This window comes from Ranitomeya imitator, chromosome 7 (genome assembly GCF_032444005.1).
Source record: "Ranitomeya imitator isolate aRanImi1 chromosome 7, aRanImi1.pri, whole genome shotgun sequence".
Taxonomy (NCBI): Eukaryota; Metazoa; Chordata; class Amphibia; order Anura; family Dendrobatidae; genus Ranitomeya; species Ranitomeya imitator.
In genome coordinates this window covers 13,654,567-13,791,757 of record NC_091288.1, presented here as the reverse complement: position 1 = coordinate 13,791,757, position 137,191 = coordinate 13,654,567, and the positions used below count along the sequence as shown (strand labels likewise).

Genomic DNA, 137,191 nt, shown 5'->3' with positions numbered 1-137,191 from the left:
CTTGTGTTGTTAGTCACTAATAAGTGTAGTGCACAATCTTGTTTATTGTATTTGTCTATGTTTGCCCCCTTTTCACATGTAAAGCGCCATGGAATAAACGGCGCTATAAAAAATGTATAATAATAATAATAAGCCTGTCGCTGGATAAGTAAGACCCCAGAAGTCTGGGAACGTTGGGGGGCATCATCTGTGGGGGCCGTAATATCAGCTGTCATTCAATAATTAATAACAAAAGGGAGAAAATGTTTCAAAAATTTCATAGAAACGAAAGACTCGAGGACTTGGTGACATTTTAAAGCAGAAATGATCTTTTTTAACTTGTCACCTAAGGGTGAAGGATGAACCATCATAAAAGTAGCACAGTTGTGGAAGCTTTACCTTTAAGGAGGGGGTTGTATACAGTAAGTGTGAAGATGCAGTAGACTCCATGGCCGTTGCTGGGGGGTTAATGCTCTTTTCTCTTTTTATTACCAGAGCTTTGAAGGTAAATTATTCATCAGAGAACCTTTTAGACCCTTTATGGATTATTTTGGAGCAGGTCTGTTGACCATGCCGGGGTCAGGTGACAGGGACAGTGGTCAATATTGATATATTAGTAATTATTTGGGAACCTTGCATTTCCCCTTTAAGGAGCAGTAACCGCTGACAAGCCTTTATTTAACCACAGCTCTGTTACATAATTCCCGTGACGGAAATATTAAAGCCAGTTCCGTTTTACCTATGAATCACCTGATGCAGGATATAGCACACCGATGTGAAAGGCACCAGGGGGGTCACAGCCCAAAAAGGGGTAAAGCGGACTCATTGTGAATACATTAAACTATAAAATAAATATCTGTTATTAGGAGGAAATAGCAACTTCCTCATCCTCCAGCAGCTTGTAGTTCCTTTTTTTCTGTAAAATGTGTCAGAAATGATCCCAAATAGTAAATTGGTGTAACTGATTACAGAAAAGGCAGAGAGGAGGGGAGAGGAGGGATATGCAGCTGCAGCTTCTCACTGTGTCTGTGAGACTGCCTGCTGCGATCTGATTGGCTTAGAGCACAGATTACAGCTCTGACATCACACTGCAAAGAGAAAATGTGCACAAAGTAGCAAAAAGAGAGGGACACAAAATCCGTTCTGGATTTTTGTAAAAGGGCCTAAAAAATGAGACCTAATTCATTTTATAGATCTCCGTTTGCTGTCATTGAATGGGAAACTTTGAATTTTTCACTTAGGGGTTGAAAGCCTATCCAGACCTAATGCTTTACTTATTTTTCAAGACGAGGCAACAATCTATGAGCTAAAGAACCTGGAACCAGACTGATACATTTCAGCTGTACTGATACATTGTAACAAACACTCATCACAGGAGGTTAGAGCTGCTGAATCTGATGTGTTTTAGATCATGGAACATTGTCTAGATTGGATACAATTCTAATAAATCCTCATCTGTGAGAAGTATTAGGTCAAAATGTCTGGGGGGTGAATAGGAGACAGCAAGCGGAGATCTTCAACGCGGCGGGAACTTGGAAAAACAGTTGGGCATGAATTGGTTAATCTGACGGCCCAACTCTTTGAGCCCAGGAGGGTAAAGGCCCAAGAGGAGAAAGTCTCAGGATGGGTTCTGCATGTTTGTCATGGACAATTTCCTAAGAATTCACAGCTAGACTGGCAGGGATGCAGGACCTGCGCTTGGGGACTCCTGTTAACATGTTCACTGCTGACTGCTTCCAACAGGGGCCACAGTATTACCCAGAATCCCGTGCAGTGAGGAAGGAAAGACCCCGGGATGATTTATTAGTCATTTGACATATCTTGGCTCATTTGCAGCCAACCGAGAGGAACACAAAATAAATTGGAGATGTTTGTGGAGGGGGAAGTCGCTTAAATCAATGTGTAATGAAAAGTTCTTCAACTTTCTAATAAACTTTTGGGTTCCAATTCTTTGCAGTTTTTATTATTTCCCCTTGATGTCAGTGAATGAAATCGTCCAGAAAATGATTTTGTAAGAGTTGCATCAATTCTTAAAATTCATCTAAAGAATTAAAAGGATTATTCTCAGAAGAGCTAGGTATCCTCTAATTCATAGGATAGGGAACGACTTGCTGATTGCTGAGGGTCTGACCTCTGAGACCCCCAGCCTTGCCAAGAATGTGTCTCTGCAGCCCGGAGAGCAGGTGCGGAGCCCCCTCTAAAATGGAGCAGAGATGTGCATGCTCGGCCTCCCCTCCATTCATCGTCTATGGGACTGCTGGAGAAAGCTGCCTACAGCACTCCACTAGACAATGACTGGAGTGGGGGTTGAGCTTGTGCATCTCTGCTCCATTCAAAAACAGAGCCCCGTTCTTGGAATAGTTTGGGGGCCCAGCGGACAGACCCCTGCATTCAGCAAGTTATTCACTGTCCTAAAATTAGGGGATAACTTCCTAACCCTATAATTCCGCATTCAAGATCACTGCTTCCTGTCATTGAATGCAAACATTCTTGTTTAACTCCACAGTTTATCATTTTTTTGTGATGTAGCCCAGGGATGGACATATCATTGGTGCAACCTGTGAAGCCGCACAGGGGCCCAAGAGGTAAAGGGGCCACTACTGCCTCCAAAGCAGGTGGAATTGTGCATTGTGAGGAGCTATTGGGCTGCAGAGGATCCATATACCGCTCTTGCACAGGGGCCTCTCCTGTCTGTGACATAGACAATCCCCTGGGAGATAAATCCATCATCTCTACTCTCCTGATAGTTTGTTACAATGTATCAGCACAGGTGAAATGTATCTTTGTAGATGGGGATGTGAGTGGGGAAAAAAATCAATTAAAAGAAAAACAAAGTAATGTATTTGCAAATGCAGTCATGTTAATGTAGCTTGTAGTGTGAAGTTTAATGGCAAAGTGTCACTAGAATATTTCCTGCACCACACAAGTCTGTGCCGGGGAAGCTCCTCGTCCGTAGGTCACATCCTTCTCGCCGGCAGCCTGGAGCTCTTGTCCTACTCCTCTCATTACAACATACAGTAACAAGTAAAGGTTCAGCGTCCCCGTAATGCCGCGGCGTCCCAGACTCCACCGCCGCGCGCTGACAGCGGCTGCTCATAAATTACGCAAATATGCTTTTATCTGCGTCAACAACATAGCAGGAATGTCAGTAGCAATGTAGCTCAGCGAGGTTTTCTGTAATATGCGCTGTGTCATTGTGCAGACCTGTGATTTTATCATTGTGCTGCATGATGAAAGAGCATTAGGAGTGCAGCACAATGTGTAATTACACCGCTCGCATATTTACTGCTCTACTCCATCGCTAATTACACACAGGACTTTGGGTATGTCTACACTGTAGAGTTAATGGAACTTCACACTTCATCTTTCTAGGAAATCATTAGTATAAAGTATTTGAAACATTTTTTTACATATATTTAGTGAGGGTCTGATGCATTACTGTATTTCACTAGTATACAGACATTTACACTGCTCAAAAAAATAAAGGGAACACTAAAATGCCACATCCTAGATATCTCTGAATGAAATATTCCAGTTGTAAATCTTTATTCATTGCATAGTGGAATGTGTTCAGAGCAATAAAACATAATTATCAATGTAAATCAAAATAAATATCCCACAGAGGCCTGGATTTGGAATGATACTCAAAATCAAAGTGGAAAATCAAATTACAGGCTGATCCAACTTCAGTGGAAATGCCTCAAGACAAGGAAAAGATGCTCAGTAGTGTGTGAGGCCTCCACATGCCTGTATGACCTCCCTACAATGCCTGGGCATGCTCCTGATGAGGTGGCGGATGGTCTCCTGAGGGATCTCCTCCCAGACCTGGACTAAAGCATCCGCCAACTCCTGGACAGTCTGTGGTGCAACGTGACGTTGGTGGATGGAGCGAGACATGATGTCCCAGATGTGCTCAATCGGATTCAGGTCTGGGGAACGGGCGGGCCAGTCCATAGCTCCAATGCCTTCATCTTGCAGGAACTGCTGACACACTCCAGCCACATGAGGTCTGGCATTGTCCTGGATTAGGAGGAACCCAGGGCCAACCACACCAGCATATGGTCTCACAAGGGGTCGGTACCTAATGGCAGTCAGGCTCCCTCTGGCGAGCACATGGAGGGCTGTGCGGCCCCCCAAAGAAATGCCGCCCCACACCATTACTGACCCACTGCCAAACCGGTCAAGCTGAAGGATGTTTCAGGCAGCAGATCGCTCTCCACGGCGTCTCCAGACTCTGTCACGTCTGTCACATGTGCTCAGTGTGAACCTGCTTTCATCTGTGAAGAGCACAGGGCGCCAGTGGCGAATTTGCCAATCCTGGTGTTCTGTGGCAAATACCAAGCGTCCTGCACAGTGTTGGGCTGTGAGCACAACCCCCATCTGTGGACGTCGGGCACTCAGACCATCCTCATGGAGTCGGTTTCTAACTGCTTGTGCAGACACATGCACATTTGTGGCCTGCTGGAGGTCATTTTGCAGGACTCTGGCAGTGCTCCTCCTGTTCCTCCTTGCAGAAAGGTGGAGGTAGGGATCCTGCTGCTGGGTTGTTGCCCTCCTACGGTCCCCTCCACGTCTCCTGATGTACTGGCCTGTCTCCTGGTAGCCCCTTCTTGCCACAGCTCGCATTGATGTGCCGTCCTGGATGAGCTGCACTACCTGAGCCACTTGTGTGGGTTGTTGCCTCCGTCTCATGCTACCACGAGTGTGAAAGCACAACCAACATTCAAAAGTGACCAAAACATCAGCCAGAAAGCATTGGTACTGAGATGTGGTCTGTGGTTCCCACCTGCAGAACCACTCCTTTATTGAGTGTCTTGATAATTGCCAATAATTATAGTGCTTTTGTAAAAAGCACTATATTGTTATTCCACCGTAGTCAACTTATTCTTCTTCTTATTATTATTCAGTCCGCAATTAATGCGGCCCGAACCGCTGCACGCACAGACTCCAGTGAGGTGTCATTTCGAAGCCAGCGTTCCTGGCAGGTGTGCTAAGTATTTTTCGTGTTGATCGGATTTGTAGTTTTGGCGCAATTTGCGTTTGAAAATGTTGTCTCAATGCATTTCAATAGGGAAATCTTGCCATAAGCTTATAATGGCAGTTATTTTGAAATTGCCTCAGAAATCAGCCCAACTGCCACCTGGCTGATTAGCTCATTGATATGCGAAGTCAGACCCAGTTACTATGCCAACGCCTATGAACTCTACATGACCCAACTAGGACACAGGTTTGTCAGATAATATCAGCTCTTAAAGTGACCCGCGCACCAAATCGGACCCTGAGGTGCCAGCCCACCAAATTGTTACCTGAGGTGTCCAGCCCACCAAATAGGAGGCCGAGGGGCCCCAACCACCACATCGGAGGCCGAGGGGACCCAACCACCACATCGGAGGCCGAGGGGCCCCGACCTCCAAATCGGAGGCCGAGGGGCCCCGACCTCCAAATCGGACCCTGAGGGGCCCCGACCACCAAATCGGACCCTGAGGGGCCCCGACCACCAAATCGGACCCTGAGGTGCCCCGACCTCCAAATCGGACCCTGAGGGGCCCCGACCTCCAAATTGGACCCTGAGGGGCCCCGACCACCAAATCGGGCCCTGAGGGGCCCCGACCACCAAATCGGACCCTGAGGGGCCCCGACCACCAAATCGGACCCTGAGGGGCCCCGACCACCAAATCGGACCCTGAGGGGCCCCGACCACCAAATCGGACCCTGAGGGGCCCCGACCTCCAAATCGAACCCTGAGGGGCCCCGACCTCCAAATCGGACCCTGAGGGGCCCCGACCTCCAAATCGGACCCTGAGGGGCCCCGACCACCAAATCGGACCCTGAGGGGCCCCGACCACCAAATCGGACCCTGAGGGGCCCCGACCACCAAATCGGACCCTGAGGGGCCCCGACCACCAAATCGGACCATGAGGGGCCCCGCCCACCAAATCGGACCTTGAGGGGCCCCGACCTCCAAATCGGGCCCTGAGAGGCCCCGACCACCAAATCGGACCCTGAGGGGCCCCGACCACCAAATCGGACCCTGAGGGGCCCGACCTCCAAATCGGACCCTGAGGGGCCCCGACCATCAAATCGGACCATGAGGGGCCCCGACCTCCAAATCGGACCCTGAGGGGCCCCGACCTCCAAATCGGGCCCTGAGGGGCCCCGACCACCAAATCGGACCCTGAGGGGCCCCGACCACCAAATCGGACCCTGAGGGGCCCCGACCACCAAATCGGACCCTGAGGGGCCCCGACCTCCAAATCGGACCCTGAGGGGCCCCGACCTCCAAATCGGACCCTGAGGGGCCCCGACCTCCAAATCGGACCCTGAGGGGCCCCGACCACCAAATCGGACCCTGAGGGGCCCCGACCACCAAATCGGACCCTGAGGGGCCCCGACCACCAAATCGGACCCTGAGGGGCCCCGACCACCAAATCGGACCCTGAGGGGCCCCGACCACCAAATCGGACCCTGAGGGGCCCCGACCACCAAATCGGACCCTGAGGGGCCCCGACCACCAAATCGGACCCTGAGGGGCACCGACCACCAAATCGGACCCTGAGGGGCCCCGACCTCCAAATCGGACCCTGAGGGGCCCCGACCTCCAAATCGGACCCTGAGGGGCCCCGACCACCAAATCGGACCCTGAGGGGCCCCGACCACCAAATCGGACCCTGAGGGGCCCCGACCACCAAATCGGACCCTGAGGGGCCCCGACCACCAAATCGGACCCTGAGGGGCCCCGACCACCAAATCGGACCCTGAGGGGCCCCGACCACCAAATCGGACCCTGAGGGGCCCCGACCACCAAATCGGACCCTGAGGGGCCCCGACCACCAAATCGGACCCTGAGGGGCCCCGCCCACCAAATCGGACCCGGAGTGACCCCGCCCACCAAATCGGACCCGGAGTGGCCCCGCCCACCAAATCGGACCCGGAGTGACCCCGCCCACCAAATCGGACCCGGAGTGGCCCCGCCCACCAAATCGGACCCGGAGTGGCCCCGCCCACCAAATCGGACCCGGAGTGACCGCCCACCAAATCGGACCCGGAGTGACCCCGCCCACCAAATCGGACCCGGAGTGACCCCGCCCACCAAATCGGACCCAGAGTGACCCCGCCCACCAAATGTGACCCAGAGTGACCCCGCCCACCAAATGTGACCCAGAGTGACCCCGCCCACCAAATGTGACCCAGAGTGACCCCGCCCACCAAATGTGACCCAGAGTGACCCCGCCCACCAAATGTGACCCAGAGTGACCCCGCCCACCAAATGTGACCCAGAGTGACCCCGCCCACCAAATGTGACCCAGAGTGACCCCGCCCACCAAATGTGACCCAGAGTGACCCAGCCCACCAAATGTGACCCAGAGTGACCCCGCCCACCAAATCGGACCCAGAGTGACCCCGCCTACCAAATCGGACCCAGAGTGACCCCGCCCACCAAATCAGTCCCTGAGGTGCCTCGCCCACCAAATCGGACCCAGAGTGACCCCGCCCACCAAATCGGACCCAGAGTGACCCCGCCCACCAAATCGGACCCAGAGTGGCCCCGCCCACCAAATCGGACCCAGAGTGACTCCGCCCACCAAATCGGACCCCGAGTGACCCCGCCCCACAAATCGGACCCCGAGTGACCCCACCCCCCAAATCGGACCCCGAGTGACCCCGCCCACCAAATCGGACCCCGAGTGACCCCGTCCCCCAAATCGGACCCCGAGTGGCTCCGTCCCCAAATCGGACCCCGAGTGACCCCGCCCCCCCAAATAGGACCCGAGTCACCCCGCCCCCCAAACCGGACCCAGAGTGACCCCGCCCACCAAATCTGACCCAGAGTGACCCCACCCACCAAATCTGACCCATTGACCCCGCCCACCAAATCGGACCCAGAGTGACCCCGCCCACCAAATCGGACCCAGAGGGACCCCGCCCACCAAATCGGACCCAGAGTGACCCCGCCCACCAAATCGGACCCAGAGTGACCCCGCCCACCAAATCGGACCGAGTGACCCCGCCCACCAAATCGGACCCAGAGTGACCCCGCCCACCAAATCGGACCCAGAGTGACCCCGCCCACCAAATGTGACCCAGAGTGATCCCGCCCACCAAATGTGACCCAGAGTGACCCCGCCCACCAAATGTGACCCAGAGTGACCCCGCCCACCAAATGTGACCCAGAGTGACCCCGCCCACCAAATGTGACCCAGAGTGACCCCGCCCACCAAATGTGACCCAGAGTGACCCCGCCCACCAGATGTGACCCAGAGTGACCCCGCCCACCAAATGTGACCCAGAGTGACCCCGCCCACCAAATGTGACCCAGAGTGACCCCGCCCACCAAATGTGACCCAGAGTGACCCCGCCCACCAAATGTGACCCAGAGTGACCCCGCCCACCAAATGTGACCCAGAGTGACCCCGCTCACCAAATCGGACCCAGAGTGACCCCGCCTACCAAATCGGACCCAGAGTGACCCCGCCCACCAAATCGGACCCTGAGGGGCCCCGCCCACCAAATCGGACCCTGAGGGGCCCCGCCCACCAAATCGGACCCAGAGTGACCCCGCCCACCAAATCGACCCAGAGTGACCCCGCCCACCAGATCGGACCCTGAGGGGCCCCGCCCACCAAATCGGATCCAGAGTGACCCCGCCCACCAAATCGGACCCAGAGTGACCCCGCCCACCAAATCGGACCCAGAGTGACCCCGCCCACCAAATCGACCCAGAGTGACCCCGCCCACCAAATCTGACCCAGAGTGGCCCCGCCCACCAAATCGGACCCAGAGTGGCCCTGCCCACCAAATCAGCACCTGAGGGGCACCCAAGTGTGAAAGTCTTGCAGGGGCAGCCCGGGCACCATTACAAAAGCACTATCTGTAGTTCCTTCAGGAAATACCCATCTAGTTTCCATCTGTTGTCTATTCCATTTGCACAACAGCATGTGAAATTGATTGTCAATCAGTGTTGCTTCCTAAGTGGACAGTCTGATTTCACAGAAGTTTGATGTACTTGGAGTTATATTCTGTTGTTTAAGTGTTCCCTTTATTTTTTTGAGCAGTGTATATACTCATAGATCTATATACAGCCACTACCTGTTGTGGCCACTAGAGGGAGAGCAGCTGCTATTTAAGACAGTGAAAGCTATGCACAGTTATGACATGATCTCCCCCTAGTGGTGGCAACAGGATGCAGATTTTTAGAAATGCAGTATTGCAGGAGAAAAAGAGGAAACAATGCTTTGTACTTACAAAATAAAGCACTCCTTACTATTATGTTTTCAATTTTTTCCTACTTGTTTGGGGTCCCAATTTTGTGGAAAGCTGGTCTTCCTCTTTGAGCTAAATACACTTTGTATTGTAGTTTGCTACAATGTATCAGTACAGATACAATGCATCAGTGTGAAGCCCAGGTTGTTTTGGATTGTCTGGATTATAACAATTGTAACAACTGGCAATCCTGTTATAGTAAATACTTGTGCTTCCTCCGCCAAAAAAATAATTCTGGAGAATCTTATGTTTTCTTTGTGTTGTGCTATTCCTCTGTTGTTCCTCCTGTAAATGTAAATGGAATCTGTCACCAGGTTTCTACCCTATCTGACACAGACCATGATTCCAACAATTTGTCACTTAGGGCTCATTTCCACATGCGAGAAAAACGGACGAGTGCAATCCGATGAAAAATCGGATTGCACTCGGACCAATGTTATTCAATAGGTGTCTTTTCATTTGCGATTTTTTTCTCAGCCGAAATCGGACTGAGAAAAAAAATCGCAGCATGCTGCGATTTGCTGCGAGTCTCGGACGAGACTCGCCAATGCAAGTCAATGGGTGCAAGAAAAAAATGCATGGAATACGGACCATCCGTATTCCATCCGTTTTTTACGGATACCTTACCATTCTGTGTCATAGAACACTGTAAATAGTTCTGTAAATGACTGTATAAAAATAGTTGCAGAGAAAAAAAACGGATTGCATACGGATGTCATACAGATGTAAAACGGATGGTGCGATTAAAAAATCGCATTGAACTCGCATGACAAACGCATACTTTTCATCCCTTTTTTTTGGTCCAGATTACGGACCGTTTTTTCTCTCGCAAGTGGAAATGAGCCCTTACTGGGCTGCTTGCTGCAGTTTTGATAAAATCCCTGCCTTCTCTGCTGCAGAATCTGCAGGTAAAATCCGCGGTGTGGATTTGGTTTTACTAAGGCTCAGGACTGTTAAAATTGTCAATACTTTTTATCATAATACAGTGGTCCCATGTAAATGGCTTAGGAAAAGCTGCAGTATAAAGTATGGTGGATGTCATAAACCGATGATGTTTGTGCCATTGTAGGATGATTATTGCTATCACAAATTGCACATAGAAATAAGAACATAAGGACAATCTAAAAATAAGTGCGCAAAGCCGGGTGCGGAGAATGTCCCCCGACCATATAAATATATAAATCACTAGATTGTGGCCCGACTCTAACGCATCGGGTATTCTAGAATATGCATGTCCCCGTAGTATATGGACAATGATGATTCCAGAATTCGCGGCAGACTGTGCCCGTCGCTGATTGGTCGAGGCAACCTTTATGACATCATCGTCGCCATGGCAACCATTATGTCATCTACGTCGATACTGTGCCCGTCGCTGAATCAGAAACGTGAGATGTCTACGTCCTTTATGACATCATCGTCGCTGTGCCCGTTGCTGATTGGTCGAGGCCTGGTGGCCTCGACCAATCAGACGCGGGATTTCTGCATCCTTTATGACATCATCGTCGCTGTGCCCGTTGCTGATTGGTCGAGGCCTGGCGGCCTCGACCAATCAGAGAGCCGGGATTTCCAGGACAGACAGACAGACAGACAGACAGACAGACAGACGGAAAAACCCTTAGACAATTATATATATAGATTTGCAGCCTGGCAATTACATTGTATTCTGCTAATGTGGCCGGAGCTGGGGCTTTACACTAGGATTGCAGCTCTACTCACGGACAGACGTATTTCCGCAATCATGCCGAAGAGCATCCCTTTAAGGTGTCTGGAGGCGGCCATGCTGCTTCTTGTCAATAATGTTGTAAAAAAAACAAACTTATTGTAGTCAGTTATGAAAGGTTTAAAGAGAATCTGTTACCAGGATTTTACTCCTCCATCTCAGAGCACCAAGATGTAGGGGCAGAGATGCTGATTCCAGCGATATGTCACTTACTGAGCTGCTTGCTGCAGTTTTGATACAAATCACAGTTTTATCTGCTGCAGATTTATTAGTGCTCTGAATGCTGAGCTCTGTGTTACTTCGTCCCCCTACATCACTGATTGACAGCTGTTTGTGTACACTGTGCATAGGCAGAAAGCTGTCAATCAGTGGTGGGGGCAGCATTATACAAAGCAGCAGGACTACATGTCGTGAGACATCTTGTCCTCTAGTGATAATCTTCTGCTGATTAAACTGTGATTGCATCAAAACTACAGCAAGCAGTTCAGTAAGAGGTACAGCTTTAAGAATAAAATGATAGCTACTAGTTGGGGGTGGTCTCAAAATATGCTCCAATCAGAGCTGACGACGATGTCAATCTCCGCTGACATAGGAAATAGTGACGCCAGCTACGAATTTCTTTGTCATTTTCCGGGAGGAGCAACAGAGGAACAGCACAATGCAGAGATTTAATAAAAGAAGAATGCGGAATTTTATACAATGGAGAAAACTAGTATTTACCAACACTGACACTGCAGGAGAGATGATAGTGGCCGTGTACATCACAATCTGCTTCTGCTTTGGATGTGACTAGAGGAATCGACCTGGGATATCCTGAGATTCCTGACTATTAAATGAATGTGACATAATTGATGCGCCTGCCCCTTGTGTATCTGGATGCACTTGGCAGCAGCCCCATGTAAAGTGTAAGCTGCGGTACATTATGGGATTCGTTCATGTGTTTGAAATGAGGAAACATATAATTAAAGTGATACAGGTTATTGGCTAATAACAGTCTTAAAGTGCAAGGTTTGGTGTAATTAGAGCTTCTCTTCAGGCTGAGGGATGATGGGAGTGAGGACCACAGGGGTCACAGGAAAGCTGAAGGAGGGCATTAGGTAATAGGGTATAACAGGGGTTACATGAAAGAGGGCGTTAGTTAATAGGGTATAACAGGGGTTACATGAAAGAGGGCGTTAGTTAATAGGGTATAACAGGGGTTACATGAAAGGAGGGCATTAGATAATAGGGTATAACAGGGGTTACATGAAAGGAGGGCGTTAGGTAATAGGGTATAACAGGGGTTACATGAAAGGAGGGCATTAGGTAATAGGGTATAACAGGGGTTACATGAAAGGAGGGCATTAGGTAATAGGGCATAACAGGGGTTACATGAAAGGAGGGCATTAGGTAATAGGGCATAACAGGGGTTACATGAAAGGAGGGCGTTAGGTAATAGGGCATAACAGGGGTTACATGAAAGGAGGGCGTTAGGTAATAGGGTATAACAGGGGTTACATGAAAGGAGGGCATTAGGTAATAGGGCATAACAGGGGTTACATGAAAGGAGGGTATTAGGTAATAGGGTATAACAGGGGTTACATGAAAGGAGGGCGTTAGGTAATAGGGCATAACAGGGGTTACATGAAAGGAGGGCGTTAGGTAATAGGGTATAACAGGGGTTACATGAAAGAGGGCATTAGGTAATAGGGTATAACAGGGGTTACATGAAAGGAGGGCATTAGGTAATAGGGCATAACAGGGGTTACATGAAAGGAGGGCGTTAGGTAATAGGGCATAACAGGGGTTACATGAAAGGAGGGCATTAGGTAATAGGGTATAACAGGGGTTACATGAAAGGAGGGCGTTAGGTAATAGGGTATAACAGGGGTTACATGAAAGAGGGCATTAGGTAATAGGGTATAACAGGGGTTACATGAAAGGAGGGCATTAGGTAATAGGGCATAACAGGGGTTACATGAAAGGAGGGCATTAGGTAATAGGGCATAACAGGGGTTACATGAAAGGAGGGCATTAGGTAATAGGGCATAACAGGGGTTACATGAAAGGAGGGCATTAGGTAATAGGGCATAACAGGGGTTACATGAAAGGAGGGCGTTAGGTAATAGGGTATAACAGGGGTTACATGAAAGAGGGCGTTAGGTAATAGGGTATAACAGGGGTTACATGAAAGAGGGCATTAGGTAATAGGGTATAACGGGTTACATGAAAGGAGGGCATTAGGTAATAGGGTATAACAGGGGTTACATGAAAGGAGGGCATTAGGGAATAGGGAATAACAGGCGTTACATGAAAGAGGGCGTTAGGTAATAGGGTATAACAGGGGTTACATGAAAGGAGGGCATTAGGTAATAGGGTATAACAGGGGTTACATGAAAGAGGGCATTAGGTAATAGGGTATAACAGGGGTTACATGAAAGAGGGCATTAGGTAATAGGGTATAACAGGGGTTACATGAAAGGAGGGCGTTAGGTAATAGGGTATAACAGGGGTTACATGAAAGGAGGGCGTTAGGTAATAGGGTATAACAGGGGTTAGATGAAAGGAGGGCATTAGGTAATAGGGCATAACAGGGGTTACATGAAAGGAGGGCATTAGGTAATAGGGCATAACAGGGGTTACATGAAAGGAGGGCGTTAGGTAATAGGGTATAACAGGGGTTACATGAAAGAGGGCGTTAGGTAATAGGGTATAACAGGGGTTACATGAAAGAGGGCATTAGGTAATAGGGTATAACGGGTTACATGAAAGGAGGGCATTAGGTAATAGGGTATAACAGGGGTTACATGAAAGGAGGGCATTAGGGAATAGGGAATAACAGGCGTTACATGAAAGAGGGCGTTAGGTAATAGGGTATAACAGGGGTTACATGAAAGGAGGGCATTAGGTAATAGGGTATAACAGGGGTTACATGAAAGAGGGCATTAGGTAATAGGGTATAACAGGGGTTACATGAAAGAGGGCATTAGGTAATAGGGTATAACAGGGGTTACATGAAAGGAGGGCGTTAGGTAATAGGGTATAACAGGGGTTACATGAAAGGAGGGCGTTAGGTAATAGGGTATAACAGGGGTTAGATGAAAGGAGGGCATTAGGTAATAGGGTATAACAGGGGTTAGATGAAAGGAGGGCATTAGGTAATAGGGTATAACAGGGGTTAGATGAAAGGAGGGCGTTAGGTAATAGGGTATAACAGGGGTTACATGAAAGGAGGGCGTTAGGTAATAGGGTATAACAGGGGTTACATGAAAGGAGGGCGTTAGGTAATAGGGTATAACAGGGGTTACATGAAAGGAGGGTGTTAGGTAATAGGGTATAACAGGGGTTAGATGAAAGGAGGGCATTAGGTAATAGGGTATAACAGGGGTTAGATGAAAGGAGGGCGTTAGGTAATAGGGTATAACAGGGGTTACATGAAAGGAGGGCGTTAGGTAATAGGGTATAACAGGGGTTACATGAAAGAGGGCGTTAGGTAATAGGGTATAACAGGGGTTAGATGAAAGGAGGGCGTTAGGTAATAGGGTATAACAGGGGTTACATGAAAGAGGGCGTTAGGTAATAGGGTATAACAGGGGTTACATGAAAGGAGGGCGTTAGGTAATAGGGTATAACAGGGGTTACATGAAAGGAGGGCATTAGGTAATAGGGTATAACAGGGGTTACATGAAAGGAGGGCATTAGGTAATAGGGTATAACAGGGGTTACATGAAAGGAGGGCGTTAGGTAATAGGGTATAACAGGGGTTACATGAAAGGAGGGTATTAGGTAATAGGGTATAACAGGGGTTAGATGAAAGGAGGGCGTTAGGTAATAGGGTATAACAGGTTACATGAAAGGAGGGCGTTAGGTAATAGGGTATAACAGGGGTTACATGAAAGGAGGGCGTTAGGTAATAGGGTATAACAGGGGTTACATGAAAGGAGGGTGTTAGGTAATAGGGTATGGACTTGTCGGGGGGCTCAGATGTTAAGTCAAGGAACATTGTAAATGCAATGTGCTTGATGAATGGGGTAGATATAAGGAAATACAGTATAAACTAAATATTGAGCGGCTTTCATTAATCATTTTTTAGAATCACCGTTTTTAAGATTTCTGCTTGGCGCCAGACAATGGAACCTTCTTGTTTTAGTTTTCAATCTGAAAATGTAACCTGACCTGAGAGTTTTTACAGCTGAGAGAAATCTACAATATCAGGCCGCCGTCACACTATCAGTATTTGGGCAGCATTTTACATCAGTATTTGTAGCCAAAACCAGGAGTGGGTGATAAATCCAGAAGTGGTGCAGATGTTTCTATTATACTTTTCCTCTATTTGTTCCACTCCTGGTTTTGGCTACAAATACTGATGTAAAATACTGACTAAATACTGCTTGTGTGACGGCAGCCTTAGGCTAGTCTCACACGTCCAGATAATTCCGGTACCGGAAAAAAATCGGTACCGGAATTATCCGTGTCCGTGTGCCCCTACGTTTCTGTGGCACATCAGTGTGGCACACGTGTGCCGCCCGTGTGCCCACTGGGGACCACACGCACCGTGCTGGGTACCACACGTACCAGCATCTGGTGCTGAAGCCCCATTCATATCTTCCCTGCAGCAGTGTTTGCTGTAGAGAAGATATGAATAATTGTGTTTAAAATAAAGATCTATGTGCCCCCCGCCCTCCCACCCCCTGTGCGCCCCACCCCCCGCTGTTCTGAAAATACTCACCCGGCTCGCTCCCTCGCTGACGCTGCTTCCTGTTCTGGCCGCATCTCCTGTATGCGGTCACGGGCCGCTCATTTACAGTAATGAATATGCGGCTCCACCCGTATGGGAGGTGGAGCCGCATATTCATGACTGTAATCGGCGGCACCACGTGACCGCATATAGGAGAAGATGCGGCCAGAACAGGAAGCAGCCAAGATATTCATATCTTCTCTACAGCAAACGCTGCTGCAGGGAAGATATGAATCGCGGCTTCAGCACCAGTGGGGGTGGACAGCGCTTAATGTAGTGCTGTCTCCTGCACAGCACACGGACTGCACAAGGACAATGTCCGTGTGCGGTACATGTTTTACACGGACCCATTGACTTTAATGGGTCCGTGTAATCCGTGCGCTCCCACGAACACTGACATATCTCCGTGTTTTGCACACGGACACACGGTCCATGAAAACACGCTGACATGTGCAGAGACACATTGATTTCAATGTGTCTACGTGAGTCAGTGTCTCCGGTACGTGAGGAAACTGTCACCACACGTACCGGAGCCACTGACGTGTGAAACCGGCCTAACAGTGTATACAGGCAACAGGAGAAAATGATGGCACTGCTTATAGGGAAACTCTGGTCGGTATTGTCTGTGGTGCTGCACGTACTGTGACCATTATGGGAAATTCTTCTTCAGTGCAAAACATCTGCCCCCCATCGCCCGCAGCAAGTCGGCCACGAAGTGGAAACCTCGTAATTATACAGCCCCCATAAGTGCAGAGTCCAGACCTCCTCTGTTATCAGAACAAGGCCAAGCAGCTGCGTGCAGCCGTACATCACCAAGCACAATGCCGAGCGGCGGATGGAGCGGTGAAAAGCCGCCACCACTGGACTCTGGAGGAGACGTGTTCTGTGCAGTGACGGATCACACTTCTCTGATGGAGGAGTCTGGGTTTGGTGATTCCAGGAGGACGTTGCCCCCTGACTGCATTGTGCCCCCTGTACAGATGGTGGAGGAGGATAATGCTATGGGCTGTTATCAGGGGGCGGCCGCGGACAGGGTTGGACTGGCCCACCAGAGAACCGGAGAATCCTCCGGTGGGCCCTGCCTTCTCATTCAGGAGATTTCATAGTGCAAACTTTGCAGCTACTATGGGGCTCTTCAGTGGGGAGAAAGGTGGGCCCTCAAAATCAAATCCTCTGGTGGGCCCAGTGTTCTTCAGTCTGACACTGGCCGCGGACCCTCAGCTCCAGTGATGGGAAAGCTTCATCTTCAGCACAGGACATTGTGGACAATTGTAGCTTCAGTTTTGTGGGAACAGTTTGGGGAAGACCCTCATCTGCCCCCCATGACTGTGCCCAGTGCACAAGCTCCATACAGACATGGGGGGGACATGAGCGGCCGCACAGGGGGCACTTACTTTCCTCCATATTGCTTTACCTCTGCTGTTCCTGGTGTGCACATGGCCTCAGCTCCCCGCACTCCGTCTCCTCATGTACCGGCCCCGGTGCCTCCTGTACTCCGGCTGCTGAGGCCTCCTGTACTCCGGCTGCTGAGGCCTCCTGTACTCCGGCTGTTGAGGCCTCCTGTACTCCGGCTGCTGAGGCCTCCTGTACTCCGGCTGCTGAGGTCTCCTGTACTCCGGCTGCTGAGGCCTCCTGTACTCCGGCTGCTGAGGTCTCCTGTACTCCGGCTGCTGAGGCCTCCTGTACTCCGGCTGCTGAGGTCTCCTGTACTCCGGCTGCTGAGGCCTCCTGTACTCCGGCTGCTGAGGCCTCCTGTACTCCGGCTGCTGTGGCCTCCTGTACTCCGGCTGCTGAGGCCTCCTGTACTCCGGCTGCTGAGGCCTCCTGTACTCCGGCTGCTGAGGCCTCCTGTACTCCGGCTGCTGAGGTCTCCTGTACTCCGGCTGCTGAGGCCTCCTGTACTCCGGCTGCTGAGGTCTCCTGTACTCCGGCTGCTGAGGCCTCCTGTACTCCGGCTGCTGAGGTCTCCTGTACTCCGGCTGTTGAGGCCTCCTGTACTCCGGCTGCTGAGGCCTCCTGTACTCCGGCTGCGAACACTGACATGTCTCCGTGTTTGGCACACGGAGACACGGTCCGCAAAAAATCAATGACATCTGCACAGATGCATTGATTTTAATGTGTCTACGTGTGTCAGTGGCTCTGGTACATGAGGAAACTGTCACCTCACGTACTGGAGCCACTGACGTGTGAAACCGGCCTTAGAAAACTGCTCTGAAAATCAGCAGCATAAATCTCTCACTGATCCTGACCTTTTGCTACATTATATCTGTGCAGTGAAAATGTATCAATCTGGAGTCCAGAGAGTTTGAGGAGGACCTGTCACCGGGGTAAAGTGGACAGTTTTTGCTTCTTTTATTCCTGCTGCACCCGAGAAATCCATTTTTTAAAGGGTTTTTTGTGCAACATTTTTGTGCAATTCTGAAAAACAATCTATACTGCTAGAACACGTGTCCACTGTGACAATCAGGTGAATGACTTCATCAGGATGCCCATCGGAATACCGTTACTCATGGATTTCAACCAAAACTCAGACGGAGCGCTCGGCAGGGAGCACTGTAATGTAAACCTAACCTTACCTTCACTGATACAGTGTAACAAATTATCAGCACGGGGAGAGATTTGTGCTACTGATGAGTTTTACAAGCGGAATGTGATGAAAATCTAAGGGTATGTGCACACGTTGCAGATTTCCTACAGATCTGCAGCTTTTTTTTCCGCGCAGAAACGCTGCAGATCCGCAAGTGATTAACAGTACAATGTAAATCAATGGCAAAACAAATGCTGTGCTAATGGTGCAGAAAAATCTGCACGGAAAACGCAGCAGAGTAAAAAAAGGACCATGTCAATTCTTTGTGCAGATCTGCTGTGTTTTTGCACCCATTCCATAATAGAACAACGCAGGGGTAAAAAAAGGAAGAAATCTGCACAAAAATCTGCAACATGTGCAAAGACCAAAAAAGGCGCAGATTTTGACCTGCGTTTTCTGCCAAGAAATGCAGAATCTGCACAGAAAATTCCACAGTCAAATCTGCAATGTGTGCACATAGCCTTAGGCATCAAGTAACATAGGATGAATGGGAAGTTTATTCTGGATTGTAGCAAACTGTCTGCTGTGATAAATATCACATCTGTAATAAACTACTGGAAAGGTGATGAAATAAAAAATAAGACAGAAGTCAAAAAAGGTTGTGTTCTATAACCAGTGATAATTTCAATAACAATCAGTTACAATTAATGGATATTTCCTTGATAAACAACTATATGTGGTGAGTTCGTTTTCACCGCTTTTTCACCCAATAAACCCCTGGTTTATTTACATTTTGATGTTGGGATTTAATCAGAAAGTAAAATATGACTCACTATATCCATTTGTTTTTAATAATCTACAAATACAGAATTTACAAAAATAACAAAAATAGTCCCAAGCTGCAGAAAAAATACAAATCTCATTAGCAAGGAATCCCTCTAGTGGCCAGAGTGGAGACTGCATTGCAGACACAAATCAGCCATCTAATACTTGTCACACATGTGGTTTTGTCACAATTGTATCCAGGGTACACAATCATGTGTGAGATCAACACATCAGCAGTACATATCGTCTTCCTATATCGATAGTTTGTTGCAATATATTGTCCAATTAAATGTATTATCTGTGAGTTCATGCTAATGCAGTTAGTAGTCACGTGGCATACGTTTAGGCTATGTGCGGATTAGGCTTAGGAATTTCTGGTGCGGATTCTGCCTCTCCTGGCAGAAAACGCACCTGCGGATTTGTCGCATTTTTTTGTGCGGTTCTGCAGCGTTTTTTGTGCGTTTTTGCTGCGGTTTTCTTGCGGATTTGCTGCGTTTTTTACCCCTGCGGTTTTCTATAATGGAATGGGTACAAAAACGCTGCAGATTCACAAAAAAGAAGTGACATGCTACTTCTTTTAAACCGCAGCGTTTCCGCAGCAGATTTTCCGCAAAGTGTGCACAGCATTTTTTTTTCTCATTGATTTACATTGTACTGTAAATCAATTGCAGATCTGCAGCGTTTCTGCACCTCAAAAAATGCTGCGGATCCGCAGAGAATTCGCAACGTGTGCACATAACCATAAGTATCACTGCGATGCCAGGCATAGGAATGTTATTTGTGATGCCGTGACTCCAGGACAGGTGGCAATATAACATGGCTATATTTGTTATAATAATTCCTGGTCTTTGGAAACTTTCTTAAAGTCCTTGACATCACCTTTAATTCATGGGATACATTTTACCTGCACTGGTACATTGTAACAAACTATGAAGAGTTTAGTGTGACTGATATATCCTGCGCACAGGTGATTTAATGCTCTCAGAATATCTAATACTAAAGGCGCCACACAACAATATATTTTGTGTGAATGCTGATACCTGTAGTTCCACAGCAGTTGGCCCCATAGAATGTAGCAGTAACAGATGGGGCTGGTGCCTGTAACAAGTGCCTGCTCAGTGCAGGAAGTTCTGGAGGTTACATAATGTTTGCTTTACCATCTGAGCCCTCTCTGCTCCTCTCTGGGGTCTGCAGCTAAGCAGATGCAGGGATCTGGCAGTAATTTCGCTGTCGGGACAAAGCCGCCATGGTGTTTGAAGTCACATAATAGCAGGTTATTGATTGGTCGCTGGGCGAGAGTCTTAGAGAAAACCGAGGACTTCTTATTATCTTTGGTGAATAGGACCGAAGCCAAACTAACCCCAAATATTCCCTATATAAAAAAAATATACAAAAAAGCACTCTGTAGTGCTAAAGCATGAAAGCACGTCATGTGAAATATATGAAATATGAATAGCAATGCGACTTCTGAATACTAGGAAAAAATGAAACGCTTTGCACATCGTTTGGCCAAATCATGCCTGCCCAGCAACCAACGTCAAGGTGGTCTCAAAACTGATGGATCCCTACGTATCAATGTGAACACCTCTCTTTTAGGCTGATGTCTGAATTCCTGGGTGAATGTGGACAGCTCTGTCAGTTAAACCTGCTCTTATGGGTATGTAGGATCCTGCTGTAATTAAAACCACCACGGAGTCCACGGAGTGCCCAGTCAGAGAGCTAACATAGAAATAACAAAAGACTGACTGGCACATCCAAGCTAGTGTGAATAGGTGCATACTAGGAGCAGTTTTGAGACCACCTTGACATTGGTTGATGGGCAGACATGAATTGGCCAAATTATGTGCAAAGCGTCTAGTATTCAGAAGCAGGTTTGCTATTCATACTTCACATATTTCACAGTGACATGCTTTAGCGCGACAGAGTGCAACCTTCTTCTGTATATTTTATATGGAGGTGTGCACCTATTCACACTAGTCTGGATGTGCCAGTCAGTCTTTTGTTATTCCCAAATATTCCCTGTTCCTCAGATTCCTGAGCTCCAGGGTTTGTTATGTTCCCCGGTCAGGACCTGCGCCATATTAACACCATCCAGTTACACGGTGACTATGAAGATGTGACCTGTGACCATTTCCAGCAGAGGAACATGAGGGACTTTACTTTTTGTGGAAACTAAAATATCTGAGTTCCCTTGATTGGTGCTAATGATACTTTAGGTTATGGTGTATGTCATCCTATTATGTGTGATACTGTGATCAGCTGTGTATCTAATCCTATCCTGTGTGATACTATGATGAGCCGTGTAACTAACCCTATCATGTGTAATACTGTGTTCAGCTGTGTATCTCATTCTATCATGTGTGATACTGTGCTGAGCTGTGTATCTCATTCTATCATGTGTGATACTGTGCTGAGCTGTGTATCTAATACTATCTTGTGTGATAATGTGATGAGCTGTGTATCTAACCTTATCATATGTGATACTACGAAGAGCCGTGTATCTAACCCTATCATGTGTGATACTGTGCTGAGCTGTGTATCTAACCATATCATCTGTGATACGGTGATGAGCTGTGTATCTAACCCTATCATGTGAGATAATATTATGAGCTGTGTATCTAATCCTATCATGTGTGATACTGTGATCAGCTGTGTATCTAACCTTAACATGTGTCTTACTGTAATGAGCTGTGTATCTAACCCTATCATGTGTGATACTATGCTGAGCTGTGTATCTAATCCTATCATATGTGATTCTGTGATGAGCTGGGTGTCTAACCCTATCATATTTCAAAAACCTGACCTGCACATCCAAACATAGACACAGTGTGAAAAGGTGCTGAACCTAGAGTCGCCAACTCTTATATAGTTAAGTAAATAAGGCAGCACACTACAGCGCTAAAACATGCAAACTTGAAAACACGAAATTTGAACTGCATTACTGCACTAGAAATATGAAAAATGAGAGCTTTTAGCGCATAAAAATGGCCAATTTTATGTGTACCTGGTAGCCCCTTTACGGCATCTCTCTTATACCAGGTCCTACGCTTGCCTTACCTCGCTGAGAATAAACGTCTCCATCTGAATGGGTACATGTGAAAACCTCTTACTAGACTAAAATTCTCTCTCTCTGTGGAGGGGTATTGGACCTGCTGTAATTAAAACACCTGAAGCTAGGAGGCGGCGTGCACGATCAGAAGGCTAGAGAATACATTTCAAAAACCTGACCGGCACATCCAAACATAGACTCAGTGTGAACAGGTGCTGAACCTAGAGTCGCCAACTCGTGCACTCCGCCTCCTAGCTTCAGGTGTTTTAATTACAGCAGGTCCAATACCCCTCCACAGAGAGAGAGAATTTTAGTCTAGGAAGAGGTTTCACATGTACCCATTCAGATGGAGACGTTTATTCTCAGCGAGGTAAGGCAAGCGTAGGACCTGGTATAAGAGAGATGCCGTAAAGGGGCTACCAGGTACACATAAAATTGGCCATTTTTATGCGCTAAACGCTCTCATTTTTCATATTTCTAGTGCAGTAATGCAGTTCAAATTTCGTGTTTTCAAGTTTGCATGTTTTAGCGCTGCAGTGTGCTGCCTTGTTTACTTAACCCTATCATATGAGATAATATGATGAGCCGTGTATCAAACTCTATAATCTGTGATAAGGTGATGAGCTGTGTATCTAACCCTATCATATGTGATACTGTAATCAGCTGTGTATCTAACCTTAACATGTGTCTTACTGTGCTGAGCTGTGTATCTCATCCTAGCTGGTGTATCATTATTGGATTTTACGACAAATAAGATAATTTATTTGCTTGTTATTAATCATCTCCATGTTTTCACTCGTTGCTGGGCTGGTGCTTATACAAAGAAACCAATTGGAAGAAAAAAGCTGCAGTGTAAAGCATGGGGAAAAATCAGCAGCCTAAGTATTTCTACAGGCAGAAGATGGATGAATTTCACATTTCCTCGGATTCCAGTAGCACACAGCCAGGCTGAAGTCAATCATGATCGCTGCCCCTCTAAAGTGCAGAGAGAAAAAACAGCACTAAAGACAAAATATCACGGAAGAGTCACCCATGGGAATCCTAAGAGCTCCTGTCCAGAGAAGTCACCAGAAGTTGTCATGAATGTCTTCATCGCATTTCTCCATGTGCGTCGTTTATTTAGTCGCACGATTTCAGCTCCACAGCTGTTAGTGTCTGCAGCAGATGCCCCGACCATAATTACAGGGACACAGTGTGCTCACACACTTCAGCATCTGTCATCAAAACCGCTACAGTCAAAAATAACCATCAAGAATTGGGGAGAACCTTTCAGAACCACAGAGAAGAAGCAGCATGACCCTCCCAGGAGGTCTGCACTGACCGGAGGAACGTAGACAGAAATAATATTCTATAAACACAGATGAGAACAGAAGCAGATCTACTACTCTCATAACCCTGAGAAAATCAGCTCAGTACTGGACTATATGGAAGATATCAAGAGAGGAGGAAGTAAAAGTGTATAACTAAAGTAACACTGCCCATATGTACAAGAATATAACTACTATAATACTGCCCCTATGTACAAGAATATAACTACTATAATACTGCCCCTATATACAAGAATATAACTACTATAATAGTGCCCTTATGTACAAGAATATAGCTACTATAATACTGCCCCATGTAGAAGAATATAACTACTATAATACTGCCCCCATGTACAAGAATATAACTACTATAATACTGCCCCTATATACAAGAATATAACTACTATAATACTGCTCCTATGTACAGGAATATAACTACTATAATACTGCTCCTATGTACAAGAATATAACTACTGTAATTCTGCCCCATGTAGAAGAATACAACTACTATAATACTGCCCATGTACAAGAATATAACTACTATAATGCTGCCCCTATGTACAAGAATATAACTACTTTAATACTGCTCCTATATACAAGAACATAACTACTATAATACTGCTCCTATGTACGAGAATATAACTACTATGATACTTCCCCATGTGCAAGAATATAACTACTATAATACTGCCCCATGTAGAAGAATATAACTACTAGTTTTACCATTATTTTTTGAGCAAATACTTTTACTACCTTAGCTTCCATCCTGTATTATACCCTAGAGCTGCACTCACTATTCTGCTGGTGCAGTCACTGTGTACATACATTACATTACTGATCCTGAGTTACATCCTGTATTATACTCCAGAGCTGCACTCCCTATTCTGCTGGTGCAGTCACTGTGTACATACATTACATTACTGATCCTGAGTTACCTCCTGTATTATACTCCAGAACTGCACTCACTATTCTGCTGGTGCAGTCACTGTGTACATACATTACATTACTGATCCTGAGTTACATCCTGTATTATACTCCAGAGCTGCACTCACTATTCTGCTGGTGCAGTCACTGTGTACATACATTACTGATCCTGAGTTACCTCCTGTATTATACTCCAGAGCTGCACTCACTATTCTGCTGGTGCTGTCACTGTGTACATACATTACATCACTGATCCTGAGTTACATCCTGTATTATACCCCAGAGCTGCACTCACTATTCTGCTGGTGCAGTCACTGTGTACATACATTACATTACTGATCCTGAGTTACCTCCTGTATTATACCCCAGAGCTGCACTCACTATTCTGCTGGTGCAGTCACTGTGTACATACATTACATTACTGATCCTGAGTTACATCCTGTATTATACCCCAGAGCTGCACTCGCTATTCTGCTGGTGCAATCACTGTGTACATACATTACATTACTGATCCTGAGTTACCTCCTGTATTATACTCCAGAGCTGCACTCACTATTCTGCTGGTGCAGTCACTGTGTACATACATTACATTACTGATCCTGAGTTACCTCCTGTATTATACCCCAGAGCTGCACTCACTATTCTGCTGGTGCAGTCACTGTGTACATACATTACATTACTGATCCTGAGTTACCTCCTGTATTATACTCCAGAGCTGCACTCACTATTCTGCTGGTGCAGTCACTGTGTACATACATTACTGATCCTGAGTTACCTCCTGTATTATACTCCAGAGCTGCACTCACTATTCTGCTGGTGCTGTCACTGTGTACATACATTACATCACTGATCCTGAGTTACATCCTGTATTATACCCCAGAGCTGCACTCACTATTCTGCTGGTGCAGTCACTGTGTACATACATTACATTACTGATCCTGAGTTACCTCCTGTATTATACTCCAGAGCTGCACTCACTATTCTGCTGGTGCAGTCACTGTGTACATACATTACATTACTGATCCTGAGTTACCTCCTGTATTATACCCCAGAGCTGCACTCACTATTCTGCTGGTGCAGTCACTGTGTACATACATTACATTACTGATCCTGAGTTACATCCTGTATTATACTCCAGAGCTGCACTCACTATTCTGCTGGTGCTGTCACTGTGTACATACATTACATCACTGATCCTGAGTTACATCCTGTATTATACCCTAGAGCTGCACTCACTATTCTGCTGGTGCAGTCACTGTGTACATACATTACATTACTGATCCTGAGTTACCTCCTGTATTATACTCCAGAGCTGCACTCACTATTCTGCTGGTGCAGTCACTGTGTACATACATTACATTACTGATCCTGAGTTACCTCCTGTATTATACCCCAGAGCTGCACTCACTATTCTGCTGGTGCAGTCACTGTGTACATACATTACATTACTGATCCTGAGTTACCTCCTGTATTATACCCCAGAGCTGCACTCACTATTCTGCTGGTGCAGTCACTGCGTACATACATTACATTACTGATCCTGAGTTACCTCCTGTATTATACCCCAGAGCTGCACTCACTATTCTGCGGTCACTGTGTACATACATTACTTTGCATGTCATTTGTCTCATAGCTATTGCTGTGATTTGGCTGCTTTGCCTGGGAGCTCCCGTTGACTTCAGTGTGGGTCGGCCCTCAGTTGGCAGCGCCGGATCTATTGTGTAAGCGTCTTCTCTGGTATTGCAGTCGCTCATTATTATATTTAATAGCAGCTGTAGCAGTCAGTCATGGGTCGGCTGTCACCGCCTGTCTCCATCGCTGGCGTAGATCTTTATTTATTGGAGAAGCTGCCGCTGTATTTCCAGCTTTTGGTTTTTAGATTAATGAAACCATCCAGGATATGAATTCTTGTCAATCGGCTCAGGAGCCTTTATCTGCCGGCAGTGCTCTGTTTTGGGGGCAGTGCTCTGTTCTGGGGGCAGTGCTCTGTTTTGGGGGCAGCGCAGTGGTGCACACAGGTCTCGCACTCCCTCTGGTGGAGAAGAGTGGAATGGCAGGCTGGGGACAGATTAGCGTTTCTTTGTATTGCACAGAAAATGTACTTTGAGGAGGGTTTAATACTTTCTGAAATGGTATCACAGCTAATAAACTTAGAAAAACAAACTTTTCAGAATTTATGTGAAGTAAGATTGGAGGCAGCAGGTCTGGGCAGTATCACACATGTAAGCTTAGATAGGCTGACTCCTCAGACAGTACGGATACAAGAGTTCAGAAGACAATATAGCATGATGTTCTTAGATACAGGTGGTCATTAGACGCAGGGGCGGATTATAAGAGGGTCAATATGGGTGGTAGCCCAGGGCCCAGTGGTGTGGGGGGGGGGGGTGGACCTGGGCTACTGCACAGATTGCCCTCCGGCATTTATGGTCCCCCAGACCCAGTGGGGAGAGAGAGGGGGCCCACATCGGGCCCCGTCTCATCTGCTCACCGAGCCCCTTCCAGCGCTGCGGCGGTTTCCTATTGACGTGCGAGCGCGCGCCCGCACATCAATAGTTAACAACAGCTGCCAGCCAATTGGAGGCTGGCAGCTGAAGTCGGCCGCAGGCGCAGCGCACACGTCGCCGACGTCTGACGTCATTGTCAGTCGCTGGCGAGTGTGCGCTGCTGGAGGGAGCTCACCGCCTGGAGCGCTGGTCAGGTGAGGAGACTCTGTTTGTTTTGTTTTTGTTTTGTTTTTTGATAACCTAACGGTGGACACACTGGGGGCAATGCTGGAGGACACACTGGGGCAGATGATTGCTGGACACACTGGGGCAATGCTGGAGACACTGTGGCAGATTGCTGGACACACTGGGGCAATACTGGAGGACACACTAGGGCAGATGATTGCTGGAGACACTGGGGAAGATTGCTGGACACACTGACGGCAATGCTGGACATACTGGGGCAGATTGCTGGAGACACTGGGGCAGATGATTGCTTGAGACACTGGGGCAATGCTGGAGACACTGGGACAGATTGCTGGACACACTGACGGCAATGCTGGGCATACTGGGGCAGACTGCTGGACACACTGGGGGTAATATGCTGGACACACTGAGGCAGTTTGCTGGACACACTGTCTGGGGGCAATGCTGGACACACTGGGGCAATGCTGGAGACAGTGGGGCAGATTGATTGACACACTGAGGCAATGCTGGAGGACACACTGGGGCAGATGATTGCTGGACACACTGGGGCAATGCTGGAGACACTGGGGCAGATTGCTGGACACACTGGGGCAATGCTGGAGGACACACTGGGGCAGATTGCTGGACACACTGGGGCAGATGATTGCTGGAGACACTGGGGCAATGCTGGAAACACTGGGGAAGATTGCTGGACATACTGGGGCAGAATGTTGGAGACACTGGAGCAGATGATTGCTTGAGACACTGGGGCAATGCTGGAGACACTGGGGCAATGCTGGAGACACTGGGGCAATGCTGGAGACACTGGGGCAATGCTGGAGACACTGGGGTAGATTGCTGGACACACTGACGGCAATGCTGGACATACTGGGGCAGATTGCTGGACACACTGGGGATAATATGCTGGACACACTGGGGCAGATTGCTGGACACACTGTCTGGGGGCAATGCTGGACACACTGGGGCAATGCTGGAGACACTGGGGCAGATTGCTGGACACACTGGGGCAATGCTGGAGACACTGGGGCAATGCTGGAGACACTGGGGCAATGCTGGACACTGGGGCAGATTGCTGGACACACTGGGGGCAATGCTGGATACTCTGGGGCAATATGCTGGACATACTGGGGCAGATTGTTGAACACACTGTCTGGGGGCAATGCTGGACACAATGGGGCAATGCTGGATACACTGGGGCAATGCTGGAGACACTGGGGCAATGCTGGACACACTGGGGCAGATTGCTGGACACACTGGGGGTAATATGCTGGAGATACTGGGGCAGATTGCTGGACACACTGGGGCAGATTGCTGGACACACTGTCTGGGGGCAATGCTGGACACACTGGGGTAGATTGCTGGACACACTGGGGCAATATGCTGGAGTCAGACACTGGGGCAGATTGCTGGAGACACTGGGGCAGATTGCTGGACACACTGGGGGCAATGCTGGACTCACTGGGGCAATATGCTTGACATACTGGGGCAGATTGCTGGACACACTGTGGGTAATATGCTGGACACACTGGGGCAGACTGCTGGACACATTGGGGCAAATTGCTGGACACACTGTCTGGGGGCAATGCTGGACACTGGGGCAATATGCTGGACATACTGGGGCAGATTGCTGGACACACTGGGGGTAATATGCTGGACACACTGGGGCAGATTGCTGGACACACTGGGACTGGGGGCAATATGCTGGAGTCAGACACTGGGGCAGATTGCTGGAGACACTGTCTGGGGCAATGCTGGACACACTGGGGCAATGCTGGAGACACTGTCTGGGGGCAATGCTGAACACACTGGGGCAGATTGCTGGACACTGGGGCAAAATGCTGTACATACTGGGGCAGACTGCTGGACACACTGGGGGTAATATGCTGGACACACTGGGGGTAATATGCTGGACACACTGGGTCAGATTGCTGGACACTGGGGCAATATGCTGGACATACTGGCGCAGGTTGCTGGACACACTGGGGGTAATATGCTGGACACACTGGGGGTAGTATGCTGGACACACTGGGGCAGATTGCTGGACACACTGGAGGTAGGACTGGAGGCATGGGCAGAATGTAGACACGGGGCATGATTGGAGACACGGGGCAGAATGAAAGACATGGGGCAGGATTGGATCATGGGGCAGGATGGATTTGATGGAGACAGATGGGGAAGGATGGGGAGATCATATGGGGTAGAATGGATACTCATGAGGGCAGGATGCGAGAACATATGGCTGGAGCCAGGAATGAGATAAACGGGGCTAGGATGGGGAATATTATTACCGTAGGGGCTAATTAAGGGATATTATTACTACAGTGATGTATTTATTTTATTTTTTGAGGATACTGTTTTAAATGGGGGGGGGGGGGGGCGGTCCTGTTACTGTGCAGAGTGACACTATATCGCCTTTTTTTCTTCATGTGGTGTAATGTAGAAGTTGTGAAAAATTAAGTACTGTGTTCTGCAAGCGGAGCTTGAGATAACTGTGTTATTTCCTGCAGAAACGAGTCCTGGCTGGAAGAAATGATGGCGGTCTGTGCTGGATGATGAAGGACTTCACCTAGAGACGTCACTGGTGAGTCAGTGTTACCTATACACTGACACTATACACTGTATACTATATACAGAGGTCCTGTGTACAATGTCACCAGTGATCACTGTATTACCTATACATTATATACAGAGCTCCTGTGTATAATGTCACCAGTGATCACTGTATTACCTATACATTATATACAGAGCTCCTGTGTATAATACCACCAGTGATCTCTATTACCTGTACACAGACACTGCATACTAAGTACAGATCTCCTGTGAATACTGGCACTTATGGTGATAGTATTGTGTTTTGTTTTGTTTTATTACTGATCAATATTGTAGTATTCAGTCACTATGTGGTGGTAATATGTGGTCTGGAAATGGTGTTGTGGTATTTGTCCCTTGTATGTGCTAGTTGGTCACCAAGTGGTGGTAATATGTGGTCTTTACATGGTGCGGTGGTATTTGTTCCTTGTATGTGATAATATTCGATCACTGTGGTTGTAGTTTGTGGTCTGGTCATGGTGCGGTAATATTTGTTACTTGTATGTGGCATTATTGGTCAAAATATACCTAAATTGTATTGCAGATTTTAACAAATATTTAATAGGTTACAGTAGAGTAGGGCCCGGCCATTTTTCTGGAATAATCTGGTTCAGGTATATCATGACCCCCGTCACATGACCCCCGTCACATAACCAGGGGACCCACAGTGTCTGAACAGCCCGGGGCCCTGGCTACCCTTAATCCACCCCTGATTAGACGTCTCACACAAGACAGACTTACATAAACTTGTGTAAAATTTATCATACATGTTGCTTTCAATGCACTGACTTGTACAACAGTTTTACATGTGATAGGTTTTGATACAGACATGATAGGATAAGACAGTATCACACAGGACAGGATTAGTAGAAATCTGCCCCTTTCCTCCTGATGAAGCTGGTTCTACAGGCGAAACATGTTGGGTGGCAGAACTCACATTATTCAGTACAATTACTCATTTATGTCAGAAGAAGAGATAAGTCCTCACCAGTCATCACTGTTACTTTTAACTTTTTTAGACCTTTAAACAAAAGTTACGTTTTATATGATAATTAATATAGTGGTGAGGAAAATTGGGTTGTAGTTTTCCAAAAGGCAGAACAGCGATTTACATGGTAGGATCAGATCCAACTCTGTAAGGGCAGAATCTCTAAAAATTCATGGCTGATCTTGACAGGTGCGATTTGTATGAAAACAAGTTGCTCTTTTTTTTAAAATCTTTTGCCATTGTAACACTATACGGTGAAACTGTACAATTTAAAAAAAAATCATTTATGGGAAGTGATCGGTGTCCAGATTATTAGATGATCAACTAAGGATGAGAATACTTTATAAGAATAAAATAAGACAACAGGAAAGAATCAGCCGCCATCACTTTTCATACTCGATGTCCTCCTGTTTCTGGTCCTTTGTGTTTATACGGAAAGAAGCAGCAGATTATTACATTTCCAGAAATGTTATATTGTATTAACATAATTGAATGGTAGTACTTTGATACTTTTATTTGGTAACTGTGGCGGTATTGCTTTTTGAATGGTATATAGTATTTGGTGCTAAATGGTGGCATTTGTATAATTACGCCAGTATTATTTGGACATTGCATGGTGGTATTATTTGAGAATTGTATGCTATGATTAGTCATATTTGAGGGCATTTTTGAGGATTACGGAAATATTATGAACACTGTCACAGTATTGCTTGAGCACAGGATGATGGTGAGCGGCATGGCGGTATTATTTTGGTCCTGCGTGAGCAGATTCATGGAGTCTAGTTCTATGCCAGTCAGATTTAACTTACTTTTGCTTGAATGAACCCACATTCTCTTCTTGCTACACAATGAATTGTGGAAGGCGTTGTCTTGTCCTGTCCACAGGTGTCCTGGGTTTACATCTCATCTTTTGTTACATACAGAAAAATTGTATTCAATCAGATTGTAAAGATAAAAGTCTGATTGGTTACTATAGGATACTTTTGCACTAGCCTTACTTTACTAGGCGTTTATGCCACTGATGCCTGATTCATTACTTCCCTGACATGCCCTTATATTAGTGCATGTGCCACAGACATGCCCATACAATGCCATAAACAGATGTCACCCCTCAATGTGTATCAGCAGAACTATTATAGCTATTACTTTTGTTATTATGTACATTTGCTTCTTTTTCCTTTGTTTTAGCCTTTGCATTCATTTTTTTGTATACTGTGACCGTAAATCTCCAGTCATCATTTCAGGTATATCGACGACATTCTCATTGAAACCCATGATTGTGCTATTTCCAATATTGGCAAATATTTATTATTGCTTATTTTACTTATCTTCCACAAAGTATCACTGCAGAGGATCATGTGTAAATGTTTAGCATCCTGCATGGAAATTAGAAGTCACGTGACTGTGAGCGACAGAGAACTGTTTCCTGTTAAATCTGCATACAATCTAATAGTTTCAATCTATTTGAAAAGTTGAGCAAATTTGCAACCATTCTGCACAGATTTTTAGATGTCACTTCCCCCAATTATAACCGAAGCTGCTTTATATTTCTGTTGCTTGCTTTCAATAGGCAATTTAGCTCTTATAACACATTGTTCTCTGGTAACAGGGAATCGGACAAATTCTGAATGCAGCTTTAGCTGTGAATAGAGAAGTTTACGTCATTTAGTAAAATTAACCATAGAAAAGCAAAATATTTGCACCCTGTCGGTTTTCTTTACTTTCTACATGATCTCATTCAGTTGTGCGAAGAACATCTTAAATAACTTTATTACTAAAAATACAAGATTATAGTACACACATGCCCTTATAGCAATGACGAATCTGTACAATGACCAGAAACGGAGAATATTACATGTAACGCTGACAGGAAATCACGGCCATTTCTGCTACTTTACATTATATTTTGCATTCCAATTTATAATTATTTTCACTATTTCTCATTGCTGTCAGTGACTAGAAATATCACTGCTTACATCTTACATCCAGATTTTCCAACATTTAGCGATGAGCGATTCTGCCAAAATCTGAATTTGCCTATTTGCTCAAATTTGTCCTGGAAATTTAATTAAAATTATTGAAATACGAATTGAATGTTCTCTATTAGACATAAAGAAAACGTAGGGATTAAAAGAATAAAAGCACAGCATATTTGCCTCACCGCTCTCGTCCTCTGCTGGCTTCCTCCTGCTCAGGTCTCGTCTGTTCTCCTTTCACTCTGTCCCTTCACTTTCTGCACCGAGTGGGCCTTGGGGGGCGCATCGAAACCCACTCAGGGCAACAAGTGTCAGTGGAGATTGAAGGGAGACACATAAATGGTCATTGATTGCCATGAAGATCAGAAGAGACCAGTGTTGGAGGAAGCCAGTAGGCTGCAGTGGTTAGACAGGTGAGCAGCGAGACTGGTGGGCGATGAGACCGGTGGGCGATGAGACAGGTGAGCGGCCGAGTATTCTTTTCCATCATCTTTTTATCCACCTGAAATCAATTCGTCCATCTCCACCACCTTTATATCCAGTATACGGCATCCTCCGGTGAGCTAAATCCATCCAATCAGAGTTTTGTTACAATGTACCATTGCAGGTAAAATATATAAATGTATCCTCTCCTTTTGGTTGCTGAGCTCACAGTGGATTGGATAAAGTTGCAACAAACTGTAAACATATTATCTCTTTCCTCACGCTGACATTAGTTTCCATTCTGTTCAGTTTTGTAGCATTTGGATGGACAGCACAGTTTGGTGCAATATTCCTTCTGTTACACAATAGATTTGTCATATCCATCAATACACAGGTAATGAAAGTAGCAATGATGCCAACGTGACCAAAGGCAAACACCTCAATGCTGTTAAAAATCCAGGATTTAAAAAAAATATATAATTTTTCCAGTTTTCTTTTCACGGACAGTAAGCAGAGATCTTTAAAGTGGCAATAAATTGATGAAGGATATTAGAAAGTTGCAGAACTTTTCATTACTCATTGATCCAACTTTACAGAAAACATCACCATTGATGCAAATGTAGCTCGTGTTGTGCAACTAGGCAGAATTTGAGAATTTTTAATTTTACAGGCAAAACATAATCAGATCTGAAGACGGCAAATGTCAGTAAAAGCGGAGACTCTTCTCTGAGCCCGACCTGGAGAATAAGTGCTGAGTATATAGTAAGGGGGCTGTGAGGTTACAATGTATGAAGATGGTGGCTCAGTGCGGAGGATGATGGGGGGACCTGATGCAGCGCAGCATTTTACATTACAAAATGGGACAAGCGACTGGGACTCAGATCATGAAGGCAAAAAAGAATCACAGGGACCTCTGCTCACGTCTCTTCCGTAAGAGCAGATCTGCAAGACGTCTATGTATGACCTACTTGACCCTACAGGAGAAATGTCTGGCTGGCCATGGCTTCCCGCGGCAGAATAATGCCTTGGCATCTCCAATATTAAAGGGCTAGCCTCTAGTAAAACAATCCCTTTAATATTAATATTTTGAGGTCCTTATAGACCTTCCAAAGATTGGGATTCCCGTGGACCCATCAAAGTGGAGGTGTTGGGTACATCGGATAATCAGGACTCCTGTGGATATGGACATATATGGACCCCCATCATGTAGGAGATAGGTACAGCTGCTCATCTGAACTCCTGAGGACCTCCAATGTAGAGGAGATCAATATACCAAGGATTGGGACATATATGGACCCCATCATGGACGGGTTATGTACATCTGCTCATCAGAATTCCGGAGAACCTCCACTGTAGAGGAGATCAATACACCAAGGATTAGGACATATATGGACCCCCATCATGGAGGTGCTTTGGGCATTTGATGATCAAGGCTTGTGAGGACCCTCCACCATGGCGGACTTGGGTACATCTGCTGATCGGGACTCTGATGAACCTCCTCCCTATCAAACATTAGCGCTTTAACATTCCCTTTGTTTGCTGTCCATATTGGGGTCATCCCAGATGTAGTGTCAGAGGCAGAAGGGGGTCCGGCTTAGGTACACCAAATATTATGGTATCTGTATTGGGTCCAGCTCCGAATGACCGACTCAAGGATGAATATTGTAGGATTATGTGACCGTCGCTCTGCGTTTAGTGGTAATACCATAATTATGCTCCTGTAAATGTTTACATACATACATATATATATTATCTATAGAATGATACTGCTTTGTTGCCCCCCACTCAGTCATTTCTTGAGGACGCACCCATGAAACGTATCCACATTCATCTGCTGAGGCGCAGATATGTGACCATTGCAGTCTCAGAGCTGACAATTGTTCCCGGCTCTGTTCTTAGAGGGGGTGTCTATGCCGAGTCCTAGGTCGACGTCCAGGTGCCTCCGTGTGAGCACAGGAGGGCGGATTCGGGGTCCCTTCTCTTTGCAGTCCGTCTTAGAGGCACATACTGAGCTCTTTTTTCACAGTGCATTTATTGCAGTTTACGACGCAGCACCAGTGGAAGCGGCACAGGCAGCTCTCCTCCACGACCACAGTCTCCTCCCGATACCCCCTGCCGCAGCAGAGCAGGTCGCAGCCCCCAACGTCCAGAGCGGTGCTGTTACAAACACGACCCCGTGTCCCCGGGGAACCGGTTTTTCGGTTGGCTTGACAGAAATCGGGCGAGTCAGCAGAGTAAATCAAGTCTTGTTTGTCGGGGGGTTTGATATTATGTCCGACTGGTATAATTGTTTTGCCGTCGTTTCCCCCCATAACCTTAAAGGCTCCATTGAATCTCTCAAGTAGCCGATCTCCCACCTCCCTGAAGTGCGGCATCTTCTTCCAGCAAGTGCGCAGGGTGCAGGACCCGGAGAGACCGTGGCATTTACACTCCGTCCTCATGTAATTCTTCACCGCCTGCAGCAAAAGCAAAGAAACACCAGGAATGAGCAACACAAGTAATATAGCATTAATTATCCAACAAAACTGTCCCGAGTAAGAAGGCGGTAAAATGCCAGAATTGTCTAAGAAACAATATTCACCTAATTCTATCACCAAGATCAGTAATATAGTGTATGTACACAGTGACTGCACCAGCAGAATAGTGAGTGCAGCTCTGGGGTATAATACAGGATGTAACTCAGGATCAGTAATGTAATGTATGTACACAGTGACTGCACCAGCAGAATAGTGAGAGCAGCTCTGGAGTATAATACAGGATGTAACTCAGGATCAGTAATGTAATGTATGTACACAGTGACTGCACCAGCAGAATAGTGAGTGCAGCTCTGGGGTATAATACAAGAGGTAACTCAGGATCAGTAATGTAATGTATGTACACAGTGACTGCACCAGCAGAATAGTGAGTGCAGCTCTGGAGTATAATACAGGATGTAACTCAGGATCAGTAATGTAATGTATGTACACAGTGACTGCACCAGCAGAATAGTGAGTGCAGCTCTGGGGTATAATACAAGAGGTAACTCAGGATCAGTAATGTAATATATGTACACAGTGACTGCACCAGCAGAATAGTGAGTGCAGCTCTGGGGTATAATACAAGAGGTAACTCAGGATCAGTAATGTAATGTATGTACACAGTGACTGCACCAGCAAAATAGTGAGTGCAGCTCTTGGTGCTTTTATCATCTGCATTGTTTTGCAGGTTCTCAGAGGTTTTTGGCCACATCACCGGTCCTTGAGGTGGCCACATATTCATTCCTTTTTTGTGCCCCTCAGTGAGTGTTACCCAGTGGTCTCTTGAGCACAACAGGGCTCTTTTTGACCTGATTCCTGAAGAATAATATCACCTCACTTCCTTCCTGGCTCCATTTCCCGGCATACTTTACTGCCATGAGATAAAGATTTGTATCTCTATCTGGAACGCTGAATCACTGCACTATATATAATATCAGTCAAACAAGTCGAAACAATTCTCAACCTACAATTATCATGACATATAAATACTCTGCCTAAAAAAGCAACGGCCTCAAGGGGTTCGGGTACCGTGCCAAGTGCCGTTACTCAACCTCTATCTAGACAAAATAGTGTCAGGTCTGCGAGGGGAATGATGGTATATATGGGGTGATGTCTACACGCATGATAGATAATATAGTTAATAGATAGATATTAATTGATAGATAATATATAGATAGATAATTGATAGATGGATAATAAATAGATAATTGATAGACAATAGATAGATAATTGATAGATAGATAGATAGATAGATGGACAGAGATAGATAATAGATAGATAGATAATAGATAGATAGATAATAGATAGATAGATGGATGGAGGGATAGAGATAGCTAAATAATAGATAGATAGATGGATAGAGATAGATAATAGATAGATAATAGATAGATAATAGATGGATGGAGGGATAGAGATAGATAATAGATAGATCGATCGATCGATCGATTGATAGATAGATGAACATTTTATAGTATCATGCAGCACTCTGATCACGGGTGGTCCGGTTCGGAGGGGGGGACATTTCTTTGCTGCACAGTGGCGCTGTGAATTACTGCGACGCTTATTGCTGATAGAAGGTGCTAATATGTAACATCTGGAGGTGATAGATCTTATCTATCTCTTTTAAACTTCCTAGAGACCATATATCACCAGCGTCTTATGAGTTTTCTGACTTCAGCATTCAATACATTACGGATTCCAGCCACCGCGGATGATGAGGGTTATCATTTTCCATCGTGTAAGGGTCCTTTAATACCAATAAACAATAGGGAAATACGGTATTATTTTAGGAATTAGTAGCAGAAGCCACATGTTGGAACGGTTGTGTTCTGGAACAGCAAAGTGCTGACGGTGGGATATTACAGCAATCTGTCAGCAGTTCGACAGCTCGGCGCTGACAGCAAGTGGAGACAGCACTTCATGTGATTAGCGGATATCAGTCTGCAGGGAGAAACTGCGCAAACGGGAAGGTAGGAAATCTGCAGAGGAACATGGAGTCAGGTGCAAAAGTGTCACATCTGGGGGCAAACTCTACCGGAAACTCCTAGCTCTATAAAGTATCCTTGCCCCTGCTGGCCATACGTGAGACTGCAACTCCCCCGATTCCCCTACTAACCGTAAAGTACTACAAGTCCCTGACCCCCAATTCATCCCCTTACACTGACCAAGTAGGTAATAAGAAATCTCTACTGGAATTTCTAAGACCCCCATTAATCAGAGGATTGCAAGTCCCCGGACCCTACTGGCCAAACATCTATTGGAATTCCCTACACCCCTTCTGGCCAGAAGTGGTACTGCATCTTTCCTAGTTCCCTACTGTCCATAATAAGAACTGACGAACTCTGCAGAAAACAAATCTTGGCAGAGTCTGAAATATCCAGAATATATATTCACACACACATATTGGGGAGGTAGAGATCAATTTTGAGCAACTTGCATCACTTTATGCTGCGCCCATTTTTTACTCGTATTTTTTTCTACCCAATATTTAACACTGCATAGTTGGGAGCCAAAATGTGTAAACCATTAAAATAATGAAGGAAGAATGAGGCGGACATGAAACTACAATTCTGGCACATGAATTTTTTACTAAATCTCTCCCAATGTTTATTACTTTAGTCTATGTGCACACGTTCAGGAATGTCTGCAGAATCTTCCTGAACAAAATCGGACAATTTCTGCAGGAAATCCGCATGCATTTTTTCCGTGTTTTTATCACTTTTTTTTTTCAGATTTTTCACGTTTTGTTCCGGAGCTTCCCAATGCAATAATATGGCGGCAAAAATGCAAAAAATACGCAAAAATTAATGAACATGCTGGGGTTTTTTACCACAATGCGTTTTTTTCGCGGCAAAAAAATGCAGCATGTGCACAAAAATTGCGGAATGCATTGAAATGATGGGATGTTTCATGTAAGCGTTTTTTTTTTTTTTTTAGAGTTTTTTCCGCGGAAAACCACAGAAAAAAACGCGAAAAATCCTGAACGTATGCACATACAGAAGCCTTATAGTAAATCAATCAATAGAATTAAGTAAACATTTTAAAGAACCTTCACCCTTGAAATAAGGTGTAAACCGTGGAGTCTTGCTGCAAATCAACTACGGAATATCATACGTTTACAGCTTAAAAGCTGCTGGTGCAGCAACTGTACAGAGCTTGTTCTGTAGTGTTACTATTATTATTTACATTTAATGCACAATTATGGGACAGAATAATTACATATAATACATATATTATACAAGTACACTAATAATAGAGGAAACAACTCCGGATCATTTAATGTAATTTATGTACACAGTGACTGCACCAGCAGAATAGTGAGTGCAGCTCTGGAGTATAATACAGGATGTAACTCAGGATCAGTAATGTAATGTATGTACACAGTGACTGCACCAGCAGAATAGTGAGTGCAGCTCTGGAGTATAATACAGGAGGTAACTCAGGATCAGTAATGTAATGTATGTACACAGTGACTGCACCAGCAGAATAGTGAGTGCAGCTCTGGGGTATAATACAGGATGTAACTCAGGATCAGTAATGTAATATATGTACACAGTGACTGCACCAGCAGAATAGTGAGTGCAGCTCTGGAGTATAATACAGGATGTAACTCAGGATCAGTAATGTAATGTATGTACACAGTGACTGCACCAGCAGAATAGTGAGTGCAGCTCTGGAGTATAATACAGGAGGTAACTCAGGATCAGTAATGTAATGTATGTACACAGTGACTGCACCAGCAGAATAGTGAGTGCAGCTCTGGGGTATAATACAGGATGTAACTCAGGATCAGTAATGTAATGTATGTACACAGTGACTGCACCAGCAGAATAGTGAGTGCAGCTCTGGAGTATAATACAGGGTGTAACTCAGGATCAGTAATGTAATGTATGTACACAGTGACTTCACCAGCAGAATAGTGAGTGCAGCTCTGGAGTATAATACAGGACGTAACTCAGGATCAGTAATGTAATGTATGTACACAGTGACTGCACCAGCAGAATAGTGAGTGCAGCTCTGGAGTATAATATAGGAGGTAACTCAGGATCAGTAATGTAATGTATGTACACAGTGACTGCACCAGCAGAATAGTGAGTGCAGCACTGGAGGATAACACAGGATGTAACTCAGGATCAGTAATGTAATGTATGTACACAGTGACTGCACCAGCAGAACAGTGAGTGCAGCTCTGGAGGATAATACAGGATGTAACTCAGGATCAGTAATGTAATGTATGTACACAGTGATTGCACCAGCAGAATAGTGAGTGCAGCTCTGGGGTATAATACAGGATGTAACTCAGGATCAGTAATGTAATGTATGTACACAGTGACTGCACCAGCAGAATAGTGAGTGCAGCTCTGGGTTATAATACAGGATGTAGCTCAGGATCAGTAATGTAATGTATGTACACAGTGACTGCACCAGCAGAACAGTGAGTGCAGCTCTGGGGTATAATACAGGATGTAACTCAGGATCAGTAATGTAATGTATGTACACAGTGACTGCACCAGCAGAATAGTGAGTGCAGCTCTGGGGTATAATACAGGATGTAGCTCAGGATCAGTAATGTAATGTATGTACACAGTGACTGCACCAGCAGAACAGTGAGTGCAGCTCTGGGGTATAATACAGGAGGTAACTCAGGATCAGTAATGTAATGTATGTACACAGTGACTGCACCAGCAGAATAGTGAGTGCAGCTCTGGAGGATAATACAGGATGTAACTCAGGATCAGTAATGTAATGTATGTACACAGTGATTGCACCAGCAGAACAGTGAGTGCAGCTCTGGAGGATAATACAGGATGTAACTCAGGATCAGTAATGTAGTGTATGTACACAGTGACTGCACCAGCAGAATAGTGAGTGCAGCTCTGGAGTATAATACAGGATGTAACTCAGGATCAGTAATGTAATGTATGTACATAGTGACTGCACCAGCAGAACAGTGAGTGCAGCTCTGGAGGATAATACAGGATGTAACTCAGGATCAGTAATGTAGTGTATGTACATGTAATAGAGTGCAGGGTTGAGTATGTCACCACGGAACAGACAGACCAACTGTTGAGGGGAATTTATTAACAGGAGTAAAATTCTCCTCGCAGGGAGTAAACAGGGGGTTAATAGAGATAATGCAAACAGTAAACAGTTAAGCAGAATCGAAATGGTTAATGAATGTTCTTGTAACTTATCAGTCCAGGGTGGTCCTGACTGGAGGGTCCTTATTCCAATATGGGTACAGTCACCAGCAGCGCTTGAGATCCTGAAGTCTCTGCTCTGTCTCCTGGGAACTGGAGACTCCGGGGTTAAGTGTTTGCAGTCTTTTCTGCCAGTGAAGCTGGAAGGAGGAAGTAACAGCCACTCTGCTGCTAGTCTCTGTATATTAGGCTGGCAGCCTTTCTGCAGCAGCAATGCTACTCACACATGGAGCAGTTTACTTGTCACACTCAGGGGTCCTGGCTTGTCACTGCGGTCACCGGCGTGCTCAGGTCACTGTCAGGGGATACGTCTTCTCTGATTACGGAGGCTTCCCAGTCCACACTTTCACATCCAGCCTTCACTACGGCTGGTATCTCAGCCTCAGTGCCCTCACGGGGAGCACTCTCTCGGGGAGCGCCGCGCTGCAGCCTGCTCTCTCTCTGGCGCGCTGTCCCCTCTGTCTCGCGCGCTCTGCTCTCACGCTCTTTTCTGACCACACCCCTCTCTCTTCCTCTCTGCCCCCAGCAGTCACATGTTCCCCTCTGTCCAAGGCAGAAAGTCTTCCCCCCCCCATCAACCCAGCTGTTGTCTGACTAAGTGGTTCCAGGTAAGGAGCAGGGAAAGCAACCTCCTTACATTCCCCCTCTCTTGAAGCTCGCCATTCCACGGGCGAGGATTCTTCGTGCTTCTCTTTGTTCTTTTGTGGGGAGTCAGATACCTGCAATTCTCGCATCTCCTTCTGCCTTTCTTCTTTCACATACTGCCAAACTAAATGGTCTAGGAGTTGTTCATCAGTCAGGTTGAGATATTCTTCCTCTACCTTGTCAGCAGCCATAGAAGAAAGTTCCTCAGACGAATTTTGTGTTGTCACATTAGAGTTTCCAACGGCATCCACTCTCCTCTTCTTCTTTTTCTCCTTCTTCTTGGCTTTGCCGCTAGCAGATGCTTGCCTAGACGATTCATCCTTTTCCTTGTCGTTATCGGAAACTTTAGGGACTTCTTGCCCGGGCTCCTCAGTCTGGGGGCTTAGTACAAGTAATTCTTCTCCATAGCTCCCCTTTCTTTGACAGGAGCATTCTTGTCGAAACTAGAATCAGATGGATTAAGACCTTGCAGGCCGGACTCTTCGTCATCTGCGCCGGGCTCTGCGGGCATCACTTCTCAGGGCTTCTCAGCCACCCGCCCTGTCTCACACAGCATTTCCTCTGTCCGTTCAGGATCTTGTGAGCTGACAGCCAGCACACGCTTCACCTCAGTGGGCGACATCAGTGTTTCCGCCTTCTCATCGACTAGGACCTTGAAAACGAGTGTCGCAGGAACACTTGGCACTCACTCCCCTTCCCCTGGGCATCCGACATTGTGGTACTGTCTTGCTCTAGGTGGGGCTCTTCTCTTCCTGCCGTACCACTCTCTCCAGGGGCAACGTTCCCTCCAGTTAGCAGGACCCTCAGAAGGGTGAGCGGATCTCTGCCACCGCTCTTCTCGGGTAGGGCAATTTCTGGACATGTGTCCCACCCTTCTGCACGACCAGCACTCACAACTGCGTCTGTCTGGATGGCACTTTAGTCTGAATCATCGACCTCGGCGGGAGACATCTCTCATCTGCTGTTGCTCTTCACTCCAGGATACGGAGTTACACTCTGGAGCCACCACTGAAGCCTTCTTCATGCTACGCACCTCTCCACTATGTCTTTCTCGCTGCTTCCGCATGTTACCTCGGGGTGCTACACACACACGGAGCAGTTTACTTGTCACACTCAGGGGTCCTGGCTTGTCACTGTGGTCACTGGGGCTGCGCGCTCAGGTCACTGTCAGGGGATACGTCTTCTCTGATTACGGAGGCTTCCAAGTCCACACTCTCATATCCAGCCTTCACTATTGCTGGTATCTCAGCCTCAGTGCCCTCACGGGGAGCACTCTCTCGGGGAGCACCGCGCTGCAGCCTGCTTTCTCTCTGGCGCACTGTCCCCTCTGTCTTGCAAGCTCTGCTCTCCCGCTCTTTTCTGACCACACCCCTCTCTCTTCCTCTCTGCCCCCAGCAGTCACACGGTCCCTTCTGTCCAGGGCAGAAAGTCCTCCCCCCAATCAACCCAGCTGTTGTCTGACTAATTGGTTCCAGGTAAGGAGCAGGGAAAGCAACCTCCTTACATACACAGTGACTGCACCAGCAGAATAGTGAGTGCAGCTCTGGGGTATAATACAGGATGTAACTCAGGATCAGTAATGTAATGTATGTACACAGTGACTGCACCAGCAGAATAGTGAGTGCAGCTCTGGAGTATAATACAGGATGTAACTCAGGACCAGTAATGTAATGTATGTACACAGTGACTGCACCAGCAGAATAGTGAGTGCAGCTCTGGAGTATAATACAGGAGGTAACTCAGGATCAGTAATGTAATGTATGTACACAGTGACTGCACCAGCAGAATAGTGAGTGCAGCTCTGGAGTATAATACAGGATATAACTCAGGATCAGTAATGTAATGTATGTACACAGTGACTGCACCAGCAGAATAGTGAGTGCAGCTCTGGAGTATAATACAGGATGTAACTCAGGATCAGTAATGTAATGTATGTACACCGTGACTGCACCAGCAGAATAGTGAGTGCAGCTCTGGGGTATAATACAGGATGTAACTCAGGATCAGTAATGTAATGTATGTACATAGTGACTGCACCAGCAGAATAGTGAGTGCAGCTCTGGGGTATAATACAGGATGTAACTCAGGATCAGTAATGTAATGTATGTACACAGTGACTGCACCAGCAGAATAGTGAGTGCAGCTCTGGAGTATAATACAGGATGTAACTCGGGATCAGTAATGTAATGTATGTACACAGTGACTGCACCAGCAGAATAGTGAGTGCAGCTCTGGAGTATAATACAGGATGTAACTCAGGATCAGTAATGTAATGTATGTACACAGTGACTGCACCAGCAGAATAGTGAGTGCAGCTCTGGAGTATAATACAGGAGGTAACTCAGGATCAGTAATGTAATGTATGTACACAGTGACTGCACCAGCAGAATAGTGAGTGCAGCTCTGGGGTATAATGCAGGATGTAACTGAGGATCAGTAATGTAATGTATGTACACAGTGACTGCACCAGCAGAATAGTGAGCGCAGCTCTGGGGTATAATACAGGATGTAACTCAGGATCAGTAATGTAATGTATGTACACAGTGACTGCACCAGCAGAATAGTGAGTGCAGCTCTGGGGTATAATACAGGATGTAACTCAGGATCAGTAATGTATGTACACAGTGACTGCACCAGCAGAATAGTGAGCGCAGCTCTGACATCAGATATAATTCCAGATTAGTAGCGGGTTGGTAATGTAATATATGCACACAGTCATTCTATTGATTCTGTGAATCTGATTTTTTCAGTGTCTGCATACATATATATATACATGCTTTAATGCACAGGAAAAGCAAATGCCAATTGAGCAAATGGATAAAGCTGAAGAGACAGGAAGAAAGGGAGTGATAGATGGAGAGGACAGAGGAGGAGGTGGAGAGATAGATTGGGGAGATAACACCTAAATGCTTCTCTTATGGAATGCACCTTGGATCCCCTGCAGGCAAAGCCCACCACCCCCAGGAATTCTCCATGACCACATGGCTGCTTCTGCCTCCCCAATCCATCGCTCATTGCTAATTAATTCATGATTCATGGAAGCTTCTTCCTTCTCCTGGCTCTTTAATTAAAATACTTTTCTATGATCGTAGATAGGAAACCACAGGTCTCAGAGCATGAAGCCAAAATCCATTGTCCTCGCTGCTCCTCCGTGGCTGTGAGTGACAGCAGGGAACGAGCGCAGACAGCTCTGCCCAGACTGCTCCTATAAATCACTATATTATATCTACTTCTCTTTTTTGCTTGTTGATGCAATTAAAGAGGATATTACACAGAAAATATAGAAATGCTCTCATGGCTATTAGTGCAGCAAGTGGGAAATTACTGTATAGTGGGAGAATATTAACTGGTACCAAAGAAAGCGAAATATGGTTCTTCACTTACTATGTGCCATTTGGTTTTTGGGGTTTCTTTAAAGTGCCTGTGTCAGCAGGATTGTGCTCAGTAACTACACACACTGTCAGGTCAGTGCCGTTAAACTGATTTGAATGATACCTGGTGATGAAATCTGTCTTGTGGTTCTTGTGGAATCTTTATTTGTAGTTTTCAGTTAATGATATGCTCGTGCTCTGGGGTGGCATGTGGGCGAGGCTGTGGGTGGGGATGTGGACGGGGCTGTGGGTGGGGATGTGGGCGAGGCTGTGGGTGGGGATGTGGACGGGGCTGTGGGTAGGACTGTGGGTGGGTTGTGGGTGGGTTCTCTAGGCAGGGCCGTGGGCGGGGCTGTGGGGGGTCTTCATGTTGTGCTCTCATTAGGTATTCACCAGTATGGCTTCTGATAGGTCACTGACCTGAATATTCTATATATTGTAAAGAAAAATTATAAAAAATCACCTTCTGCTGGCAGGTGCCGGTGGCGATGCCTGCAATTCAGCCTGATCACATGTATAATCTACATTGAATTGTTTTATTTGATGATATAAGTAAATTCATTAAACAAAAAATGCCTCCTCCAAGATGGCGCAGTAGCATCTAACAGATCGCTGATAGCTGCTACTACACAGGCACGGCCGGCGCCATCTTAGTGGAGACAGTTTTTTGTAATGAATTTAGTTATATCATAAAATATAACATAAAATATCAACATAAAATATCAAAAAAATGTAATGCATATTATACATGCGATCAGGCTGCATTTTAGGCCCCGCCGTCTGCCTGTACAAGGTGATTTTTTTTACAATATATATAATATTCATTATGTAAAGTAGGGGGCGGGTCTGTGAGGGATCACTGACCTGTCAGAAGCCATACAGATGAATATGTAAGCAGAGCACCACATAAAGCCCGTTCGCATGCCCACCCACATGCCGCCCTGGAACACGAGCATATCATTAACTCAAAACTGAAAATAAAGATTACACAAGAACCACAAGACTGATTTCATCACCAGGTATCATTGTAATCAGTATAACGGCGCCGACCTGACACTGTCTGTAGTTACTGAGCACAATCCTGCTGACAGGTTCCCTTTATGTGCAGGATTAATTTCTGCCTTTGTACCCAGTAAAGCGAAGATCCAGGCAGTACATATGGGCGGAACCCGTTTATCTAAAGATGTTATTATTCTGTCTCCTCTTACTGAAAAGAATCCTTACCAGCCTTCCTGCCTCATTGTTATGAAGGTCGATCAGAGTGCGGATATCGCTTTTCCCCTTTTTCCTTTTTGCATCCATGAACTGTTTTGACTTCTCGTAGCCATATTCCACGTCATCGCCGCAGCCCCCCCACTCCCATGCGGATCCATCCGCCCCTGGTCCAATGGCAAGAGGTGGCGGTGGCGCCCAGTTCCGTGTCACTTCACAGCCGCACTGCATCAGCTCCCCCATGCTGCAAGCTTGTGTCACTGCGTGGATCACGCCGGCCGCTGTTATGGCGTACACAAACGCCGTCTCCCGGATATCTGCAGGGAAGAAAACAAACCGTTAGCTCCGTATCTACATCCCAATAAATTTCCTAATATTCACGGGCCGCTGACTGCAAATGACGGGAAATGATACAATTTATACAAGCTCGGAACTAAACTGTTGCAAATTGTATCTTCTCGTGTTACGCTATCGCTGCGCCGCTCTTGGCCGATGTTCATAAGTTTGTGTTTTTTGGGTTTTGCCAGAGAGGGGGCACTGCCAGTCGCCGTATACAGAGGGGGTAACGGGATACAGTCAGAGGCAATGCTAGACTTATTTCATCTCCTAATAATTGCCCCGCCGTCCCCGGGAGACAATAGCATCTGTCACATCGGTCCAAAAATGAATGAACGTTTGTGACAATTACGGCGGCGGGGTTCATGGTTTACCCCGGACATTGTATCCAGCAGCGTTTATTGCCTTCAGTTAATCACGACTTGTGCGGACGCCCAGAACATTCGTCATGGAAGCAATCAGAAGAATAATATCAAACGTCTCATTTCACTTCTGCTTCAGTAGTTCATGGCAGAAAGCAATTGTGGATCCAAATCGAGTTCTGGATGATGGGAGTGATGATTCTGCAGCAATTGAAAAATTGGGAATTGTATCTTAAGGATGGCTTCTTGCAAACCTAATACAGCAGCGCAGATTTATTAATATCTACACGAGACCAGGCAGATAAAAGAGACAAAGTCATCGGAGATGTGCACATGGTACCATAGGAGCAAACGACCAGACTTTACTGACTTAGTGTTAGGACGAGAAAGATCCACCGTACATTGGAGTAAACTGCGCCCCATTCACGAAGCGGCCACAATACAGCTCTTTATACATTCAGAGCATCTTTGAACCGAGAATTGATCTGATTTATGAGCAGGGAGTCGATTTACACTGCAATTTACACTCGTTTTCGGCAGATTGCAACCACGAGCACTGAGGATTAATCACACCAAATGTGAAAAACGGCAGGTGACAAATATGACATTAACTGTAATTTGTTACTTTGTTTATTGCTACAAAAATGTCACAGAAATTCCCTCAAAAGAAACAGAGAATCCCTGCGTCAGGTTCTCTTTTTTGATATAACACTATGTATCTTTTTTTTTGTGTCTGTTCCTTTAAAACAAAACAAAGGTAAAAATAAAATAAAAGTCATTAGTTAATATTGTAGCAGCCCTTCTCCTCTTCCCCTTCCTCCTCCTCCTCCTATCAAAGTTTTTATCTTCTTAGCATATTTCAATCGTCCTATTATTAAAGAAACTAAGGAGCAATAGCGCAGATAAGGTATTACCCGTGATACAAAGGATGAAAAACACGGGGTGTGAGGTCACCTTGTTTTATTGCAATGCAACAGCGAAAACCCCTGCACAGCTGCAGACCGTGGGTCATAGTAGGTTTACATTGCGTTCAGTGTCTCTGTTAAACGGACGTTACACCGTGGCATAACGCAGTGTAACGTGGTCCGTTAATGGCGCCATTGAATGCAATGTCGGACGCATCGCTAGCGCATGCCCACAATGGCCGTGCGCTAGCGATGCATCCGACATTGAGTGACGGACCCGAGACGCGGGCTGCAGCGTTTCCGGGTCCGTCACTGCTAGCGCAGATGGAGCTAGCAGATGCTCTTTCTGCGCTAGCGCTGTGCAAAGTCGGCACTTGCGTCAGCGCAGTCCGTTTAACGTATGCATTGAACGGACTGCACTAACGCAATGTGAACCTAAGGATAATGGAAGGAGAGAGGCGACTTTCCTGCGCTGCTGTCAACATCCCACAAAAGATGGCAGAGAATCAATAGGATAAAAGCATCTGTTTATTCCGTGATGTGGATCTACGCGTTTCGAGGTACTCCAGCCTCGTCCTCAGCATGGATTCAGAGCTGACACCTCTTGAACTGGGCCCGGTTGTAGTTTCCTGCACAGCCATGTGACCGGGGCTCCGCTGTGCAGGGAAGGAGGATGCAGCACTGAATCTGCACTGCGGCCCCTCATTCATAGAATTGGTGGCGCTCCCAGAGGTCGGACCTTGACCAAGTGTTTTTATTTATACATGGCCCTGTAATGAGCCTTACAACATGACCATGGCATGACCATCAGTGCAATGCAAGACTCATTACAGGGTCACCGAGGGTAGCTGCCGCCAACAGGTGGCATTTGCAAATTCTCTTTTATTCTAAGAAATAATACATATTTATTTATTATCGTCCAATCAACATCCTGACATTTTTAGATACAACATTCTGTGCTTATTAATATCTTGACAAAAACTTTGAATTTATTAGCACTTTTTTTCCTAATACAAAGCTCCAAATTCCCTGCCCTGTACGACTTGGCTCATAATGATAATATGGTATTTCTCTGTAGTTACCACTAGAGGGAGCTCAGTGCATACTGTGTTATCACTGCAATGTGTACACGTATGCAGTGAGTTTCTGAGCTCCCCCTAGTGGTGACTGCAGGCAGATAAACTTATTATTTATTTCTATGTTGATTTGTCTGTTTCACAAAACTAGAGCAGAGTCCGCTATTAGGATAAATTAATAAATAGACAAAAAGAACTAAATAGTAAATGATGGTCAACGAAGGGTGGACAGTCACTCTAAAGTTCTGTTTCCCTACCATGTTGAGAAACAAAGTAATCCACCTATTATCGGGCGCTTGTAGGACACCTCCTCTATCTACTATATTCTTTTTCTACTGTGGTCATCCACCTGAGACTTTCCAGCTGCCTCAAAGCTATAACTCCTGGCATTTCCTGACAGTCACTGACCTTCACAGCTTGCTGGGAGTTGTAGTTTGACAACAGCTTGCAAGTTACAGGTTGGTGATCAGTGTTGCAGCATTTTTCTGAAAGGTCTGCAGTCTGTGAGGGATCCTTCAGCAGGTCCCCTAAGGCGAGGTGTAGCTCAGGAATCAGACATATAGGAAGGCGTCAGGGACATTCCATTCACATCATGCTCACTTTACAAACTCACTTTTTTATGTCCATCAAATACCCCAAAGAAAGAAAAGAAATGTTCCATGGAGATTGATTGCATCTAAATGTAGAAAGAGCAGTAAAAAAGCGTCTTCAGCTCGGAAGCCATGGCTACCCTGCGATCGGAGATACTACATACCGTGACCTGACCCCAATGCAGAAAGCAAGACCATTATAGAGGACAAGCACCTCATACTGAGCTCCGATTACCCTCCACAGCAATGTAACCTGAATACTGAGGTTTTAGTTTAGGAAAACAACTCGTACATTAGCGCCTTATAGAGTCTATAGGAAAGAGCTTGTAAGCGCTGCACACCAAAATACTAGCCACCAACTGTAGTGGAGGTCTGATCTTCAGAATGGACAGGAGTTTTTATCAAAAGTAAAGTTGCAAAGTTGTTTGTCTTTCCAACCTCTGTGCAATTGTAGCCCTGTATCATGATGAGAATAATCCTCTAAGCCAGAGATGTCAAACTGAAATACACAGAGGTCAAAAGTAAAAGCTTGGACAAAGTCGTGGGCCAACCTGGATATTTCTTTAAAAAAGTCTACTATTAAGGAAGTTTTTCCTTATCAAATAAAACAATTAACTATTGTAATTATAGTGGAACAATATAATATGTGATGTCACAGCAGTAAAAATCATATGAAGAAATGCCCTAATTTCTATATGTAATAACAGAGGATAAAAACTGTGCATATTACAGATAATAAAGTATGATACAAACAAAAGTGCCCCCAAACACAGTATGACACCCCCACAGTAAATTCTTCCACGGTATCCTCCACACGCATGGTATGACGACCCAACTGTACCCGCGCCTCAATCCCCAAAACAAAGAATGGTGACCCCATCACAGTTTGATTCCCCACTCAGCTCTCCATCCATTATAATGGCCACATATTCCCCCATCCAGTATAATGGCCCCACATACAGTATAACGGCTCCACATAGCTCTCCATACAGTATTATGGGCACCACATAGTGCTCCATACAGAATAATGGCCCCAGATAGTCCACCATACAGTATAATGGCCCCACAAAGTGCTCCATATGGTATAATAGCACCACAAAGTCCTCCATACAGTATAATGGCCCCACATAGTGCTCCATACAGTATAATGGCCCCTCATGGTGCCTCATACAGTATGGTGCCCCACATAGTCCTCCATATGGTATAATGGCCCCACATAGTGCTCAATGTGGTATAATGGCCCCACATAGTCGTCCTTACAGTATAACGGCCCCACATAGTGCTCCATACAGTATAATGGCCCCTCATGGTGCTTCATACAGTATAGTGCCCCCACATATTGTTGGAAAGAGTATAATGGCCCAACATTCAATAAATAAACTACTCATCTCTGTCCATTTCCCCACTGCTCCAGACTCTTCATATATCACGCTCCTACCTGTGGGCATGCATGTCATCTCCTCAGCAATAGCACTGCCACCACTCTCCTCTGCATGTGCATCGTCCCCTCAACACTAGCACCACCATCCTCACCCTCCTCAGCAGGCATGCAGCCTGATGAGATGGTGCATGGCCTGATAGGATGTTGCGCGGCCTGATGAAACTGCGCATGAGGATAGTGGTAGTGGCACTAGTGCTGAGGGGATGGCACGCATGCCCAAAGGGAGAGCTCTGCATGCCATAGGCTCGCCACCACTGCTAAAGGGTCTGCCAACATCATGGCTTTAGCCTTTTTTAAGCCTTTGACTTTTTTTATGAGAGTGATACATTTATATTATACGCTGCAGCGGATGGGCAACCAGTGCAATGACCGACACAGGGTGAGGGCATCAGTGTAGCAGCTGGAGAAAAACTATGATCTTGGGTGCTGCATTCATGATGGACTGGAGAGGGAAGAGATTAGTAGAGAGTTACAATAGTCCAGGCAAGAGTGAACCAGAGAAATAATAGGAGCTGATGCAGGTTCAAAGGTAAGAAAAGGTTGAGTTCTGGAGATGTTTATGAGGAGCAGGTGACATGACCGAGCCAGTGATCGGATGTGGGGAGGGAGGAAAGATGTCATGTGGTATAGTGCATCCAAGCAGCAAACTGAAGAATGCAGCTCTGGCTGTGAGTGGAGACTTCCCATAACACATGACTGATACAAAGTAACTGCAGAGTAACCAAATATTATGGATGGATCACAAATATAACAACTGTCTGTGCGTTACCGCTGGACACCAGGAGCTGCTGGAACTTAGCGATCTCAGGTCCTCCTGAGTTGAAATGTTGGGGGTTATTTTTCTTACCGCGTCTTTCTCGCCTGCGGGCAGGAATACGATTATTGCTACATTTTACATAAGTCCTCGGCTTTACTGCTTAGACATGTTCCCCCAGTGTTGTAATGAAGTAATTATGAATGCTCCAAGACAATGTGTGGGTCTAATAAAGAAAAATAATGTTTTCTTGTCTGTCGTGTGATTTACTGATACCCGAGGAATGGTTGCCAGTATCAGACGTGTGGCGCTCCTCTCTTGTGGTCACTCGGAGGCATTCATCATGGCTCCTCTTCACGATCCGTAATGCACTTATACATCACAAGCATTCGTCTGACGGCTAATGTCCTAATTATTGACTTCTGAGCTTGGGGGAATTAGGACATAGTATAAGGTGGGATAGGATAGACCACCCTGATCCTAGGAGGTGATGTGCCCTGTACTTCTGTCCATGGCAAGTATAGTGCGGCAACTTCTCTCATTCCTCCTACATGGCCCAAGTTATAATATTACATAGTGCCCAAATAAAACCACCAAACAGTGCACAAAATACTGCCACACAGTGCATACATAATACTACAATGTAACGGATAAGTAATACTGTCACATAGTGCATAAATAATACCATCATTGTTTGTCTAAATTATACTGCCAAAAAGTGCATAAAAATGCTCTAGTAATACTGCCATATACTGTAAAAGTAACACAACCATACAGTGTACCAAATATCCATTCACTACTAATTAATGAACAAATAATACGGTCATAAAATACTTCATAAACACCATGTAAAGCCAAAATTATATTACCACATTATACATAAATAATACTACAATGTAACGGATAAATAATACTGTCACATAGTGCATAAATAATACCATCATTGTTTGTCTAAATTATACTGCCAAAAAGTGCATAAAAATGCTACAATATAATGCACTAGTAATACTGCCATATACTGTAAAAGTAATACAACCATACAGTGTACCAAATATCCATTCACTACTAATTAATGAACAAATAATACTGTCAGAAAATGCTTCATAAACACCATGTAAAGCCAAAATTATATTATCACATTATACATAAATAATACTACAATGTAACGGATAAATAATACTGTAATATAGTGCATAAATAATACCATCATTATTTAGCTAAATTTTTCTGCCACATAGTATTTTTATGCACTACAATATAATGCACAAATAATACCGCTATATAGTGTGTAAATAATGCAACCATACAATGCACCAAATATTCTTTGACATAGTCCATTGACATCACTACTATGTAATGGACAAATAATGCTGTCATAAAGTGCTTGATAAGCACCATGTCATGCCAAAATATTATCACATGATACATAAATAATACAACAATATATGCCCAAATCATGCTACCACATAGTGTCTACATTATTTCACCAGTGTCTAAAATATACTGCCATACAGTGCACAAATTACACTACAATATAATGTCCAAATAACACTGCCATATATTGCCTAAATAATACCATCTACAGTCATACAGTGCGTAAATAATACTGCACCATAATGGACAAAAATGCTGTCATATAATGTCTGGGAAAAACCATGGCCCAAATTTTACTGTAATTTAGTTAATAAATAACACTAAAATATAATACACAAATAAGACTGCTATATAGGGCATAAGGAATATCATCTGCAGTTTTCAAATTATTCTTCCAGATAGTGCATATATTCTACTATACTAAGAATCATATAGTGTTTAAGTAAACCTACTTCCATAAATAATACTACAATATAAGGGAGAAATATTACTGCCATATAGTGCCTAAATAATACCACTATAGGGTGTTCCATACAGTGCATACATAATGACACAATGTATTGGCCATAAACTACTGGCATACAGTGCCCACATAATACTGCTAAACAGTGCCTATATAATACATACCATATCCTTCCCACATAAGGCGGAGATCACATCAGGCTTCCATATATAAGAGAAGCTACAACAATCTACCATATCCATTGTATGATGGACGCTAGTAGTGCCCAACAATGTCCGATGCCTTACAATGAGGTCCATCGGGGATCCAATGGGGTGTCTGTTGTTCTGACACTAAAAATACCGCCATATGTTGTGGTTGTAGTTTGGTTTCTGCGTGGAAGCCACAAATCAGAGCTATGGACGATGCACATTGGGGCTGGGTAGGATTTCAGTCTATAGATGCAAATACTAATGTTTCCATTCATTGACAACAAGCAGAGATCTTGCAAATGGTAAATGGTCACTTCCTTGGCCCAGCCGGACAGTGGGTAATTTACCTTTCGTGTTTCATCCAAATCAAATCCTGTCATTGGCAAATGCTGCAGTTACTAAAAATACCCAAATTATTGTTTTTGCTGCTTGTTGTGGAGGAAGCGGAGGCAGAGAACGCGCGGCTGCACCTGTGGATCCAGAGCACAAGCTGTCACCGGTCAGGTATGTAATTAAGCCCCCCGGCCCCTGAGCTTGCAGAGCATGTCCAGTCTGAAAAGCCCTGTCCGTATCTGGAAACCCAGACGCAGACGTCAGCAGAGATTTATTTGGCATCTGCCTGTATAGTTTTATTATTTAAGCTTGATATGGCGGTAATATTTGGCCACTGTGTAGTATTATTGTTGAGACATTATATACAGTGACAGTGGGGTGAAAAAGTGTTCACCCCCTTCCTGATTTCCTATTCTTTTGTATGTTTGTTACACTTAAATGTTTCCGATCACCAAACAAATGTAAATATTAGACAAATATAACACAAGTAATCACAAAATGCAGTTTGTAATTGAAGGTCTTTATTATTAAGGGAAATAGAAATCCAAACCTACAGGGTCCTGTGTGAAAAAGTGATTGCCCCCTAAACCTAATAACTGATTGGGCCGCCATTAGCAGGAACAACTGGAATCAACTGTTTGTGATAATTGACAATGAGTTTCATTCAACGCTCTGGAGGAATTTTGGCCACTCATCTGTGCAGAATTGCTGTAATTCAGCCACATTGGAGGTTTCTGAGCATGAACTGTCTTTTTTAAGGTCACGCCACAGCATCTCAAAGTTCAGGACTTTGACTAGGTCACTCCAAAGTCTTAATTTTGTTCTTCTGAAGCCATTCAGAGATGGACTTGCTGGTGTGTTTTGGATCATTGTCCTGCTGCATAACACAAGTGCGCTTCAGCTTGAGGTCACGAACAGATGGCCGGACATTCTCCTTCAGGATTTTTTGGTAGACAGCAGAATTCATGGTTCCATTTACCACAGCAAGTCTTCCAGGTCCTGAAGCAGCAAAACAGCCCCAGTCCATAACCTACCACCACCATATTTTACTGTTGGTATGATGTTCCTTTTCTGAAATGCTGCGTTACTTCTATGCCAGATGTAAAGGGACATAGACCTTCCAAAACGTTCAACTTTTCTCTCGTCAGTCCACAGAGTATTCTACCAAAAGTCTTGGGGATCATCAAGATGTTTTCTGGCAAAACTGAGACAAGCATTTATGGTCCTATTGCTCAGTAGCGGTTTTCGTCTTAGAGCTCTGCTATGTAGGCCATTATTGCCCAATCTCTTTTTTATGGTGGAGTCATGATCACTGACGTTAACTGGGAGGTAAATAAGGCCTGCAGTTATTTGGATGTTGTTGGGTCATTTGTGACCTCTTGGATGAGTCTTCGCTGCGCTCTTGGGGTAATTTTGGTCGGCCGGCCACTCCTGGGAAGGTTCACCTCAACTCCATGTTTTCTCCAATTGTGGATAATGGCTCTCACTGTGATTTGCTGGAGTCCCAAAGCTTTACAAATGACTTTATAACCTTTTCCAGACTTATAGTTCTCAATTATTTTGTTTCTCTTTTGTTCCAAAATTTCTTTGGATCATGGCACTAAGTCCAGCTTTTGAGGACCTTTTGGTCTACTTGACTTTGTCAGGCAGGTCCTATTTAAGTTATTTCTTTATTGAGAATAGGTGTGGCAGTAATCAGGCCTGGATGTGACTAGGGAATGTAAATTCAGCTTCCCAAAGATGTGATAAACCACAGATAATTTATGTTTTAAAGGGAGGAGGGCAATCACTTTTTCACACAGGGCCCTGTAGGTTTGGATTTATTTTCCCCTGAATAATAAAGACCTTCATTTAAAAACTGAATTTTGTGATTACTTGTGTTACCTTTGTCTTGTACTTACATTTGTTTACTGATCTTTTTTCTCATTACACCGTTTACCGATTGGATTAATTTATTTTATATTTTAATAGATCAGACATTTCTGAAAGCAGTTATGCCAAATATATGCATTTTTTTTTCATTTGTTTTATTTTCAACGGGGCAAAAAGGGGGGGTTTGAACTTTTGTTTTCTTTATTTTTTTCATATTTTTAAAAACCTTTTTTTTTTTTTACTTTTTACTGTCTTTGGTAGTCCCCTTAGAATCGTCTGATCGCCTGTGCTATACATAGAAGATCAGGATTTCTGCTCAAGCCCTGCTATCAACATTTGCTATGAGCCGTCGTTCACAGGAGTATCACAATGACATGCACGGGGGGTGGTCTGCAAACAAATTGTGAAGACAGATCAGATGTTATTTTCACTGGTTGATCGGAGAAACTGAAGCAACATTTAGGAGGTTTAAAACTGGGTGAGGAATAACCAAATTCTGCTACAAAGGTGAGGTTATGGCAGATCCAGCAGAGGGCGCCTCACCGCAAATGAAGGTAACTATAGGTCATTGACCTACTTTACCTTCATTCCCCGGGGTTTTACATTCAGGAGCACCGCTGCATTAACAGAGCTCCTGGCTGTAAAATATTTTAACCCCTTCAGATGGATTTACATCGTGGGACGTTACAGATCTTCGGAAGGTATGTATATTGTTGGTTTATTATTTTTTCTTTGTTACAGATCGAGGGTCTTCAGATGGATTGAGCGTAGAATAAAATATTACAACAACCTTTGTGTTTATTTCATTAAAATACTTTTTAATAATGTTTTTTTTTTTTTTTTTAACCCTTTACTACTATTGGATTAATAATGGATAGGTGTCATAATTGACGCCTCTCCATTATTAATTTTTCTTAATGTCACCTTACAATAGCAAGGTGGCATTAACCCTTCATTACCCCATATCCCACCACTACACGGGAATGGGAAGAGAGTGGCCAAGTGCCAGAATAGGCGCATCATCCAGATGTGCCTTTTCTGGGGTGGCTGGGGGCAGGTGTTTTTAGCCAGGGGGGGGGCCAATAACCGTGGACCCTCTCCAGGCTATTAATATCTGCCCTCAGTCACTGGCTTTACTACTCTGGCGGAGAAAATTGCACAGGAGCCCACGCCAATTTTTTCCGCCATTTAACCCTTTAATTTAATAGAACGGCCAAATTTTGCATAGACACACTACTAACATTAGTAGTGTGGAATATGCCAAAAAAATTGTGATATGAGATGGTTTACTGTATGTAACCATGTCTCATATCATGTCGGGTTTAGGAAGGAGAAAGCAAAAGCCGGCAATTGAATTACCGGCTTTAAAGCTATCTCGCGCTGTATGAAATATTAATATATATACATATATGTGTCTACTGACATATATATATATATATATATATATATATATATAGACAGTATATATGTTTTTATGTTTTTTTTTAACACATGGATCCCTTGTATATCCGTATGTCGGTTTTGCAAGCCTGCGAGAAAAACACGCAGTACGGATGCCATACGGATTACATACGGAGGATGCCATGCGTAAAATACGCTGACACACCCTGCCTACGGAGGAGATACGGACCACTATTTTGGGGACTTTTCTGCGTATTACGGCCGTAATATATGGACCGTATTGTCTTACGCCGAGTGTGACGCCGGCCTAATAATGCATCCGCTGCCCCCGTTGTGCTGCGTTGTCACAGGATGCGTCGGTACGACACTAGTGTGAAAGTAGCCTTAGCCCCAGCTGAGGAGCCGCAGATTGAATATATATTGGGATGGAATTAATCACTAATTGGGCGGGGCTTAGTGCAAGGGGCGGGGCCATGTTCAGGAATCGGTGCAGATCTACCCCAGCCCATGCGAGGCATGCTCCTCCTTATCATTGCTATTAATAGTGATCCACTATTCAGGGCAGTGTGATTGGTTACCTTGTTGCAGGATCTTTCCAAAATATTTGTTGTGACTGGTGCAGTTCCACCGCCTGGACCTGAACTGGTACTGACACTCCCGCACCGCCATCTTGGCGCCCTTCGCCACCTCGCTGACGATCTCTGGCTCTGTCTGGCACAGCTCGGCCTGTTTGCCGGCCAGGCGCTTGGTTTTCCTGCAGATGCTGTTGGGGTCCATCACCAAGGGGCTGCCAACTGCCCTGCCAAATTAGTAAAAAAAAAGAGAGAAAAAAAAAAAGAGAGGAGAAAATAAGTGGAGGAGCGTGGATTGCGCTGTGCATCTGGGCGCCGCGGTCACACAAAGCCCCGCTTGTTACAATGATATGACTCAATGTTCTTTACACGCCGCCCAATGTTATTCCGTCCCGCTCTTTGCCAAGGGACCTCCGATCTCTGCGGCCGGAGAAACAGCACCCCCGCGGTCTATTTCCCTCCTCGCCCTGCGACACCGCCCCGCCGGTCCTCCGCAGAAGGGAAAAGCACAACAAAGCAGACAGTGCCTCCTATTATCTGGAAGCTGTGAAATAATATTAGGGAAATATCGAGAGATAAAGCAATATTTTCTCTGTCTCGGCACCGGCGAGGTGTCCAGCTATTGTTCCACGGACGTGACCACAAGAGATCCGAAATGATGAGGGAAGGGAATTTGTGGCGAGAAAATCCCTAATATAATGTCAGGACAGGAAGCGGGAGGGGATTTTGTACCGGACAATCGCTCATAGTGCAATTCCCTAATGTAATAAGGTTCACATTAATGAAGCTCTCAGGGCGCAAACAGCCCCTTATTACAGGCCCTGGTAAAATATGCAGTTTATCCCTCTAATAGCGAGGGTCCGGGTGCTTAGACCCCCAAAGATCGCTGAAACACTGACCTATATCCGTTCTGTCAGTCCGTACACACCTCTCAGCCAATCACAAATGGAGGTGCAGCGTTTAGTGATCTGTGGGGTCTCAGCACCCGGTCCCCACCAGCAACTATGTCATGTACAGGGGTGCATAAACTTTTTCAACTATTTATTTCTCTGGTTCCAATGCAACTAAAACGACAAAAAACAAATAAATTACGGATAATCTTGGCAAAAATATCTCTTTCCGTTTTGTGTATCCAGCTCCTATATAGACGTATGTGTTGCCACGGTTACAGACTACAACTAAGCTCTGTGCCGTCTGATCCTGCAGTGACTTCACTTTATCTGCAGCCTCTACTGGATAAACTTCAGAAGTGGCCGAGGGAGTGGAGTAACAGGTGACTAGACCAATGGAGACACATAGCTCTGCATCTGAGCTGTATGCACAAAACGGTCAATTTTTTTAAAATTATTAATCAAGATTATTATCCAGTTTGTCTCATTTTGGGGGTTTTAATTCAGAATATGCTTCACTCAGTGGCAGTGATACTACGACTCCCATTATCCCCCTCTCCTACTGGATTTGCTGGGACTGTCTAGATCTTTCAGAAACCTTAAGGGTATGTGCACACGTCAGGATTTTTAGCGTTTTTTTTGCGGAATTTCACTATAAAAACGCTATAAATCCGGTAAAAAAAATGCTAACATTATGCATCCTATCTTTTAGAATGCATTCCGCATTTTTTGTGCAGATGTTAGCGTTTTTTTCCGCAAAAAAAAAACGCATTCCGCAAAAAATCCGGACATGCTCTATCTTTTTGCAGATTTTTTGCGGATTTCCCATCAAAAAGGACATTCCAGAAAAAAAAAAATCCGCAAAAAATCCGCGCAAAAAACCCGTGCAAAAAAAAAACGCGGATTTCTGGCAGAATTCTCAGGATTTTGTCAGGAAAAAATCCTGACGTGTGCACATACCCTTAATGTCATAAACCTTAAAGGGGCAGGGTTTAAGCAAACCCAGCCCCCAATATGTGGTCCCTGGTGAGCTTTGGCGTGACTAAGAAATCTCTCAATTGCGAATTTCGAAATACCCTCACAGGCTCAGCCTGGTAGGACTTGCTGGGATTTGCAGTTCTCCAACAGCTCTAATGACGCAGGTCGCTGTCCCTTGTTTTTGATTTTCTAAGATGTGTTCTATTTGCAGTCATGTGATGATGGCCGCTTCTTCTTCCCGTCATGTGTCTTTCTTATCTATCCCATGTTGCACCTAGGACTTGGCTACTAATTTGCACCAGAATAGCTGCAATCAGAACTGGGGCATCATGGGACATGTAGTTTCCAGTATATTCCTGACATTAGTGACATGTTCTTCTCCAGGAACACGACAGCGTGCGCCGCCAATGGTAACACCCCAACAATAAAATGTAGCAAAAATATTGACTACTCTACATTTGTTAACACTATAAGAAGCTGTAGGTAATTTTATTTCGATGCTTGTTAAATCCCTTTAAAAAAGTGTCAAAATATCATTTGCACCTATTTATGTCTAGTTTTAGGCTACGTTCCCACAATGAGTTTTCGGTAAGTTTTTTTACTCTGATTATTTTTCAAAAATGTAAGTTAATTGGTGAAGAAATAGAAATGGTGAAGAAAATCTGCAACAAACTCCCCAACAGCTCATGGGGGGACACTGCCTTGTTGTTTTACGGTGGTTTCTTTGTTTCTTCTTTTAAGTTGCACTAATTTTAAAGTCTATTTTCTACTCGTCCGTCAATGTTTTTTCTCAGTTCGCCGTAGTGGATGTGGTTATTGTAATCCAGATATCTGCGGACAATTCAATTTGTTACTTTTTAAGAAGTATAAAAAGTTTTGCACAAACTCTACTTCCCTTCCAGAATTTTTTTTTTCTTTTTATTTGTTGGACAGAAATTTTTGCAAATACAGTACAGACCAAAAGTTTGGACACACCTTCTCATTTAAAGATTTTTCTGTATTTTCATGACTATGAAAATTGTACATTCACACTGAAGGCATCAAAACTATGAATTAACACATGTGGAATTATATACTTAACAAAAAAGAGAGAAACAACTGAAATTATGTCTTATATTCTAGGTTCTTCAAAGTAGCCACCTTTTGCTTTGATGACTGCTTTGCACACTCTTGGCATTCTCTTGATGAGCTTCAAGGTTTAATAAGTGGGATTTCTTGCCTTATAAATGGTGTTGGGACCATCAGTTGTGTTGTGCAGAAGTCTGGTGGATACACAGCTGATAGTCCTACTGAATAGACTGTTAGAATTTGTATTATGACAAGAAAAAAGCAGCTAAGTAAAGAAAAACGAGTGGCTATCATTACTTTAAGAAATGAAGGTCAGTCAGTCCGAAAGATTGGGAAAACTTGGAAAGTGTCACCAAGTGCAGTGGCAAAAACCATCAAGCGCTACAGAGAAACTGGCTCACATGAGGACCGCCCCAGGAAAGGAAGACCAAGAGTCACCTCTGCTTCTGAGGATAAGTTTATCCGAGTCACCAGCCTCAGAAATCGCAGGTTAACAGCAGCTCAGATTAGAGACCAGGTCAATGCCACACAGAGTTCTAGCAGCAGACACATCTCTACAACAACTGTTAAGAGGAGACTTTGTGCAGCAGGCCTTCATGGTAAAATAGCTGCTAGGAATCCACTGCTAAGGACAGGCAACAAGCAGAAGAGACTTGTTTGGGCTAAAGAACACAAGAAATGGGCATTAGACCAGTGGAAATCTGTGCTTTGGTCTGATGAGTCCAAATTTGAGATCTTTGGTTCCAACCACCGTGTCTTTGTGCGATGCAGAAAAGGTGAACGGATGGACTCTACATGCCTGGTTCCCACCGTGAAGCATGGAGGAGGAGGTGTGATGGTGTGGGGGGTGCTTTGCTGGTGACACTGTTGGGGATTTATTCAAAATTGAAGGCATACTGAACCAGCATGGCTACCACAGCATCTTGCAGCGGCATGCTATTTCATCCGGTTTGCGTTTAGTTGGACCATCATTTATTTTTCAACAGGACAATGACCCCAAACACCTCCAGGCTGTGTAAGGGCTATTTGACCAAGAAGGAGAGTGATGGGGTGCTACACCGGATGACCTGGCCTCCACAGTCACCAGACCTGAACCCAATCGAGATGGTTTGGGGTGAGCTGGACCGCAGAGTGAAGGCAAAAGGGCCAACAAGTGCTAAGCATCTCTGGGAACTCCTTCAAGATTGTTGGAAGACCATTCCCGGTGACTACCTCTTGAAGCTCATCAAGAGAATGCCAAGAGTGTGCAAAGCAGTCATCAAAGCAAAAGGTGGCTACTTTGAAGAACCTAGAATATAAAACATATTTTCAGTTGTTTCACACTTTTTTGTTAAGTAAATAATTCCACATGTGTTAATTCATAGTTTTGATGCCTTCAGTGTAAATGCACAATTTTCATAGTCATGAAAATACAGAAAAATCTTTAAATGAGAAGGTGTGTCCAAACTTTTGGTCTGTACTGTATGTTAAAGTTGGAAGCAAACTATTTTAATGGATCATGTGACTTTTTTCTGCAAAAGCAAAAAAAAGGTAAAATGACAAAAAATGGAAGCAATTGTTTCTATTTTGCATAAAATTCACAAACCCTCATGAGTTATTTTGAAGAATTTACCAGAAAAAAAGAGGAGACAAAAAATAAAAGTGACTTAAAAAAAAACATTAAAATGATGAATGCGGCACATAATTCCCTCAATTTTTTTTTTTTATATAGTTGTCTTATGAATACAAACTATGTTCTTATGTATGTCATGTGGGGGTCCCCAGCTACGGACCCTCTATCAGAACGCAAGTCTTGCTGTGACAGAGTTGGCCGTGATCATGCATACAAGGACTGGCTGATAACAGAGAGTAGTAGATCGCAATCAACTGTATATAAAGGAAGGATGAGTGGTACTTTGGCTTTGGTGTAGCTTTATATCCCAGGCGCTGTTAACCCTTCAGCGCCCGGCGCGGTCCCTCCTCTCCGGTGAGTGCTCATAGCTCACATTCCAGGAGTGTGTACAAGTTTGCAGCTTTCTGATGTCGATCTCATGTCGCCTGTCCATCACAGCACAAAACTTCTACCCCCGGGGAGGTTTCTTACTCTTAAGTCTTCTATCTTTCCCCACTCTTTTTCTTTTTTTTCTCTCCCTATGTCACTTTGTCTTCTGAAAAATGCAAACAAATGGTCTGCTCCCCGAGGCCGGGGCCGATCCTGATGACAGATGACAGCTCAGTGAGATGGGAACTGAAGGGTTAATGAGATTCCCCACTGCCCGAGAACGACCGTAAAGACTCCTCCAGGGCACTGACTTGAGCCCCCTGAAATCCACTTTATTGCTGTAATTCAGAATATATTGGACAATTGCTTATATTGCAATTCCCAAAAGCCGTCACATGCCTGTGATCGGTCTTCCAGAATACGTAGAATTGATGGTCTACCCTTCACTAGTAAACCTCAGACCCAGAAAGACAGACAGTAGTTATGGCTGGAATACCCAGCACAGTGACTCCATTTGACTATGGTTGAGTCAGGTACTGCAGCTCAGGCTATTCAATGAATGAGGATGAACATGATTAAGCAGGTTGGCCTGTTGACCTAACATTAGGAGAGGTGATCAAAAATAGATCAGCACCCCCTCTAATCAGCGGCTTGATGATCCAACAACCAAGGAATTGCAGCTCAAATCACACTCACTTCAATAGGAGCTGAGCTGTAGTACCCAAAATAGCCACTACCCAATGTATGGCGCTGTGGTGTCTGAGATTCGTACTCTGCTTTATGATGACTATAAGGGGTTAATGTCTTTAAAGAAGAAGAATACAATTTAAAAGAAAAAATTAACTTGCCATAATTGCAGCAATTGTACCATCCACTGCAGGCAACATCTCCTCTCCTTGGACCACCTGCAAGAACCTAATCCCACCTGCAGGGCTGACTGCCGCCACTCACCGGAGAATGAATGATGTATCAGGGTGCAAAGATTAAGTGACAACATCTGTGTTATTGTCTGGGGAGCGCACAGCACCACATATTAATGGTAGAAAGTATAAACTGCACTGGAGATTGTGGAGAGATAATCATCCAGTAATACAGTATCAAGCAAGTCAAAAGGACAACATACAAGAATGAATGTGCCGATCCTGAGTTACATCCTGTATTGTTCTCCAGAGCTGCACTCACTATTCTGCTGGTGCAGTCACTGTGTACATTCATTACATTACTGATCCTGAATTACATCCTGAATTACACTCCAGAGCTGCACTCACTATTCTGCTGGTGCAGACACTGTGTACATACATTACATTACTGATCCTGAGTTACATCCTGTATTATACTCCAGAGCTGCACTCACTATTCTGCTGGTGCAGACACTGTGTACATACATTACATTACTGATCCTGAGTTACATCCTGTATTATACCCCAGAGCTGCACTCACTATTCTGCTGGTGCAGTCACTGTGTACATACATTACATTACTGATCCTGAGTTACATCCTGTATTATACTCCAGAGCTGCACTCACTATTCTGCTGGTGCAGTCACTGTGTACATACATTACATTACTGATCCTGAGTTACATCCTGTATTATAACCCAGATCTGTACTCACTATTCTGCTGGTGCAGTCACTGTGTACATACATTACATTACTGATCCTGAGTTACATCCTGTATTATACCCCAGAGCTGCACTCACTATTCTGCTGGTGCAGTCACTGAGTACATACATTACATTACTGATCCTGAGTTACATCCTGTATTATACTCCAGAGCTGCACTCACTATTCTGCTGGTGCAGACACTGTGTACATACATTACATTACTGATCCTGAGTTACATCCTGTATTATACTCCAGAGCTGCACTCACTATTCTGCTTGTGCAGTCACTGTGTACATACATTACATTACTGATCCTGAGTTACATCCTGTATTGTTCTCCAGAGCTGCACTCACTATTCTGCTGGTGCAGTCACTGTGTACATACATTACATTACTGATCCTGAGTTACATCCTGTATTGTTCTCCAGAGCTGCACTCACTATTCTGCTGGTGCAGTCACTGTGTACATACATTACATTACTGATCCTGAGTTACATCCTGTATTATACTCCAGAGCTGCACTCACTATTCTGCTGGTGCAGACACTGTGTACATACATTACATTACTGATCCTGAGTTACATCCTGCATTATACTCCAGAGCTGCACTCACTATTCTGCTGGTGCAGTCACTGTGTACATACATTACATTACTGATCCTGAGTTACATCCTGTATTGTTCTCCAGAGCTGCACTCACTATTCTGCTGGTGCAATCACTGTGTACATACATTACATTACTGATCCTGAGTTACATCCTGTATTGTTCTCCAGAGCTGCACTCACTATTCTGCTGGTGCAGTCACTGTGTACATTCATTACATTACTGATCCTGAGTTACATCCTGAATTACACTCCAGAGCTGCACTCACTATTCTGCTGGTGCAGACACTGTGTACATACATTACATTACTGATCCTGAGTTACATCCTGTATTATACTCCAGAGCTGCACTCACTATTCTGCTGGTGCAGACACTGTGTACATACATTACATTACTGATCCTGAGTTACATCCTGTATTATACCCCAGAGCTGCACTCACTATTCTGCTGGTGCAGTCACTGTGTACATACATTACATTACTGATCCTGAGTTACATCCTGTATTATACTCCAGAGCTGCACTCACTATTCTGCTGGTGCAGTCACTGTGTACATACATTACATTACTGATCCTGAGTTACATCCTGTATTATACCCCAGAGCTGCACTCACTATTCTGCTGGTGCAGTCACTGTGTACATACATTACATTACTGATCCTGAGTTACATCCTGTATTATACTCCAGAGCTGCGCTCACTATTCTGCTGGTGCAGTCAATGTATTCAAGTATTGACAAACAAACCAGTAAGATGTTGTAGCTCTTTCCTTTCAAATTACATTTTAGACTCCTTTCACACTTGCGTCGTTTGGCCCCCGTCACAATGCGTCGTTTTGGGAAAAAAGGCATCCTGCAAATGTGCCCGCAGGATGCGTTTTTTTTCCCATAGACTTGAATTGCCAATGGATCGCGATGTATGGCCATACGTCGCGTCCGTCGTGCACTGGATGCGTCGTGTTTTGGCGGACCATCGTCACGAAAAAACGTTCAAGGGAACGTTTTTTCGTACGTCGCATCCGCCATTTCCTACCGAGCATGCGCGGCTGGAACTCCCCCCCCCCCTGCTCCCCAGGACTTTAGAATGGGTAGCGGATGCGTTGAAAAACTGCATTTGCTGCCCATGTTGTGCCGAATTTTCACAACGTACGTCAGTGCGTCGGCGCTCAACGACGGCCACGTACCGACGTAAGTGTGAAAGAAGCCTTACACAGTCCAAGCCTTTATCTCTTGCCGTGGTGACTGTTCTTACTGACACCATGATTAAATATTTTAAATTACTCAACCACTAAATATATCAATATCTACATAAAAAAACATTTTGTATGTGAAAATAAACTTGCAGCTGTACTTCTATAATTATACATCACAATATGCCCAGGTTATACCTGCACGATCCATAAAAATATATACAAGAATATGTATACCTTATACTAGTATTACATATATAGTTATTTATAAAAAGATACCCATGTTATATCAGCTGTAAATATGTAAACATATACAGGAGATTCCAAGGCTATTCCAGCTGTACATATATAATTATATATAGAATATACCCAGGTTATACCAGCTGTACATATATAATTATATACAGGAGATGCCCAGGTTATGCCAGCTGTACATATATAATTATATATAGAATATGCCCAGGTTATACCAGCTGTACATATATAATTATATACAGGAGATGCCCAGGTTATACCGGCTGTACATATATAATTATATACTGGAGATGCCCAGGTTATACCGGCTGTACATATATAATTATATACAGGAGATGTCCAGGTTATACCAGCTGTACATATATAATTATATACAGGAGATGCCCAGGTTATACCAACTGTACATATACAATTATATACAGGAGATGCCCAGGTTATATCAGCTGTACATATGTAATTATATACAGGAGATACCCAGGTTATACCAGCTGTACATATATAATTATATACAGGAGATGCCCAGGTTATACCGGCTGTACATATATAATTATAAAAAGAATATGCCCAGGTTATACCAGCTGTACATATATAATTATATACAGGAGATGCCCAGGTTATACCAGATGTACATATATAATTATATACAGGAGGTGCCCAGCTTATACCAGCTGTACATATATAATTATATACAGGAGATGCCCAGGTTATACCAGCTGTACATATATAATTATATACAGGAGATGCCCAGCTGTACATATACAATTATATACAGGAGATGCCCAGGTTATACCATCTGTACATATATAATTATATACAGGAGATGCCCAGGTTATACCAGATGTACATATATAATTATATTCAGGAGATGTCCAGGTGATGCCAGCTGTACATATATAATTATATACAGACTATGCCCAGGTTATACCAGCTCTACATTTATAATTATATACAGGAGATGCCCAGGTTATACCAGCTGTACATATATAATTATATACAGGAGGTGCCCAGGTTATACCAGCTGTACATATATAATTATATACAGGAGATGTCCAGGTTATACCAGCTGTACATATATAATTATATACAGGAGATGCCCAGGTTATACCGGCTGTACATATATAATTATAAAAAGAATATGCCCAGGTTATACCAGCTGTACATATATAATTATATACAGGAGATGTCCAGGTTATGCCAGCTGTACATATATAATTATATACAGGAGATGCCCAGGTTATACCAGCTGTAGATCTATAATTATATACAGGAGATGCCCAGGTTATACCAGCTGTACATATATAATTATATACAGGAGATGCCCAGGTTATACCAGATGTACATATATAATTATATACAGGAGGTGCCCAGCTTATACCAGCTGTGCATATATAATTATATACAGGAGATGCCCAGGTTATACCAGCTGTACATATATAATTATATACAGGAGATGCCCAGGTTATACCAGCTGTACATATATAATTATATACAGAAGATGCCCAGGTTATACCAGCTGTACATATATAATTATATACAGGAGATGCCCAGGTTATACCAGATGTACATATATAATTATATTCAGGAGATGTCCAGGTGATGCCAGCTGTACATATATAATTATATACAGGAGGTGCCCAGGTTATACCAGCTGTACATATATAATTATATACAGGAGATGTCCAGATTATACCAGCTGTACATATATAATTATATACAGGAGATATCTAGGTTATACCAGCTGTACATATATAGTTATATACAGGAGATGCCCAGGTTATACCGGCTGTACATATATAATTATATACAGGAGATGCCCAGGTTATACCGGCTGTAAATATATAATTATATACAGGAGATGCCCAGGTTATACCGGCTGTACATATATAATTATATACAGGAGATGCCCAGGTTATACCAGCTGTACATATATGATTATATAGGAGATGCCCAGGTTATACCAGCTGTACATATATAATTATATACAGGAGATGCCCAGGTTATACCAGCTGTACATATATAATTATATACAGGAGATGCCCAGGTTATACGAGCTGTACATATATAATTATATACAGGAGATGCCCAGGTTATACGAGCTGTACATATATAATTATATACAGGAGATGCCCAGGTTATACCAGCTGTACATATATAATTATATACAGGAGATGCCCAAGTTATACGAGCTGTACATATATAATTATATACAGGAGATGCCCAGGTTATACGAGCTGTACATATATACTTATATACAGGAGATGCCCAGGTTATACCAGCTGTACATATATAATTATATACAGGAGATACCCAGGTTATACCAGCTGTACATATATAATTATATACAGGAGATGCCCAGGTTATACCAGCTGTACATATATAATTATATACAGGAGATGCCCAGGTTATACGAGCTGTACATATATAATTATATGCAGGAGATGCCCAGGTTATACCAGCTGTACATATATAATTATATACAGGAGATGCCCAGGTTATACGAGCTGTACATATATAATTATATACAGGAGATGCCCAGGTTATACGAGCTGTACATATATAATTATATACAGGAGATGCCCAGGTTATACCAGCTGTAGATATATAATTATATACAGGAGATACCCAGGTTATACCAGCTGTACATATATAATTATATACAGGAGATACCCAGGTTATACCTGCTGTACATATATAATTATATACAGGAGATGCCCAGGTTATACCTGCTGTACATATATAATTATATACAGGAGATGCCCAGGTTATACCAGCTGTACATATATAATTATATACAGGAGATGCCCAGGTTATACCTGCTGTACATATATAATTATATACAGGAGATGTCCAGGTTATACCAGCTGTACATATATAAATATATACAGGAGATGCCCAGGTTATACCAGCTGTACATATATAATTATATGCAGAATATGCCCGGGTTACACCAGTCATAAGTTACATTTTGCAGCAGAGGAGCGTTCTGTACAGTAGGTGCAGTTCTCCGTCTGGCCAGCAGGTGGTGTGCTATATCTCTCATACATGTGTACATACTGTATATATTACTCCACATGATGTAGAAATGTTACTTCTTCCTATATTGAGTTTTTCTATGTTCCACATTGTTACAGTCACAACTGATGTGATAACAAATCATAGATACATTATTAATGTATAATGGAGATCTACGCTCAGTAAGGCCTCTCTTGGTCCGTAAAGGGTTAATGACATTGTGCAAAATCCTGTAACAACAATGACAATATAAACCCGTAGCTCGGCTCCGCCAGAGATAAAGCGCTCCTTCTATATTAAAAACCATTTATTTTCCGGAGTTGATTCCCCTTTCTCTGAACTCTTCCTTTGTTCTTAAAATCGGGCTAATAAGCAGCTGCGGGATTAACCCTTTGCTGCCCAGAGGTTAAAAACACAATCTACTGTCATCTCAGACTGAAAGCAAATCAGACAGAAATGTCTTATCATAGCAGGCGGTCATGAAGCAAGCAATGCAGTTCTTGAAGGGGTTAAAAATGTATGGAATTGACGCACAGCACACAGGATGGAAGTGCTGAGGGATGAGCAGCAGATCTCAGACAGTGAAACAATTGCACAAATCTCATCCAGATTCTGCGAGTTCTCTGCGCGGAATATCACCTGCCGGCACATTTTTCAACCATGTTAATTTTTGTTGTCAATATTGCAAGGATTTCTTGCAGATTTTCTGCTTTTAACTTGACGCAAATAACGCAACGCGCTAAATTTTGTTGCTTTTTATCAGCGGGAAAGAATAACAAAAAAGTGCGGAATTCAAATTTGTTACTTTTTCTTTTTCAGATTCTGCCAGGTGAAGTCAGTAAATGAAGAACGTCCCTGCAGCTTTGCTGTGGATTATTTCCATTGCATGTGGACTGGGTGAATTTACATGCCTAGGAAACATCTGCATCAAAATGAAGATTTCTGCATGCGGATTTTTCACGGTTTTTATCCTCGGCCTTGCAGAGAGGTCCAATTCATACGAAAATACCCGCTACAAATCCACATCATAAAATGCACATTGCAGATCTGACAATCTGTGATTTCTGCAATTCTGCAGAACATTGTATTGTGATTTTTATTTCAAAACATAATGTTTAAATTCCGCTACCAAAAATCGTTTACAAATCTGCCACATGTGAACTCACCCGTACAATGTATCAGAACAAATTCTGCATCTGTGTCACATAGAAATGATCATTATAGGCCTCGGTATATAAAGGTAAATGGTCCTATTCACTGACAGCAAGCAAGTAATTATTACTATTAGTAAATTGCAGTACTCATCACTTCTCTATGTTAAAACATGACGAACTTCGCAAAAAAAGTTGACAAATTCCCTTTAAATGAACCCTGGAATAAACCCAAGACACCAAAAGCTGCTCCCCTGTGTTTACTGCTGTATGTGACACATAACAGTACACGGAGCGCCTGCAGCAATGTCTCCAACATACTAATTCTCAAATTTCCAGTGAAGCAGATTCCCCGTCCTGATCGTCCTTCTGCAGGTGGTGGCAAAGCCGTGACATACTGGAAATCACACACAACTATTAATAATGGCTTACTTTTAAAGGGCCAGCAACAGCATTCAGCTTATAATAATCCGGGTGCAATATAAGCAGAGCAGCTGATAGACGACACACAGATGCCCAGAAAGGTTTCTGGAGAAAGGCGTAGGGAGTTATTGGACTTTCTGTCAGTCATTCCCAAGTGTCATTCTCTTACCAACCTGAAATGACTGATAACAGAGAACAATAAGTTATATTCATCTCCACAGGCAATGGAGGTAAAGTTTAGTTTTAGTGTTGCTTCAAGCAAAAACCACTGTCATACTGTACACATAACTAATGCCACCATATAATACATATATAATTCTGTCATACTGTACACATAACTATAGCCACCATATAATACATATATAATTCTGTCATACTGTACACATAACTACTGCCACCATATAATACATATATAATTCTGTCATACTGTACACATAACTACTGCCACCATATAATACATATATAACTCTGTCATACTGTACACATAACTACTGCCACCATATAATACATATATAATTCTGTCATACTGTACACATAACTATAGCCACCATATAATACATATATAATTCTGTCATACTGTACACATAACTACTGCCACCAAATAATATATATAATTCTGTCATACTGTACACATAACAACTGTCACCATATAATATAATTCTGTCATACTGTACACATAACTACTGCCACCATATAATACATATATAACTCTGTCATACTGTACACATAACTACTGCCACCATATAATACATATATAATTCTGTCATACTGTACACATAACAACTGCCACCATATAATACATATATAATTCTGTCATACTGTACACATAACTACTGCCACCATATAATACATATATAATTCTGTCATACTGTACACATAACTACTGCCACCATATAATACATATATAACTCTGTCATACTGTACACACAACTACTGCCACCATATAATACATATATAATTCTGTCATACTGTACACATAACTACTGCCACCATATAATACATATATAACTCTGTCATACTGTACACATAACTACTGCCACCATATAATACATATATAATTCTGTCATACTGTACACATAACTACTGCCACCATATAATACATATGTAATTCTGTCATACTGTACACATAACTACTGCCACCATAAAATACATATATAATACTGTCATGCTGTACACATAACTATTGCCACCATATAATACATATATACTATTGTTATATTGTACAGATAACTATTGCCACCATATACTACATATATACTACTGTCGTACTGTACACTACTGCCACCATATAATACATGTATAATACCGTCACACTGTACACATAACTATTACCACCATACAGTACATATATACTACTGTCATACTGTACACAACTACTGCCACCATATAATACATGTATAATACAGTCACACTGTTCCTATAACTAGTGCCACCATATAGTACATATATAATACTGTCATATTGTACACTTACCTACTGCCACCATACAGTTCATATATAATACTGTCATACTGTAGACATAACTAATGCCACCATATAGTACATATATAATACTGTCATATTGTACACATAACCACTGCCACCATACAGTACATGTCTCTGCTCTTCATGTGATGACCAAATAAAGGTGCCGTTTTTATCCATGTACCACTGGTGAGTGTCGATTTCTCCAGTCTTTGTCCTCTATTCTACATAATAATAATCTTTATTTTTATATAGCGCTAACATATTCCGCAGCGCTTTCACCGTTTTGCACACATTATCATCGCTGTCACCGATGGGGCTCACAATCTAGATTCCCTATCAATTTGTCTTTGGAATGTGGGAGGAAACCGGAGAACCCGGAGGAAACCCACGCAGGACTCCAGAGCTGCAAGGCTGCAGTGCTAACCACTGAGCCACCGTGCTGCCCTACATATATAACACTGTCTATATAACTAATGCCATCATATAGTAGACAAATAATATTATCATACTGTATACATAACTACTACCACTAGACAGTACATATATCATATACCGTATATACTGTAATATACTGTTCATATAACTAATGCTCCTGTACAGTCCAAATAGAATGCTGCAATAATGTTCACATAACTAATGTTACCAAACAGTATGCAAATAATGTTGTCATAGAGTGCACATATCTATTGCCACTACACAATACACATATGCTGTCATACTGTATATATAACTGATGCCGCCATATAGTAATTATGTTGTCATACTGCAAATAAAACAAATTCCATATAGCACACATATAATACTGTCATACTGTACACATAACTAATGCTACCATACCATAGTAGTAACAATAAAAATAATAATAATAATAAATATTTTCTTTCTATGAGATCGACATATTCTGCAGCACTTTACAATTCAGAATTTACATGTGGAACAAACAATATTAGACATTACAGAGTAACACAAAATTCAACAACTTGAACAAGAGGAGTGAAGGCGCTGATCATAAGAGCTTACAATCTACAAGGAAATAGGGGAGCAGAAAAGGCAGAACATGCTTATCGTGCAAATCCATCCATCAATATAATAAATATAGAGTAAAGCTGCATGAAGCGGTCATGAGTGTCTGTGTATGTCCAGATATCAAGTGCATAGAGGATGCGGGAACAGGTTCTGAGAAATATTGATGAAAGGAGAACAGAGAAGAGTTATGTTATTGTGGTGATGTATTAAGCCAGGATAAAGAGGCTCTTAGGGCACACTGAAAACTGTGGATAATGGAAATTAACTGGATTGACTAAGGTGGGGCATACCAGAGAACCGATGCAGCACAAGAAAAGTCTTGGAGAATGGAGAGTAGGGGGATAGACAGAGATAAGGAGGAGATGTAGGGTGGTGCAGCACTGTGGAGAGGACGGGTAGAGAGGTAGACAGAGATGAGGAGGAGATGTAGGGTGGTGCAGCACTGTGCTAAGGATCAGTAGGGAGGTAGACAGAGATGAGGAGGAGATGTAGGGTAGTGCAGCACTGTGGGGAGGAAGGGTAGGGTGGTAAACAGAGATGAGGAAGAGATGTAGGGTGGTGCAGCACTGTGGAGAGGAAGGGTAGGGTGGTAGACAGAGAGGAGGAGATGTAGGGTGTGTTGTGAATTCTGTTGTTGAACTCCCTCCTGTGGTCGTGAATGGTACTTCGGCAAGTTCTGTCCATGGACTCCCTCTGGTGGCTGTGAGTGAAGCTGCTGCTTCTGAGGTTCCTTACACAGGTGACGTGGTTTATCCTTTGGTTGGCTGCTCTATTTAACTCCACTCAGATCGTTACTCCTTGCCAGCTGTCAATGTTCCTGTGCTGGTTCAGTTCGCTCTTGGATTTTTCTGGAGACCTGTCTCTTCCTGCAAGAAGCTAAGTCCCCGTTTGTTATTTTCTGTTCATGGTTTTCTAGTCCAGCTTGCTTTCATGATTTTGTCTTGCTAGCTGGAAGCTCTGGAATGCAGGGTGGCGCCTCCGCACCGTGAGTCGGTGCTGGGGTCTTTTTGCACACTCTGTGTGGTCTTTTGTAGTTTTTGTGCTGACCGCAAAGATACCTTTCCTATCCTCTGTCTATTTAGTTAGACTGGCCTCCCTTTGCTAAACCTGTTTCATTTCTGTGTTTGTGACTTTCATCTTAACTCACAGTTAATATTTGTGGGGGGCTGCCTTTTCCTTTGGGGAAATTTCTCTGAGGCAAGGTAGGCTTTAATTTCTATCTCTAGGGCTAGCTAATTCTTAGGCTGTGCCGAGGCGTCTAGGCCTGTTAGGTACGCTCCACGGCTATTTCTAGTGTGTGTGATAGGATTAGGGATTGCGGTCAGCAAAGTTCCCACTTCCCAGAGCTTGTCCTGTGAGTTTAACCATCAGGTCATTCCTGGTGCTCCTAACCACCAGGTCATAACAAGGGTGGTGCAGCACTGTGGAGAGGAAGGGTAGGTGGGAGACAGAGAGGAGGAGATGTAGGGTGGTGCAGAACTGTGGAGAGGACGGGTAGAGAGGTAGACAGAGATGAGGAGGAGATGGGTGGTGCAGCATTGTGGAGAGGAAGGGTAGAGAGGTAGACAGAAATGAGGAGGAGATGTAGGGTGGTGCAGCACTGTGGAGAGGAAGGGTAGGTGGGAGACAGAGAGGAGGAGATGTAGGGTGGTGCAGAACTGTGGAGAGGACGGGTAGAGAGGTAGGCAGAGATGAGGAGGAGATGGGTGGTGCAGCATTGTGGAGAGGAAGGGTAGAGAGGTAGACAGAAATGAGGAGGAGATGTAGGGTGGTGCAGCACTGTGCTAAGGATCAGTAGGAAGGTAGACAGAGATGAGGAGGAGATGTAGGGTAGTGCAGCACTGTGGGGAGGAAGGGTAGGGTGGTAAACAGAGAGGAGGAGATGTAGGGTGGTGCAGCACTGTGGAGAGGAAGGGTAGGGTGGTAGACAGAGAGGAGGAGATGTAGGGTGGTGCAGAACTGTGGAGAGGAAGGGTAAAGAGGTAGACAGAGATGAGGAGATGTAGGGTGGTGCAGCACTGTGGAGAGGAAGGGTAGGGTGGTAGAGATGAGGAGGAGATGTAGGGTGGTGCAGCACTGTGGAGAGGACGGGTAGGGAGGTAGGCAGAGATGAGGAGGAGATGTAGGACGGTACAGCACTGTGGAGAGGATGAGTAGGAAGGTAGACATAGATGAGGAAGAGATGTAGGGTGGTGCAGCACTGTGGAGAGGAAGGGTAGGAGGGTAGACAGAGATGAGGAGATGTAAGGTGGTGCAGCACTGTGGAGAGGACGGGTAGGAAGGTAGACATAGATGAGGAAGAGATATAGGGTGGTGCAGCACTGTGGAGAGGACGGGTAGGAAGGTAGACATACAGTAGATGAGGAAGAGATGTAGGGTGGTGCAGCACTGTGGAGAGGACGGGTAGGAAGGTAGACATAGATGAGGAAGAGATGTAGGGTGGTGCAGCACTGTGGAGAGGAAGGGTAGGGTGGTAGACAGAGAGGAGGAGATGTAGGGTGGTGCAGAACTGTGGAGAGGAAGGGTAAGGAGGTAGACAGAGATGAGGTGATGTAGGGTGTTGCAGCACTGTGGAGAGGAAGGGTAAGGAGATAGACAGAGATGAGGAGATGTAGGGTGGTGCAGCACTGTGGAAAGGAAGGGTAGGGTGGTAGACAGAGATGAGGAGGAGATGTAGGGTGGTGCAGCACTGTGGAGAGGATGGGTAGGGTGGTAGACAGAGATGAGGAGGAGATGTAGGGCGGTGCAGCACTGTGGAGAGGATGGGTAGGGTGGTAGACAGAGATGAGGAGGAGATGTAGGGTGGTGCAGCACTGTGGAGAGGACGGGTAGGGAGGTAGGCAGAGATGAGGAGGAGATGTAGGGTGGTGCAGCACTGTGGAGAGGAAGGATAGGGTGGTAGACAGAGATGAGGAGGAGATGTAGGGTGGTGCAGCACTGTGGAGAGGACGGGTAGGGAGGTAGGCAGAGATGAGGAGGAGGAGATGTAGGGTGGTGCAGCACTGTGGAGAGGATGGGTAGGGTGGTAGACAGAGATGAGGAGGAGATGTAGGGCGGTGCAGCACTGTGGAGAGGATGGGTAGGGTGGTAGACAGAGATGAGGAGGAGATGTAGGGTGGTGCAGCACTGTGGAGAGGACGGGTAGGGAGGTAGGCAGAGATGAGGAGGAGATGTAGGGTGGTGCAGCACTGTGGAGAGGAAGGGTAGGTGGGAGACAGAGAGGAGGAGATGTAGGGTGGTGCAGAACTGTGGAGAGGACGGGTAGAGAGGTAGGCAGAGATGAGGAGGAGATGGGTGGTGCAGCATTGTGGAGAGGAAGGGTAGAGAGGTAGACAGAAATGAGGAGGAGATGTAGGGTGGTGCAGCACTGTGCTAAGGATCAGTAGGAAGGTAGACAGAGATGAGGAGGAGATGTAGGGTAGTGCAGCACTGTGGGGAGGAAGGGTAGGGTGGTAAACAGAGAGGAGGAGATGTAGGGTGGTGCAGCACTGTGGAGAGGAAGGGTAGGGTGGTAGACAGAGAGGAGGAGATGTAGGGTGGTGCAGAACTGTGGAGAGGAAGGGTAAAGAGGTAGACAGAGATGAGGAGATGTAGGGTGGTGCAGCACTGTGGAGAGGAAGGGTAGGGTGGTAGAGATGAGGAGGAGATGTAGGGTGGTGCAGCACTGTGGAGAGGACGGGTAGGGAGGTAGGCAGAGATGAGGAGGAGATGTAGGACGGTACAGCACTGTGGAGAGGATGAGTAGGAAGGTAGACATAGATGAGGAAGAGATGTAGGGTGGTGCAGCACTGTGGAGAGGAAGGGTAGGAGGGTAGACAGAGATGAGGAGATGTAAGGTGGTGCAGCACTGTGGAGAGGACGGGTAGGAAGGTAGACATAGATGAGGAAGAGATATAGGGTGGTGCAGCACTGTGGAGAGGACGGGTAGGAAGGTAGACATACAGTAGATGAGGAAGAGATGTAGGGTGGTGCAGCACTGTGGAGAGGACGGGTAGGAAGGTAGACATAGATGAGGAAGAGATGTAGGGTGGTGCAGCACTGTGGAGAGGAAGGGTAGGGTGGTAGACAGAGAGGAGGAGATGTAGGGTGGTGCAGAACTGTGGAGAGGAAGGGTAAGGAGGTAGACAGAGATGAGGTGATGTAGGGTGTTGCAGCACTGTGGAGAGGAAGGGTAAGGAGATAGACAGAGATGAGGAGATGTAGGGTGGTGCAGCACTGTGGAGAGGAAGGGTAGGGTGGTAGACAGAGATGAGGAGGAGATGTAGGGTGGTGCAGCACTGTGGAGAGGATGGGTAGGGTGGTAGACAGAGATGAGGAGGAGATGTAGGGCGGTGCAGCACTGTGGAGAGGATGGGTAGGGTGGTAGACAGAGATGAGGAGGAGATGTAGGGTGGTGCAGCACTGTGGAGAGGACGGGTAGGGAGGTAGGCAGAGATGAGGAGGAGATGTAGGGTGGTGCAGCACTGTGGAGAGGAAGGATAGGGTGGTAGACAGAGATGAGGAGGAGATGTAGGGTGGTGCAGCACTGTGGAGAGGACGGGTAGGGAGGTAGGCAGAGATGAGGAGGAGGAGATGTAGGACGGTACAGCACTGTGGAGAGGATGAGTAGGAAGGTAGACATAGATGAGGAAGAGATGTAGGGTGGTGCAGTACTGTGGAGAGGAAGGGTAGGGTGGTAGACAGAGATGAGGAGATGTAAGGTGGTGCAGCACTGTGGAGAGGACGGGTAGGAAGGTAGACATAGATGAGGAAGAGATATAGGGTGGTGCAGCACTGTGGAGAGGACGGGTAGGAAGGTAGACATACAGTAGATGAGGAAGAGATGTAGGGTGGTGCAGCACTGTGGAGAGGACGGGTAGGAAGGTAGACATAGATGAGGAAGAGATGTAGGGTGGTGCAGCACTGTGGAGAGGAAGGGTAGGGTGGTAGACAGAGAGGAGGAGATGTAGGGTGGTGCAGAACTGTGGAGAGGAAGGGTACGGTGGTAGACAGTGATGAGGAGGAGTTGTAGGGTGTTGCAGCACTGTGGAGAGGGCGGGTAAGGAGGTAGGATTAGATACACTGCTTGCAGTCAGTATCACACATGATAGGCTTAGACACACAGCTCAGCAGATGGTATCACACCTGATGGGATTAGATACATGGCTTATCAGCCAGTATCACAGATGATGGGATTAGATACACTGCTCGCAGCCAGTATCACACATACTAGGCTTAGATACACTACCAGTGTCACACATGATGGGATGAGATACACTGCTCGCAGCCAGTGTCACACATGCTAGGCTTAGATACACTGCCAGTGTCACACATGCTAGGCTTAGATGCACTGCTTGCAGCCAGTGTTACACATGATAGGATTAGATACATGCTCGCAGACAGTATCACACATGATAGGCTTAGATACACTGCCAGGGTCACACATGATCCTGTCGTCGGTATCTCGGGCTGTGCCCTCGTTACTTGTCTGGTCTTATGTCGGTGATGTTGGCACAGATCTGCCCTATCAGTAGGATCCCACATAGCGGGCAGGTTGGCACGCGGCAGGAATTTCCAATCAGAGGATTATAACCTTTTCACCCCGGGTTCTCCAGTCTTATTAATCACCACTCCCATCATCCCGGGCCATGGCCGCCATGAGCTGCTCTTCTGATTCATTGGTGTATGAAATGATTCTCTCCTGCAGCAGCCAGCAGCGCTGTCAGTGAGTAATGCCGCCACATGTGTGCCCATGCAGCCGTGTGTTAGCGCTCAGTTACCCATGCTTACTGCTGGGCACCGTGCCCACTACTGAATAACAAACGCATCTGTTTTCCCGTAAGCCCAGAAGCAGCGCTCGGCGGGAACGTCAAGTCTGCCATTAACCCTTCCAGGGACATTACACTACCACTGGCTTCAAATCAGTACCAGTATCACATTGTTCCATAGTAAAGAGGGTTCTCCTCGGTCATATCAACCAGACATGGGGAAAAGGACCAACTGTCCCCATCCAGGCACCGCCACCACTCAATCCACTTTCTATCTTCATATCTTCTTCCTTCACATCTTACCCAAGTGGTCACTGTCATTTCAACAAACTTTACATAAATCAATAATACAAGGAAAAATAAGAAACTGTGTAATACATCTCATCAGAGAAATCTGCTGCTTTTTCCACCTATAAGCCCCTTCTCCTCCTCACTGCCTCCTGAACTCATCATTCAGCCTGAAAACTGTTAAAACGGATCAACCCAAGACTATGGCCAGCGCATCTATGAATCAGATTTATGGCTGCCTCTTCTATGGGACGAGCAGAATACGAGAGCCAGAGAAACACATACAGACTGCAAAGCAGTACTCACAGCTACACTGCTCAGTTCTGCTGTAAAATGTCCACTATGATAATGCTTTTCCAGTAAATGTTTATCTCACCCCAGTGCTGGTCACCCAGCTACATTATCGAGTAGTGCCTCCATTCTGCCGATGCTTTCTAGTAAATTTTTATTGTACCCACAGCTGGATTCCTAGCTACAATGTGCAATACTGCTGTATGATGTCCTCGATGATGCTGCTTTTAACAGACTATTTTATCTCACCCATGTGTTGGAATCCAAGCTACATTGCTCAGTACTGCTGGATAATGTTCTGCATGCTGTTGCTTTCAAGTAAGATTTTACCCCTCCTCAGTGCTAAATCACAGTTACACTGCTCAGTACTGCTGCTGTTGCTTCTGTACATGGGTTACATAAAGATGGGTATAGCTGTGTATGGGAGACATTGTAGCAGCTACTCTACACCCACTAGCTCAGAGACAGGTGAAAATCAAATACAGCGCATGCAAATCTAGAGAAAAATGGAGGATACAAGTCATAAAATACCCAGAAATACTGTTACCCTCCATGTATACAGTCACGGGAAACAACAGATTTCCATCATGATGCGGTATTACATGGCCATATTTGCACTGTTAGCCATGATTTTATGTTGTATAACACTATCCTGTATGGCACAATCATGTATTCTGTTTATGGTACTTCCACATATTCACTATATGGCATTATTATGTTGTAAGTGTATGTAATTATTATCTAGACTCTGTTGCACTATTCTGGGTCACTGCATGGCACTGTTGGGCAGATACCATTTGTAATTACTTTTTTTATACTATGCATTATTTTATGTGCACACTGAATGGTACTAAACCACGGCCAATAAATGCCTTAGTGTAGGCGATGTAGGCACCAATATTTCCTTACTCTATAGTGTTATTATGGTATTATTAGGTTGACTTTGTATGAGCCTATTGTTTGGCATTGGGGCACACTATACTACATGGAGGACTATGGAAGGCACATTACACTATATGGAGGACTATGTGTAGTGTATTATACTATATGTTGAACTTTGGGCTGTGCAATATACTATATGGAGAACTATAAAGGGTGCATTACACTATGTGGAGGACTATGGGATGCATTATACTATATGGAGGACTATGGGTAGTGTATTACACTATATGGAGGACTATAAAGGGTGTGTTACACTATATGGAGGTCTATGGGAGGTGTATTATACTATACAGAGAACTATGGAGTGGATTATACTATATGGAGGACTATAAAGGGTGTGTTACACTATATGGAGGTCTATGGGGGGTGTATTATACTATAAAAAGAACTATGGAGTGGATTATACTATATGGAGGACTATAAAGTGTGTGTTACACTATATGGAGGTCTATGGGGGGTGCATTATACTATATGGAGGATTATGGGTAGTGTATTACACTATATGGAGGACTATAAAGGGTGTGTTACACTATATGGAGGTCTATGGGGAGTGCATTATACTATATTGAGAACTATGGGGTGCATTATACTATATGGAGGACTATGGGTAGTGTATTATACTATATGGAGGACTATGGATAGTGTATTATACTATATGGAGGACTATGTGCTGTACATTATACTATATGGAGAACCATAAAGCGTGCGTTCCACTATATGGAGGACTATGGGGGGTGCCTCATACTATATGGAGGACTATTGGGTGAATTATACTATATGGAAAGCAATGTGGGGCCCATTACACTATATGCAAGGCCATGATAATATTTGGAGGGCTATATGGGGACCAGCATAATATTTGGAGGGCTATATGGAGGACATTATAATATTTGGAGGGCTATGTGGGGACCAGTATAATATTTGGAGGGCTATGTGGGGACCAGTCTGAACTCAGGAAATGTAAATACAACCAAAATGTTTCTGTGTGATGGTGCAATATGTCAGTATTTGGGGCCCCACTTTAAACTTTTGCCCAGGGCCTCACTTTGTCTATAACCAGCCTGGTCATTTAGTTAGTAGTAAGGCCGAAATATACAAGTATTAATATGCAGACACCGTGTGATATTACTATGGGGGCCCTGTATGGCATTATTGCGCAGGCACTGTTCAGCACTCCTATGCATTTACTGTACGGCACTATTATATAGATGTGTGGTATTATCTAAGCATTATACAAGCACTAACATGTAGACACTGCGGAATTACTATGGGGCACTGTATGGCAATACTAGATGGGCACAGCATGGCAGTATTATGTAAGTACTGTACGGCATTAAGTGTAGCATTGAGCGGCCCGTCTTAATGAAAATGACATACAAACATCACATAATCTGTACATTAAAAAGTAAAGAAAAAGGGTAGAAAAAAAAGTTTCATGATCATTTTGCACAAGAAAGTGTCAAGATGGAGCCTGCGTCTTCCATAGAGGGAGTCTAAGAGATCGCCATACACAGCTGCTCCTCTTAATTATTTTCTCTAGGATCTTTGAGGAGCTGTGCCTGTGCTCATGCATAGCAGCCATTCTGAATATGCAGCGCTGCAGTGTAAAGCATGGGGGGGAGAAAAAGTAGAGGCCTGAACCACTAACAGCACAGACTGCAGACTACTTCTAACCCCAACAGGCAAAGCATCTACAATGGAGTCACTGCCCGATGCTGCGTCCTAAATAAGTAATCGGTAATGTAACGCTGATTTCCGAGTTCCGTGTGTATATACCGTATCCGTCACTGTTTGTCTGAGCCGCGCGTGTCGTTAGTATATTTGTGTGCACAGGGAGGTGGGAGCGGGGGGCAGAGCAGCTGCCAACTTCTGCCTTTCTACCAGTAGTTTAGGGTCTGTCGGAGCTTGTTCTATCTGACACAATTTTAGGAATCATCCAAAATCTATAATTATCATGACAAGCCTGTTTCAACGCCTCCCTCCCTGGGCCTTTCCATTCCTGTAATCTGGATTTAACCCCTCATGCGAGACAGGTGTCCCGGCCATGACTTCTGGTATTACCTGCAGAGAAAAACTTTTTTCCTTACTGGGGGGGAAAAGTTTAAAACAAACAAAACTATGGCCCCAGAATACATCCAGCAGAGTTCAGGCATAAAACTGCTCGAAATGTTGCAAACTCAAAGTTGTGCAAACATTGGGCAAACTTTTTTCGAGTCCCGGAGAATTTTTCGAAATGCGGGTGGAATTTGGACAGGACGGGACATGGACAAATGTGACCCAAAAAAGTGGCTTTAATGATGGCGGAAATGCTCGCCAGCCCCTGCGGGTGTATAATTCTACAGATGAAAATCCTGCCAAATTCATTAAAGAGGCTCATGCTCCAAAAGAATTACTGCATCTTACTGCATCGCTCCCTTCATTACGGCTCGGGTACAAAACTCCAATCTTAATAAATCGGGTCCTGTATTCCAGCGAGTTTTTATAATATAGGCTTTAATAAAAATTAACTAAATATTAGCAGTTTAGTAGTTAAGCATCAGTGAGTGATATAAAGTGCGATCATAGTGCAGACGTCCAACATTGCTGGAAAAAAGAATAGGAAATCTGCGGAAATAGAGGATGACTGGTTCCAAGTTTATGCTGGTCGATGGGCAACAAAGTCCCGATGGGACCTGTTATGAACAGGTGATTCAGAACCACAATGGACCTGGTGGTTACGAGCACAGAAAATGACCTGATAGTTGCTAATCACATAGGACAAGCTCTGAGACGTGGGAACTCTGCTGACCGCAATCCCTAATCCTATCACACCACACTAGAGGTAGCCGTGGATTGCTCCTAACGCTCCCTATGCAACTCGGCACAGCCTGAGAAACTAGCTAGCCCTGAAGATAGAAAAATAAGCCTACCTTGCCTCAGAGAAATTCCCCAAAGGAAAAGGCAGCCCCCCACATATAATGACTGTGAGCAAAGATGAAAACACAAACACAGAGATGAAATAGATTTTAGCAAAGTGAGGCCCGACTTACTAAATAGACCGAGGACAGGAAAGATAGCTTTGCGGTCAGCACAAAAACCTACAAACAACCACGCAGAGGGCGCAAAAAGACCCTCTGCACCGACTAACGGTACGGAGGTGTTTCCTCTGCGTCCCAGAGCTTCCAGCCAGCAAGACAAACCAATATAGCAAGCTGGACAGAAAATATAGCAAACAAAAATAACACAAGCAGAACTTAGCTTATGCAGGGCAGACAGGCCACAAGAACGATCCAGGAGAAAGCAAGACCAATACTGGAACATTGACTGGAGGCCAGGAACAAAGAACTAGGTGGAGTTAAATAGAGCAGCACCTAACGACTTAACCCCGTCACCTGAGGAAGGAAACTCAGAAGCCGCAGCCCCACTCACATCCACCAGAGGAAGCTCATAGACAGAACCAGCCGAAGTATCACTCATGACCACAGGAGGGAGCTTGACCACAGAATTCACAACAGTACCCCCCCCCTTGAGGAGGGGTCACCGAACCCTCACCAGAGCCCCCAGGCCGACCAGGATGAGCCAAATGAAAGGCACGAACCAGATCGGCAGCATGAACATCAGAGGCAAAGACCCAGGAATTATCTTCCTGACCATAACCTTTCCACTTAACCAGGTACTGGAGTTTCCGTCTCGAAATACGAGAATCCAAAATCTTCTCCACTATATACTCCAACTCCCCCTCAACCAAAACCGGGGCAGGAGGATCAACGGATGGAACCACAGGTGCCACATATCTCCGCAACAATGACCTATGGAATACGCTATGGATAGAAAAAGAAGCTGGAAGGGTCAAACGAAAAGAAACAGGATTAAGAACCTCAGAAATCCTATACGGACCAATGAAACGAGGCTTAAACTTAGGAGAGGAAACTTTCATAGGAATATAACGAGATGACAACCAAACCAACACGAAGTCGGGGACCCACACAGCGCCTGCGGTTAGCGAAACGTTGAGCCTTCTCCTGAGACGATGTCAAATTGTCCACTACATAAGTCCAAATCTGCTGCAACCTGTCCACCACAGTATCCACACCAGGACAGTCAGAAGACTCAACCTGCCCTGACGAGAAACGAGGATGGAAACCAGAATTGCAGAAAAACGGTGAAACCAAAGTAGCCGAGCTGGCCCGATTATTAAGGGCGAACTCAGCCAAAGGCAAAAAGGACACCCAATCATCCTGATCGGCAGAAACAAAACATCTCAGATATGTTTCCAGGGTCTGATTGGTTCGTTCAGTCTGGCCATTTGTCTGAGGATGGAAAGCCGAGGAAAAAGACAAATCAATGCCCATCCTAGCACAAAAAGCTCGCCAAAACCTCGAAACAAACTGGGAACCTGTGTCAGAAACGATGTTCTCCGGAATGCCATGCAAACGAACCACATGCTGGAAGAACAATGGCACCAAATCAGAGGAGGAAGGCAATTTAGACAAGGGTACCAAATGGACCATCTTAGAGAAGCGATCACAAACCACCCAAATGACCGACATTTTTTGAGAGACGGGGAGATCCGAAATAAAATCCATAGAGATATGTGTCCAGGGCCTCTTCGGGACTGGCAAGGGCAAAAGCAACCCACTGGCACGAGAACAGCAGGGCTTAGCCCGAGCACAAATCCCACAGGACTGCACAAACGAACGCACATCCCGTGACAGAGACGGCCACCAAAAGGATCTAGCCACCAAATCTCTGGTACCAAAGATTCCAGGATGACCAGCAAACACCGAACAATGAACCTCGGAGATAACTCTACTCGTCCATTTATCAGGAACAAACAGTTTCTCCGCTGGGCAACGGTCAGGTCTATTAGCCTGAAATTTTTGCAGCACCCGCCGCAAATCAGGGGAGATGGCAGACAAAATTACCCCCTCTTTGAGAATACCCGCCGGCTCAGGCAAACCCGGAGAGTCGGGCACAAAACTCCTAGACAGGGCATCCGCCTTCACATTTTTAGAGCCCGGAAAGTACGAAACCACAAAGTCAAAACGGGAGAAAAACAGCGACCAACGAGCCTGTCTAGGATTCAACCATTTGGCAGACTCAAGATAAGTCAAGTTCTTGTGATCAGTCAAGACCACCACACGATGCTTAGCTCCTTCAAGCCAATGACGCCACTCCTCGAATGCCCACTTCATGGCCAGCAACTCTCGATTGCCAACATCATAATTACGCTCAGCAGGCGAAAACTTCCTGGAAAAGAAGGCGCATGGTTTCATCACCGAGCCATCAGAACTTCTTTGCGACAAAACAGCCCCTGCTCCAATCTCAGAAGCATCAACCTCGACCTGGAACGGGAGCGAAACATCTGGTTGGCACAACACAGGGGCAGAAGAAAAACGACGCTTCAACTCTTGAAAAGCTTCCACAGCAGCAGAAGACCAATTGACCACATCAGCACCCTTCTTGGTTAAATCAGTAAACGGTTTAGCAATACTAGAAAAATTAGCGATGAAGCGACGATAAAAATTAGCAAAGCCCAGGAACTTTTGCAGACTCTTCAGAGATGTCGGCTGAGTCCAATCATAAATGGCCTGAACTTTGACAGGGTCCATCTCGATAGTAGAAGGGGCAAAAATGAAACCCAAAAATGAAACCTTCTGAACACCAAAGAGACACTTTGACCCCTTCACAAACAAAGAATTCGCATGCAGGACCTGAAACACCATTCTGACCTGCTTCACGTGAGACTCCCAATCATCCGAGAAGACAAAAATATCATCCAAGTACACAATCAGGAACTTATCCAGGTACTCTCGGAAGATGTCATGCATAAAGGACTGAAATACTGATGGAGCATTAGAAAGCCCGAATGGCATAACCAGGTACTCAAAATGGCCCTCGGGCGTATTAAATGCTGTTTTCCATTCATCGCCCTGTTTAATACGCACAAGATTATACGCACCACGAAGATCTATCTTGGTGAACCAACTAGCCCCCTTAATCTGAGCAAACAAATCAGATAGCAGCGGCAAGGGGTACTGAAATTTGACCGTGATTTTATTTAGAAGGCGGTAATCAATACAAGGTCTCAACGAACCATCCTTCTTGGCCACAAAAAAGAACCCTGCCCCCAATGGCGACGACGAGGGGCGAATATGACCCTTCTCCAAGGATTCCTTTACGTAACTCCGCATAGCGGCGTGCTCAGGTACAGACAAATTAAACAGTCGACCTTTAGGAAACTTACTACCAGAAATCAAATCGATAGCACAATCGCAATCCCTATGCGGAGGTAGGGCACTGGACTTGGGCTCATCAAATACATCCCGGTAATCTGACAAGAACTCTGGGACCTCAGAAGGGGTGGATGATGAAATAGACAGAAATGGAACATTACCATGTACCCCCTGACAACCCCAGCTGGACACAGACATTGATTTCCAATCCAATACTGGGTTATGGACTTGTAGCCATGGCAACCCCAACACGACCACATCATGCAGATTCTGCAACACCAAAAAGCGAATAACCTCCTGATGTGCAGAAGCCATACACATGGTCAGTTGGGTCCAATACTGAGGCTTATTCTTGGCCAAAGGCGTGGCATCAATTCCTCTCAATGGAATAGGATGCTGCAAGGGCTCCAAGAAAAACCCACAGCGCCTAGCAAACTCCAAGTCCATCAAATTCAGGGCAGCGCCTGAATCCACAAATGCCATGACAGAAAAGGATGACAAAGAGCAGATCAAAGTGACGGACAAAAGAAATTTCGACTGCACCGTACCAATGGTGGCAGACCTAGCGAAACGCTTAATGCACTTAGGACAATCAGAGATAGCATGAGTGGAATCACCACAGTAAAAACACAGCCCATTCCATCGTCTGTGTTCTTGCCGTTCAGCTCTGGTCAAAGTCCTATTACATTGCATAGGCTCAGGTTTATGCTCAGGTAATACCGCCAAATGGTGCACAGTTTTACGCTCACGCAAGCGTCGATCGATCTGAATAGCCAAAGACATAGACTCATTCAGACCAGCAGGCATAGGAAATCCCACCATGACATCCTTAAGGGCTTCAGAGAGACCCTTTCTGAAAATTGCTGCCAGAGCACATTCATTCCATTGAGTGAGCACAGACCACTTCCTAAATTTCTGACAATATAACTCTACCTCATCCTGACCCTGACACAGAGCCAGCAAGATTTTCTCTGCCTGATCCACAGAATTAGGTTCATCATAAAGCAACCCGAGCGCCAGAAAAAACGCATCAATATCACATAATGCAGGATCTCCTGGCGCAAGGGAAAATGCCCAGTCTTGAGGATCGCCACGTAAAAAATAAATAATGATCTTTACTTGTTGAACTGGGTCACCAGAGGAGCGAGGTTTCAAAGCCAGAAATAGTTTACAATTATTCTTGAAATTCAGAAACTTAGATCTATCACCAAAAAACAACTCAGGAATAGGAATTTTAGGTTCTAACATAGGATTCTGAACCACTAAATCTTGAATGTTTTGTACACTTATAGCGAGATTATTCATCAAAGAGGACAGACCTTGAATGTCCATGTCTACACCTGTGTTCTGAACCACCCTGATGTAAAGGGGAAAAAAAGACAAACACAGTGCAAAGAAAAAAAAATGGTCTCAGAACTTCTCTTTTCCCTCTATTGAGAAGCATTAGTACTTTGGGCCTCCAGTACTGTTATGAACAGGTGATTCAGAACCACAATGGACCTGGTGGTTACGAGCACAGAAAATGACCTGATAGTTGCTAATCACATAGGACGAGCTCTGAGACGTGGGAACTCTGCTGACCGCAATCCCTAATCCTATCACACCACACTAGAGGTAGCCGTGGATTGCTCCTAACGCTCCCTATGCAACTCGGCACAGCCTGAGAAACTAGCTAGCCCTGAAGATAGAAAAATAAGCCTACCTTGCCTCAGAGAAATTCCCCAAAGGAAAAGGCAGCCCCCCACATATAATGACTGTGAGCAAAGATGAAAACACAAACACAGAGATGAAATAGATTTTAGCAAAGTGAGGCCCGACTTACTAAATAGACCGAGGACAGGAAAGATAGCTTTGCGGTCAGCACAAAAACCTACAAACAACCACGCAGAGGGCGCAAAAAGACCCTCCGCACCGACTAACGGTACGGAGGTGCTTCCTCTGCGTCCCAGAGCTTCCAGCCAGCAAGACAAACCAATATAGCAAGCTGGACAGAAAAAATAGCAAACAAAAATAACACAAGAAGAACTTAGCTTATGCAGGGCAGACAGGCCACAAGAACGATCCAGGAGAAAGCAAGACCAATACTAGAACATTGACTGGAGGCCAGGAACAAAGAACTAGGTGGAGTTAAATAGAGCAGCACCTAACGACTTAACCCCGTCACCTGAGGAAGGAAACTCAGAAGCCGCAGCCCCACTCACATCCACCAGAGGAAGCTCATAGACAGAACCAGCCGAAGTATCACTCATGACCACAGGAGGGAGCTTGACCACAGAATTCACAACAGGGACCATCTTTGCTTTCAATTTTTGCCTCCTCGCCTTCCAGGATCTAAACTTCTATATTTTACAGTCGTTACAGTTGTATCGGTGCTTATTTTTTGTAGTACAAGCTGTAGATTTTATCATTTTAAGGTCCATACAACTTTTTGATCTTTTTTTATTTCTTTTTTTTATGGAGGTTGAAGGGAATTAAAGTGACCAAAAACAACAATTTTGACATTTGTTTTTTACATTTTGGCATTCACTATATGAGATAAATATTATGATATTTTATTAGGTTGGACAGTCACCCATGCATCAATATAAAATATATTTTTTTATATTAATTTTTAGATTTTTTTTATGCTAATTATTTAAATTTCATTTATTTCATTGGAAAAGGGGAGCATTATAAACTTTTTGCAAAATATTGTTTATTTTTTTACATTTTTTGTTGATTTCCTTAGGGCTGTTGAACCTGTGAACACTTGTGCAGTACACTACAATACTTTAATATTCTTTCCAATTCATTGTAAAATTACCAATGTACAGTTTGGGCTAAAAGAGAGTGACACAAATTTTGATTTTTGACATTTTGCCTCTTCAGTGTTTTTCGCTCTTTTAGTTGTATGTTTCTATGGCTACTGACATAAATTATAAACATTTCATAAGTTTTTACACTTTTATTGACAAATCCGTGAAGTTTCTGGAAATCCTCAATATTCCCAGTGTTGCCCCTTATTCTCCAGACTTCTGTCCTTCGCCACCATAGGTGGATATCGGCTCCTGGGCAGATCCTGACTGATGGCCGCCCGTTCTAGTCACATCATAGCCTGGAGTTTTTTTCTGTTTTTTTTTGCAGCTTTTTGAGTATTGACCACAGGTTCTAAATGAGATTGAAATCTAGGGAGTTTTTTTACCATGGACCCAAAATGTTAATGGTTTGTTTCCCATTTAGTTCTCACTTTTGCCTTGTGATCTGGTCTCCATTATGCGGAAAAATCATCATCACCACATTATTCTGGATGAGGGGAGAAGTTGAGAACCTGTGATCAAATCTCAATAAGTGAGTGGAGAAACAAAAACACAGAACACTGTGTACAAACATATCATATGCTGGGGTCTTCATGAGCCCCCCAAGCTTCCATGAGAATGCTATTCGTGCTCTGACTGCCATCATGTTGCATGTGGGGGAGGCACAATGGCCACCAGAAGGGATATCTACCCCATTTCCAAACTTTGTCGCCGCTGTCGCAACTGACTGTGGCATCTAAGTTAAACTGCAGAGAGCAGAATTAACTCCAACAGTAGCGGATAGACTGTGCGGCAGCTGTATAACACGGGTCCTGAGCCCGAGCTGTACAGGTAAGGCACATACCCACCATACATATACAGCAGGCGTCGCAGATTCCAAAGTGGGACCCCCCGGACGGCGTGGGCCTAGGCACATATGAGAGTTCACAGTGTGCTGGCACCTGCCCTGATTGTTTCTATTTCAGAAGTAATAAGCATAAGAACATAGAAATATTCCTGTATGAAACGGGTTGTCCATCCCAGCAGCCCACACAGATAACCGGTCATTTTGCCAGGTTAAGCTTTGTCTGACTTCTGCAGGGTAAATAGATTATTAGATTGTACTACTTAATCTGTTCACTCACAAGGTAGGAAGTCCTGAAAAGTGGAAACTACCCTATGACATAAAATTATGCACTATTAGGGCATATTTATTATAAAGGGGGCTCCCTGAGGCTAAACCTAGTTAGGAATGGTGAGTGGACAAGATGGGAACTGGGTGTAGAAAATATGGGAACTGGGTTTAGGCAAGATGGGAACTAGGTGAGGACAAGATGGGAACTAGGTGTGGGCAAGATGGGAACTGGGTGTGGACAAGATGGGAACTGGATGTGGACAAGATGGGAACTGGGTGTGGACAAGATGGGAACTGGGTGTGGACAAGATGGGAACTGGGTGTGGACAAGATGGGAACTGGATGTGGACAAGATGGGAACTGGGTTTAGGCAAGATGGGAACTAGGTGAGGACAAGATGGGAACTAGGTATGGGCAAGATGAGAACTGGATGTGGACAAGATGGGTACTGGGTGTGGACAAGATGGGAACTGGGTGTGGACAAGATGGGAACTGGGTGTGGACAAGATGGGAACTGGATGTGGACAAGATGGGAACTGGGTGTGGACAAGATGGGAACTGGATGTGGACAAGATGGGAACTAGGTGTAGAAAAGATGGGAACTGGGTTTAGGTAAGATGGGAATTAGGTGAGGACAAGATGGGAACTGTGTGTGGACAAGATGGGAACTGGGTGTGGACAAGATGGGAACTAGGTGTGGGCAAGATGGGAACTGGGTGTGGGCAAGATGGGAACTGGGTGTAGAAAAGATGGGAACTGGATGTGGACAAAATGGGAACTGGGTGTGGACAAGATGGGAACTAGGTATGGGCAAGATGGGAACTGGATGTGGACAAGATGGGAACTGGATGAGGACAAGATGGGAACTGGGTGTGGACAAGATGGGAACTAGGTGTTGGCAAGATGGGAACTGGATGTGGGCAAGATGGGAACTGGGTGTGGACAAGATGGGAACTGGGTGTGGACAAGATGGGAACTGGATGTGGACAAGATTGGGACTAGGTGTGGACAAGATGGGAACTAGGTATGGGGAAGATGGGAACTGGATGTGGACAAGATGGGAACTGGATGTGGACAAGATGGGAACTGGGTGTGGACAAGATGGGAACTGGGTGTGGACAAGATGGGAACTAGGCATGGACAAGATGGGAACTGGATGTGGACAAGATGGGAACTAGGTGTGGACAAAATGGGAACTGGGTGTGGACAAGATGGGAACTGGGTATGGACAAGATGGCAACTGGATGTGGACAAGATGGGAACTGGGTGTGGACAAGATGGGAACTGGGTGTGGACAAAATGGGAACTAGGTGTGGGCAAGATAGGAACTGGGTGTGGACAAGATGGGAACTGAATGTGGGCAAGGTGAGAACTGGGTGTGGACAAGATGGAAACTAGGTGTGGACAAATTGGGAACTGGGTGTGGACAAGATGGGAACTAGATGTGGACAAGATGAGAACTGGGTGTGGACAAAATGGGAATTGGGTGTGGACAAGATGGGAATGGGGAGTGGACAAGTTGGGAACAGAGTCTTGACAAATTGTGAAAGGGGAGTGGACTAGTTGGGACGGAGTGTGGACAAGATGGGAACTGGGTGTGGACAAGATGGGAACTAGGTGTGGACAAGTTGGGAACAGGGAGTGGACAAGTTGTAAATGGAGTGTGGACAAGATGGGAACTGGGTATGGACAAGTTGGGAGCAGGGAGTGGATAAGATGGGAACTGAGTGTAGACAAGTTTGGAATGGGGAGTGGACAAGTTGGGAACGGAGTGTGGACATGATGGGAACTGGGTGTGGACAAGTAGGGAAAGGGGAGTGGACAAGTTGGGAACGGAGTGTGGACATGATGGGAACTGGGTGTGGACAAGTAGGGAAAGGGGAGTGGACAAGTTGGGAATGGAGTGTGGACAAGATGGGAACAAGGTGCGGACAAGATGGGAACTGGGTGTGGAAAAGATGGGAACTAGGTATGGGCAAGATGGAAACTGGATGTGGACAAGATGGGAACTAGGTGTGGGCAAGATGGGAACTGGATGTGGACAAGATGGGAACTGGGTGTGGACAAGATGGGAACTAGGTATGGGCAAGATGGGAACTGGATGTGGACAAGATGGGAACTGGGTATGGACAAGATGGGAACTGGATGTAGACAAGATGGGAACTAGGTGTGGACAAAATGGGAACTGGGTGTGGACAAGATGGGAACTGGATGTGGACAGAATGGGAACTGGGTGTGGACAAGATGGGAACTAGGTGTGGGCAAGATGGGAACTGGGTGTGGACAAGATGGGAACTGAATGTGGGCAAGGTGAGAACTGGGTGTGGACAAGATGGAAACTAGGTGTGGACAAGTTGGGAACTGGGTGTGGACAAGATGGAAACTAGATGTGGACAAGATGAGAACTGGGTGTGGACAAAATGGGAATTGGGTGTGGACAAGATGGGAATGGGGAGTGAACAAGTTGGGAACAGAGTCTGGACAAATTGTGAAAGGGGAGTGGACTAGTTGGGACGGAGTGTGGACAAGATGGGAACTGGATGTGGACAAGATGGGAACTAGGTGTGGACAAGATGGGAACGGGGTGTGGAAAAGATGAAAACTGGGGGTGGACAAGATGGGAAAAGGGAGTGGACAAGTTGGGAACAGGGAGTGGACAAGTTGTGAATGGAGTGTGGACAAGATGGGAACTGGGTATGGACAAGTTGGGAGCAGGGAGTGGATAAGATGGGAACTGAGTGTGGACAAGTTTGGAATGGGGAGTGGACAAGTTGGGAACGGAGTGTGGACATGATGGGAACTGGGTGTGGACAAGTAGGGAAAGGGGAGTGGACAAGTTGGGAATGGAGTGTGGACAAGATGGGAACAAGGTGTGGACAAAATGGTAACTAGATGTGGACAAGATGGAAAGGGGAGTGAACAAGTTGGGAAACGCAAGTGGACAAGATGGGAAAGGGGAATGAACAAGTTGGGAACGGAGTGTGGACAAGATGGGAACTGGGTGTAGGGAAAGAGCAGTTGGCAAGTTGGGAACGGGGTGTAGGCAAGATCAGAATGGGATGTGGACAAGTTACGAAAGGGGAGTGGACAAGTTGGGAACGAGGCTTTAGAAAAGATGTGGAGACAAACTTTTCCACACAAAGCAAATGCTCTTCAAAGACACTTGACCCATCAAAATCTCAAACACTTGATGATAGCTAAGGAGAGTTTTACATATTTAATTTTGGGGCCCGGAAGACTTGTGCACAGAGCTTTCATGGTGATAAAAAAATGATACACACTCTGTGTCTCCATACAGGATCATATTACTGAGGCATTATCACCAGGGAAAATGCAGAATATAAATGTACTGACTTAAACCATCCACAAATCGCACACTGAGTGATCAGCTGAATGAAGCAAACAATGCAGCAGGAGATGTACAAAGTGCAGCAGCACTCCACTGGGTGTAACGTCCATATATACAGGGAAATGTCCTCCGAGGTGAACAGAATGAAATAAAATCATAGAACTTTCTCATAACACCCCGACCATAGCGAAGGTCACCGCCACCAATAAGTCATTATTTACACATCAGATGAATCACATCCTCGTGTTTGTCTTATACGTTGTGTCATTGTTAGCTCTAATGATGAGTTCTAGCATTTGGGACAGATGCAGAATAAGAAGCCGATGGAGACATTGTCTGTAAATCCTGGAATGCTACATAGATGTGAGGTCAATTATAATTTCATCAGTAAGAAAGTGCATTAAAAGTCACAATACATAGATCTTTAACATTTCAGCTACTATAATACTGCCTCTTATGTACAAGAATATACTATAATACTGTCTTATACGTACAAGAATACAACTACTACAATACTGCTCCTATTTACAAGAATATAACTACTATAATACTGCCTCCTATGTACAAGAATATAACTACTATAATACTGCTCCTATGTACAGGAATATAACTACTATAATACTGCCCCTATGTACAAGAATATACCTACTATAATACTGCTCCTATGTACAAGAATATAACTACTATAATACTGCTCCTATGTACAAGAATATAACTACTATAATACTGCTTCTATGTACAAGAATATAACTACTGTAATACTGCTCCTATGTGCAAGAATATAACTACTATAATACTGCCCCTATGTACAAGAATATAACTACTATAATACTGCTCCTATGTACAAGAATATAACTATTGTAATACTGCTCCTATGTGCAAGAATATAACTACTATAATACTGCCCCTATGTACAAGAATATAACTACTATAATACTGCCCCTATGTACAAGAATATAACTACTATAATACTGCTCCTATGTACAAGAATATAACTACTGTAATACTGCTCCTTTGTGCAAGAATATAACTACTATAATACTGCCCCTATGTACAAGAATATAACTACTATAATACTGCTCCTATGTACAAGAATATAACTACTATAATACTGCCCCTATGTACAAGAATATAACTACTATAATACTGCCTTCTATATACAAGAATATAACTACTATAATACTGCCCCTATGTACAAGAATATAACTACTATAATACTGCCTCCTATGTACAAGAATATAACTACTATAATACTGCTATGTACAATAATATAACTACTATAATACTGCTCCTATGTACAAGAATATAACTACTATAATACTGCCCCTATGTACAAGAATATAACTACTATAATACTGCTATGTACAAGAATATAACTACTATAATACTGCTCCTATGTACAAGAATATAACTACTATAATACTGCTCCTATGTACAGGAATATAACTACTATAATACTGCCCCCATGTACAAGAATATAACTACTATAATACTGCTCCTATGTACAAGAATATAACTACTATAATACTATTCCTATGTACAAGAATATAAGTACTATAACACTGCTCCTATGTAGAAGAATATAACTACTATAATACTGCACCCTGTGTATAAGAATATAACTACTATAATACTGCTCCTATGTACAAGAATATAACTACTATAATACTATTCCAATGTACAAGAATATAACTACTATAACACTGCCCGTATGTACAAGAATATAACTACTATAATACTGCACCCTGTGTACAAGAATATAACTACTATAACACTGCCCCTATGTACAAGAATATAACTACTATAATACTGCCCCTATGTACAAGAATATAACCACTATAATACTGCTCCTATGTACAAGAATATAACTACTATAATACTGCTCCTATGTACAAGAATATAACTACTATAATACTGCTCCTATGTACAAGAATATAACTACTATAATACTGCTCCTATGTACAAGAATATAACTACTATAATACTGCTCCTATGTACAAGAATATAACTACTATAATACTGCTCCTATGTACAAGAATATAACTACTTTAATACTGCTCCTATGCACAAGAATATAACTACTATAATACTGCCCTCTATATACAAGAATATAACTACTATAATACTGCCCCTATGTACAATAATATAACTACTATAATACTGCTCCTATGTTCCAGATTATAACTACTATAATACTGCCCCTTATGTACAAGAATATAACTACTATAATACTGCTCCCTATGTACAAGAATATAATGACTATAATACTGCTCCTATGTACAAGAATATAACTACTATAATACTGCCCCTATGTACAAGAATATAACTACTATAATACTGCTCCTATGTTCAAGATTATAACTACTATAATACTGCCCTCTATATACAAGAATATAACTACTATAATACTGCTCCTACGTACAAGAATATAACTACTATAATACTGCTCCTATGTACAAGAATATAACTACTATAATACTGCTCCTATGTAAAAGAATATAAATACTATAATACTGCCCTCTATATACAAGAATATAACTACTATAATACTGCCCCTATGTACAATAATATAACTACTATAATACTGCCCCCTATGTCCAAGAATATAACTACTATAATACTGCTCCTATGTACAAGAATATAACTACTATAATACTGCTCCTATGTACAAGAATATAACTACTATAATACTGCTCCTATGTACAAGAATATAACTACTATAATACTGCTCCTATGTAAAAGAATGTAACTACTATAACACTGCCCTCTATATACAAGAATATAACTACTATAATACTGCTCCTATGTACAAGAATATAACTACTACTAGATGGTGGCCCGATTCTAACGCATCGGGTATTCTAGAATATGTATACGTAGTGTATAGCACAGCCCACGTAGTATATTGCACAGCCCACGCAGTACATTGCGCAGCCCACGCAGTACATTGCGCAGCCCACGTAGTACATTGCGCAGCCCACGTAGTACATTGCGCAGCACACGTAGTACATTGCGCAGCCCACGTAGTACATTGCGCAGCCCACGTAGTACATTGCCCAGCCCACGTAGGACATTGCGCAGCCCATGTAGTATATTGCGCAGCCCACGTAGTATATTGCGCAGCCCACGTAGTATATTGCGCAGCCCACGTAGTACATTGCCCAGCCCACGTAGTATATTGTGCAGCCCACGTTGTATATTGCGCAGCCCATATAGTATATTGCCCAGCCCACGTAGTACATTGCGCAGCCCACGTTGTATATTTCACAGCCCACATAGTATGTTGCGCAGCCCACGTTGTATATTGCGCAGCCCACATAGTATATTGCGCAGCCCACGTAGTATATTGCGTAGCCCACATAGTATATTGCGCAGCCCACGTAGTATATTGCGTAGCCCACGTAGTATATTGCATAGCCCACGTAGTATGTTGCGCAGCCCACGTAGTATATTGCCCAACCACGTAGTATATTGCCCAACCATGTAGTATATTGCATAGCCCATGTAGTATATTGCGTAGCCCACGTAGTACATTGCCCAGCCCACGTAGTATATTGTGCAGCCCACGTTGTATATTGCGCAGCCCATATAGTATATTGCCCAGCCCACGTAGTACATTGCGCAGCCCACGTTGTATATTGCACAGCCCACATAGTATATTGCGCAGCCCACGTTGTATATTGCGCAGCCCACATAGTATATTGCGCAGCCCACGTAGTATATTGCGTAACCCACATAGTATATTGCGCAGCCCACGTAGTATATTGCGTAGCCCACGTAGTATATTGCATAGCCCACGTAGTATGTTGCGCAGCCCACGTAGTATATTGCCCAACCACGTAGTATATTGCCCAACCATGTAGTATATTGCATAGCCCATGTAGTATATTGCGTAGCCCACGTAGTACATTGCCCAGCCCACGTAGTATATTGTGCAGCCCACGTTGTATATTGCGCAGCCCATATAGTATATTGCCCAGCCCACGTAGTACATTGCGCAGCCCACGTTGTATATTGCACAGCCCACATACTATATTGCGCAGCCCACGTTGTATATTGCGCAGCCCACATAGTATATTGCGCAGCCCACGTAGTATATTGCGTAGCCCACATAGTATATTGCGCAGCCCACGTAGTATATTGCGTAGCCCACGTATGTTGCGCAGCCCACGTAGTATATTGCCCAACCACGTAGTATATTGCCCAACCATGTAGTATATTGCATAGCCCATGTAGTATATTGCGTAGCCCACGTAGTATATTGCCAAGCCCACGTATATTGCGCAGCCCAAGTTGTATATTGCGCAGCCCACATTGTATAATGCCCAGCCCACGTAGTATATTGCACAGCCCACGTAGTATATTGCACAGCCCACACAGTCTACAGCAATGTGAGCACCATATCCCTTTAAAAAAAAAAGAATTAAAATAAAAAATAGTCATATACTCACCCTCCGTTGGCCCCCGGATTGAAGCAGTTACCGATGTGTTGTGAATTCAGCTTTTGGGCTCCCTCCGGTGGTTGTAGAGGGTAATGCAGTTGTGCCTGGATTGCAGGAGTGGACATGTGTATCTACTAATTGCAGGACTGACTGGGGTATATAGCTTTGCAGGATCCTTTAGTCAGTGCCAGTTGTTCATTGTTCTTGCAGGATTCACTTCCCTGCTGGTCTCTCCAGTTTGCTGTGCTTTTCTACAAAGATAAGTCCTGGCTTTGTTTTTGCTGTCCACCTGCTGTGGACCTTAATAGTTCTGTGCATATTCATGTTTTTGTCTTGTCCAGTTTTGTCTGTGAAGGATTTTTTGCAGCCTGGCTATTTCTCTGGAGATGCAGATATACCCTCCATGTCTTTAGTCAGATGTGGTGATTCGTATTTTCTGTGGTGGATATTTTCTAGTATTTTTATACTGACCGCATAGTACTCTGTTCTTTTCTTTCTTTTTAGCTAGTATGGCCTCCTATGCTAAAATCTGATTTCATATCTGCATATGTTATTTTCCTCTCCTCTCACAGTCAATATTTGTGGGGGGCTATATATGCTTTGGGGATTTTCTCTGAGGCAAGATAGGTTTCCTGTTTCTGTCTTTAGGGGTAGTTAGATCTTAGGCTGTGCCGAGGGGTCTAGGGAGTGTTAGGTACCCCCCACGGCTACTTCTAGTTGCGCTGCTAGGTTCAGGGTTTGCGGTCAGTACAGGGACCACCTTCTCCAGAGTCCGTCTCATGCTGCTCCTAGGCCACCAGATCATAACACCGATGCTTCTCACGCACTCCGGTCTGAAGAGTGCATTGCGGTCTCGCGAGATGATGATGTAGTGGTCTCCCCAGTGCCTTTACCTGACATGCAGCCCCATATCATCAATCAGTGGCGTATCTAGGGGGGGCAGCCGGGGCATTTGCCCCGGGCGCAGCCGGCAGGGGGGCGCAGTCGAGCCGCCTAATTCGGCGGTCCGCAGTGTCTCCCCCGGCGGCTGCATTCTGCCGCCCCCCCGCACTGGGAGTCAGCTGTTCTCTGTGCCGACTGTCAAGCTGACAGCCGGCACAGAGAAGCTGCAGAGTGCCAGCTCCCAGTGTGTGCAGAGGGGGAGGGCAGCCCCTGCAGAGTGGCTGCGGCAGGCAGGGAGAAATCCCTGCAGCTCTACTGCCCAGCCGCACGATCTGTCTTCTTCCTGCTTCTTCTCACACAGACGCGCCGCTGGATGACGTCATCATTCAGCGGCCGGCTGTGTCAGAGGAAGGCGATGGAGCTGCTGCACAGAGCGCGAGGAGAGGTGAGAGGAGTGTGTGTATGTGTGTGTGTATGTGAGTGTGTGTGTGAATGTGTGTGTGTGAATGTGTGTGTGAATGTGTGTGTGTGAATGTGTATGTGTGTGAGTGTGTGTGTGTATGTGAGTGTGTGTGTGTATGTGAGTGTGTGCGTATGTGTGTGTCTCAGTATTGTGTGTGTGTATCGCGCTGCAGGGAAATGTGTTGAGAAGTGAATGGTGTGGGGGGGGAGGAGAGGGCAATGATGGGGCTGACGGGGGGCATATGCCCTTGGAGGGGGGGGGGGGCGCCAAAATGAATTCTTGCCCCGGGTGCCAGAAACGCTAGATACACCTCTGTCATCAATGACTGTGGAAATCTGCATGTTCTCTTCAGGCAGTCATCTTTATAAATCTCATTGGAACGGCACCAAACAAAAGTTCCATCATCATCACCTTGCCCAATGCAGATTCGCGATTCATCACTGAATATGACTTTCATCCAGTCATCCACAGTCCACGATTGCTTTTCCTTAGCCCATTGTAACCTTGTTTTTTTCTGTTTAGGTGGTAATGATGGCTTTCGTTTAGCTTTTCTGTATGTAAATCCCATTTCCTTTGGGCGGTTTCTTACAGTTCGGTCACAAACGTTGACTCCAGTTTCCTCCCATTCGTTCCTCATTTGTTTTGTTGCGCATTTCCTGTTTTGGAGACATATTGCTTTAAGTTTCCGGTCTTGACGCTTTGATGTCTTCCTTGGTCTACCAGTATGTTTGCCTTTAACAACCTTCCCATGTTGTTTGTATTTGGTCCAGATTTTAGACACAGCTGACTGTGAACAACCAACATCTTTTGCAACATTGCGTGATGATTTACCCTCTTTTAAGAGTTTGATGATCCTCACCTTTGTTTCAATTGACATCTCTCATGTTGGAGCCATGATTCATGTCAGTCCACTTGCAGCTCTCCAAGGTGCGATCACTCCTTTTTAGATGCAGACTAACGAGCAGATCTCATTTGATGCAGGTGTTAGTTTGGGGAATTGAAATTTACAGGGTGATTCCAAAATTTTTCCCCACATAATTGAGTGAGTCCATAATTTTTCCCCTATGCTTGTTCTAAAAAAGTAACCATTACTGACTACCACTTTTTTGTTCTTGATTTATTTTAGTATTTATTAAAGCCAGAAAGTTGCCATTTGAAATTACTTTAGTTTTGTGCCGTGTCTGTGATCTTTTTCTCTACAAAATTAAACAACTGAATGAACATCCTCCAAGGCCGGTGATTCCATCATTTTTGGCAGTGGTTGTATAGTCATAGTTGTAAACGTACCTTGTTTTGAGGATTATTACGGGTCTCATTGGTCGGACCCCCACCGATCAACAAGATATCACCTATCCTGTATATAAACAACATCTTGTTTTGGCCAGACATCCCCTGTAAGGAAATGATCCTTTAAGACTAAAAAAAACCTCTGCTTTGGTTAAAGAGAAGAGTTCCTGTTATCTTTATCTTTCGTCATGGCCTCTTCTAGTCTCTTTTCACTTTTGATATCTCTTGGTTTCATGACTGCGCCCCTGCCAGCGACACCTGTATTTGTGGCATTTCATAAATCATTTTGGGATAAGAGCCATCGAGGAGGTTTAGATGAGGCTGCATTTGGCAGAGGAGTTTGGAGGGGGAGGATGGATCACCTTAGATAATAAATTGTGTACAATTGCAGGTTGCGTCTAGAATAGCACTTACTTTGGAAGGATGTATAAAATTCTTATTAGATTTAAAAAGTTCATGTTTCGACAGATTCCCGTTTATTGAGCCTGGATATACCTTTTATGACCCATGTAACGAACCTCCCTCCTTCTATCCGGACGTCCCGGACATGGTGGAGCTGAGCAGCTACTAAAAAAAATGTAAAAATTCACAAATTTTCTGGATGATTTTTTTTGGGTACAATTTGTACCATTTTAAAGCATAGCGTTTTTCTTCCACAAACAGCGCCATTCCTGTCCACAGGTTGAGCGCGGGATTACAGCTCAGCCTTATTCACTTCTATGGAGACCAGGGGCAGAGTGCACCCATGGAGCGGTGTGCTGCGGTTTCCCAAAGAAAGCAGCCCTTTTTTTTCTGGTTTGGAAAGACCCCTTTAAATTAAAATTGCAACACTAACATTAAATTGGCTGTTAGTTTGTAGAGATCTCTTTGTTAGAAGGTTCCCCAGCAATAAACACACAGATTCCCATTGTTATCAGCTGTCGTTTTGGGGGTATTCTAGTATTAGGTGTTCAATTTCCCTGCGGGACCACCACAAAGGAAATGAAGCGTTGCACAGATCCTACTGAAATCGTTGGGGTGTCTGTGTAATTGGGTCTTCTAGAGAGTGACACTCCGGTAATAACTCTCTCCCCCATTTTGCCATAAAATCCACTCACAACACCAGTGCCCCGGATAAAGGGGGATTCCACTTCCCACTCGCCCACTCACCCATCGCGCTAAGCTAACAATGAGCTTAGCGCACCCCACACACGGTCCCCAAATCCACACCACACACTACCCTGCCATCACTCGCCGTTTTACCAGACCAACAAGATGCCTGCACCCATTAACACTCCTATACACATGCATACCCAGCTTTCCCAAGATCCTGAATGGTTCACTACTTGCACTCCGGCTACCAGGTAACACAACCAGCTATTTTCTCTCCTCAAGATCGTGGGACGACTAGAGCAATGAGGGACAAATGTATTACAGTTTTTATTAATATATAAAAGGAGTAGAGTGCTTAAAAATGCTACAAAAGGCGAGATAACAAAAAGACATACAGGAAAAAAACAGCATAAAATAAAAAGGATGAAATACAGATATGTCTTATGTATTGGAGCCATAAGCCCTTCTGGTGGAGGATAACGCCGCGGGAAATATGGGTAGAACTGTCATACACATTGGTCTGACACGAATATATGGATGAAACTAGAATATTAAGTTAAAAATAACAATAATATTGTTTTACCGTGTGCTGTCTATACAGTAAAGACAGAGCAGTTACACAAGGTGAATGCATTGATGCCCCTGCATTTAACACGTATGCGTCAGTGGATTCGTACAGGACCCCTCTGCTGCCCAGATGGTTCTCCAACATTGACAGCTGCCCGTTAGTTACTCTGTGTACAGACTCCATGTCTGCTCTCCATCAGATAACCTGCTTCAATTACCTGCTCAAAGCAGGGGCTGCAGGCAGTGATCTAACGCCCCCAGCCGTGGATCTGTATAACTCATAACACCGATGATAAGAATACCTGAGGAGCGAATTTTAGAAGCTCAAATCCCATATGCAAGTGTGGTCTGGTGTCCTCTAACAGCAAAGAGTCCCAACCTCTCCTCCCTAAACCCTTCCCCTAAAATTGATTGCTGTTGCTTGCAGTCTCCAGCATCCATGACTTGTCCATGCAACACAGAACAGGAACCAGGCACATGCGCAGTACCCTTAACCTTCCTACGACTTTGAGTGGTATTAGCCTCAAATGTAGCACAGCATTGAAATATTTGATGCATTTCCAACCCAGAGATATGCTAGTGACTGGATCTCCCGGAATCACCCTTGATGTAGCTGACAGCATGTATGTATATATAGTAATCATGAGGTTGCTCCTGTTCACACAGGGTAACAAAATGTTACATATACTGATAATAGCCCATGTATAGAGATATAAAGTGATTATTGCAACCTCCCATCCTACAGCAATGTCCGGACTCATCCATCTGTGTCACAAATGTTAATGACTGAACTCTTTAAGCAACTTATCAAATTTCCAATATGGTTCCTAATTAATCACAGACAGATTAATTCATCGCTGCTACATCTGTATATTAACTCTTTAACCCGACATCATGGATGCATTGCAAAAAATGTAAATACCTTCTGTAGGAAGAAAGTGGCAAATACAGATTATTTTTACCCTTTGCAGAATAAAAGAAATCTATTGTTATATGGAAACCGTCAACAAGCTGGTGAGCTGCTGTTAAAAGATCTTCATCTTACTATAGACTTATTCCTTACATAGTTCTTATGAATATTTAGAATATCACACGACCATCCAAACATTACCTAATACGTGGTTTAAAGGGGAGGTCTACAAGGGCTGTTAGGGATTAAAGAGTTAATCGCAAGCAACTCAAGTGCAATGGGACTTGACTTTCTTTTGTGGTCAGAATACAAATCTTACAACCATAATAAGATAGTTTCCTGACAGTTCTAAAAGTTTAATTAAAAACATATGTGCAATAGTTAAGCCTCATCTTGTAGTTCTATGTGCACTATCAGCTCTGCTACATCTGTAAACAGGTGTGAACCCTCATATACCGCCTATAGTGTGACATGTTTCCAGATTCCCCCACCTGTATTATGAGTCAGGTATGGTGGACCATGTCTTCTGCACAGTCCACAATGACGCAGAGAACCACGACCTCGTCATGGGTCACATTCCTGATCTGACCTGGACGCTGCTCAAGGTCTCGGTGACTGACAGCTAATCCGTTTATCCTTTTCCTGCCTCTACCTGTTCCAGCTCCTCTGCTTATCCTGCAGCAACAGCGTCCTCCCTCCCCAAAACTGGTCCTGATTTATTCCTATCACCAGTTCTGCTACTGAGCTCAACTCCATTCTGATTCTATCATCAATGAACATCAGTGTATATAGATAACATTACTGATCCTGTACTGATCCTGACATCCTGTACTCCAGAGCTGCACTCACTATTATGCTGCTGCAGTCACTGTGTACATACATTACATTACTGATCCTGAGTTACATCCTGCACTCACTATTCTGCTGGTGCAGTCACTGTGTACATACATTACATTACTGATCCTGAATTACATCCTGTATTATACTCCAGAGCTGCACTCACTATTCTGCTGGTGCAGTCACTGTGTACATACATTACATTACTGATCCTGAGTTACATCCTGTATTATCCTCCAGAGCTGCACTCACTATTCTGCTGGTGCAGTCACTGTGTACATACATTACATTACTGATCCTGAATTACATCCTGTATTATACTCCAGAGCTGCACTCACTATTCTGCTGGTGCAGTCACTGTGTACATACATTACATTACTGATCCTGAGTTACATCCTGTATTATCCTCCAGAGCTGCACTCACTATTCTGCTGGTGCAGTCACTGTGTACATACATTACATTACTGATCCTGAATTACATCCTGTATTATACTCCAGAGCTGCACTCACTATTCTGCTGGTGCAGTCACTGTGTACATACATTACATTACTGATCCTGAGTTACATCCTGTATTATACTCCAGAGCTGCACTCACTATTCTGCTGGTGCAGTCACTGTGTACATACATTACATTACTGATCCTGAGTTACATCCTGTATTATACTCTAGAGCTGCACTCACTATTCTGCTGGTGGAGTCACTGTGCACATACATTACATTACTGATCCTGAGTTACATCCTGTATTATACTCCAGAGCTGCACTCACTATTAGCTGGTGGAGTCACTGTGTACATACATTACATTACTGACCCTGAGTTACATCCTGTATTATACCCCAGAGCTGCACTCACTATTCTGCTGGTGCAGTCACTGTGTACATACATTACATTACTGATCCTGAGTTATATCCTGTATTATACCCCAGAGCTGCACTCACTATTCTGCTGGTGCAGTCACTGTGAACATACATTACATTACTGATCCTGAATTACATCCTGTATTATACTTCAGAGCTGCACTCACTATTCTGCTGGTGCAGTCACTGTGTACATACATTACATTACTGATACTGAGTTACATCCTGTATTATACTCCAGAGCTGCACTCACTATTCTGCTGGTGCAGTCACTGTGTACATACATTACATTACTGACCCTGAGTTACATCCTGTATTATACTCCAGAGCTGCACTCACTATTCTGCTGGTGCAGTCACTGTGTACATACATTACATTACTGATACTGAGTTACATCCTGTATTATACTCCAGAGCTGCACTCACTATTCTGCTGGTGCAGTCACTGTGTACATACATTACATTACTGACCCTGAGTTACATCCTGTATTATACTCCAGAGCTGCACTCACTATTCTGCTGGTGCAGTCACTGTGTACATACATTAAATTACTGATCCTGAGTTACATCCTGTATTATACTCCAGAGCTGCACTCACTATTCTGCTGGTGCAGTCACTGTGTATACACATTACATGACTGATCCTGAGTTACATCCTGTATTATACTCCAGAGCTGCACTCACTATTCTGCTGGTGCAGTCACTGTGTACATACATTACATTACTGATCCTGAGTTACATCCTGTATTATACTCCAGAGCTGCACTCACTATTCTGCTGGTGCAGTCACTGTGTACATACATTACATTACTGATCCTGAGTTACATCCTGTATTGTACTCCAGAGCTCCACTCACTATTCTGCTGGTGCAGTCACTGTGTACATACATTACATTACTGACCCTGAGTTACATTCTGTATTAAACTTCAGAGCTGCACTCACTATTCTGCTGGTGCAGTCACTGTGCACATACATTACATTACTGATCCTGAGTTACATCCTGTATTATACTCCAGAGCTGCACTCACTATTCTGCTGGTGCAGTCACTGTGCACATACATTACATTACTGATCCTGAGTTACATCCTGTATTGTACTCCAGAGCTCCACTCACTATTCTGCTGGTGCAGTCACTGTGTACATACATTACATTACTGACCCTGAGTTACATCCTGTATTAAACTTCAGAGCTGCACTCACTATTCTGCTGGTGCAGTCACTGTGTACATACATTACATTACTGATCCTGAGTTACATCCTGTATTATACTCCAGAGCTGCACTCACTATTCTGCTGGTGCAGTCATTGTGTACATACATTACATTACTGATCCTGAGTTACATCCTGTATTATACTCCAGAGCTGCACTCACTATTCTGCTGGTGCAGTCACTGTGTATACACATTACATTACTGATCCTGAGTTACATCCTGTATTATACTCCAGACCTGCACTCACTATTCTGCTGGTGCAGTCACTGTGTACATACATTACATTACTGATCCTGAGTTACATCCTGTATTATACTCCAGAGCTGCACTCACTATTCTGCTGGCGCAGTCACTGTGTACATACATTACATTACTGATCCTGAGTTACATCCTGTATTATACTCCAGAGCTGCACTCACTATTCTGCTGGTGCAGTCACTGTGTACATACATTACATTACTGATCCTGAGTTACATCCTGTATTGTACTCCAGAGCTCCACTCACTATTCTGCTGGTGCAGTTACTGTGTACATACATTACATTACTGACCCTGAGTTACATCCTGTATTAAACTTCAGAGCTGCACTCACTATTCTGCTGGTGCAGTCACTGTGTACATACATTACATTACTGATCCTGAGTTACATCCTGTATTATACTCCAGAGCTGCACTCACTATTCTGCTGGTGCAGTCACTGTGTACATACATTACATTACTGACCCTGAGTTACATCCTGTATTAAACTTCAGAGCTGCACTCACTATTCTGCTGGTGCAGTCACTGTGTACATACATTACATTACTGATCCTGAGTTACATCCTGTATTATACTCCAGAGCTGCACTCACTATTCTGCTGGTGCAGACACTGTGTACATACATTACATTACTGATCCTGAGTTACATCCTGTATTATACTCCAGAGCTGCACTCACTATCCTGCTGGTGCAGTCACTGTGTACATACATTACATTACTGATCCTGAGTTACATCCTGTATTATACTCCAGAGCTGCACTCACTATTCTGCTGGCGCAGTCACTGTGTACATACATTACATTACTGATCCTGAGTTACATCCTGTATTATACTCCAGAGCTGCACTCACTATTCTGCTGGTGCAGTCACTGTGTACATACATTACATTACTGATCCTGAGTTACATCCTGCACTCACTATTCTGCTGGTGCAGTCACTGTGTATACACATTACATTACTGATCCTGAGTTACATCCTGTATTATACTCCAGAGCTGCACTCACTATTCTGCTGGTGCAGTCACTGTGTACATACATTACATTACTGATCCTGAGTTACATCCTGTATTATACTCCAGAGCTGCACTCACTATTCTGCTGGCGCAGTCACTGTGTACATACATTACATTACTGATCCTGAGTTACATCCTGTATTATACTCCAGAGCTGCACTCACTATTCTGCTGGTGCAGTCACTGTGTACATACATTACATTACTGATCCTGAGTTACATCCTGTATTGTACTCCAGAGCTCCACTCACTATTCTGCTGGTGCAGTCACTGTGTACATACATTACATTACTGACCCTGAGTTACATCCTGTATTAAACTTCAGAGCTGCACTCACTATTCTGCTGGTGCAGTCACTGTGTACATACATTACATTACTGATCCTGAGTTACATCCTGTATTATACTCCAGAGCTGCACTCACTATTCTGCTGGTGCAGTCACTGTGTACATACATTACATTACTGACCCTGAGTTACATCCTGTATTAAACTTCAGAGCTGCACTCACTATTCTGCTGGTGCAGTCACTGTGTACATACATTACATTACTGATCCTGAGTTACATCCTGTATTATACTCCAGAGCTGCACTCACTATTCTGCTGGTGCAGACACTGTGTACATACATTACATTACTGATCCTGAGTTACATCCTGTATTATACTCCAGAGCTGCACTCACTATCCTGCTGGTGCAGTCACTGTGTACATACATTACATTACTGATCCTGAGTTACATCCTGTATTATACTCCAGAGCTGCACTCACTATTCTGCTGGCGCAGTCACTGTGTACATACATTACATTACTGATCCTGAGTTACATCCTGTATTATACTCCAGAGCTGCACTCACTATTCTGCTGGTGCAGTCACTGTGTACATACATTACATTACTGATCCTGAGTTACATCCTGCACTCACTTTTCTGCTGGTGCAGTTACTGTGTACATACATTACATTACTGATCCTGAATTACATCCTGTATTATACTCCAGAGCTGCACTCACTATTCTGCTGGTGCAGTCACTGTGTACATACATTACATTACTGATACTGAGTTACATCCTGTATTATACTCCAGAGCTGCACTCACTATTCTGCTGGTGCAGTCACTGTGTACATACATTACATTTCTGACCCTGAGTTACATCCTGTATTATACTCCAGAGCTGCACTCACTATTCTGCTGGTGCAGTCACTGTGTACATACATTACATTACTGATACTGAGTTACATCCCGTATTATACTCTAGAGCTGCACTCACTATTCTGCTGGTGCAGTCACTGTGTACATACATTACTGACCCTGAGTTACATCCTGTATTATACTCCAGAGCTGCACTCACTATTCTGCTGGTGCAGTCACTGTGTACATACATTACATTACTGATCCTGAGTTACATCCTGTATTATACTCCAGAGCTGCACTCACTATTCTGCTGGTGCAGTCAGTGTGTACATACATTACATTACTGATCCTGAGTTACATCCTGTATTATACTCCAGAGCTGCACTCACTATTCTGCTGGTGCAGTCACTGTGTACATACATTACATTACTGATACTGAATTACATCCTGTATTGTACTCCAGAGCTCCACTCACTATTCTGCTGGTGCAGTCACTGTGTACATACATTACATTACTGACCCTGAGTTACATCCTGTATTAAACTTGAGAGCTGCACTCACTATTCTGCTGGTGCAGGCACTGTGCACATACATTACATTACTGATCCTGAGTTACATCCTGTATTATACTCCAGAGCTGCACTCACTATTCTGCTGGTGCAGTCACTGTGTACATACATTACATTACTGATCCTGAGTTACATCCTGTATTATACTCCAGAGCTGCACTCACTATTCTGCTGGTGCAGTCACTGTGTACATACATTACATTATTGATCCTGAGTTACATCCTGCACTCACTATTCTGCTGGTGCAGTCACTGTGTATACACATTACATTACTGATCCTGAGTTACATCCTGTATTATACTCCAGAGCTGCACTCACTATTCTGCTGGTGCAGTCACTGTGTACATACATTACATTACTGATCCTGAGTTACATCCTGTATTATACTCCAGAGCTGCACTCACTATTCTGCTGGCGCAGTCACTGTGTACATACATTACATTACTGATCCTGAGTTACATCCTGTATTATACTCCAGAGCTGCACTCACTATTCTGCTGGTGCAGTCACTGTGTACATACATTACATTACTGATTCTGAGTTACATCCTGTATTGTACTCCAGAGCTCCACTCACTATTCTGCTGGTGCAGTCACTGTGTACATACATTACATTACTGACCCTGAGTTACATCCTGTATTAAACTTCAGAGCTGCACTCACTATTCTGCTGGTGCAGTCACTGTGTACATACATTACATTACTGATCCTGAGTTACATCCTGTATTATACTCCAGAGCTGCACTCACTATTCTGCTGGTGCAGTCACTGTGTACATACATTACATTACTGACCCTGAGTTACATCCTGTATTAAACTTCAGAGCTGCACTCACTATTCTGCTGGTGCAGTCACTGTGTACATACATTACATTACTGATCCTGAGTTACATCCTGTATTATACTCCAGAGCTGCACTCACTATTCTGCTGGTGCAGACACTGTGTACATACATTACATTACTGATCCTGAGTTACATCCTGTATTATACTCCAGAGCTGCACTCACTATCCTGCTGGTGCAGTCACTGTGTACATACATTACATTACTGATCCTGAGTTACATCCTGTATTATACTCCAGAGCTGCACTCACTATTCTGCTGGCGCAGTCACTGTGTACATACATTACATTACTGATCCTGAGTTACATCCTGTATTATACTCCAGAGCTGCACTCACTATTCTGCTGGTGCAGTCACTGTGTACATACATTACATTACTGATCCTGAGTTACATCCTGCACTCACTATTCTGCTGGTGCAGTTACTGTGTACATACATTACATTACTGATCCTGAATTACATCCTGTATTATACTCCAGAGCTGCACTCACTATTCTGCTGGTGCAGTCACTGTGTACATACATTACATTACTGATACTGAGTTACATCCTGTATTATACTCCAGAGCTGCACTCACTATTCTGCTGGTGCAGTCACTGTGTACATACATTACATTTCTGACCCTGAGTTACATCCTGTATTATACTCCAGAGCTGCACTCACTATTCTGCTGGTGCAGTCACTGTGTACATACATTACATTACTGATACTGAGTTACATCCCGTATTATACTCCAGAGCTGCACTCACTATTCTGCTGGTGCAGTCACTGTGTACATACATTACTGACCCTGAGTTACATCCTGTATTATACTCCAGAGCTGCACTCACTATTCTGCTGGTGCAGTCACTGTGTACATACATTACATTACTGATCCTGAGTTACATCCTGTATTATACTCCAGAGCTGCACTCACTATTCTGCTGGTGCAGTCAGTGTGTACATACATTACATTACTGATCCTGAGTTACATCCTGTATTATACTCCAGAGCTGCACTCACTATTCTGCTGGTGCAGTCACTGTGTACATACATTACATTACTGATACTGAGTTACATCCTGTATTGTACTCCAGAGCTCCACTCACTATTCTGCTGGTGCAGTCACTGTGTACATACATTACATTACTGACCCTGAGTTACATCCTGTATTAAACTTCAGAGCTGCACTCACTATTCTGCTGGTGCAGTCACTGTGCACATACATTACATTACTGATCCTGAGTTACATCCTGTATTATACTCCAGAGCTGCACTCACTATTCTGCTGGTGCAGTCACTGTGTACATACATTACATTACTGATCCTGAGTTACATCCTGTATTATACTCCAGAGCTGCACTCACTATTCTGCTGGTGCAGTCACTGTGTACATACATTACACTACTGATCCTGAGTTACATCCTGTATTATACTCCAGAGCTGCACTCACTATTCTGCTGGCGCAGTCACTGTGTACATACATTACATTACTGATCCTGAGTTACATCCTGTATTATACTCCAGAGCTGCACTCACTATTCTGCTGGTGCAGTCACTGTGTACATACATTACATTACTGATCCTGAGTTACATCCTGCACTCACTATTCTGCTGGTGCAGTCACTGTGTACATACATTACATTACTGATCCTGAATTACATCCTGTATTATACTCCAGAGCTGCACTCACTATTCTGCTGGTGCAGTCACTGTGTACATACATTACATTACTGATACTGAGTTACATCCTGTTTTATACTCCAGAGCTGCACTCACTATTCTGCTGGTGCAGTCACTGTGTACATACATTACATTACTGACCCTGAGTTACATCCTGTATTATACTCCAGAGCTGCACTCACTATTCTGCTGGTGCAGTCACTGTGTACATACATTACATTACTGATACTGAGTTACATCCTGTATTATACTCCAGAGCTGCACTCACTATTCTGCTGGTGCAGTCACTGTGTACATACATTACTGACCCTGAGTTACATCCTGTATTATACTCCAGAGCTGCACTCACTATTCTGCTGGTGCAGTCACTGTGTACATACATTACATTACTGATCCTGAGTTACATCCTGTATTATACTCCAGAGCTGCACTCACTATTCTGCTGGTGCAATCACTGTGTACATAAATTACATTACTGATCCTGAGTTACATCCTGTATTATACTCCAGAGCTGCACTCACTATTCTGCTGGTGCAGTCACTGTGTACATACATTACATTACTGATACTGAGTTACATCCTGTATTGTACTCCAGAGCTCCACTCACTATTCTGCTGGTGCAGTCACTGTGTACATACATTACATTACTGACCCTGAGTTACATCCTGTATTAAACTTCAGAGCTGCACTCACTATTCTGCTGGTGCAGTCACTGTGCACATACATTACATTACTGATCCTGAGTTACATCCTGTATTATACTCCAGAGCTGCACTCACTATTCTGCTGGTGCAGTCACTGTGTACATACATTACATTACTGATCCTGAGTTACATCCTGTATTATACTCCAGAGCTGCACTCACTATTCTGCTGGTGCAGTCACTGTGTACATACATTACATTACTGATCCTGAGTTACATCCTGTATTATACTCCAGAGCTGCAGTCACTATTCTGCTGGTGCAGTCACTGTGTACATACATTACATTACTGATCCTGAGTTACATCCTGTATTATACTCCAGAGCTGCACTCACTATTCTGCTGGTGCAGTCACTGTGTATACACATTACATTACTGATCCTGAGTTACATCCTGTATTATACTCCAGAGCTGCACTCACTATTCTGCTGGTGCAGTCACTGTGTACATACATTACATTACTGATCCTGAGTTACATCCTGTATTATACTCCAGAGCTGCACTCACTATTCTGCTGGTGCAGTCACTGTGTACATACATTACATTACTGATCCTGAGTTACATCCTGTATTATACTCCAGAGCTGCACTCACTATTCTGCTGGTGCAGTCACTGTGTACATACATTACATTACTGATCCTGAGTTATATCCTGTATTATAATCCAGAGCTGCACTCACTATTCTGCTGGTGCAGTCACTGTGTACATACATTACTGATCCTGTATTATACCCCAGAGCTGCACTCACTATTCTGCTGGTGCAGTCACTGTGTACATACATTACATTACTGATCCTGAGTTACATCCTGTATTATACTCCAGAGCTGCACTCACTATTCTGCTGGTGCAGTCACTGTGTACATACATTACATTACTGATCCTGAGTTATATCCTGTATTATAATCCAGAGCTGCACTCACTATTCTGCTGGTGCAGTCACTGTGTACATACATTACTGATCCTGTATTATACCCCAGAGCTGCACTCACTATTCTGCTGGTGCAGTCACTGTGTACATACATTACATTACTGACCCTGAGTTACATCCTGTATTAAACATCAGAGCTGCACTCACTATTATGCTGGTGCAGTCACTGTGTACATTATTATTATTATTATTATTATTATTATTATTATTTATTTATATAGCACCATTGATTCCATGGTGCTGTACATGAGAAGGGGTTACATACAAGTTACAAATATCACATACAGTAAACAAACTAACAATGACGGACTGATACAAAGGGGCGAGGACCCTGCCCTTGCGGGCTTACATTCTACAGGATTATGGGGAAGGAGACAGTAGGTTGAGGGTTGCAGGAGCTCCGGTGTTGGTGAGGCGGTAGCTCCGGTGTTGGTGAGGCGGTAGTTCCAGTGTTGGTGAGGCGGTAGCTTCGTTGGTGATGAGGCAGCAGCGGTGTCAGTGCAGGCTGTAGGCTTTCCTGAAGAGATGAGTTTTCAGGTTCCGTCTGAAGGATCCGACTGTGGTTGATAGTTGGACGTGTTGGGGCAGAGAATTCCAGAGGATGGGGGATATTTGGGAGAAGTCTTGGAGGCGATTGGATGAGGAGCGAATAAGTGTGGAGGAGAGAAGGAGGTCTTGGGAGGAGCGGAGATTACGTGGGGAAGATATCGAGAGATTAGATCAGAGATACAGTGGGGCAAAAAAGTATTTAGTCAGTCAGCAATAGTGCAAGTTCCACCACTTAAAAAGATGAGAGGCGTCTGTCATTTACATCATAGGTAGACCTCAACTATGGTAGACAAACTGAGAAAAAAAAATCCAGAAAATCACATTGTCTGTTTTTTTAACATTTTATTTGCATATTATGGCGGAAAATAAGTATTTGGTCAGAAACAAAATTTCATCTCAATACTTTGTAATATATCCTTTGTTGGCAATGACAGAGGTCAAACGTTTTCTGTAAGTCTTCACAAGGTTGCCACACACTGTTGTTGGTATGTTGGCCCATTCCACCATGCAGATCTCCTCTAGAGCAGTGATGTTTTTGGCTTTTCGCTTGGCAACACGGACTTTCAACTCCCTCCAAAGGTTTTCTATAGGGTTGAGATCTGGAGACTGGCTAGGCCACTCCAGGACCTTGAAATGCTTCTTACGAAGCCACTCCTTCGTTGCCCTGGCGGTGTGCTTTGGATCATTGTCATGTTGAAAGACCCAGCCACGTTTCATCTTCAATGCCCTTGCTGTTGGAAGGAGGTTTGCACTCAAAATCTCACGATACATGGCCCCATTCATTCTTTCATGTACCCAGATCAGTTGTCCTGACCCCTTTGCAGAGAAACAGCCCCAAAGCATGATGTTTCCACCACCATGCTTTACAGTAGGTATGGTGTTTGATGGATGCAACTCAGTATTCTTTTTCCTCCAAACACGACAAGTTGTGTTTCTACCAAACAGTTCTAGTTTGGTTTCATCAGACCATAGGACATTCTCCCAAAACTCCTCTGGATCATCCAAATGCTCTCTAGCAAACTTCAGACGGGCCCGGACATGTACTGGCTTAAGCAGTGGGACACATCTGGCACTGCAGGATCTGAGTCCATGGTGGCGTAGTGTGTTACTTATGGTAGGCCTTGTTACATTGGTCCCAGCTCTCTACAGTTCATTCACTAGGTCCCCCTGCGTGGTTCTGGGGTTTTTGCTCACCGTTCTTGTGATCATTCTGACCCCACGGGGTGGGATTTTGCGTGGAGCCCCAGATCGAGGGAGATTATTAGTGGTCTTGTATGTCTTCCATTTTCTAATTATTGCTCCCACTGTTGATCTTTTCACTCCAAGCTGGTTGGCTATTGCAGATTCAGTCTTCCCAGCCTGGTGCAGGGCTACAATTTTGTTTCTGGTGTCCTTTGACAGCTCTTTGGTCTTCACCATAGTGGAGTTTGGAGTCAGACTGTTTGAGGGAGTGCACAGGTGTCTTTTTATACTGATAACAAGTTTAAACAGGTGCCATTACTACAGGTAATGAGTGGAGGAAAGAGGAGACTCTTAAAGAAGAAGTTACAGGTCTGTGAGAGCCTGAAATCTTGATTGTTTGTTTCTGACCAAATACTTATTTTCCACCATAATATGCAAATAAAATTAAAAAAAAACAGACAATGTGATTTTCTGGATTTTTTTTTTCTCAGTTAGTCTCCCATAGTTGAGGTCTACCTATGGTGTAAATTACAGACGCCTCTCATCTTTTTAAGTGGTGGAACTTGCACTATTGCTGACTGACTAAATACTTTTTTGCCCCACTGTATATGGAGGAGACAGGTTGTGGATGGCTTTGTAGGTCAGTATTAGCAATTTGAACTGGATACGCTGAGGGAATGGGAGCCAGTGAAAAGATTTGCAGAGAGGGAAGTGGAGGAGTAGCGAGGAGAGAGATGGATTAGTCGGGCAGCAGAGTTAAGGATGGACTGGAGAGGTGCAAGGGTGTTAGCAGGGAGGCCACAGAAAAGGATGTTGCAGTAGTCAAGGCGGGAAATGATGAGGGCGTGCACAAGCATTTTAGTAGATTGGGGGTTGAGGAAAGGACGGATCCTGGAGATATTTTTGAGCTGGAGGCGACAGGAGGTGGAAAGAGCTTGGATGTGTGGTTTGAAGGACAGGGCAGAGTCGAAGGTTACTCCGAGGCAGCGGACTTCGGGTACAGGGCAAAGCATGATGTCATTGACTGCGATAGATAGGTCAAGTAAGGAAGATTTGTGGGATGGAGGAAAGATGATGAGTTCAGATTTGTCCACATTGAGTTTGAGGAAGCGAGAGGAGAAGAAGGAGGATATGGCTGATAGGCACTCTGGGATTCTGGACAGCAGAGCGGTGACGTCTGGGCCAGAGAGGTAGATCTGAGTGTCGTCAGCATAGAGGTGGTACTGGAATCCATGGGACTTTATGAGTTGTCCCAAGCCAAGTGTATAGATTGAGAAGAGTAGGGGTCCTAGAACAGAGCCTTGGGGGACTCCAACAGAGAGAGGGTGGGATGAGGAGGTAGTATGGGAGTGGGAAACGCTGAATGTGCGGTTGGAAAGGTACGAGTCGATCCAGGATAGGGCGAGGTCTTTGATGCCAAAGGAGGAGAGGATCTGTAGTAGGAGGCAGTGGTCAACTGTGTCGAAAGCAGAGGACAGGTCTAGAAGGAGGAGTACAGAGTATTGTCCAGTAGCTTTGGCGGTAAGTAGGTCGTTAGTGATTTTGGTCAGGGCAGTCTCAGTTGAGTGATGGGGGCGGAAACCAGATTGTAGATTGTCGTACAACAAGTTAGATGAGAGGTGGGAGGAGAGTTCAGCATGGACGTGCTGCTCCAGGAGTTTGGAAGCAAATGGGAGCAGCGATATTGGGCGATAGCTGGACATAGCAGTTGGATCGAGGGTTGGCTTTTTAAGGATAGGCGTGATTGTGGCATGTTTGAACACAGAGGGGAAGGTGGCAGAAGTTAGTGATAGGTTGAAGAGGTGGGTTAGGGATGGGATAAGTGTGGTGGTGAGGTTGGGGAGGAGGTGGGATGGGATGGGGTCGAGCGCACAGGTGGTGAGGTGGGATTTGGAGAGGAGACAATTAAGTCCCCCTTCAGTGATGTTGGATAGGGAGGTTATGGGGTTTGGGCATTACATACATTACATTACTGATCCTGAGTTACATCCTGTATTATACTCCAGAGCTGCACTCACTATTCTGCTGGTGCAGTCACTGTGTACATACATTACATTACTGATCCTGAGTTATATCCTGTATTATAATCCAGAGCTGCACTCACTATTCTGCTGGTGCAGTCACTGTGTACATACATTACTGATCCTGTATTATACCCCAGAGCTGCACTCACTATTCTGCTGGTGCAGTCACTGTGTACATACATTACATTGCTGATCCTGAGTTACATCCTGTATTATACTCCAGAGCTGCACTCACTATTCTGCTGGTGCAGTCACTGTGTACATACATTACATTACTGATCCTGAGTTATATCCTGTATTATAATCCAGAGCTGCACTCACTATTCTGCTGGTGCAGTCACTGTGTACATACATTACTGATCCTGTATTATACCCCAGAGCTGCACTCACTATTCTGCTGGTGCAGTCACTGTGTACATACATTACATTACTGACCCTGAGTTACATCCTGTATTAAACTTCAGAGCTGCACTCACTATTCTGCTGGTGCAGTCACTGTGTACATACATTACATTACTGATCCTGAGTTATATCCTGTATTATAATCCAGAGCTGCACTCACTATTCTGCTGGTGCAGTCACTGTGTACATACATTACTGATCCTGTATTATACCCCAGAGCTGCACTCACTATTCTGCTGGTGCAGTCACTGTGTACATACATTACATTACTGACCCTGAGTTACATCCTGTATTAAACTTCAGAGCTGCACTCACTATTATGCTGGTGCAGTCACTGTGTACATTATTATTATTATTATTATTATTATTATTTATTTATATAGAACCATTGATTCCATGGTGCTGTACATGAGAAGGGGTTACATACAAGTTACAAATATCACATACAGTAAACAAACTAACAATGACGGACTGATACAAAGGGGCGAGGACCCTGCCCTTGCGGGCTTACATTCTACAGGATTATGGGGAAGGAGACAGTAGGTTGAGGGTTGCAGGAGCTCCGGTGTTGGTGAGGCGGTAGCTCCGGTGTTGGTGAGGCGGTAGTTCCAGTGTTGGTGAGGCGGTAGCTTCGTTGGTGATGAGGCAGCAGCGGTGTCAGTGCAGGCTGTAGGCTTTCCTGAAGAGATGAGTTTTCAGGTTCCGTCTGAAGGATCCGACTGTGGTTGATAGTTGGACGTGTTGGGGCAGAGAATTCCAGAGGACGGGGGATATTCGGGAGAAGTCTTGGAGGCTATTGGATGAGGAGGGAATAAGTGTGGAGGAGAGAAGGAGGTCTTGGGAGGAGCGGAGATTACGTGGGGAAGATATCGAGAGATTAGATCAGAGATATATGGAGGAGACAGGTTGTGGATGGCTTTGTAGGTCAGTATTAGCAATTTGAACTGATTACGCTGAGGGAATGGGAGCCAGTGAAGAGATTTGCAGAGAGGGAAGTGGAGGAGTAGCGAGGAGAGAGATGGATTAGTCGGGCAGCAGAGTTAAGGATGGACTGGAGAGGTGCAAGGGTGTTAGCAGGGAGGCCACAGAAAAGGATGTTGCAGTAGTCAAGGCGGGAAATGATGAGGGCGTGCACAAGCATTTTAGTAGATTGGGGGTTGAGGAAAGGACGGATCCTGGAGATATTTTTGAGCTGGAGGCGACAGGAGGTGGAAAGAGCTTGGATGTGTGGTTTGAAGGACAGGGCAGAGTCGAAGGTTACTCCGAGGCAGCGGACTTCGGGTACAGGGCAAAGCATGATGTCATTGACTGCGATAGATAGGTCAAGTAAGGAAGATTTGTGGGATGGAGGAAAGATGATGAGTTCAGATTTGTCCACATTGAGTTTGAGGAAGCGAGAGGAGAAGAAGGAGGATATGGCTGATAGGCACTCTGGGATTCTGGACAGCAGAGCGGTGACGTCTGGGCCAGAGAGGTAGATCTGAGTGTCGTCAGCATAGAGGTGGTACTGGAATCCATGGGACTTTATGAGTTGTCCCAAGCCAAGTGTATAGATTGAGAAGAGTAGGGGTCCTAGAACAGAGCCTTGGGGGACTCCAACAGAGAGAGGGTGGGATGAGGAGGTAGTATGGGAGTGGGAAACGCTGAATGTGCGGTTGGAAAGGTACAAGTCGATCCAGGATAGGGCGAGGTCTTTGATGCCAAAGGAGGAGAGGATCTGTAGTAGGAGGCAGTGGTCAACTGTGTCGAAAGCAGAGGACAGGTCTAGAAGGAGGAGTACAGAGTATTGTCCAGTAGCTTTGGCGGTAAGTAGGTCGTTAGTGATTTTGGTCAGGGCAGTCTCAGTTGAGTGATGGGGGCGGAAACCAGATTGTAGATTGTCGTACAACAAGTTAGATGAGAGGTGGGAGGAGAGTTCAGCGTGGACGTGCTGCTCCAGGAGTTTGGAAGCAAATGGGAGCAGCGATATTGGGCGATAGCTGGACATAGCAGTTGGATCGAGGGTTGGCTTTTTAAGGATAGGCGTGATTGTGGCATGTTTGAACACAGAGGGGAAGGTGGCAGAAGTTAGTGATAGGTTGAAGAGGTGGGTTAGGGATGGGATAAGTGTGGTGGTGAGGTTGGGGAGGAGGTGGGATGGGATGGGGTCGAGCGCACAGGTGGTCAGGTGGGATTTGGAGAGGAGACAATTAAGTCCCCCTTCAGTGATGTTGGATAGGGAGGTTATGGGGTTTGGGCATTACATACATTACATTACTGATCCTGAGTTACATCCTGTATTATACTCCAGAGCTGCACTCACTATTCTGCTGGTGCAGTCACTGTGTACATACATTACATTACTGATCCTGAGTTATATCCTGTATTATAATCCAGAGCTGCACTCACTATTCTGCTGGTGCAGTCACTGTGTACATACATTACATTACTGATCCTGAGTTACATCCTGTATTATACACCAGAGCTGCACTCACTATTCTGCTGGTGCAGTCACTGTGTACATACATTACATTACTGATCCTGAGTTACATCCTGTATTATACTCCAGAGCTGCACTCACTATTCTGCTGGTGCAGTCACTGTGTACATACATTACATTACTGATCCTGAGTTACATCCTGTATTATACTCCAGAGCTGCACTCACTATTCTGCTGGCGCAGTCACTGTGTACATACATTACATTACTGATCCTGAGTTACATCCTGTATTATACTCCAGAGCTGCACTCACTGTTCTGCTGGTGCAGTCACTGTGTACATACATTACATTACTGATCCTGAGTTACATCCTGTATTATACTCCAGAGCTGCACTCACTATTCTGCTGGTGCAGTCACTGTGTACATACATTACATTACTGATCCTGAGTTACATCCTGTATTATACTCCAGAGCTGCACTCACTATTCTGCTGGTGCAGTCACTGTGTACATACATTACATTACTGATCCTGAGTTACATCCTGTATTATACTCCAGAGCTGCACTCACTATTCTGCTGGTGCAGTCACTGTGTACATACATTACTGATCCTGTATTATACCCCAGAGCTGCACTCACTATTCTGCTGGTGCAGTCACTGTGTACATACATTACTGATCCTGTATTATACCCCAGAGCTGCACTCACTATTCTGCTGATTGTAACCATAAACAGTCAGCAACCTTAGCGTTAGGTATACATATAACAAATTCTATGATGTTGCTGTCACAGTCCTGTCCTCACTTCATTCACATGAGAGAGCATGTCACTTCTTTCTGAAAACTCCTCTTCTGAAATACTCTGTTCTGCTGTGAGTAGTTTCATACCTACTGCAGACGTTAGTACAGAATGTGAGCACGGACGACTCATGAATAGGATTCCGATGCAGATGTTGACCCAGAATTAAATAAGTCCGGCAGCAGCAGGGGGCGCCGTAACAAGAGTTGTCTGAGAAAAGTCCTATTTTGTGAGACCACCCTGTTTAAGTCTGCAAGTATTACAGACCACTATGGTGGTTTTTCTGTTTGTTTGCTTGTTTGTTTGTTTTTGCATGAAGCCATCTTCTGCAATGAAGTGATCATGACATTACAAAAAGAAGGCATTTCAGGGGAAGGTCCACATTGAAAGGGGATATCTACAGTTATGGACAATTTTTTTGCTAAAAATCATTTTGGCAATTTGGACTTATTAAAAGCGTTGCACCTTCTATTGTCTCAGTGTTGAAGGCTTTTGCAGGGTGCAGAATGAGCTAACTGAAAATGTGAGTCGCTATGATGGTCTGACAGTAGAGTTTGTTATCTCAGCGCTGAGATCTCATCTCCCGAGGTCTTGGTGCCGAGATCTCCATCTGTGCATGCGCCGCCCCCGGCCGGCAGCCATTTTCCCGAAGTCCAATCCACCGCATAGGAAACTATGTCACTGCTGGGGCTCTACGCTTTCACAAGATGTCGGCAGAGCCCCCGCAGCAGCGGACACCCTCAGCGGCGCACCACACATCCGATCACCTCCCTCATCCCAGCCCGATGCCGGTAAGGTATATCCGCATTATAAGACGCACCCCTATTTCTCCCCAAATTTGGGGGAAAAAAGTGTATCTTATAATCCGAAAAATACGCATTATACAGGACTGGGCTAAATTTTTAGGCAGGTGTAGAAAAAATGGAAAACTAAATGCTGCAAAATGGGAATATTTTCATAACTAGAAGTGTTAATAGTTTATTTTTATCAATTAACAAAGTGCAAAGTGAATGAAAAAATGTCACGTTGTGATTGTTCGTAATTAGAAAAAGGGGCCTTGAACCATCCCTAGGACTGACGCCCTAACTATCGCTGCTCCCAAAGGTACCTCTAAAGGTGAGGAGGTTTGGGCCACAAGCCTAATTGTTCTCCTGTTATTCCCTAATGTGTCCCCTCCCCCAGGAGGTCTGGGACAAAAATGCTAGTGTATCAACGCGTAAGACAGACAGGGATAACAGAAATAAACAAATATACAAACACTCACCAAAGGTAGAAAGGTATATAGGGAAGTATGGGAATGTACCAATTGAGTGGTAATAGGACAATGAGGAAAGCATACACCGAAAACAGCAAGCAACAATCTCCAGTAGCTACAACGATCTCCAATTCAGCACAGCATCTTCAAGGAGCTAGGAAGCAAAGCTTTCACTGGCAAGGAAGAGAAGGTCTGGCCAGGATTTATAGGGAGAGGAAATGACCACATCATAAGCAACTGAAATGGAGCTGCATGTTTCTGACCAGCTTACAAAGGGTCGTTAACCTTTTCAGCACCAAGGGATACCAAATCCACTTAAGATTGGACACAAACAATCTAAATGAAAGATCTGCTATTCACAATGCAGTGATCTTCTAACCCCAGATTTCACAGAAGGATGTGACATACCCGTGACAACACATGAGGAAAGTAAATTCCATCAGTATTTGATGACCGCACTTTGCCCTCATCACTTTTTCTTGATACACTTGCACACATTCTGTGATTTTGTAGGATTATAGCAGGGTGTATGAGTAACCAATTATGTCAGTGATCATCATTTTCATTTATAGGCTGAAATACAATAATTAACCGAAACAGGAGCAGCAAATCTCTGCTACAAAGGTGAGGTTGTGGAAGACAGTTTCATGTCACAGGTCATACATTATGGCAAGACTGAGCACAGCAATAAGATACAAGGTATTTATACTACATCAGCAAGGTCTCTGCTAGGCACAGATTTGACAGCAGATGGGGTTTTTGAGATATGCTATTCAAGCTCTTTTCAAGAAGTGCCAAGAAATGGGCAATGTTGAGGACCATAGATGAAGTTGTCCAAGGAAACTTAGTGCAGCAGATGAGACACATCATGCTGCTTTCCTTATAAATCAGAAAATGTCCAGCAGTGCCATCAGCTCAGAACTGGCAGCAACCAGTTTAACCCAGCCACACCCATTTATTGTCTGGAGAAGTCTGGCCAGAAATGGTCTTCATGGAAGAATTGCAGTCACAAATTACACCTTATATATTTAAACAAGCGACTCAACTGTGCACGAAAATATGAGAATAGGGGTGGAGAAGAATGGCAACAGGTGGTGCGGACTAAGGAGTTAAAATGTGAAGTATTCGACTTTAAAGAGTAGAAGATTGTTCCCAAAGAGTTGGAGAGCAGCAGAATAATGAGGGCCTGCAGGAGTAGTGGCGCACGGTGGAGGGTCCTGAACGTTTGAAGCTACATTTCATCAAAAATTGTGGGTTTGGTCAGGATTAATGGTGTCCTCAATGCTGAGAAATCCCAACAGACACTGACTCATCACGTAATATCATCAGGAGGCGTCTGATCAGCTCCAAATGTATTCTGCAGCCGGTCAACGACCCCCAACATCCAGCCAGTGTCATTAAGAATGAGAAGTCCTGGAGGTGGTGATCCGGCCCTGCAGCCCTGATCATCCAGTCTGTCTGGGATCACATGAAGAGACAGAAGGATCCGCACAAGAATCATACACAGAAGATCTGGGGTCAGCTCTCCAAGATGTTTGGCACAACCTCCTGCTGAGTTACTTCAAAGACTGAAAGTTTAACTAAAAGAACTGACGGAAGTGACGGGCGGTCTCCAAATATTTACGGGATTTACATTTCTTTTTATTCACCTTTTATTTTGTTAATTGATAAAACAAACTATTAACATTTCTATTTTTGAAAGCTCCTTACTATGCAGCATTTTTTCCATACCTGCCTAACACTTTTGCACCATAATGTTTGTCCATACGCTCTATATTATGATTATCTGGGGCTCTCTTGGCTTCGCCCACATTTTACAATACGTTACAATATCATTGCTCGTCTCCCGGGCACCTGGTCAAGGTCACTTCTACTCCCTTTTGCAGACTATGTACAAGATAGGCACAGCTGCAGAAGATCTGTCATCATGACCACTGATATTGAGGTATCTAAGCCTATTATGTGTGATACTCTCAGCAAAGCTTACGTATCTAATACCACCCCATGTGTGATACTGTGTCCTTAGTGCTGAATTTAACCCGGTCATGTATAATTCTGTGCTAATGAGCTAGTATATTTGAGAGTACTGTGTCATACTGTATCTGAGCCACTGTATCTAATCCTATCATGTGGCATTTTATTTAGCAGTTCGATATATATAAGTGTATCATTCATTTAAACTTTTAAAATGTTTCATGCTATCTGTAAAGCATCTGTCTAAAAACTATCCTGTGTGATACTGTCTGATGACCGATGTATCTAAGCTTAGTGTGTGATTCTGTGTTAATGGGCTAGTGTTTCTCAGTTAGCCATAAGATACTGTCATTGATCCACGGTACCTAAGCCTATCATGCATGATTCTGATTACTGAGCCAATATATCTGAGCCCATAATGCATGAAACTGTGCTAAAATGTTGCTGCACCTAAGCCTTTTATTTGGGGTACTGTCTTCTGACAGAACACTGTATCTAAGCCTATGGTGTGTGAAACTATTTGCTGAGTGGATGTATCTTTGCTGTTATGTGTTGTCTGCTGAGCCATTGTACATAAACTTACCATTTGTGATACTGTCTGTTGAGTCATTGTATCGGAGACTATAATGTGTGATAGTTTGGTGTATCTAATTCTGTCATCTGGTATATTGTCTGCAGAGCTCTGTATCTAATTCTGTCATCTGGTATACTGTCTGCGGAGCTGTGTATCTAATCCTATCATGTGTGATACTGTCTGCAGGGCTGTGTATCTAATCCTATCGTGTGGTACTGTCTGCTGAGCTGTGTATCTAATTTTGTCATTTGGTATACTGTCTGCTGAGCTGAGTATCTAATCCTATCCTGTGTGATACTGTCTGCTGAGCTGAGTATCTAATCCTATCCTGTGTGATGCTGTCTGCTGAGCTGAGTATCTAATCCTATCCTGTGTGATACTGTCTGATGAGCTGAGTATCTAATCCTATCCTGTGTGATACTGTCTGCTGAGCTGAGTATCTAATCCTATCCTGTGTGATACTGTCTGATGAGCCATGTATCTAATCCTATCCTGTGTGATACTGTCTGATGAGCTGAGTATCTAATCCTATCCTGTGTGATACTGTATGCTGAGCTGCTGCATCTAATTTTGTCATTTGGTATACTGTCTGCTGAGCTGAGTATCTAATCCTATCCTGTGTGATACTGTCTGTTGAGCTGAGTATCTAATCCTATCCTGTGTGATACTGTCTGCTGAGCTGAGTATCTAATCCTATCCTGTGTGATACTGTCTGATGAGCCATGTATCTAATCCTATCCTGTGTGATACTGTCTGCTGAGCTGCTGCATCTAATTTTGTCATTTGGTATACTGTCTGCTGAGCTGAGTATCTAATCCTATCCTGTGTGATACTGTCTGATGAGCTGAGTATCTAATCCTATCCTGTGTGATACTGTCTGATGAGCTGAGTATCTAATCCTATGCTGTGTGATACTGTCTGCTGAGCTGAGTATCTAATCCTATCCTGTGTGATACTGTCTGCTGAGCTGCTGCATCTAACCATTTAATGTGTGATGCAATTTGCAGAGATTTGTATCTAATCCTATCATGTGTTATATTATCTCCTGAGATGTGTATCTAATCCTATCATGTGTGATACTGTCTGATGAGCTGAGTATCTAATCCTATCCTGTGTGATACTGTCTGCTGAGCTGTGTATCTAATCCTATCCTGTGTGATACTGTCTGCTGAGCTGTGTATCTAATCCTATCATGTGTGATACTGTCTGCTGAGCTGCTGCATCTAACCATTTAATGTGTGATGCAATTTGCAGAGATCTGTATCTAATCCTATCATGTGTTATATTATCTCCTGAGATGTGTATCTAATCCTATCATGTGTGATACCATCTCAGAGGACCACACAGTACTACTCCCCCCATCATGTAATGTGCAGTCCCTGTGACTCAGGCGATGTCAGCTCTCGCTGTGCCCCGGAATCACGTCCTGCCATAATCCGGCCCATGTGTGACTATTTCATTTTTCACATGTGCTTCCAGAAAAGCCGGAGATGCAGAAATTCCGGGATGTGACATTTCCCAGCAATCTCTTTGGTATCAATTAAAAAAGTGACAGAATCTCATGGCGTCCACACAACATACCGCTCTCATTACTCACATCTGGACCTATTGGAAAGAGGTGGCATCCATCTGATCACCGCCCGTGATGGGCGCCTATCGGCTGAGATATGTAGCGCCCACATTATATATACACTGTGGGGGGCACAGTCTGTGTACATGGCGTCATATATGTGCAGGATGGTACACAGGTCACTATGGATGTATGGCTGCTGTATGGACAGAGCAAGAAACTATGAACCCAGCAAGGCATAAACAACAAAACGGGGCCCATCTATGGCCTACCGGGCCAACGCCTCTACATCTATGGCCTACCGGGCCAACGCCTCTACATCTATGGCCTACCGGGCCAACGCCTCTACATCTATGGCCTACCGGGCCAACGCCTCTACATCTATGGCCTACCGGGCCAACGCCTCTACATCTATGGCCTACCGGGCCAACGCCTCTACATCTATGGCCTACCGGGCCAACGCCTCTACATCAATGGCCTACCGGGCCAACGCCTCTACATCTATGGCCTACCGGGCCAACGCCTCTACATCTATGGCCTACCGGGCCAAAGCCTCTACATCTATGGCCTACCGGGCCAACGCCTCTACATCTATGGCCTACCGGGCCAACGCCTCTACATCTATGGCCTCTACACCAGCCACACACTCACAGAATTGGCTGAGAAACAAATCTACCACAAATTCCACACTTAGATGTTGTTAAAATACATTTTTCCGCATTAATATATTGCAGATTTCTGATGCTCTTTGTACCTAATATCCGTCTATTCATTATCTAACGACCTATTATATATTATATATTATCTATCTATTATCTCTCTATATCTGATCTATCTATATATCTATGTCATATCTATCTATTATCTATATATCTATTATCTATCTATTATCTATTATATATTATCTATCTATTATCTATCCACCTATATATCTTTGTCATATCTATCTATTATCTATTTTTATCCAATTATATATCTCTACATATCTGATATTCTCACATCCATTGGTCGGTCGGTGTATCGGTTATCAATCTATATATCTTACTCATATCTATATATAATCTATCTCACATCTGTCTACTATAAATGTATGTATCAATTGTCTACATATCTTATCTCTCTACTATAAGGCTACATATTCATATGTATCTATTTATCTATTATATATTATCTATTATCTATAGTACCTATTATCTATCTATTATCTATCTATTATCTATCAATCTTTTATCTATCTATGCATTATTTATCTATCATCTCTCTATCTCTCTGCTTTTCAGGGTATTTTATGTAGTTAGTCATCTTCCTAATATAATATCATTTTTAAACTTACAACAAAATACACAATGGATGGAGGACACTTTTACATCAGATACATTTTTTCTACTTTCTTCCAGATTCACTGCTTCATTTTCTGCATTTTGTGTCCACAAGCTTTAATTCTAATGAGTGCACAATGCTCAGGAGTTGCCATTTAAGCAATTCCTTAATATACTGCCCCATGTATGCAGTCATGAGAACTATGATATATAGTAGCATTTTGTCCTCACAGCTCTCTGCAGCGAAATATGGAGCAATCTCACTAATCTGTGCAGGTCCACCAGTTTATAATAATCCATCCTCCACCATTCTGTTATTACTACAAGATATTAATTTCTGGAATCTTCATTTACTCCTAGTCTGGGATGTAGTACAGACTAGTCAGTGACTAACAGCAGCAGCGACCCCTACAGGTTCCCAGCAGGACCCCTACACATAGAGCATGAAGAGGGGGCAAATCACGCTTTTGACACTGGAAATATCAACAGACTGCGAGGACATTCTGATACCTGTAGTTCCAGTAGTTTAAGAACAGCTGGTGTCATAACAAAATCATGCAAAGGACTAATGGATTCAGTTATGTAACTTGTACTACCTTAATTTCAAGTCATAATATTTGCATTTTAACATTTGTAGTAAATATTTTAATAGAATGTGATGTATCAATGATGATGATGAAGATAATAAATAACATTAAGAATAGCAACAACAACACAAAACAGAGATGCTGATGTGTAACCTGGGAAGCAATAAAATAAGATCCGATTAGTAAATGCATCACATAGAGTTAGTAAAATCAGTCTATTAATCAGGTTGATAACTTTGTATATCTTTGGTTGCTAATTGCAACTGCTTCACTTTAGCTTTTTCAGTTTTGACACCTTTCCCAGGTGAGCAGTCTCCAACCTGTGCCTGACCAGGTGAGGCAATAATGCAACTCCTGCAATGTAGCTTTCCGGGGCATGCTAGGAGTTGTAGTTCTGCAGTAGATTTAGAGCCACCATTCTAGTAAGCTGTAATATGATTAATTATGGACAGTATAGACTTGTCACACATTAGATCACTTGTGTGGGTGAAAACCTCCCAACTATGTGTAAGCCAGGTGCACAGGAATATTCACATCATGGACATGTGCACATCAATAAGCATTTCTAGCATTTGTCGCAAAGAATATATATCAGCCGACAATTAGAAAAAACTAATGCTAACAATCTGGGGGTTCAGATATCTCTAGTGGGCAGTGTATCTCCTATTCTGGGCATCTGGAGGTGCAGGCAGGAATCACAGGGGCACATTAGGGTCAGTAGAGCAATACCTCCAGGGGGCACAACCTGACTGCAAGCTCTTGGGGGCAGGAGATTTGGGACCCGCACCCCTACCATATTATGAGGTGAGTGTCATGATCAATATGTGCAGACCCCAGACAACACCCCCACCCTCCTTTATTCTTTATGGGTCCAAAATGAGGACCCGCTGATTGAGAGAGACCCCTCTTCAGGGTCACTCACACTATCTTTTCTGTGCAGATATTTAACCCATCCTCTGCCAGATCCTGCTCCAAAGCTGTTTAACCCGTTTATTTCCCGAGCTGTTTCTCCTGCCTGAACTTGCCTGCGAGATAAAATAACTTTTATAAACTTTCCGGGTAATAATTAATTTAGATCAAGATTAAGAAAAAAAAAAAACAGAATTACAGTTTGTGCTCCTAGGGGTAGCTGCAAGAATGGAGTACAGCAGCATTAGGCAACCTGTGGCTGCTCACCTGCTCCACCTCCCTCCCAGACGTAGACATGCTGTGACTTGTAGTCCTACAGAGAGTAGCAAACGGTCATGGCACAGCATTGTAATAGAGAACAATCATTGGCGTTCACGTTCTAATGGAACTATAAGTCCCAGCATAACCTGACATGCTTAGACTTGTAGTGCAACCTCTCTATACAAAAGTGTAATCTGTAGACACCCAAGCCCCAATCTCGCTTGGTATAATGGGGGTTCTCTTTCAGAAATGATATTTATCTACAATCTAAGCTCTTTGTTAAGTGATGACTTTTTATTTTTTTATGCTGTAGATTTTCGAAAAATTGCAAGTAACTGGGTGCGGAAAATCTGCAACATCATAAACTCACGGTGGGAATGTAGCCTTAGTACAAGTAATCCCACCATGTTGGGAGTTATACTTCCACTCCCATTCTGTTTCCCCAGTGCACAGTGCCATACAAGTATCCAACAAGAGTTCCTGGGACTTGTAGTGTCACATTTCCCACGTAAGGAACAGTGTGCGATCTATAGCTTCCTAGAAGAACTACAACCCCCAGTATGACAAGGCTTAGCTTATTAGTCCAGAGCTGACACTTTATTGCTACAGTACTTTATCATAACCCTTGTGCCACCTGCGCTGGAGCTGCAGCTCCCAACCTCACCTGAGACTTGTGGTTCCTTTACTAAGACAAGCCACAACTCTCTCCAGCAGAAGTACTACAACTCCCAGCAGGGTGTATTACAAAACCAAATAAAGAGCCACAAGTTTCCTGCTTTGATCTACGCCCAATAAAACCATGAGGCTCCTCAAGGAATCTGCTCATTTTTTTTTGTTCTTTATTTGCGGTGCGCAAATCTTTGGCTGTGGATACTTAAGTGAGCTTAACCCTTCAATCCCCATCCGCCGACTATTGCTCCAGCACTGTCACACCAGGCTAGCCTCTGCAGAGCATTGCAGCATTTCCATCAGCCGCATAGAGTATTTGTTATTTTTACCAATCATATGTAATCCCCAGGCTGTCAGAGCGCCACAGAGCATTGCTCCCCAGTCTTTCAACAGCTCCACTGTCTGAGTCCTTTGCATTATGTCACTGATCTCTAGCAGCAACTTGACAAGCTCCTAGACATCTCCTCACTGTGCTCCTGACAAAACATTGAGGACTATCCCCAAACAGATCTCTGCTTGCTGTGGATAACCTTCATCAAATATCTTGGGCATGTGGAGAAGGGCAAGTGGGAGCCTGTGGGATAAGTCAGCCAGGGTTATCATCATCATCATCATCCTCATTCTAGGATCAATGCCTGCTGGGTTCTACTCACCACCACAGTCCTATGATGTTTGCAGGACACAGGAGTATGAAGAAGAGACCCAGCTGAGTCCTGGACAGGGGCATCATGGTGGCTTTGATAAAAGGGTGAGTGAGACAGTTTCACAAGACAGATGAATATATAGCTCCTTCTGCTTCTTCCTCAGTGCAATCAAGGGGAGGCAGCCAAGAACTCACAAGGAGCTACATCAACAAGTAGAAAACTCCTAGGAATGCCTGGATTGTTCACTTTTTCTCCCTTTGGGGATGGAGAAGAGGTGGGAGGACAGTAGCACCACTCAGCATGTGCTGGAGCTCTGGGGACATGGGGCTCGAAGATCCAGGTAGCTCCAATGCGCAATCACTGGGCATAGACTGTCCTGCAGGCTGAAAGCAAAGAAAGGGGAGCAAGTTTTGGGAGGAACACACAAGGGTCGTGGGTGGAGAGATGAAAGACAAGGAGGAGGGAAGGAGGGAATAGATAGAGGGAGGTGAATAAGAATTATTAATTATGCATTACCCTACAGGGTGGGAAGGGGGGTAGACAGTTCTGCTATTCCACAATGCATGAAATGGTCACTCACTATGCAGGTAGGACAAGGTGTGGCAGTCACCTTAGCTACTGGCCCTAGTATAGGGTGGCATAACAGGGTGGCACAGGTGAAATGCACTCGTCTTAAGCCACTATCTGCTCCCTCCAGACCATTAATCTCCCCTGTCATTCAGAAGTTTGCAGAAGAATGCAGTGAAGACTTGGCAGTGTCTTGCCTCTGCAGGGAGGAGAGAATGGGAGGATTAAATAAAATAATATAAATACATAAAAAAAATGCAAGAGATAATAAATGGCCAAAGAGGGGGGTATTGCTACATTGTAACAACCCCCATTAATGTGGAGATGAGAAGAGGAAGCGGAGGGGCCTGGCTGCAGTCTCAGGAATGAAGTCCCTGCAGGTGGCAGCTCCTGGGCAGAGGTTATCTACTGATGGAAGAGGAGAAGAGGAGATAACAGGTCAGGCACAAGGCTCAGACATGGGAAGACTGAGAGAAGAGCACATGGGGAGGGGGGTGGCTTTTGGCTTTAAAGGAATTTAGCTAAAGTATCAAGAAGGAATAAGATCTTTAATTGTGAATATTGAACTGGCTTGACTATCTGCCATGTATCTGAATCTGTATCTGCCATGTATCTGACCAGTAACTAACTGGACAGTCAGCATTCTGCTGACATATCCTGCAGAGCAGCTTGGAAGGTTTATTGCTCATCTGCAAAGTGGGAAAGGTGGGGATCAGTAGTATAATATTGGGAAATTATATTAAAAGCTATGTACACAATTACTTTTATGTATTTTAGTCATTTTTAATCTTCCAGCATTACCTGCTTCTCCAGTGTCTGCATAAAACGTTCTCTTATAAGTTTAATTCACATAGAAGAAAAACCTAAGGTTGGAAAATGGTTTCCCTGAGTTATATGGACAGAAGGTGTTTTGGGGACAGGATTGCTGACTGTTTTCAACCATCAGCAGAATTGTTTTTTTTTTTCCAGAATTGCAATACAAGTTGTACATATTATCCATGAAGTGCATGCAATATTTTATGTTCTATAATATAAGTCACCAGATATCAACAGGTCACATATGCAATGCATTAATGAAGGGTTATCCAAAAAATGAAATGTTACAGATTTATATTGTAAGATGAGATAAGCTGGAGTCCTGGAACCTGGAATCAAATCCCACCAAGGAGTTTGTAAGCTCTTCCCATATTTGCCTGGGTTTCCTCCCACACTCCAAAGACATACTGATAGGGAATGTAGATTGTGAGTCCCAATGGGGACAGTGATGGTAATGTCTGTGAAGCTTCATAATTAATGGCGCTATATAAGTGAGTGAAATAAATAAATACAAATATTCTATTCAGGGAGTGTTTGCACTTGTTCAATACAGGACTTATTATTGCACATTATGCACCTAAAAAGATAGATAGATGGATGGATCGATGGATAGATAGATAGATAGATAGATAGATAGATAGATCGATCGATAGACATAGATAGATAGATAGATAATAGATAGATAGATAATAGATAGATAGATAGATAGAAGGAATGAGATAGATAATAGATATTTAATAGATAGATAGATAATGAGAAAGAAATCCCAGCATGCTGCAATTTGACTGTGAAATCTGATGGGTGTGAGAAAAAGACTGGCTGTCATACGGACCATCAGTATAACATCTGATTTTCACACATACACCTGTGTACACACGTTGCGCAGATATTTCACAAAACCTGAAAGGTTTCCTGATGCAGCAAAGTGAATGAGAATCTTAAAGTCGTGAGCACAGGTTGCTTATTTGTGACTTGCAGGTTTGGTGCAGATTCAGATCTATAGCATATTAATTCTTTCAGGGGTTTTGCTGCATTTTGTGGTATGTCCTGATGAAGGGGTCACTTGAACCCTGAAACGCGTAGAATAAACCACGTTGAAACCTTTACAGTTTTTGGAATTCTTCTTGCGGCAGCGCGGGGATGATCCTTTTTTCCTACCTAAGTGTATATAAAAACTGAAAAGTGGGGGTGCAATATTATTCGTCCCCTGTAACTTAATACTTTGTTGCACCACCTTTTGCTGTGATTACAAGTCTCTTGGGTTCTGTCTCTATCAGTTTTGTACATCGAGAGACTGAAATTCTCGCCCATTCTTCCTTGGCAAACAGCTCGAGCTCAGTGAGGTTTGATGGAGATCGTTTGTGATCAGCAGTTTTCAGCTTTTTCCACAGATTCTCCATTGGATTGAGGTCTGGACTCTGACTTGGCCATTCCAACACCTGGATACATTTATTTGTGAACCATTCCATTGTAGATTTTGCTTTATGTTTGGGATCATTGTCTTGTTGGAAGACAAATCTCTGTCCCAGTCTCAGGTCTTTTGCAGACTCCAACAGGTTTTCTTCAAGAATGGTCCTGTATTTGGCTCCATCCATCTTCCCATCAATTTTAACCATCTTCCTTGTCCCTGCTGAAGAAAAGCAGGCCTAAACCATGATGCTGCCACCACCATGTTTGACAGTGGGGATGGTGTGTTCAGGGTGATATGTGTGATATGTTTGCTTTTACGTCAAACATATCGTTTGGCATTGTTGCCAAAAAGTTAGATTTTAGTTTCATCTGACCAGAGCACCTTCTTCCACATGTTTGGTGTCTCCCAGGTGGCTTGTTGCAAACTTTAAACAACACTTTTTATGGATATCTTTGAGAAATGGCTTTCTTCTTGCCACTCTTCCATAAAGGCCAGATTTGTGCAGTGTACGACTGATTGTTGTCCTATGGACAGACTGTCCCACCTCAGCTGTAGATCTCTGCAGTTCATCCAGAGTGATCATGGGCCTCTTGGCTGCATCTCTGATCAGTCTTCTCCTTGTTTGAGATGAAAGTTTAGAGGGATGGCCGGGTCTTGGTAGATTTGCAGTGGTATGATACTCCTTCCATTTCAATATGATCGCTTGCACAGTGCCTCTTGGGATGTTTAAGATTTTGGAAATCATTTTGTATCCAAATCCGGCTTTAAACTTCTCCACAACAGTATCACAGACCTGCCTGTTGTGTTCCTTGGTCTTCATGATGCTCTCTGTGCTTCACACAGAACCCTGAGACTATCACAGAGCAGGTGCATTTATACGGAGACTCGATTACACACAGGTGGATTATATTTATCATCATTAGGGATTTAGGACAACATTGGATCATTCAGAGATCCACAATGAACTTCTGGAGGGAGTTTGCCGCACTGAAAGTAAAGGGGACGAATAATATTGCACCCCCCACTTTTCAGTTTTTCAATTTCCACAAAAATTTAAAATAACCAATAAATTTCGTTCAACTTCACACTTGTGTTCCACTTGTTGTTGATTCGTCACCAAAAATTTACACTTGGTATCTTTATGTTTGAAGCGTGATATGTGGGAAAAGGTTGAAAAGTTCCAGGGGTCCGAATACTTTCGCAAGGTACTGTATGTATCTATTATCTATCTAAATTATCTATATCTATAGCATTCATTGCTGTCCAAAATCACACTAAAAATGAAGCAAAAATGCTTGTTTTCCTGCTAGCAGATGCAGAAATTTGTGCATCCAAATACTCAACATGTGTTTTTTGCATATGGGCAGCATATGGATGACAAGTCAGAAGCAAATCATACCACTCTCCTGGTTGAAAATGGGTCTGATTTTTTTTATACCTGTGTGACCCTAGCCTAAGAATATTTACCTAGAGAGTTTAGGCTGGGGGAACATAGCAAAGTGTCACAGGACAGCAAGTTTTAAAAACGTGACCATTTGTGTAATTGGTTTGCACGATTATGTTTTCGAGCTGCTCTTTGACTGCAATGAAAACAAAGAGTAATCACAGCAATGTTGTAGAGGAGTCTCTGTTGCATATTACTTGTATTGAAGTCTATAGGGACAAGAGTTGCATATGGCTTGTGGCCTGCAATCAAAAACCTAACAAGCTTGGACTTTATGATATGGTCCTATTGAGGTCGTAACAGGTCACAACGCACCAGTATGGACAATCATTAGATGAACTGTTGCCATGAAACTTCAGTCTAAGGGTATGTGCACACTCTGCGGAAAGGTGTGTGGATTTTTCCACACTGATTTTGGTAAATCCGTAGGAAAACCGCACTGCGGATTTACTGCGGAATTACCACGGATTTACTGTGGTTTTGTGAGGATTCCACCTGCGGTTTTACACCTGTGGATTCCCATTGAGGAGCAGGAGTAAACCGCTGCGGAATCTGCACAAAGAATTGACATGCTGCGGAGTGTGCACTGCGGATTTTGTTTTCCATAGGTTTACATTGTACTGTAAACTCATGGAAAACTGGTGCGAATCTGCAGCGGCCAATCCGCTGCAGATCCGCAGCAAAATCCGCAGTGTGTGCACATACCCTAAAAGTTGCAGGAACAAGTAACAATGTCAGGAATTCCATGATACAAACTAACCTTCAAAAAGGAAACAATCAGGTAGATTGGCATTTGTGATTGGAAGCATCCATGATGTTTCTGTCCAGCGAGCAGAGGCTGAAATGTGAATGCTGAGAGCAGAGGTCATTCTATGAAAATGTCAATCATTTCCTGTGTCTGTCTAATAAAAAATGAGTTTTGCTGCATGCCGCCTGTCAGTAATTCCCCTGCAGCCCCGGGCTGGAATCTTGTACACGGAGGGGGAGAAGTGCAGCAATTTGCTTTTCTGAAATGAGATCTGAAAAATGGATTTTTGATCCCTGTTCCCTAACTCACTGTCCTCTCCCAGTATATGTGAGATTGGTTCTGGACATAGGTGACTCTATGACTCTATCTGTGGTGCATTAGCTTACATTTTGAGTGTGGACAAGCACAAATGCAGCGGCTTGCAGAAGTTTATAATAACTGCGCAGCGGAGCAGAATCCGTCCTTGAACTCGTGCATGAGTTGAGTTACCTTCATTTTGATATAACTTGACGCTTATTAAATAAACTCTGCTACATTTGTACATAGGGAAGCGCATAGGTGGTCCCATCTTCAGCAGGTACTGCCCCTTTGCCCACAGGCCTCCTGCTTGCTGGCAGCGGTGCACTGTTGCTTGATTGACAGTTCAGACCAGCACTATGGTTACGCTGCTCTACAGATATCTGCAGACTTTGATGCTGTTGTATAAGTTGCTTTACCTCTGCAGTATAGAAGGAGCACATTGGCTCTAAAACTGACTGGGATCAGGAGCCATCAGCGACCAGCTTCAGAGCAGTACTTACAAGCTCTATTGAAAAGACATTGGAAGCGCTGCGCATGTTTGGCCACTGCCAATAGACTGCAGAGGTAGAGATTTTATAACCAGTGAATTGAAACTTTGTCCGTTTTTACTGGCCCTTTGCAATTTTACCCATGAAAGAATGTGGGAAAAAGTGTTTAAGGGGTTACAAGGATAAAGGGATGAAACCGATCAATGACAAATCCAGGCCTGCTGCTTTGGTGCACTATAATAGTAATTTAGGTTTATAAGCAGTCCTATGTAAATCAATACATAACATATCCTGATCATATGATATTTAACTACAAACTACATTAGTATGTGAGAAAGTATATTCAAGGATGAATCAATGCTCAGGGGGTTGGTTACAATAGTATCTGGCTAAGTCTAGACAAACCACTGAGAGCTAAACATCCTGGACTCCAGACTGATATATTTTACCTGCAGTGATACATTGTAGCAAACTACCAGAACAAGGGAGAGATGTGAGCTCTTGATGTGCTTAGCTTAGGCCTGTATAACACCACATTTTTGCGTTGTATTTGACTTATCCGTTTGTACTGTAAATAAATCATAAAGAAATGGATCAAATACAATAGGAAAAATGTCTTTGAGCACATAAACATTTCAATCCATTTTTTGCAGCGTGCAAA

The 137,191-nt window shown here is 44.2% G+C and overlaps 1 protein-coding gene across 3 annotated transcripts; it reads right to left on the bottom strand.

Annotated features, from left to right (window-relative positions):
• Nucleotides 1-32,318: 32,318 nt before the first annotated feature.
• Nucleotides 32,319-131,160, bottom strand: WNT6 (Wnt family member 6). 3 transcript variants are annotated; one of them, XM_069732742.1, is made up of 5 exons: nucleotides 130,766-130,853; nucleotides 70,748-70,920; nucleotides 57,597-57,817; nucleotides 45,933-46,237; nucleotides 32,319-35,431 (listed from the first exon to the last, which is right to left on the bottom strand). In XM_069732742.1, exons 3-5 carry the CDS (start codon nucleotides 57,793-57,795, stop codon nucleotides 34,970-34,972), a joined length of 966 nt encoding a protein of 321 aa, XP_069588843.1. In that variant the 5' UTR covers nucleotides 57,796-57,817; nucleotides 70,748-70,920; nucleotides 130,766-130,853; the 3' UTR covers nucleotides 32,319-34,969. The 3 variants fall into 3 exon arrangements, with proteins under 3 accessions (XP_069588843.1, XP_069588842.1, XP_069588844.1); XM_069732741.1 differs by lacking the exon at nucleotides 70,748-70,920 and having other exon boundaries at nucleotides 130,766-131,160; XM_069732743.1 differs by lacking the exon at nucleotides 70,748-70,920 and having other exon boundaries at nucleotides 57,597-57,812; nucleotides 130,766-131,160.
• Between the last annotated feature and the right edge of the window lie 6,031 nt (nucleotides 131,161-137,191).

Excerpts from the sequence above, each read along its gene's own strand:
- WNT6 (XM_069732741.1), bottom strand. The coding sequence starts at position 130,842 with ATGATGCCCCTGTCCAGGACTCAGCTGGGTCTCTTCTTCATACTCCTG. Across the intron at positions 57,818-130,765 it reads AACATCATAGGACTGTGGTG|GGCAGTTGGCAGCCCCTTGG; the intron begins GTGAGTAGAACC and ends CTAATTTGGCAG. Across the intron at positions 35,432-45,932 it reads ACAATGAGGCAGGAAGGCTG|GCGGTGAAGAATTACATGAG; the intron begins GTAAGGATTCTT and ends CTTTTGCTGCAG.